The 128,809-nt window shown below is 46.2% G+C and overlaps 2 protein-coding genes and 1 non-coding gene across 5 annotated transcripts; 1 reads left to right on the top strand and 2 right to left on the bottom strand.

Moving 5' to 3' along the window:
- Nucleotides 1-13,813: 13,813 nt before the first annotated feature.
- On the top strand, nucleotides 13,814-74,652 carry Slc2a3 (solute carrier family 2 member 3). Of its 3 annotated transcripts, none has more exons than XM_013110514.3 (11): nucleotides 13,814-13,945; nucleotides 15,806-15,883; nucleotides 64,596-64,688; nucleotides 65,025-65,185; nucleotides 67,504-67,744; nucleotides 68,045-68,207; nucleotides 68,466-68,653; nucleotides 69,500-69,604; nucleotides 69,851-69,952; nucleotides 70,885-71,088; nucleotides 72,466-74,652. In XM_013110514.3, exons 2-11 carry the CDS (start codon nucleotides 15,863-15,865, stop codon nucleotides 72,664-72,666), a joined length of 1,479 nt encoding a protein of 492 aa, XP_012965968.1. In that variant the 5' UTR covers nucleotides 13,814-13,945; nucleotides 15,806-15,862; the 3' UTR covers nucleotides 72,667-74,652. The 3 variants fall into 3 exon arrangements, with proteins under 3 accessions (XP_012965968.1, XP_040593895.1, XP_012965970.1); XM_040737961.1 differs by lacking the exon at nucleotides 13,814-13,945 and adding an exon at nucleotides 14,028-14,226; XM_013110516.3 differs by lacking the exons at nucleotides 13,814-13,945; nucleotides 15,806-15,883 and adding an exon at nucleotides 62,026-62,321.
- A 14,471-nt stretch (nucleotides 74,653-89,123) lies between these two features.
- Nanog (Nanog homeobox) lies at nucleotides 89,124-94,758 on the bottom strand. Its single transcript, XM_040737231.1, has 4 exons — nucleotides 94,605-94,758; nucleotides 91,843-92,111; nucleotides 90,149-90,235; nucleotides 89,124-89,552 (listed from the first exon to the last, which is right to left on the bottom strand). The coding sequence occupies exons 1-4, from the start codon at nucleotides 94,756-94,758 to the stop codon at nucleotides 89,124-89,126; spliced, it is 939 nt and encodes a 312-aa protein (XP_040593165.1).
- A 10,295-nt stretch (nucleotides 94,759-105,053) lies between these two features.
- Nucleotides 105,054-115,317, bottom strand: LOC110340139. Its single transcript, XR_005874146.1, has 5 exons — nucleotides 115,196-115,317; nucleotides 113,586-113,719; nucleotides 109,031-109,139; nucleotides 106,895-107,172; nucleotides 105,054-106,141 (listed from the first exon to the last, which is right to left on the bottom strand). It is a non-coding gene; the product is annotated as an uncharacterized LOC110340139 (transcript).
- Between the last annotated feature and the right edge of the window lie 13,492 nt (nucleotides 115,318-128,809).

The raw sequence follows: 128,809 nt of genomic DNA, 5'->3' as shown, positions 1-128,809 counted from the left end.
TGATCTTCCTGTCTCCACCAGCCCAAGTGCTGAGATTACAGGTCTATGGGCAGGTACAGTTGCTCTAGTGGTGGTAGTTTTGTTTTGTTTCAAAATAACTTTTTTTTTAGTTTTGTTTTACATTTTGAATTGTGTATCTCTCTGTGGGGTACAGCCGTTCTTAGAGGGCAAAAGAGGGTGTGGGATCCCCTGGAGCTGGAGCTGTGGTGGCTGTGAGATGTCTGGCTGTAGCTGTGGGTGCTGGGATCCGAACTCGGCTCCTTGGCAAGAGCAGCACTGCGTGTAACAGCTGAGCATCTCCCCAGCCCCTCACACCCAGTTTTATGCAGCACTGGGGTAAACATTTATCAACTGAGCAAAGTGAGAAGCTTTCCATGGCAGATAAGACCGCTGGACATAGTAGCCCATGTCTATAATCCCCAGCACTTCTGAGGCTGAGACAGGAGGATTGTCACAAGTTGGAGGCTAGCCCAAGCTACATGGTGAATTCCAGGCCCAGCCTGGGCTTCAGGGACAGAATGCATCTACAAATCTTTCTGGGTCTGTGTTGGATGGTTTCTTTAATTATTCAACATTTTCTGGTATATCACACTGCAGGGCAGGGGTTACAGGTAGAAGTAATATAAAATGGAAAGGCTAGGGTCTGTAGACATGGTCAGTAGAGCAATAAGGCTCTCACAGAGGGCCAGAGTTGGGTTCCCAGCACCCACCCAGTGCTTACAACTGCCCTTGACTCCTGAGGGCACCTCTGAGAGCACAGGTATTCATGTGCAAGACCCACATACGTGTACAAGTTTCAATAAAAATCCTTTTTTAAAATGCAAAAAAAAAGATTAGGACCTCTTTTCTTAAAAATTTAGAAAAATAAAAAGCTCAAATATTGATCATATATATGTTGGCTGTAGCATTTTTATAGAAGCAAACTAAGTATTCAAAATTAGGCAAATAAAAAAGAACTTATAGTAAATCTACATAACAGAATATTGTTTGGCATTTAAAAGACTAATTTAATTTAATTCTATGTGAGCCCAAATAAATCCTTCCAAAAAATAAAGAGTAACTATATTTGATTCTAGAAATAAGATGATTCAGTTTTTCTATGTCTGTATTTAGATAAGAAAATTACATTCCGGGAGCTGAGAGATGGCTCAACACTTAAGAACATTTCTGTAATACAAAAAAATAAAAGACCCAGAGGCCAATATTGGGGTTTAAGCTTCAAGCTAAAGATCAGAAAAGCAAAGCAAGGGGCCACTACCTTGCTACCTCTAGCTCAGGATGAAAGGGCTGGCCCACAAGCTCTCCTCAGCATGGCTGGGGACTGACTGCCTCGTGCTGACTACTGAAGAACCTACTTCTATCTTTTATACCCCTTTAGTGTCTAAAGGCATGTAATCTGTTACTCTTTTAGACTGATTCATTCCTGCGTAGATCTGGGTGACCTTGAACTCAGAAAGATCCATCTACCTCTTATCCTGAGTCCTAGGATTAAAGGTGTGTTCTACCCCCTCCTAGCTTCTGGCTGCTAGGATTAAAGGTGCATGCCTGGCATCTATGACTGACTTTGCTTTCTGAATCCTCAGGCAAGCTTTAATAAATCATAAATAATATATCACTACACATTTCTGTTACAGAGGACCTGGATTTGCTTCCCAGTACCCACGTGGCAGTCTACAGCACTCTGTAACCCAATTCTGGGAGATCCAACACCTTCTCTCCTCAGGCCCCTACGGGCTCATGGCGCACATACATACACTTAGACACACATGTATAAACATGACTTTTAATAAAATTCCATTACTGTAATAGTTCGTCTAATATGATCAAATAGGTGTGTTTTAAAAATATGTGTCTGGAGAGATGGCTCAGAGCTTAAGAGCACTGGATGCTCTTCCAGAGGTCCCAGGTTCAATTCCCAGCAACCACTATAATGGGATCCAATGCTCTCTTCTGTCATGCAGGCATACATGCAGACAGAGCACTCAAATACATAAAATGCAAAAATAAATCTTGATAAATAAATAAAAATGTGTCTGAACAAAGATGATACCAGTAGACCTGCTAATGAGGAAGGGGCAGAGCTCATGAGGCCTCAGGTATAGAAAAAGAAGTGTCAGCTACAAAGGAATGCTGAGAGCAGAAGTCGTCTTCCTCAAGAAAGAGCACAGTCCCCAAAGCTACAGACAAACCCTGTCTCAAAACACCAAAACAAGAAAGAGCACAGTCCCCAAAGCTACAGACAAACCCTGTCTCAAAACACCAAAACAAGAAAGAGCACAACAATTGGTTATCCAACACCAAATGATCAACCCTGAAAATAAGTACATACGAATAACGTTACGCAGACCGAATATATATGTATATACACAATATATGTAACAACAAAGAAAAAGAGGTCGTAAATTTGAAAGAAATGGGGGAGGAGGATTGCACATGGGAGCCTTAAAAGGCAGTGGGGAAATGATGTAATTATATAATCTTGAAAAAAAGTTTTATGGAGGAGTGCTGAGATAAAGGGGCATGCCTTTAATCTCTGCACATGGGAGGCAGAGACAGAAAGATTTCTGATTTTGAGGCCAGCCTGGTCTACAGAGTGAGTTCCAGGACAGCCAGGGCTACACAGAGAAACGCTATCTCAAAAAAAAAACAAAAAAACAAAAACAAAAAAAAAAAAAACCACAAAACAATATACATAATTCTCAGGCTGGAGAGATGTTTAAGTGAGTATTGCTCTTGTAGAGGACCCAAATCCGGTTCCTAGCACCCAAGTCCAAGCTCTCATAACCATCTGTAACTCTAGCTCCAGGACCAGATATCTGGACACCCTCCTCTGCATGTTGAGGGGGCATACAGTCACATGTGTACCTTGCCTCCATCGTGGGCACACATGCATTAACAAGATTAGAGATAGAGTTAGGGCTGTAGAGGAAGCTCAGCGGTTAAGAGCATTCGCTGCTCTTCCTGGGGATCCCAGTTGGGTTACAGCAACGGCCCTGTAACCCGATTCCAGGGGACCTAACTCTCTCTTTTGGCCTCTGCTGGCTCCTCTATGCATGTAATGCGAATATATACACATACACAATAAATACATACTAATAAAAATAAAATTTTAAGGATTCAGTCTCTCTACTTTTGTGTTTGAAATTTTACATCTTTAAAAACGGAAAAAATGCTAAACGCAAGGTGTTTACTATCACGTTTTGCGTATATACTGTTGCCCAATATCTGCACCTTTCATTACACAACACCTTTTAATAAACCAAATCCAAGAGGCAGCAGGTTTTCATCCATTTTACAGAGGTCTTGAGATATGACCACCGCTCTTAAGCTCCCTTTAGGAACCCTTGGTCAACCACAAGGGGTAAGGCTGCAGCCACTAGACTGTTTCCTTTAGTGACTGTCATCCGGGGCGGAGGGGGAAGGGGAGATAAACCAACATACAAATGATTCATCTGTATGTTCATCAGACAAAATCTGAGCTCCCATTTGCACATCAAAAAGCAAGAAAAGAAAAAACAAAGCACCCTGTCACTTAAAGACTGTAGTCCCTGGAAAAAACGCAAGTGATTAAATGATAACAATTCTCTGCATAGTTTACATCTCCTTGGCATGACTTTTGTCTTTTCCAGTTTATACATTCATTTTTATATCCTGGTTAAGTCCTTAAACTATGTGGAGAAAGAACCGTGGCTGGTAGCCTGGACCTGAGCAAGTGGGTGGAGGGAGGCTGGAGGCCCAGCCACCGGTCTGTTCCACCTTAAGAGGCGCCAGCCTCTCCCCGCCAGCCAGCGCTCGGCTCCGCCCACTCCGGTGTCGGCCCGGCCCGGAACGCGGAGGAGAGGAGGGAGGAGAGCAGCGGCGAATGGAAAGATCCGCGCCCTCGGCTGCGGGCCGCGCGTCCCGGGCTGGGAGCGCAGCGGGATCAGGGATGGGCCCGCCAGCCACTGCAAGGGCGGGCTGGGACGGGGACCGCGGGGCCATCCCGGGTGGGCGCCAGAGAACCGAAGTGGACCCGAGATGGACCCGGAGGCGGGCAGCGCGGACTGAAGAAAGTTGTTAACTTTGCTCGTCCCAGAGGCACCGCGTCAAGGCATTTACAAAAGAGGGGCAAGAGGTCCGGGCCTCGCCTTCGTCCTGATTGGCGAGCTTGAGGATGGGCTGGGCCCCGGGGTGCTCCAGGATTGCTCGTGTGGGTAATCCATCAGAGGATGACGCAGGAGAAGGGCGGCCATTTGGGGAGGAAGTGAAGATTATTTTGGTACCTCCTTCCCCAGCTACTGATTGGTGGAGGTTTGCAGCGATGTAAAAGAGGGCATAAAAATGTCTACGGAAGGTACCGGCCTATTGGCCGGGCTCTCGGGGAGGCGTTGTAGGGTGGACCGTGAAGAGCCAGCCGACTCTGTTTTTGTAGGGAAGGACCAAATGGTTTGACACCCGGAAATGAGTAAGAAGGGAACTCAGGGAAAGCGAGGGAAACCCGCGCACCTACTTTGCCCTCACACAAGGTCATTTCCTGCTTAGGATCGATAGTTTCCTGTTTACTCACTCCGGAGAACGTGTACGCTGGCTTCCGGGAACTTACCGGGTGTCCTGCCGTAGCGACGAGAATGAATGAGATGGAGAAAGGGAAAAGCCTGGGATTTATCTATATGTAGAGAAAGATAACGGAAATAGAGTGGGGCTGGGGGCAAGAAGACCTGAGATGGATCCCCAACAAAACTAGGCGTGGTGGCGCACACCTGTGATCTCAGAGAGATGGAAGTGATCCTCGACTACACAGAGAGTGAGAAGCAAGTCTGGACTAAATCACGCTGAGTGATTGATGGGTGAAAGTGCAAATAACCTAGCGTGGTGACTCATGCTTTTAATCCTGGCGCTTGGGAGACAGGCAGGCGAATCTATGAATTTGAGGCCAGCCTGGTCTACATAGCGAGTTCCAGGACAGCTACAAAGTTAGATGCAAAAAAAAAAAAAAAGAATTACTCTGAAACTTTTCTGCATGGGCAGGGCATTTTACTCTCCTGTGTCCAGGGACAGGCACTGAATACAGTAGATGGTGACCACCTTCTGAAGTGAAAAGACAAAATAATGAAGAAATACTGTTTTTAAAGGGGTCTTGGCCGAGCGATGGTGGTGCACGCCCAGCACTCGGGAGGCAGAGGCAGGCGGATCTCTGTGAGTTCGAGGCCAGCCTGGTCTACAGAGCGAGTTCCAGGACAGCCTCCAAAAAAATACAGAGAAACCCTGTCTCGCAAACCGAAGGGGGGGGGTGTCTTTGCCTGGGGCTGGAGAGATGGTTCAGTGGTTAAGAGCACTGACTGCTCTTTCAGAGGACCTGGGTTCAATTTCCAGCACCCACATGATTGATGGCTCACACCTGTCTCTAATTCCAGTTCCAGGGGACCTGACACCCATGGCAAAGGACCAATGCATATAAAATAAAAATAATAAAAAGGTGTCTTTCTTATCTTGTGTGTGTGTTTGGTTGGTTTTTTATTTGGGGGGACAGGATTTCTCTGTGTAGCAGTCCTCAAATTCAGAGATCCCCCTGCCACTACCTCTGAGTGCTGGGATTAAAGGCATTCACCACCACCGCCCAGCTATTACCTGCCTCTCTTTTTTAGTTCAGCCATAACTTCAGAAGCAGGTCTCCTTCCCAAGCCTTCCTGGGAAGCTGGCAGCCTAGGAAAATGCTCCTGACTTGTTTATTTCATGGAAACAGTATCGTGTAGCCCCCTGGTCTGATCTCACTGTGTAGGGGGGCTGTATAGTCAAGGGTGACCTTCATCCATGTGTCGCCACCTCCAGAGACCTGGGCTTACAGGCCTGTACCACCTACTATGCCTGGTTTATCAAGTGCTGGGGATGAGACTCAAGGTTTCACATGCTAGGCAAGCACATTACTAGTCCAGTCTCTACTGGGGCTGGGTTTTCCTTAATACCCAGAGGCTTTTAAATTCTGAAACAAGATTGCCCCTCAAGCAACTTTACTGAAAAATGGAAGTCACAATATTATGTAAAAGGTGTCCTCTACAGACAGTAAGTGAAAAATAAACACGTTTAACCTACAACCTGAGTGTGGATAAAAGCTGGGAAGAACTGTTTGGGGAAATACCCATGATGTAATATGGAATCATTTGCCTGCCAACACAAGTGTCTACTTTTTTTTTCTGGGTCCACAGTTTTCTCAGAGCTGTAATTCAGGCCTGCTTTAACATTGCCTAAAAACTGCACTGTTCAAAATAGAACTAGGGACACAGCTCCATGATACAGTGCTTGACCAGCCTGGCAAAGGGCCTGGACAGTTCCCAACACCACAAACCAGTAGTAATGAATAAATACCTGCATGTTACAGAATCATGCGTCATCATTCCTCCTACCACAGAACACTACAAGGGCTACTGGCCAAGAGTCTACAACTGATATTTCTCCTTATCCAAAGAGATCCCACATTTGCATGGTTCTTCTAGGATCTTCCAAGTCCCAGTGGTTTCAAGACTACACACTGGGACTGGGAGAAGACAGCTCAGTCAGTAAAGTGCTTGCCTTGAAAGCATAAGGTCATAGGGCTGGAGAGATGGCTCAGAGGTTAAGAGCACTGGCTGCTCTTCCTGAGGTCCTGAGTTCGATTCCCAGCAACCACATGGTGACTCACAACCATCTGTAATGAGGTCTGGTGCCCTCTTCTGACCTGCAGTAATACACTCAGGCAGAACACTGTGTACATAATAAATAAATCTTAAAAAAAAAAAAAGAAGAAGAAAGCATGAGGTCTGAGTTTGATACCCAGAATCCACATTAAAAACCAAGCAAGGGGGCTGGAGAGATGGCTCAGCAGTTAAGAGCACTGACTGCTCTTCCAGAGGACCCAGGTTCAACTCCCAGCACCCATATGAGGGCTCACAACTGTCTGTTTCAAGGGACCCAAACGTTTCCATGGAAAAACAATTTAAAAAACAAAAACAGGTAAGACAGTGAATACTTGCAATCCCAGTGCTGTGAGCAAAGGGAGGGAAATCCCTGCCACTCACTGGCCAGGCAGTCAGTCTAGCTGAATCAGCTTCAGGCCAAGGAGGAGAGGCAGACAGCATTTCTGAGGATGATATCCAGGGTGTGTTCTGGCCTCTGCATGCACACACACACACATGCAAACATGCACCTGTGCACCTATACACAACACAAGTGCACCTGTCAGGGTGCACCGTGTGGCACCGGTAGGTTGAAGAAAGAAAGCGCTCCAAGATGAAATTTTAATGCCTAGGTGGCAGCAGGAAGGTCCGGCTAAACTCCGAACAGCTGTACAAAGGCATATTTATTGAACATTACACAAAATATTTCCTCTTATCAAGTCCCCAATCTAATTTCCATGATTAGAAGGAGAGCATCCCACGCCCTCATGACTCAAGTCCTTTGTTATGTATTGTTTGCAATACACAACCATCTGTAGTGAGATCTGGTGCCCTCTTCTGGCATGCATGGAGACATGCAGGCAGAACACAGTGTATATAATGAATAATATTTAAAAAAGAAAAGCTCGGGCTGGGTGTCTCAGTGGTTAAGAGCACTGTTTGCTCTTTCAGAGGTCCTGAGTTCAATTCCCAGCAACCACATGGTGGCTCACAGCCATCTGTAATGAGAGCTGGTGCCCTCTTCTGGCCTGAAGGTGTACATGCAGGCGGAACACTGTATACATAACAAATAAATCTTAAAAAAAAAAAAAAGAAGAAGAAGAAGAAGAAAGGAAAAGTTCTTAAGAATACGCACTTTGGGTTTGGAGAGCTGGCCCACTGGCTAAACTCTCTGGCTGCTCTTCCAGAGGACCCAGGTTCAATTCCCAGCACCCATATGACAGCTCACAACTGTCTGTAACTCTAGCTGCAGGGGTCTGATGCCAATGCACAGCCCCAGGGTCTTGAGCATGCTAGTCAAGCACTGTACCTCTCAGCACCACCTCTAGCCGTAGAACATAAGATCTTGGCCTAGGGAGATGGCTCAGTAGTTAAGAGCACTGGCTGCTCTTCCAAAAGGTCTGGGTTCAGTTCCCAGACCCACATAGCAGTTTACAACTGTCTGTAACTCCAGTTCCAGAGAATTCCATACTCCCTTCTGGCCTGTGTGGTCACTGCATGCATTTGGTACACAGGCAGACAAAACACCTATACACGTAAAATAAGTTAAATATAAAAACAAGAACATGAGATCTTGACTCAGAACCTTGGACTCTAGGAAAGTCCTTGGCCCCTTGAAGCCTGACTCCCTTTTTTTCTGAAACAATAATCTCCAATTTCTTTTATATTTAGGATTTAAAAAAAAGCAAATGAACTTTTTATTTTTTTGTTTCTTTTGAAACAGGGTTATCCTGTGACTCCCTGGCTGACTTAGAGCTTGCTCTATAGACCAGGCTGACCTCTAACTGATAGAAATCTGCTGCTCTGTACCTCCCAAGTGTACATGAGTATAGGTGCCTGTGGAGGCCAGTAGGACTGAAGCCATCAGAGCCTTCTGGAGCTGGAGTTATGCAAAGGTTTGAGGCACACAATTGGGGTGTTGGGAATCAAATTTGGGTCCTCACAAGAGCAGAACACACTGTTAATCACCGGACCATATCTCTAATTTCCAAAAGAAAATAAACTTTTTTGCTTTTTTCTGAAACAGGGTTTCTCTGTGTAGCCCTGGCTGTCCTGGAACTCGCTCTGTAGACCAGGCTGGCCTTGAACTCACAGAGATCTGCATGCCTCTGCCTCCCAAGTGCTTGGATTAAAGAAGTGTGCCACCACAGCCTGACTGTGTGTGTGGTTTTCAGATAGAGTTTCTCTGTGTAGCCTTGCAAGTGCTGGGGTTACCTAAAAAGGTGAAGTACAAGGAACCAACCGGAAGGAGACCAAGGGAAGGGGGAGGTGGCCGGAGGATAATGAACAGGTGAATGTAAGCAAAGCACAAAGGTATGTATGTTTGAAAATATACTAGGGAAGCCCATAGTTTATGTGCTACTTAAAAATAAACAAACAGCCGGGCGTTAGTGGCCCACGCCTTTAGTCCCAGCACTCGGCAGGCAGAGGCAGGTGGATCTCTGTAAATTCGAGACCAGCCTGGACCACCAAGCGAGTTCCAGGATAGCCTCCAAAGCCACAGAGAAACCCTGTCTCGAAAAAACCAATAAAATAAAATAAAATAAAATAAAATAAAATAAAATAAAATAAAATAAACAAACAATAACAGGGCTCATTATATGAAGGTGTTTGCCACTAAACCTGACAGCCCGAGTTTAATCCCCAGGACCAATGTAATAGGAGAGAAATTGCCACACCAACCCCAGTAGATTCTGTGTGACAAGTTCCACTGACTCCAGAGGGAGGAGGTCTCCTGGAACCCGTTGTGGAACTCTCTAGCCGGAGAAAAATTATTGAACCGTGGCTCTCATGACAATCTGTCTGTTTTAATGTCTTCTATTTCCTTTCTATATTTACGAGATGTTCCTGATAGCCTGGGCCGACATTCTAAGCAAAAAACTTGGATGAGAAGCCATCCTTTGAAATGGGGTCACTGACCATGACCTCTTCTCTGAAAGATTCAATGCTTTGCACTTTACTTCATAATCATTTACATAATTACAGAACAATACTTTGATAGAATATCTTCCCAACAGTATAAACGTGTATAGCTATGCATATGTAGATGAGGTTGGCTCTGACATTGTGGTATAGAAAGTATTGTTTTAGTATAGTTTTAACTTGAATTTTGAGGATTTTTAATAAGATAGAAGTTAGATGTTAAGCCGGGCGTTGGTGGCACACGCCTTTAGTCCCAGCACTCGGCAGGCAGAGGCAGGTGGATCTCTGTAAGTTCGAGACCAGCCTGGACTCCCAATCGAATTCCAGGACAGCCTCCAAAGCCACAGAGAAACCCTGTCTCGAAAAAAACCAAAAAAAAAAAAAAGTTAGATGTTAAATAAGGATTACTCATGGAAATTTATTAGCTTGATCAGGAACTAGGAGTCATAATTAACTACCTTTAAAGACCTTTTAAAACTTGCTCTTGCCGGGCATTGGTGGCGCACGCCTTTAATCCCAGCACTTGGGAGGCAAAGGCAGGTGGATCTCTGTGAGTTCGAGGCCAGCCTGGTCTACAGAATGAGTTCAAGGACATCCTCCAAAACAATACAAAGAAACCCTGTCTCAAAAAAAGCAAAACAAAACAAAGAAAACTTTCTCTTGAAAGTTTGTCATTAACTATGAGTGATTTTCTTGTACTATCTGTTCCCATGTAATTGATCCTTTAACCTCACAAGGAAATGTAATCACTGATTGATTTTGTGCTTTCTTGTGCCAGATGATTATGATAATTATTCTTTTTGATCACTTCACTGGACATATCTTTTAGAATTGTAATACCTGTCTGTCTTGTATGAAAACTCCTGATTGAGAGCAAAATACACTCAGATTCAAACTGCCTCTGTTTCTGTTTGTCACCGCCGAATCTTACCTACCTAGTCTTCGAGAACCTCATCCCAGGGACCCCCATACCCAGCTGGGGTGATCCATGGCAAGAAATGACTCCTGCAAGCCGCCCTTTGACCTCCATATCCATATTATGCTACCTATGTACACACGTGCTCACACACACACATAAATGTAATGAAAAAAGAAAAATTCGGAGAAGCAGGTATAGTGGTGAGCCTTTAAATTCAACACTCCAGAGTCAGAGACAGACGGGTCTGAGTTGGAGGCTAGCCTAGTTTACATAGAGAGTTCCTGGCCATCAATGGCCACATAAAAAGAACCTGTCTTGAGCCGGGCGTTGGTGGCGCACGCCTTTAATCCCAGCACTGGGCAGGCAGAGGCAGGCGCATCTCTGTGAGTTCAAGGCCAGCCTGGTCTACAGAGCGAGTTCCAGGACAGCCTCCAAAACAATACAGAGAAAACCTGTCTCTGAAAAAAAAAAAAAAAAAAAGAACCTGTCTTAAAAATAGAATAATTAGGGGACTGGAGAGAAGATTCCGAGGTTCCCGGACCCCACATGGCAACTGAGAACCAGTTGGGACTCCTAGGCCAGGAGATCTGACGCCCTCTCCTGGCCTCTCTTGGAATCAACCATGTGAGTGGTGCACATACGCACAAGTAAGTAAACGTGCATATAAAAAATAGTGCCAGGTGTTGGTGGTGCATGCTTTTAATCCCAGTACTCCAGAGGCAGAGGCAAGAGGCCAGCCGGTTTACAAGGCAAGTTCCAGGACAGCCAGAGCTACACAGAGAAACCCCATCTAGGAAAAAAAAGTGAGGGGAGCTGGAGAGATGACAGTTAAGAGCACTTCCTGCTCTTGCAGAGGGCCAGAGTGCAGCAACCAGCACCTGTGTGCCGCGTCTGCTCACAGCTGCCTGTGGCTCCAGCTCCATGAGGTTCTGATGACACCTCTGTCCTCTGAAGACACCTACACTCATGTGCACACACCCAGACACACATACATTCTCATGCACGCACGCACACACACCCAGACACACATGCACTCACTCACATGTACACACCCATTCACACACATACTTACATGCACGTACCCACTCAGATACATACTTAAACTCACATGTACACATTCCACTTAGACACACACACCCACATAATCAAAAAAAATTTTAAAGCACAAAATATAAAAACTTAGCTGTTGTAGAACTTTGTTTTAACTAGGCAAAGATGTGTTATATTTGTTTATGCTCCATTTGTTTAATGACATAAGGATATGTGTTTAATTATGTAAAGATGTGATGCATCTGTTTCACCTTGCCTACCCAAGGCACCTAACTGGACTAGTAAAAAGCTGAACAATCAATAACTAGGCAAAGAAAGGATAGACAGGGCTAGCAGACAAAGAGAATAAATAAAAGGAGAAATCTAGGCTCCAGAGAAAGGAAGAATGAGAACAGGAAGAGACAGTGAGGGACACACCTAGCTCATTTTTCACATAAAAGTTCAGTTTTTAAAGAAAACCAAACAGCCAGGCAGTGGTGGCACACGACTTTAACCCCAACACTTGGAAGGCAGAGAGAGGCAGGTGGATCTCAGTGAGTTAGAAGCCAGCCTGGTCTACAAAGCAAGTTCCAGGACATACAGGACTGCTACACGGAGAAAAACCAAACTGTCTCAAAAAACCAAAACCAAAGCAACACAAAACAAAATGTCTTAATTGACATAGAACCGTATGATCAGTCATGGATGGATCTTGAGAAGTCTTTAAAAGGAGTTAGATACGAGGTAATCAAGAAAGCCACCGCTGTATCTTGAAGGTGTGTTTCCTGGTGTTCAGAGTGTCCCTCTATGGCTAATTCTTCCTCTGTGGCCAATCGGCTACACCTGCCACAGCAAATACACGTGCACCAACCTCAAGAGCTCAGCTTCTTCGTTCTACCACTTACACTATAATTCTGAGTCACCCTACATTGTGACCTTTCTTAGAGAACCGTGAGGGAAATACCCCAAAACTTGCCACTCACTTCATAATATCCAGTAAATATTTAATATTCATTACAATGTTTTTTTTTTAATCCATGATGCGTCATGCCACCAGTTCTCCTTAGGGGCAGCCCACCCCAGTCTCTCTTCGGAGGACTTGCTTGCAAGGTGAACTTCTGCTTGAATTGTAGCCAGGGGGTGGTGGCGCACACCTTTGATCTCATCACTCGGGAGGCAGAGGCAGGCGGATCTCTGCAAGTTCAAGGCCTGCCTGATCTACAGAGTGAGTTCCAGGACAGCCTAGGCTGTTACACAGAGAAATCCTGTCTCACAAAATAAATAAATAAATAAATAAATAAATACATAAATACATAAATACATATGTGTGTGTCTCTTGATTGAACTCTTTCTTTCCAAAACACAAGAACCAAGGCAAGTGTGATGTCTCAGTAGGAAAAGGCACCCACTGCCCTGGCTGATGATCTGAGTTCAGAACCCACCTGCTGAGAGGAGAGAACCAATTCCCACAAGTTTTCCTCTGACCTCCACGTGCTTCCCACTCCCCCCCCCAAAAATGCAATGAAAAATTTTAAATAAGAGCCAAAGACCTTGTAACAAACATTCTAACACCTATTTTTTGGCTTGCATAATTTCTGTTGAATATATACACGACAGAATTGCTGGGTGATACAGTGTAGACCTATGTTCTGCTTAGATACTGCCAGTTCTCCAAAGTGGGCTTTTGTTTGTTTGCCATTGATCGGTTTACATACCCATTAACAATGTATGGACTAGATGTGATGGTTCATGTCTATAATTCAGCACTGAGGCAGGAGGAGTACTCCTTCAGGATAGTCTGCTTTGCAGAGTGAGACCCTGTCTGAAAAAGCCAAAACCAGGGCTGGAGAGATGGCTCGGCTGGTAAGAGTGCTTGGTGATCTTCCAGAATTTTATTATTCATTTATTTGTTTGTTCGTCTATTTCTATTTGTTTGTTTGTTTGTTTGTTTATTGAGACAGAGTTTCTCTGTGTAGCCTTGGCTGTCCTGGAACTTGCTCTGTAGACCAGGCTGGCCTTGAATTCAGAGATCAGCCTGCTTCTGCCTACCGCATGACCACCACTGTCCGGCTCAGAGCCCCTGCCCCACGGCTCTGGGTCATCGCAACCCTGTTCTTCCGCCTCCCAAGCCTAGTCGTGTGGTCTGGTGAGTACTTGCCCAACACACCCATGGGGCAGCAGACTTTTGTGACCCCAAAGCACCAAAACCCCACAGTCTTTCAGAGAGGAAGGGGAACACATTGGTTTTGCACCTCTGTGCGCAGTCCCGGGGGCGTGGAGGCGCGAGGGGCACCGCTAGCTCTTAAAGCAGCAATGCCACCACACTCTTAACGGCGGCGCGTCGGATGGCGGGGCCCAGGACGGTTACCCCGTGAAGGCTCGGGGCGCTGGCACGTTCGGGGCGCTCCCGAGGGCCCCAGACTGAGGCCGGTCGGTTGGTGGCCAGGTGAGGAGCAGGGCACGGGGGACCCGCCGCCCCAGAGGGGACCCTTGCCTCCCCGGTAGGTGGAGCGTGAGGGGCAGACGCAGCGAGCCGCGGGCGCCGGGCACGTTTTCTTCCGTCAACGGACCCTTCGGAACGGAAAGCGGGCTGGCGACGGCGCGGGGCTAACGGCTGTGGCGGTGGCGGTGGCGGCGGCGCTGTCACTCCGGCGCGGTGCCCGGGGCAGAGCGGGACCGCGACGCAGGCGGTTGGGCGGAGCTCGGCGCCGGGCTGCTGCGGGGATGGTGGGTGAGAGGCGGGAGGTCGCCGTGGGTGCAGGGTGGAGGCTGCTCTGGGGGTCGCCCCCATCGGTGTTCAATGAACGCCCACGGCATCCCGGGGCCCTCCAACCTAGCACAAGGCCCAACGCCCCACCCTCCTGGACCTCAGCATCCTAGCCCAGCCAGATGGGTAGAGCATAGATCATAGAGGGAAATCTTCGTTTGGATTGAAACTACAGCCTTGGTCATGTCAGGAAAGAGATACACCACCGAGCTACATCCCCAGACTTGTTACTTTTGGGGACAGAGGCTCTATGTGACTTTGAACATCCTTTAGCCCAGGCTGGATTGGGACTTTAGATCCTCCTTCATCAGGCCCCAGGGTACCTAGAATTCATCAGGCCTGTAAATCTTCTCAAGGGAAATGTAATCGGGTGAAGGAATCAGGCCCGGACTTGATGCTAAGCCAAGCGCGGGGTAGAAAGAGTGGTTTGTCTGAGAGGACCTTGTTGAGAGTATCTTCACAGAGAGCCGAGAGCGAGCCTCTCATGAATCCAAGCAGAACTGGACTGCGGAGAGGGAACTGTGCTAGCCATGAAAGACGCCCGCCAGGGTCTGAAAACCGGATTTTTCTTAGCAAACGACAGGTTATTCAGTCATCTAGTGACTTATTCCCTGTTTGAGAAGAGATGAAAAGCCAACTGCCCTGGGCAAAATGGTGTTGGTTTCTCCAAGTTAATCAATTTAACATTTTTTTTCATGCAATACTAGGGATTGAACACACGCTAAGCCAGCATTCCCTTGCTCAGCTCTATACACCCCCACCCCCCACCGCACCCCCCAGCTTTTGAGACAAGATCTCACTACATTGCTCAGGCTGGTCTTGACCACTATGACTGTCTTGACCACTATGACTGTCTTTCCTTATCTTTAAATGCTTATTTTTCACATGGCGGGATCTATTTAGGTGTGTGTGTGTGTGTGTGTGTGTGTGTGTGTGTGTGGTGTGCGTGCATGTCACTTCGTGGATATGTCAGTCAAAGGACAGCTTGTAGGATTTGGTTCCTTCCTTCCACTGTTGGGTTCCAGGGATCAAATTCAGGTTTCAGACTTGGCAGCAAGCACCCTTACCCACTGAACTATCTTGCTGATGATGGCATCTCACTTCTAAGGAAAAGCATATTTATTTGAATTACAAGGGCAGCGTGAGGGTTTGCTTTTTGTTGTTGGGTTTTTTTTCTCTCTCTCTTCCAACACATACATACATGTAGGCAAAACACTCATATACATTTAAAAAAAAGCAAATCTATAAACTTCCTGCTCGTTCTGCAGATGGGGAAATTGAGAGTTGGTGGCAGAGTAATGGCTCAAAATCTAGAGGCTCTTACCATACTCAGCTGTCTGTTTTCTTTCCTCTACCCAGGGCCTCCACAGTTAGGCCTCTCCCACCCCTGGCCATTGAACAAGGATCCCGTTAGAATGTATGGAAATTCATCTCTCACTATCCTAGTGCTCAGTAGTCCAGAAGCTAAGTCACAGGCTGTCCTCTTGGGGACCCCAATTAGACAGAATAAGTAACTAACAAACCAATTATGATTTACAGGAAGCTGTGCCTTGAAGAGGAATTTGAAGAAGGGTCCAGTCTCACTACGATAGAGAGATGGAGACCAATAAACAGAGTGTGAGTAATAGAGATTAATGTCCCGTTGGTATCAAACTGCTGTGCTGCTGTTGGTGATCTCAGTGCTTACCTCTTTCTGATCTTGTCTTTATAATAGTGTAAGGCATTTAAGTGCTGACAGGAACCCGCTACTGCATTAGCCTATAGGAGAGACTATTACTACTAGGGCCTTAGATTTTTTCCCCCCCGGTACATTTTAATGGTCATTCTGAGGAAGGCAGTTGTCTCCGTTAACGTGCTTTCCACATCAAGGCATGGAAATCAGCCAGTGATTTATTTTGTGTCGTTGTTAACATACATTATTTGTGAAAAGAAAAACAGGAATCATTATGATCTCACATGTATATATACTGTTCACTCCCCTTTACCCTTTGCTCCTCTCTCCCTTCAATAGTCTCCCTTTTATTTTCACACTTTTTTTAATGGGATACGTCACAGATTTGTATGCTGTCCTTGCATGAGGGATAATCCCAATCAAATTAGTATATAAACTGCAGAAGTGACCATAGTGCTCCTCTTTTTCTGCCTCCTCTTTATTGAATATTGTAGTCGGATTTGTTAATTGGGAAAGCTTTTTAGGCAGTGGTGGCGCACACCTTTAATCCCAGCACTCGGGAGACAGAAGCAGGCGGATCTCTGTGAGTTCGAGGCCAGGCTGGGCTACAATTTGAGTTCCAGAACAGCTAGGGTTATTACAGAAAGAAACTATGTCTCAAAAAAAAAAAGTGAAAACTTGGCATTAGCTTAGGTGTGTTTTTAACTAGCTCTTATGACTTAGGATAACCCCTATCAATCACATACCATTTCTCTGTGTCCTCCTCTCTCTCTCTCTCTCTCTCTCTCTCTCTCTCTCTCTCTCTCTGTCTCAGTCTCTGTGTGTGTGTGTGTCTCTGTCTGTCTGTCTTCTCTCTCTCTCTCTCTCTCTCTCTCTGTCTGTCTCAGTCTCTGTGTGTGTGTGTCTCTGTCTGTCTGTCTTCTCTCTCTCTCTCTCTCTGTCTCTCTGTTTCTCTGTCTCTCCCTCCCTCCCTCCCCCTGTCTCTGCCTAGATTCTTCCTCCTACTTCTTCTCTCTGCTGGAAAGTCCCTCCTATACCTCCTGCCTAGCTATTGGTCGTTCAGCTTTTTATCAGTCACAGCAATACATGGTCACACAGTGTGCAAATATCCCACAACAGAATATAGTATATGACTTTTCTCAGGAAGATGTGAGCAATGACAGACCAAAGAATTGACTCCACTCAGATCTAGCTTGGTGACCACAGAGTTTATTAATGTCACTTAAGCAGGAATATGGCTAGGGAATGACTTATCCACCCACGGATGACTCAGAGGTAGCAGCTGCTTCATCAAAAGCACACCAGCATGGGTAAGCACTCATTGAAGATGCGTCATTGGAATCCCCTGTACAACTTGCAGGCAGCTCACCCACCCCTGAACCCCCACCGCTGCCAGCAACTGCCTAAGTGACTTCAGGGGCTGTCGTGAACTTCCTTAGCCTCCTATTGGCAAGCTTTCAACAACCCCCCCCGAAAGGAGTGCCTCAAACTGGAAGGCACACACCCAGGTGGATTGATGCTACAACCGGTGTTCCCCCATGAGCAGATAATGCCGCTCACAGGATTTCGGGGGTGAAGACAGTATAAATCTAGTCACAGAGGCTGAGAAGCCAGAGGCTTGAGGAAGAATCAGTGCCCAGAAGTTATGGCACAAACAGAACAACAATTTCCCTGGCAAGAGAAACTAGCTTTGTTCGTGCCAGTGAGGTTCAGAAGAGTTGGCGGGACACGTGGTGATGACTAAGTCTGGGTTCCACGGCAAGCTGGGGGTGTGCCAGAGGGAGGAATGCTTTGGGAACTGGTCAGGCAATGCCACCGACATGAGAGGGTGCTCAGTGGCCATTAGCCTCTTCTACCAGGGCAGGTTGGGGGGCAGTGGCCATTAGCTGTTTCTTCCGGGGCAGGTTGGGGGGCAGTGTCAGGATGTTGACTTTCATTAGGAGATCCCTTTTTAATGTGATTTTTTTCATCACTAACGAGAAGCCAGGCTGCTCTGTCTTCTCCCCGCAGCCCAGATCCCCACCAATCTCTCCTTTCTGCAGGACCTGGCTGTCTCTCCTCACACTGTTTATTGAATAATTAAGCTTATCTATTTAGGACAAGGGGTTACTCTGGTTTTCTATTTAAGAAATTGTAGGCTACCATGGGAATAAAGCAAGTCCAAGGCCGGCTATGCTACCCCGTCTCTATAAGAGAAAGGAACTATGTAAGCCACCCTGTTTCTCTCATTTTGAAGCTCCCTGATTATGCCAAGCACATTCAGGTACCATGCATCACCGGCGTGCTTGCTTGTTTGAGGCAGGATCTCATGTACCTCAGGATGGCCTCAAACTCACTATCCTCCTGCCTTACTCTACAGTGTTGAGATTACTAGTGTGTGCCCCCGTGCCCTCCCTATTCTTGTCTTATTTTAAAAGGAATATATATCTGTTAAACTTACAGTAATATAAAAGTTAAGGGAAACTGTCCTTTGAAATTTTGTGGGAATTAAGGTTAAGTAAAGGTTAAAATGTCTGTTGGTGCTAATACTAGCAATTAAAAACAGTGCTTTTACTATATTTATTTACAACTTATTTGTGGGCAGGGGTGCACAAGTGCCCTGTGAACATATAGAGGTCAGAGGTCATTTTCAGCAGTCGGTTCTCTTTTCCTGTGTGGGTCTCAGGGACTGAATTCAGGTCATCAGGCTTAGTAGCTGGCACTTGTACCAAATGAGCCATCTCACTTGCAATGTTTTACTTTTGAAAGGCTATTTTGACAGAGCCCGATACTAGCTGAAAGTGTGTCCAATATCACACTAGCATCAAGGGCAAAAACTCAGAATTCAAGATGAACCAAGAGTAATGGGTTAAATACATAATGAGGAAAAGAAGCTGTACTCCACCTGATGGATTTTTTTTTTTTTTTTTTTGGTTTTTTGAGACAGGGTTTCTCTGTGGCTTTGGAGGTTGTCCTGGAACTCACTTGGTAGTCCAGGCTGGTCTCGAACTCACAGAGATCCGCCTGCCTCTGCCTCCCGAGTGCTGGGATTAAAGGCGTGCACCACCAACGCCTGGCTCACCTGATGGATTTTTAGTTGAGAAAGAAATATCAATTTAGAAAAGTTAAAAACAAAAATGTTCTAACATCCTTGCTGCTCCACCCTCTATAATTCCTTATTGTAATATGCTGGTGAATATCATGGAAATAAAGTCACTCCAAAACATCATTTCCATAAATGATGGTAGGAATCAGACCCGCTGTTTGTTCCTGTTACATTTTTTATTATATTGTTTTTTTATCTAAGTATGTGGAGGAGCACATGCATGGCATACTAGTGGAGGTCTCCTCAGACCTCCTTGTGGGACTCTTTCCTCTCCTTCCACCCCGAGTCCTTGGGATGGAGCTTGGGTTGTTTCCCTTATTGCTTTATTTTGTTTTGAGATGAGGTCACATGTATCTCAGGCTGGCCGCAAACTCTCTCTAGCTGGGAACAGCTTTGAACTTGTGATCCTTCTGCCTCTACCTCTCTCCAGGTGAGAGCCACCACATCCGTTAAGCGCAGGGTGTGTAGAGTTAGAAGCAGACGATGTATTAGTGAAGGATTTCTATTATTTTGCTTCTATTTTCTCAATGAACTAGTAAGTTGAGAGTCAAAAGGGAAGAAGAGATGTTGGAGATTTAGCAGAGGGAAGAGTGGAGAGCTGGGCCTGCTTGATGCTGATGAATGTGCCCTTGCTTAGCATGGATAAGGTCTTCGTCCAGTCCCCTGGAAAGGAAGGAATTAAAGAATTCTGCAGGGGGCCGGGGGGAAACCGTGTAAGGCTAAGATAATCACAGGCATGGAAAATGCTGGTTTTGAAGGAGCTGTCCTGTTCCGCCCACGACCCTCCGCCCACAGATCTTGTTGCTAGGATGCCAGCCACAGCCTATTTGACAGCAGGCCACTAGGTGGCGGTGTAGATCTCTGCTGCTCCAGTACTGACCGCTTTTATGAGCCAGATTCACTTACGTGAGAGCAGTGCCTTGTGAACTGTTTTTAATTAGACCTAGAAGACAGAGCCCTCGGGAGAAGAGAACCCATTTGAGAATATTTAGGCTACGGTTGAGAGAGGGAAGGAAAGGGAAGGCAGCTGCTGGGGATGGAGAGGTGAGGAGAGAGGTCTTCAGAATTTAGAAAGCCAAGATCTATCAGGCTTCTGACACTTGTGAGTTGAGTTGGGGGTTTAAAGACAAGGGAAAACAGGTGTGAAGGCAGAGGTGGTGGGGCACTGAAAATTAGGGTTAACCCGACAGGCTTCAACACAGATCTGCTCAGAGGCGTGATGGGGAAGGCTCTCAGAGCACAGGAGCTCCCCACCCCCCAGGTGTTGGTGAAGGAACCACCAAGGGAAAACACACTGTAATGGTCCTTCGGGTCGGATGGCTTGCAGATGAGATGATACCCATCAGAACTGAGTCGGCCTGAAGCTGAAGTTACACCACACCTGCTGGATTAGTCACCCTTTTGTCGTGACAAAATATCCGAGAAACACTGCAGCGAGGAAGGGTTTATTCTCCCATGGTCGGTTCCAGGATTGCAGTCCGCGTCACGTGGTCCCATTGTTTTAGGGCCGCGCCGTGATGAGGCACACTGTTAAGCCGGGAGCATGGGATGGAGGAAGGTGCCTCAGGTTCAGGGAATTATGTATTCTTAAAGGAATGCTGCAGCTGGGCCCTGCCTTCCGCTCGACCCTCACCATCCACATCACTTTAAACTATGAACCCATCTGCGGATTAGTCCCACCGAGGAGGTCAGGTCCTCCATGGCTCTTCCCAGAGGCCTATTAGCTCTCAACCAAACCTTTTAACACACAGGCCTTTAGGCCTTTAGGGTTGAGGTCATCCAAACCACAACAGATGCTAAGATAAACTGTTGTATTTCATTAAGGTGCTCAGTGGCTAAAGGGAGGGCCCAGAAGGAGAGCAGGAGACGAGCAGGCCGCAGTACAGGGTGTCGAGCAGACACAGGGCGTCACTGAAGGAAAAAACAGGAACAAGTGATCTTTGGTGAAACCTCTGCTTGCCTTTGTCTTAGTGTTCTAGGACCTCTCACACCTTTTAAAGCTAGCATTTGTCTTCTTTTTATTCATATTATGTGTGTGGGGGTTTTGACCAAATGTACGTTTGTGTACCAAGTGCACGCTTATTGCCCATGAGGCCAGAAGAGGGCGCAGTGCCTCCGTGCAAAGTAGGCAAAGGTGCTTTCCTGGAGAACAGGGTTCTAGGACAACCTCTGTGCAAAGACTCTGCAGAAGACTCCAGTCTCCACTAACTCCCCAGACTAACGTGCCATACATAAAGGCCATTGTAGACTTTTACCTCAGGAGTAGAAATGGCTCATTCCAGTTTACAGAACTACAAACACAAAGTCATTGTTCCTGGGCAAGCCCATGAGCCAAATAGGCTGGCTTCCTGTTCTTTTTCAAATATTACTGTAATAGATGCTTCTGTGCTACCCATCTTACCCTAATTTTCTCAGTCATTTGTCCGTTGGTATTGCACATACGTATGTGTTTGTGTGCGCAGGCCCCAGGGCACATGCGGTGATGAGAGCACAGCATTATGGAGTCTGCTCTCTCTCCTCCTAACTTCTTGTGAGTGCTAGGCATCAAATTCGGGACACCATGTCTCCACAGCAAGTACCTTTACCCGCTGACCCATCTCTCCAGTCCCCAACCACCTAGCTTCTTGAGTCGGAAACAGACAGACATGCCATGAAACATCCAAAGCTTCCTTACCAGGCAGTGCTCCTAAAGCTTCATTTAGCACATCTTAGAGATGCTTGGAAGGCTTATTGGAGGTTTCTCAGCCCTCCCATGACGAGAGTCTGGTTCACCGCATCTGGGGTAAAAGGTGAGAATTTGCTCGTCTCACAGGGTTACTGGAGATGGTGATGTCACACAGTGAGCAGCAGTGAAGAAAAAACAAGAAGAGATGGCAGCAAGCCAGGCACAATCTCAAGAAAACCAGTTTTAAGAAAGAAATGGCTGGGCAGTGGTGGTATATGCCTTTAACTCTGTGCTTAAGAGGACCCAAGTCCAGTTCCCAGCACCCACTTCAGGGTTCTCATAACTGCCTGTGATTCCAGCTCCTATGGATCCAACACCTTCTGTCCTCTGCAGGCACCTGCACGCAGACACACACACACACACACACACACACCATGAATCTTTTAAAAAATAATAATAAAATAATAGGGCCTAGAGAGATGACTCCGTTAGGAGCACTTGTTGCTCCTTCAGGAGACCCAGGTCCCGCTCCCAGCATTCACATGCATCCTTAACTCCAGTTCCAGGGTATCTGACACCCTCTTCTGACTCCCAGGCACCAAGAATACATGTAGTGCACAAACACACACATAGGCAGAACACTCATATGCATAAAAGGAAATAAATCTAAATAGTAATATAAATCTCATGTCTTTAATCCCAGGTAGGCCAACCTAGTCTACAAAGAGAGCTCTGGTACAGCCAGGACAACACAGAGAATCTCTGTCTAAATATGTGGATAATAATAATAAACTTTTTCAAAACAAAACAAAAAATTATTTTTAAAAATTACAGGAACAGCAATATGCCTTGAAGGGTACCAGCGCTTGCTGCCAATTCTGATGGCCTGAGTTTGATCCCTGAGACTCATCTGCTGGAAGGAGAGAACCAATTCCTAAAAGTTGTCTCCTGACCTCAACATGCATACTGTGTCATGTGTACCTCAGATGGGGAATTTCCTGCATCAAGAAATGTGGGACAGAAGTAGTCAGAATTCAGTGGGGCAACTGTGGCCCTTGAACGCCTTTAAACCCCAACATTTGGAAGGCAGAGGCAGGAGTATCTCTGTGAGTTTGAGGCTAGTCTGGTCTACAGATTGAGTTCCAGAACAGCCAGGGCTACACAGAGACCCTGACTCAAAAACCAAGGACAAGAAAAGGCAGCACTCGGGGACTAGAAGTGATGACTGTTTAGCATTAGGGGGTCTACACAGCCTACTGGGCAGCCGCCAGTATATTGTGTGGCTGTTGGGACTGTTTTCCCTGCTCTGTACTGGGAATTAAGCTTTGCTTTGTGCAGACCAGGCACCAAGCCTGTTACCACTGAAGCTTAGGCTAGCTCTGGCTCCCCTTGCCTGTCTTGGTTGTCCTGACTAGCCTTGAACTCATTATGTAGCCTAGGTTAGCCTTCAAGAAGATTCTCTAGCCCCAACCTTCCAAGAGGCGAGGATTGGTTTGGGGGTATGTATCACCACACCCAGCACTGATGTCTTGGTTTAGCTTCCTTTTTTAAATTCCTAGTGTTGCTGATTCAGCCACTGAGGGAGCAAAGGGAACAGTCATCAAGAAAACAAATAAAAACTGAAGTTGACATGAGTATCTGCAAAAGAATGTAGAGATGGGCAGGGAGTCAAAGGGGTTCCCTTCCGAAGAGATGCCATCGTTTTACTAGTCAGATTTACTCCACTGATTTCCAGAGCTGGGTTTGAAGAGAAATGTCTCATGGGGATTCTGCCCATAGGATATGTTATTTCATGACTTCAGACTTCTTTTGTACTTTGTGAGATTCAGAACAATAACAACTTCACACTTTATATTCTGCAGAACACCAGCATACAATACTTAATCCCCCCCCCCGTTAAAGCAATGCCTTCCATATTTTATGGATAAAATCATTAAGAACAGCTTGACCATTGTGTAGTTTGGAGTAGACCATGTGAAGCCAGTTACTGCCATGTACTATAGGGAACTATCGTGCAGCTAAACCACAAAAACGTATTATCTTTGAATATTACTAGCACATTTCCTTTCCTGGTTATGTCTCATCTGGCCCCATTGCTTCCCCCCTCTTCTTGTCTACACCCCCCCCCTGGACCCTCCTTTGAGTACACGGACATTCCAGATCTCTCGTAAGGTGCTATCTACCTGTGGCTCCAACCTGGCTGAGGCAAAGGTCAGCAAGAGTGGAAAAGCGATATGGAACAGTCGAGCAAGCAGATCTGCTGAGATGTTTTCCTCAGGTTTGTTCCTATAGGAGGGCCAGCAGCCCTGGGCCACCGGGTTTCCAGGAGCAGAGGGCAGTTGAGAAGCCTAGCAATGCCTTTACACTTTAAAGGTGCTCTTTAGTTCCACGGTGAATAGGGCAAGGACAGCCTTGTATATAGCAGCTGATGGATAACTGTCTATAATGGGGAAAATGAAATCATGTGATTTTCTCAAGAAGGCTTACTTGAGGGTGGCTCTGTGTACTTGGATTAAAGGCCTGTGCCAGCATGCCTTACTAGTGATCTTTCCAAAATTCAAATCTGGACACACTCTTGCCATGTTAACCTGCTGGCCATCTTAGTGATCAAATGTTCTCCACCATTTGTGATAAATGTCCCCTTCTTATCATTCAACCTCTTATGCTGGATCAGTCCAGCAAGCTCGTGCCCTTGCTGCCCCTGTCACCCAGAAAGCTGTTTCCTGCTACCCACCTGCCTCTGTCAGAGCAACTATTGCTGAGCCTTCAGGGCTTTCGCAACATGCCTACTTGATTTTTGGGGGGGCGGTTCAAGGCAGGGTTTCTCTGTGGCTTTGGAGGCTGTCCTGGAACTAGCTCTTGTAGACCAGGCTGGTCTTGAACTCACAGAGATCACTGCCTCCCGAGTGCTGGGACCAAAGGTGTGTGCCGCCACCACCCAGCTAACATGCCTACTTGAAAAGCTGGTCTGGAAACACCGGACCACTCATGGCCCTCCTCTTGATTGATGGACTGACCATGCCTTTCCTCCCCATCTGCTGTGCTGAACTACGAGCACTCGGTCTTGGTCAGCTCTAGGGGGTACCATTCATGAGCTCCCTTATGTTCATACTCAGGCTGCAGCCCTATTTGGTGTCTTCAAACTAGTTTATACATTGTATGAATCTCCTATGGAAACAGCAAAAACCCAGTGTGCTTGGCTTTGCAATAAAAATACTAGAGAGCTGGCAAGGTGGCTCAGTGGGTAAGGACCCTGGCTCCTGAATAGGACAACCTGAGTTGGGACTCTAGGACCCACCTGGTGGAAGAGAGCCAGCTCCCACAAGCTGTCCTCTGAGCTCTACGCAGAACACATGGCATGTATGCCCCCTCCAATAAGCAGCAAAGAAAGGAAGTGATATAGTTTGTCTTAATCTCCCTCCTTACTGTCTATCTAACCGGGTAACACAGACGACCCCTACATTCTGTTTACTCATGTGACGGGACTGGTTTTCCCAGCTTGAAATATGTTGTTCTCTGGTTCTCTCCTTCCACCACATGGGTTCCAGGGACTGAACTCAGGTTGTCAGGCTTGGTGACAAGCGCCTCCATCTCTCTTTGTCATACAGGGCTAGTCTCAAACTTGTCTTGACTTGATCCTCCTGTGCCACCATAGCTGACTACTGTTTCTGGTTTTGCCTGATGTTTGTCCCTGTCAGGCTCAACTCAAGTCTCAAATGTCCCCCTTTCTCCTCTTTTCAGCTCTCAGGGACTCTGACTGGTCTGTGTGGACCCCCCTTTTCTTCTTTTTCCTTTTCTTTCTTTTTTTGTCTAGCAGCTCTTGTAGGACGAACCATAATCTCTTGGGGGGCACGTGCTGACTCCTTTCTTCCTCTGCTCCCCTCCTATGTTGGGCGGGGCACCCAGAGTTAGAAAGAACACATCGCTTTTGGAACTATGTGGATACAGGTCCATGAGCACATACATGTGCATGTGTATAGAGGTCAGAGGCTGACAAATGTGGCATTTCTCGATTGTTTTTTACTTTCTATATTGAGGCAGGGACTCTGCATCACCATGGAGTATTAATATATTATACTACACATTCCACAATGTCCTTGTTATTTTAAAATATACGGTGGGTAGATTTTCAGCCTTTTGGTTGATATCTTGTAAATGTTCTTTTTTTTTTTTAAGATTTATTTATTTGCCGGGCGTTGGTGGCGCACGCCTTTAATCCCAGCACTCGGGAGGCAGAGGCAGGCGAATCTCTGTGAGTTCGAGACCAGCCTGGACTACCAAGCGAGTTCCAGGACAGCCTCCAAAGCCACAGAGAAACCCTGTCTCGAAAAACCAAAAAAAAAAAAAAAAAAAAAAAAAAAGATTTATTTATTTATCACATATACAGTGTTCTGCCTACATGCCAGAAGAGGGCACCAGATTGAATTGTAGATGGTTGTGAGCCACCATGTGGTTGCTGGGAATTGAACTCAGGACCTCTGGAAGAGCAGTCAAGGTGCTCTAAACCTCTGAGCCATCTCTCCAGCCCCCTTGTAAATGTTCTTATCAGTTTAAGAAAACACACAGTGAAAAAAATATGAGCTGGACATACTTTTAAATCAATATGTAGTTACATCCATTGTTTTAATGGGTCCATAGTGTTCTATACATGGCTGCCCCTCCCAAGAGGCTGCTTTCTATCAGGCACAATACATAGTATTGAAGGAGACAGTAATCACTTTATATCAAATTAACAGAGACCTCCGAACAAATAGTTAGACAGGCCTTTCTCCGAACTGACATTACAGCTGGCGTCTATAAAGAATATGTTAGCCGTGGGAGAGAAGTGGCTTTCTGGACAGAGGAAACATAAATGGGGCCCTAGTGCCCAGAGCTTGATGAGCCGGAAGAATTGAAAACTACCACTGTGTAAGTCCAGGGAAGAAGCCAGAAGGGCAGGGGGAAATATGAACAAGGCTCGTAAACAAACCCCCTTGGCATTTCGGTTGTTTCCAGAGTTCCTCTGTGACCTGATGGTGTGGTAGCCATCTTAGTGCTTTTATCTGTGTGTATTATGGCAACATTTTGTGGTTAAGAAAATGAAAATCTAAATTATTTTTTTGCATGAATATTTGTATGTGTTGTGCATGTATAGGGGTTCACAATGTGGGAGTATATATATGTGCATAGGTACATGTATATGCATGTGTGCCTGTATGTGGGTTCATGTGTGTGTAGGTGTACATGTATGTATACAGGTACATGAGCACATGTATGTGGATGTGTGTGAAGGCCAGAGGTGGACAAAGAGGGTTCATCGATTATTCTTTTGGTTTTGGTTTTGTTTTTTTGTTTTTTGTTTTTTTGTTTTTTTGGATTTTCGAGACAGGGTTTCTCTGTATTGTTTTGGAGGCTGTCCTAGAGTCCTGGAACTCGCTCTGTAGACCAGGCTGGCCTTGAACTCAGAGATCCGTGTGCCTCTGCCTCCTGAGTTCATTGATTATTCTTTACCTTATATATTGAGGCAGCGTCTCTGTCTGAGCCCAGAATGCACTGATTCAGCTAGTCTAGCTAACCAGTGTGCTCTAGGAATCTCCTGTCTGTGCCTCCTTGGTACTAGGATTACACAGGTGGGCGGCACGTGGCAATATGGATATCAAGGACCTGAACTCTGATCCTCACATTTGTGCAATGAACACTATCCACTGAGCTATTTCCCCAGTCTCCTAAATATCCAAATCTCCTGCTCTTCTATGTATATAGAGATATGTATTGTGAATACATATATTATACATATATAACATATGCATGTATGCATGTATAACATTGAATATTTGTCAAATTGGTTACACGCATTTTTTAAATGTATTTTATTTTATGTTCATTGGTGTTTAGTCTGCATGTATGTCTGTGTGAGGGTGTTGAATCCCTGGAAGTGGAGTTACAGACAGTTGTGAGCTGCCATGTGAGTGCTGGGAATCAAACCCAGGTCCTCTGGAAGAGCAACCAGTGCTCTTAACTGCTGAGTCATCTCTCCAGCCCATGGATTTTTTTCTTTGTTTGTTTTTGGTTTTTTGTTTGTTTGTTTGTTTTGTGTTGAGACAGGGTTTCTCTGTCCTGGAGCTTAGCCCCTGGGTTTTGTATATTAAAAAAAATTGATAGTAATGGAAAAATTTAATCATAGTAGAAAGTTTTAATTTGATGTACCTTAAAATTACACAAATTTCAGATTTCACCCTTCAGCAACACATAGAACCTAATGGCTTAGAACAAATTTGTATTTTAGAAGGGAACCTAGAAGTGATAATTATATGGACTAGACTGGCAAAATAAGGAAAGTAAGGTCAGCTGGTCGGTGGTGGCACACGCCTTTAGTCCCAGCACTCATGAGGCACAGGCAGGTGGGTCTCTGTGAGTTCGAGGCCAGCCTGGCTTACAAGAGCTAGTTCCAGGACAGCCTCCAAAGCCCCCAGAGAAACCCTGTCTCGAAAACCAAAAAAAGAAAAAAAAAAGAAAAAGAAAAAGAAAGAAAGGTCTGTAAATTAATCACTGTTAACTGAGGCTGTAGAGATAAAAGACAGATTTTAGGGATTTTTTAAAAAGTACACACACATATACACACAGGGCTAGGAATGTAGCTCAATATAGAACTGTTGCCTAGAACACTCAGAACTGTAGGTTCTATCCCAATAACCCATATGTGCTGTGTCACTAAGAGCAAAGCCTCCCTGCCTATCAAGACAGTCCAATTACAGATCTATGTAATCCTAGCACTCCTAATGGAGAGGCAGGAAGGAGTCTGATATCATTAGTTACATAAAGAATTTTTTTTGGCCAGGCGTTGGTGGCGCACGCCTTTAATCCCAGCACTCGGGAATTTTTTGTTGTTGTTGTTTTTTTCGAGACAGGGTTTCTCTGTGGCTTTGGAGGCTGTCCTGGAACTCGCTAGGTAGACCAGGTTGGCCTCGAACTCACAGAGATCCGCCTGCCTCTGCCTCCGGAGTGCTGGGATTAAAGGCGTGTGCCACCAACGCCCGGCTACATAAAGAATTTGATGTTAGCGTAGGCTACATGTAGCCAGGTAACCAGGGGTATGTAGAGAGACCCTGTCTCAAAAAATCAGCCAACACACACAAGAACTTGAATATCCCAGCCATCAGCTGCCAGAACTCACTGGAGTGGACAATGAACACAAGTTCTGTGCTTCCCATAGGAAGCTCACGGCCACAGAAGCAGCTACTGATGCCCCAGGTGAGCAGTGAAAGGGTCATGTGGTCTGAATCGTTGGAGGGCATGACAAACCGGGTCTTCCCATGAAGCAAGACACCTTGACTCAGAGCGTGCCTGTAGTTGAGTAAGGAGCATTGTTGGTATAGACCAAGGAGAACTGGAGAGAGGGAGTGCAAGTCTGCTCCAAGATATATTGTGGATGCCAATCTGAGTGTTTTCAACTTGGTTATTGTAGAGAAAGGGGGTGTGGGTTGGAGAAGGATATTCCTGGGCTGACAGATGGGGTCTCTGCAGTTGGAGCCTCAAAGAGCTAGCAGAACCCGAGAGCTTTTTAGTCTCTCTAAAGAAAATGATCAGGGCTGGAGAGAAAGCCAGGGCTACACAGAGAAACCTTGTCTCCAAAAAAAAAAAAAAAGAAGAAAGAAAAGAAAAGAAGCAGCAGCCTCAAGGACCAAAGCACCCAAGATTCAGCCTCTCCAGTCACACCAAGTGTTCTGCAACTCAAACACCAGCGTGTTGCTCTGAAGGAAAAAACACAGCAAGAAAAAATGAAGAGGTGGCTGCAGAATGTGCTAACATGTGGGCCAAGAGAACGGAAAGAAGCCAAATAAAAAATGCCAGCAACGGCCTGCTAAAAGCGCTTCTACTTCTGAGGCCAATCAAAAACAAGAGTAGCAAATAAATGGCCAGACCTCGAGAAAATAAAGACCCCTAATGAAACCAAAAGGAATGGAGAGGCTCAGGAAGCTTTTTTGTTTGTTTTGAGACAGGGTTTCTCTGTGGCTTTGGAGGCTGTCCTGGAACTCGCTCTTGTAGAGCAGGCTGGTCTCAAACTCACAGAGATCCACCTGCCTCTGTTCTGGGATTAAAGGTGTGCACCTGCGGTTGATGTCTTTTGCTACCAAAATGCCCTCAGGAAGACTGAAAGATCTGAGTGTGGTGGCACGCACCTTTACTCCCAGCCCTCAGGAGGCAAAAGCAGGTGATCTCTGTCAATTCTAAGCTAGCCTGCTCTACATAGTGTGAGATCCAGGACAGCCAGGAGTACTTAGAGGGACTTAGTCTTGAGGAGAAAAAACAGAAGCAAAAACAAACAAAAAAACCCAAGAGGATTGCAATGGAATGTAGAGGGGAGGTGCTTGCACTGTAGGCAAAAAGCCTGTTCCCTTTGGAAATTATTATTAAAGACCGTAACCACCACCCGGTAGCCTAAGGGGAGAGAAGGATGAGAAGACCAGAAAACCCCGCTCATCCTTTCATTGTGGCTCACAGCTGTGCTCGTGACTGCAGCTAAGATATGCTTGGAATGCTGTAGCGGACTATCTAGAGTCTTGTTATCTATCTCTTCACTAGAAGATAAGAAGAAAATAGAGTTAAGACTTTAGAGTGAGAGGTTTGCTTACAGAGCCCTCCTGAGAAGTTGCTGGCCTGGTTCCATTTGTCAGAAGCCAGGTTTGCCTTGTACCTCTGGGAAAGTCTTCAACATATCAAGCTTGAAGCATAAGAAGCAAGGACCAGCATGCTTCTGGTCCCTTTTGTGCACGCTTATTCCCTCCCAGGTGCGGGGACATCCCCTTTTTCCAGGGAAACCTTCATGCCAGGATGTTATCATAGGAGTACGGTGACCACTGCATTGCAGCTACAGTAAAGATTAGTATCTTATTAATATTATAAGGCATGGGATTTGCATGGAGAAGCCTGATCTGTGCAGACCCCCAGCTGCTCTGAAAGACACTGGTGCAGAATAGGAGAAGAAGAATGGAAAGCCAGAGCGTGGCTCACTCTGAAGGACAGAAACCTTGTGGAAAGTATGAGAAGACTCTACTTTAGGACAGGAGTCCATTAGAATCTACTAGCAGCGGGCTTCACCCCTGAGTCCCTTGGGTGACTGGGCTGTAGCCTAAGCTGTCCTGTGGGGGCTGTGAGGTGGACAGGGAGGAAAGGTACCTCTCTCCAAGGCTACTCTTTTGCACCTTTAGTGACTCGGGACCCTTTCCCAGGTGGCTTCTGAGAAGGAAGGAGAAAGAAGATACAAGTAGGTAGAGCCTGAGAGGAAAGAATAAGGTTGGCTTTGACAGGAAAGATGAGCCAAAACTGAGAAATGTAATGCAGAGATGGGGATCATGGGCAGAATCGTATCCTGAAGCGTACGTGGAACCATAGGCATAGGACAATGTGGGCGGGAATTCCCCAGTGAGAAGACCTGTGGATGAGAGGAATCCCCGTGAAGCAAACCGAGGGGCTGGAGAGATGGCTCAGTGGGAGCCCTGGCTGCTCTCCGGAGGACCTGGGCTCCATTCTCTGCGCTCCTCCACGGCACCTGTAACCCCAGTTCCAGGGAATCCAGTGCCCTCTCCTTGCCTCCTTGGTCCTGGATGCACGTGATGCACAGACAGACAGGTAGAACCCTCACACACAAGAAAAATAAAAAATGCCGGGCGTTGGTGGCGCACGCCTTTAATCCCAGCACTCCGGAGGCAGAGGCAGGCGGATCTCTGTGAGTTCGAGGCCAGCCTGGTCTACAGAGTGAGTTCCAGGACAGCCTCCAAAGCCACAGAGAAACCTTGTCTCGAAAAACCAAAAAAGAAAAAATAACGAAGAGAAGCATGGATCTCATGACGGTCTGTGCTGACCTTGTTTCTTTGTAGGACTTCAGTTGATTTAATCCTGACTCTTTTTCCACATCTCAGATATTTTTCCAGCACTGTAGCTTTTCTCTGCTAGCAATGTGATGATGTAACAGTTTTCTCATTTTATAAAATTGCACAATGTTGAAGAAAGAACTGTAAAAATTAAAACAAGGTCACTTGCTAAAGCGTCGCTAATTAGAGGGGCAGCATTAGATCCACTGGCCAAGGAGACTTCTCCAGGAAGTAGCTTGAGCTCAGACTTAAAAGACCAGAAGGAACAAGACATTTGAACTTCCTTTTACATTTATGTGTGTGTCTATGTATGTGTGCTAAAGTCACCACAAGCCTGGGGATTGAACTCAGGTCACCAGGCTTGCTAGCAAGCACCTTTCTTTACCCGTTGAGCTATCTCACCAGCTCTATTCTTTTTTTGTTTTTCGAGACAGGGTTTCTTTGTAGCTTTGGAGGCTGTTCTGGAACTAGCTCTTGTAGACCAGGTTGGCCTCGAACTCACAGAGATCCGCCTGCCTCTGCCTCCCAAGTGCTGGGATTAAAAGCGTGCTCCACCAACACCCGGCCCCACCAGTCCTATTTTTATAAGGACATCTCCAGGTCATTCAAAAGGCAGAAATTACTTGATAAGGGACAAGAAATGCCCTGTGTGTTTGATATTAAAGAGTCAGGAATGAGTATTCATCAGCCTGGATGTAGAAGCAGGGCCAGATTCTGTCTGAGAGCACCGAGCTATAGAAGAGCAAGAGCGTGGAATCAGCGGGGTTGGTTAAACCTGCTGCATCTGGGCATGCAGCACACGGCTGCAATACCAGCACTGAGGAAACTGAGGCAGAAGGGCTGAGGGAGCTGAAAGTCAGTCAGAGCTACAGAGCAAAATTCTGTTTCAACAAACAAACAAACAAACAAACAAACAAACAAACAGGACTTTGGCATACATGATGGTGCCTGTTTGTAATCCCAAAACTCAGGAGGCAGAGGCAAGAGGACCAAGGAAAGCTCACTGCCAGCCAAGACTACATAGCAAGATTTGAAAAACAAAAAAGGACCCAGCACTCGGGAGGCAGAGGAGGTGGGTCTCTGAGTACAAGGCTGGCCTGATCTCCAGAGTGAGTTCCAGGACTAGGTAGCATAGGTATAAGGACCTGGATTTACAGCTTTTGGTGTTTGTTTGTTTGTTTGTTGTTTTTGGTTTGGTTTGGTTTTTTTGAGACAGGGTTTCTCTGTGTAGCTGCCCTACCTGTTCTGGAACTCACTTTCTAGACCAGGCTGGCCTCGAACTCATGGAAATCCACTCCAGAGTGCTGGGATGAAATTCGTCCACCACCCCAACTGGGTCTTACTTCTTAGAGAATACTTAGACTGCATTTTATTTCGTTTCCTTTTAGCATGCCTGTATAGATGTGTGTGGGTACATGTGATCCAGGATAGACATGTGGAGGTCAGGGCACTGCTTGGAAGAACAGGTTCTCTCCTATCCTGTCAGCCTGGCAGTGGGTGCCTTCACCTGCCGGACCATTGCACTGACTCATAGTTTTTCTCCCCAATTGATTGGCACATGGATGTGACCTCAGCATTTTGGAGGTAGAGACAGAAAGATCAGGAGTTGGAGTCATCCTCCACTTACATAGGGAACCCAGGCTAAGAAAAATGTCTCAAAAAGAAACAAAAAAACAGAAAGAGGCAGGTTGCAGCTGCCTGCCTGTCGGGCCTTCCACACAGAATTGCATTAGAGATTTTCCTCAGGAGCCCGTAAGAGATCAAGATGCAGTCAAACCACGCCAAACCAGTGCTGGCTTTTCTCCCTGGGCATCTGGCAGTTCCTCAAGACAGTTTTGTTGCCGACACTACACCGAAGAGAGTGTTAATATATAATGGACTGAGGGGGCCCAGGGGTGTAGCCGAATGGTTGACCACTTGCCTAGCACACCTGCGTTCAATACACAGTACAATGAAAACAGAAGAATTCTAGTATAAGTGGAGGCCATATTCAAAAGATTAGACGTGACAGGCATCCAGTCCCAAGCATCAACAGTGTGTCATATGCAACACTGGAGGACAGTGTCCTGCAATCTGTCATGCTTTAAGCTTAACAAATAATTCTGCTTACTACTAATAAATAATTCTGCTTACTACTAATAAATAATTCTACTTCCTGCTAATAAGAATTCTACTTCCTGCTAATCACGCCTCTTCCCTTTTGTCGTATCCAACCATCTGTTTGTAGATCACAGTGGGAAATGGTGAGGCGTTACTTTTTCCACTTAAAGTTTGCATTTGCAAAGTTGCACATAGTAACACAGCATTAGGTAAGCTGGGTCAAGAGCATCTCAGGTTCCATGTCAGCCTGGGAGAGGTGAGACTCTGTCTCAACAAAATGCTCTTTCTCATCTTCTTGTCATCTCCCTGACTTTAGAATATTAACAGTGCACTGTCATTAGGTCATTATCTTCACACAGCAGCATTTAGGCAAACTAAACCATCACTTATCTATCTCATTGCCCTTCCTGGCCTTAACTGCTTTCCCCTTTCTTTCCAGTGGAAAGGTCATTTTTCTTAAGAAGGTAAATAGTGCTACTTTTGTCTCTCTTAATATTAGGTAAACACAATCTAAGCCGGGAGCTCTGTCATTATCTCTGAGGAGCCCTGGTAAGGCAAGGCGTGTGACTGTTTTAGAATACAGCCCTATCGCCAGTGTTGACCAGTTAGTCATTGGGGAGACAGGTGGGACAGAAGTCACCATCTGCTCCTGCTGGCACAGAGGTAGAGCTTGAGAGAGCCAGAGGAATGCTGCTCCTGCACGCGCCCGTGCACACGTCCTCCTCCATGGTGGGAATGTGTCAGTCTTTTCCTGGGGCTGTTGTGTTTCTTTGTATTGTCTGCAGATGTCAGGATCAAAGAGTCACCCAGAGACAAGAAAATAGCTGTGGTCTCAGGGTACCTGGAACAGCCAGGTTTCGCTGGAGATTAAAGGGTGAAGGGGAGATGAAAAATTCTTTACAGTGTTACTCAGAAAACTAGGTAGGTCTTTTCAGATGTTTTCAATTTTCCAAATTCCAGCTATGTTCCTACCCAAAATCTAATGGAGGGAAATGTCTCTCCCCAGTATCTTTAGCCTCACAGTCAGTCTTTCACTCTCCAAATATTTATTGAGTACGCCTATAAGTACTGGAGATATACAGGAACCAGAGAAAGCTTACAGCAATTTGGAAATTCCAAGTATGTGTTTGAAAGAATAAGTGAATACCTAATTAGTAGTTGAAATGTACAATTTTGTTGTTTTATTTTTCAAGATGGGGCTTCTTTGTGTAGCCCTGGCTGTCCTGGGACTCACTCTGTAAACCAGGCTGGCCTCCAACTCACAGAGATCCACCTGCTTCTGCCTCCCGAGTGCTGGGATTAAAGGTGTGGGCCACAACTTCGGCCTTGAAGTGTACACTACAAGCCCTGCTTCCCAGGACGCAGTTTACATGCATAGATTACTAGTTGTATAGACAGTGCCTTTGCAAGACCTTCAGATTGCAGAGAATGGTTGGAGCCCTTTTCCTTCCTCTGTAAGCTCACTCACTCTGTAGAGACAAGTTTTCCATTTGTTTTTGTCTTTTTTTTTTTCAGCACAGCCTGCAGCATAGCAAGTCAGCATCAATACCACAGTGATATGTCTGGTTTGCTGACTCTCAATTTTTTTTTCTCTAAAAGAAGACATAAGAGACACTTGTTTGAAGCAGATAAGCTGGTTTCTATTTAGAGAATCTTCTTAGAGAAATAATGTACTGAAAATGAAGTGACGAGTTGGGGTTCAGAGTTGGGGACAATGGAAGGCAAACTTAGAAAAAGTGTGGGGTGTGGGGTGTGAAGCACAAGTCCCTGGGTTCCATCCCAGCACGCACACACACGCACACGCGCGCACACACACACGCACAGAAAGAGAATGTCCTGGCCTGGCCTGGAAAATACACTGTAGACCAGGCTGTCCTCCAATTCAAGGAGATCCTCCTGCATCTAACTTCTGAGTACTGGGATTAAAGGTGTGTAACCAGCAGAACATTTTAATTGAGCAAGGCAGACCAGATGAAGTGACACATTTGGCATCATGAGTAAGAATGTGTGTGGTTGCTGTGAAGAGGAGAAATTCAGTAAAATTGTGCTTCGTGCTTGAGAATGTAGAATTGGAATAAGCAATGCTTCCGGGTAGAGATGGGGGACAGGGGTGGCTCCCGGAAACAGAGCCATGGGAGAGTCTGTGACAGCTGTCAGGACGTAGAACCTGGGCAAAAGGGGTAGGGGACTCATGAAAGGGAACTGTGACGGTTCTGAGATTCGGACATTGAAGAGAAGTGCTTGCCCAGCATGCATGAAGCCAGGGTTTGCCCCCAAGACAGCCAAAAAGAGAAGAAAAGTCAAATGGTGTCAGTCCTGTCACACCTTATCCACCACTCAGGAGACAGAGGCAGGCAAATATCTGTAAATTAAAGGCCAGCCTGGTCTATATAGGGAGTTCCAGGCCAGCCAGGGCTACATAGTGATGCCCTGTCTCAAATACAACAGAAGACACAAGGGTGTGCCTGAGGGAAGTATTCTCGGCCTTTTTGTTGTTGTGGGGAGGTGTCTTTCTTTGTGTGTGTCAAAAGGCCAGAGGCTAGAAAAGGAAGTGGGAGCAGATACAGAAGTGAAGACAGGTCTCTAACCGCCCACTGAACTTTCCTTGGAAATAGGCTGAGCTCAGGCGAGAGATGAGGACACAGACACTCCCTAGGAACTGACTCTGTTCTGACCCGGCAACTATTTCCAGCTGCTTTCTGCAGAATCCAGTAGAGACCAGCTCATCACTCTGTCCTTACTGTGGGCAGTGTCTCTACCCAGTTGTGTAAGTCTGCTGTACATGTTATCACTTCCAGGAGCTCTCCCCTGTCTTCCCTCCCAGTCATGTCCCAGCCATTTCTGCACTTTCTCATTTGACTTCGGTTACAGCTTTTCTCCATCAGCTGGTTTACCATGACAACGCTATCCCCATGGCAACGCCTGTCCTGGGAAATAAGGGAAAGGAAAGGAGACTAAAATCCATGGGCAAAGAGAAGCTAGGTTGGCACTGGAAGGTGACCACTTGGATTGAGTTCTGGAATATAGTTAAAACTGAGTCTGTTGATGAGAGCAAAGTTACACAGAACCCAGGGGAACACAATTCAGACCTGCTCAAAAAACTCATTCAGCAAATCTCTTCTTTCTTTCTTTCTTTCTTTCTTTCTTTCTTTCTTTCTTTCTTTCTTTCCTTCTCTCTCTCTTTCTTTCTCGGTTTTTAGTTCTTCGTCTGTCTAAATTTTGTCTTAGCATTTATTTATTATTGTTATCGTGTGTGTAAGCATGTGTGTATTCGTGTGGAGATCTGAGAGTCAGTTCTCCCTTTCAACCATGTGTGCTCTGGGGATAGACCTGGTATCATCCGGATCGGGAGGAAGCACATTTACCCGGTATACTTAAAATAAGTGATTGCCTCAAGATTTATAAGGGTTTCTTTTTGATATGTTTTCCCTCTAATAGTTTTAGACACCATGAATTCTTTAAATTAATTAATTACTTATTTGGTTTTTTTAAGACAGGGTTTCCCTACAAAGCCCTGGCTGTCCTGGAACTCTATAGACCAGGCTAGCCTTGAACTCCCAGAGATCCATCTGGCTTAACCTCCAGAGTGCTGGAATTAAAGGCGTGAGCCACCACCACTGTTAGGTTTAGGCACCATAGTGTAAGCAGTACGTAAAGCATATTTGAAATTATGTTAGGAAGGGGAAAAAATAGAAATTGGATTTGACCACAAACACAAGAGAAAAAGAAGCAAAAGCATGCCTACCAACCAGAATAAATAAAAATCAGAATAAATCAATCCAGAAAGAGATTTTTAATAAGTAGAAAATGTTTTGTTTTTTTCAAACCATGAGTAAGATTTAATGTAGGAGGAACACTGGCAGAGATCACAGTCATTCTGCCTAGAAATCTTTTCTATTTGGTTGGTTTGGTTTTTTTCGAGGCAGGGTTTCTCTGTGTAGCCCTTGCTGTCCTAGAACTCTCTCTGTAAACCAGGCTAGCCTTGAACTCAGATCTACCTGCCTCTGCTGGGCATGCTGGCAACCATGCCCAGAGATCTTAAAGTCACATGAGGACTGCACTTCTGTAAGTGAAAATGACTAAGTCATTGTCCTCAGACTTGACCTCCTGTTTCCAACAGCTTCCACCCCAACCTGGTAAGCCTGTCTGCTACAAGTCACTGAATTCCACTTCATTTCTTTAAGTCTGGAGACCATGAAGCTTGAATTTACATTTCTAACAGACTCTCAGAGAGGTTGGTCCCTGGTGAGCCATCTGAATGAACAATAGGCTAGATGATGATGGATCTGTAGAGTTGAGTGCTCTTGTTATATGCAGGACATAAATATGTGGGTGATGCAATTTCTTGACTTTAAATATTGTTTCCTTTGGGAATGAAATAGTAGGAATGAGTCCAATCAGCTAGGTTTTCATTTGTTTTGTTTCTGAAACATGCAATGCTTTTCCACACCCAACTTTGTTTTGGGTTTTTATATGCAAGCCTTGTACCCCTTTGGCCACTGTCCCTGTGTAGAGTGATCAACTGTCTAGTTTTGCCCAGTGCCTTTCAGTATTAAAACAGCACAGTCCCACCAGGTGGTGGTGGTGCACGCCTTTAGTCCTAGCACTCAGGAGGCAGAGGCAGGCGGATCTCTGTGAGTTTGAGATCAGCCTGATCTACAAGAGCTAGTTCCAGGACAGCCTCCAATGCCATAGAGAAACCCTGTCTCAAACCCCCACCCCCAATAAAATAAAATAGCACAGTCCCAGGCAAAGCAAATTGACACAAGTCCAGTGAGACAGAATAGAACATGCATTTGAAAGAAGCAGGATATGGGTCTAGTCTGAATTCATAATTTATTAATGTTGTGACTTTCAAATGGGCACTTAAAATCCTCTTTGTTTCTACACCTGTAAGAAGGCAGAAAAATGGCACCTACAGCCAGTGTTCAAAGACTAATCTGAATCATGTACACAGCTCAGCTCCTTGCTGGGCGGTGGTGGCCCGCACCTTTAGTCCCAGTATTCAGGAGACAGAGGTAGGTGGATCTCGTGAGTTTGAGGCCAGCCTGGTCTACAAAGCGAGTTCCAAAACAGCTGGAGCTGTTACCCAAAGAAACCCTGTGTAGAAAAACCAATACAAAGAAACAACACAGTCAGTGGAGGAAATGACTGCAGAGATGGCCCAGTGGAGAAGGGCACTGACTGCTCTTGCCGAGGATCTGGGCTCAGTTCTCTGTACTTGCTGGTACCTTCTTCTGGACTCCTCAAGCAGCTACGTGCACATGGCACACATAACTCATACAGGCACAGACATATAATTTTTTGAAGATTTATTTATTTATTTATTGTGTGTACAGTGTTCTGCTTGCTGTTGTCCTTGCAGGCCAGAAGATGGGACCAGATTTCATCACAGGTGTTTGTGAGACACCATGTAGTTGCCGGGAATTGAACTCAGGACCTCTGGAAGAGCAGTCAGTGCTCTTAACTGCTGAGCCATCTCTCCAGCCCAACATATAAATTAAGAAACAACATAACCTGAGTGTGTGGTATACACCTGGTGCATGTCTTTAATCTAGCATTCAGGAGGCAGAGGCAGACAGATTGCTGTGAGTTAGAGGCCAGTCTGGACTATATAGTAAGACTCTGCTTCAAAAAAAAAAGAAATAAAACAAAACACAGCACATATATCATCTGTAGTTTGTTTATTTTTGTTTAGAATTTATTATTTGAGCTGGGAATGTAGCTCAGTAAAGAACTGCTTGCCTAATATGTAGAATGCTTGGGCTTAATACCTAGCACTGCAAAAAAGAGAAAAGAGGGGGAAAAGAGAGAGATCATTTATTAACAAAAAATAGCAACTTAGCCATCCCACTCCTAGGAGAAAAAAATCAGTCGTTTGGCAGGTTACAAAAAATATATGTTTTTCAGAAGTAGAACCAACAGTGGGTAACCAAAGGCTGGGAGCATTGCTCCATAGTAGTGTTGTCCAGCATACACGTCTCTGCATTCAATTGCCAGTTCTGCAGAAATAAATAATAATGATAGCAATGTGCATAGCAGTGAAAGAATGGATCAACTTATGTATATCCATGAGTGGCACTTAACAGTGTGCATGCATGAACACACAGTAAACCTGGGCCCCTTAGAGCATGCCTGTTGTCAGCACTCTGAAGCATGCTAGCACTTGGGATGCCGAGGCAGGAGGATTCTGAGTTTGGAAGCACAGGAAGTTACAGATTATACGGGCTACAAAACAAGACCCTATCTAAAAAAACAAACAAAAACAGGAAGGGAGGGAGAGAGGGAGGGAGGGAGGGCTCTTTCTCCTGAGCACTACAGGCTGGAAGTGGCACAGGGGTCTGAGGTGTAGAATGTGGTAGAATCCAGATCTCGATTTTAGCAGTGGTTATAGAGGTGAAGACTAGAGAAGAGATCATCCATCCATCCTGCTGTATATTTAAAATGAGTGTATTTTTTTTACCAGCATTGTTGCATGTATATTTCAGTAAAAATGGAAGCTCTCACCCTCAAAATGTAGCATCACTAGCAAAGTATTGGTCCAGAAAGTTGCCATCCCAGCACCCCCAGCACTACTTCTGTGACTGGCCATCTGAGCAGTGCTTCTGGAAGTGGAGTCTAGATGCCCACGGGATCACATAGCAGATAATCCTGCCTGTCAGATATAAGTTATGATTCATAACTAGCAAAACTACAGTTGTGAAGTAGCAGCAAAATGATTTTGTGGTTGGGGTTCCCCACAGCACAAAGAACTATAGTAAGGGATAACAGGCTGAGAACCCCGAAAAAGTGGCTCTAGATGTCCCCATCCTGTGGCTGATGAGCAATGGACAGGAAGAGGAAGCAGAAGCCCGTGGTCACAGGTTCAGGAAGAGGCCAGGTTTGCATCCGAATTGCAGCAAGTCTAGCTGGTTGTTTTTCTTCTCTCTGTCTTACTGGATAACTATGGCTGCGCTTATACTCTTATGCAGACCAAGCTGGCCTTGAACCTGCAGCAATGTGGCCACCACTGCTTCCCAGGTGCCGGGAGGCATGCACCACCATGTGTCATTGTGGTGTCCTCGTCTTAGACTGGTTTTTCCTATACACACCCCCAGCACACAGCACGCACACCCTTTGGGAGAGGAGGCATCTGCTCTTCTCAGTATATACTTTCCCATCTTTCATTAAGCTCAATGGCCCGAGATGACATTTTCTTTTGAGTCTTGCAGGAATTCACATCCTGTCCATTCTGCCCAAAGGGAGCCTTCCAGTAGTTTTTACAGCCGGCCATATACTTGTAGTTCCTAGTTTTTGAAACCCAGCCTGTAGCGTTGATTTCCACCCTCATCTGTCTCCTCGCAGGCCTTCGGGAAATTCTTCTTTCCCACCTGGCTTTCTCCTCATCAGCAATTGAGTTTTAAGTGTTTCTTTTCCCTGCAGCTTTCCTCAGGAAGAAAGAAAAAAAAATAAAAAAAGGAAAACAATTACCTCTCAGGAAGGATTAGTCAGTCAGTGAACCAACTAAGGGTCTGAATAAGGTGTGGGGGAGGGGAGCATCCAAATACTGTGTACAGATGGAAAACAAGCTTATAGCCCTAGTCTTTTTAAAAATGGTTTGTACTCGTTTCCTATTTTTGTATTAACCGTGTAAGGGTCATAAGAAATAATAAGTATTTTGCCAGTATATGAAAAAAGCGACAGCGGAAAAAGTGTCACAGGAGGTCACTTAGGTTCTTAAACCTGTTACTTTTTTGTTCTAATTTAAAAATTAGGATCTCAATTTGTAGCTCTGGCTGTCCTGTAATTCACTAGATAGACCAGTATGGCCTCAAACACACCGAGATCCTCTTGCTTCTGTCTTCGGGGTACCGGGATTAAATGCTGGCTTCACCACGCCCAGCTACTTTATACATACATTTTAAAAGAAATTAGGAAGCACGTTTTTAAAGGAAAATGGATTTATGTAGGGTCTTCCAAAACAGGGACATTTCTGTGACGTTGTGTAAGTTTTATAGAAATGGTGAAATAAAAGCCAGGAAATACGGGTGTGATAAATTTGTCAAAGCCCTGTGAAACCTTTCCCGAAAGGCAAGTCCTCCGCCCCCCCCCCCCCGTCCCTTCCCCTCCGTACCAGAGCATCAGCACCCCACCTCTACCCTCAGCGGCTTGGGAACCCTGAGGAAATTTAATTCTTTGGTCCATTGTTTCATTAGGGTGATAGCCGAGGGGGGAGGGGTGAGCGTTCCTCCCGGATTATCTTCTCCTGCTGGGGCTGCTACAAAAACCTAAAGTCGCTCTGATGCCCCTGAACAATGACCCGGGTAACTGCAGCGAGCACCAGGCTGCAGAGGAACCTTCTGAGAAGCAAATTCTAAGCGCTGATGGCGGGCAGTGGGGCGGGGACAGGAACGGGGGACTACAGACATCAAAAATAAGCTATCTACCTGAACACCATAATGGGTGAATGCTATTGCACACACTGTATCTGTAAAGCTGACTACCATAAAAAGAATCAGGTCCTGTGGAAACGTGATGGTCGTCACATACACAGCGCAGGAGGGCCTGAGGCTGCTGAGCAGTGCAGCAGCGGTAGATGGGGCAGGTGGAGCTGATAACTAGCAGGTGTGGGGACTGGCCGCCACCCTCGAGGCAGTAACCTTTTTAGACTCCCCAGAGATGCCACGGATTCCTGACAACAGCACTTTCTCAGCCCCATCCGGTGGGCGCTGGCCGGCCCCGCCCCGCGGAGGGGACGTGCATGTTGGCACGGCGTCCTGCAGCCTCGCGGTCCTTGAGTCGCCTGGTCCTGCCTCCCCGGCTCACTGACTCACGCTTTATTTTGCTTCTGCCCTTGGTCTTCACCTTGAGACATTTTGGGCTGAACTGGCCAAGAGAGGGGGAAAAAATGACAAAAGGACCCGGAAAGGCGAAGGGAGAGTATAGAAGTAAAAGATCGGGTGATCTGCCCACCACCAGGAAGAGCGGGAAGAGGTGGGCCTGGGAAGGGGCAGAGGTGTGTGAGCATGCGCAGAGCATCCCCCTTCCCCCGCACCGCCCGATGTGAAGAGGGTTTCGGTGGGCACACCTGCCAGGAAATGCAAACACAGTTCCAGGCAAATCGAGGTTGGCGTTTCGTGCTGCTAGTGATACAGGCGTACCTCGAGGTCGAAAAAAATCATAAGTAAAAGCTAGAGCTCCCCAGTGCTTGCCTCGCTGTCTGCAATACCTTTGTTCTCTTACTGGACCCTAAACCAAGGAAGCACACGAGCAATGTCTGCATGCATTTAGCTCTTCATGCCATTTTAGGACTTTGGACAGACATGTTTAGCATAACACCAGTCGCTGGACATAATCTGACATGTTGTAGATCGGCATTAGAAAATCCGAGTGTAGCTGGGCGGTGGCGGCGCATGCCTTTAATCCCAGCAGTTGGGAGGCAGAGGCAGGCGGATCTCTGAGTTCGAGGTCAGCCTGGTCTACAAAAGCTAGTTCCAGGACAGCCTCCAAAGCCACAGAGAAACCCTGTCTCAAAAAACCAAAAAAAAAAAAAAAAAAAAAAAAAAAAGAAAGAAAGAAAGAAAGAAAGAAAGAAAATCCGAGGGGCTGGGATGCAGTTTAGCTGGTAGAAGACAGAAGGCTCTGGACTTAATCCCCAGAGCCACATAAAACCCCAGAGTGATGGAGTGTTGGCACCCAGCTGTGATCCCAGAGTTTGGGAATTGAAGGCAGGAGAATCAGAAATTCGTAGTCAAATTTGGTTACCGAGGGAGGTTAAAGCCATCGTGTGCTACACGAGACACTATCAACAAAAACAACCAAAAACGACCAAAACCCCGGTCTAGTAATGTAATGTAATGTAATGAATTGGTCTTTACTGCTTTACTAATCTAGTAATGTAATGTAATGTAATGTAATGTAATGAATTGGTCTTTACTGCTTTACTAAAGGCCCACATCCGGTTTGCATCTCTAAGCTTCATGAAGGATGGTGGTGATAACCTTCAGGCTTCACTTTCTGCCCCTAACTTTTGAAATGTCCACTTGTCCAGCCTGAAAAGGAAATACTTTACCCACTAGAAAATGAGAAACACCCCACTGAGTCTGTGCCATCCTGTACACTTTGGCCTTGGGCCATCTTCAACAGCTCTCTGACCTACATTGGTTTTTTTGGTGATTATATGCAGACTTCCTGCTACCTTGGGGTGGGAGGTCATAGAAAATAAACATGGGGTGAAGGTAGGTGGAGAACCCAAACATGAGCCATCAAGCAGTCTTTCTTCAGTCACCCCTCTAATCCAGCCCCACCCCCAGGTTTTCCTCTCCCAAATAACATGGATGACAGCAGTATGTTCTCAGTGACTACCTGGATTTTGGAGATGAAGTTCCTAAGGGAGTTCCCCGGGCCTGGCAGAACCTGGATAGCCAGCTTATAGACCTAGTGTTCTTAAGTAGAAACATTCTCCTATTAGTGAGTCTTCTCCCAGGCTCTGTTACATGGAGTGAGAGAGAGAGGGGGGGAGAGATGCTTTCCTGATCAATCTTTTCGGTTGTCAGTCTTGGTAGGGCCACCTTTTGCATTTCTTAACAGGAAGTTCTCAAACTGACTATTCAGGATGTGTTTCCCATCGAGAGGCATCATTCCTTGTCCCAAGCCTCTGTCACCATAGACAGTGCCTCCTTCCTTCCTTCCTTTGACCCTGGGGTATGGCCCTGTGACCTCACAGCTCTAAGATGCCATTTCATTTGAACATCTTCTGTGAGACTTGGGAGCTGGCAACTTTTACTGTAAAGGGTCAGATTATGTAAGTATCTTAGGTTCGTGGACCACAAAGTGTCCTAAGAGCCTTGTTGCCTCACTTTCTGCCATCTCCATTCCCCTCTGCTGGGAGGCTCTCAACGGCCTGGGCATAGGACCCTCTCCGGCCACCTCGGAGGATGGCTCCTTTCCCAGAGCTCTGTGCCAGCTGCTTATCTCCAGCCCGTGGTTCCCTGCACCCACCACGCTTCCTGTGGGGACGGGAGGGGGACAAGAGAGGATAATGGTGAGTGAATGTGGTCAAACTACATTTTATACATAGATGAAATGTCATGGTGAGCCCTGTAGAACTGATAACTGCTGATAATAATAATCTAGACTTAAACGATTGCTACATTTATTCATTTGAGGGCGTGCATTGAAAGTGAGCCATTTCACCAACCCAACATCATGATTATTTATATATTCATTGCATGTGTTCATGAACACTAGAGTGCCATGCTAAAGGCGATTCCTGCCAAGTGGGCTGACCTTAGTTAGATCCCAGGACTCATTATACTGTATAGGTGAAATGTGAAGTCACTCCTGAAAGTTGTCCTCTGCCCTCTACATGCAGACTGTGACAAATTTACACACACACACAGACTCCCTCATGTTCTCTCTCTTAAAAAAGTTGGGCATGAGCTGGGCGTTGGTGGCACACGCCTTTAATCCCAGCACTCGGGAGGCAGAGGCAGGCGGATCTCTGTGAGTTCGAGGCCAGCCTGGTCTACAGAGTGAGTTCCAGGACAGCCTCCAAAGCCACAGAGAAACCCTGTCTGGGGGGGGGGGAAGTTGGGCATGGTGGCACACACCTTTAATTCCAGCACTCAGGAGGCAGAGGCAGGTAGATTTCTAAGTTCAAAGCTAGCCAAGACTATATATACATCGAGTTCCAGGCTAGCCAGGAATATAGATAGAGACCCTGCCTAACACAAGACAAAAAAGAAGGCAGATAGAGATGAAAGAAGTTAGCATGTGCTGAGAGTGGTGGGAACCCCGGCAACCCCAGTACTTGGGGAGTACAGGGCAGAAGATTGCTGTAGAGTCGAGGCCAATGTGAGCCACATGGCAAGTTCCAGACTACTCTGGGAGAACCTGTCTCAAAAACCAAACAGGTGCTGAGGTTCAGGTCCCAGTGTGTTGTGGGGGAGGGGCAGCAAATAATAACAACCACCACAACAATAATAATAAAGCAAGGGGTAAAACAAAACAAAAAGTTCAAATGTGACCACAACCCAACCCTGTGATATGATGTATAAGTTCCAAGTAGGGAGAGATTAGAGGTCCCTGACAGCTCTACCCACACGTGTCTAATCTAAACCAGGCCTGGCAGTGTGCTCTTGTGCTTTGTCCTGGCTAGTTCTATGTCAACAATCATCAGAGAGAAGGGAGCCCCAAATACTAAAATGTCTTCTTAGGGGCTGGAGAGATGGCTCAGACGTTAACTAACTGCTCTTCCAGGGACCTTGAGTTCAGTTCCCAGCAATCACATGGTGGCTCACAACCATCTACAATTCAATCTGGTGCCCTCTTCTGGCATGTAGTCAGAACACTGTATATGTGATAAATAAATAAATATTAAATAAAATAAAAGATTAGGCTGTAGGCATTCTCTTAATTAGTGATTGATGGGGAAGGGCCCAGCTCATTTTTGGGTTGGGCCATCCCTGGGCTTGAGGTCCTGAATGCTATAAGAAAGTAGGTTGAGCAAGCCATGGGGAAAAAGCCAGTAAGCAGCAACCTTCTATGGTGTCAGCATCAACTCCTGCCTCCAGGTTCCTACTGTATTGGAGTTCTTGTCCTGACTCCCTTCAGTGAAGAGCAGTGATGTGACATATGAACTAGATAAACCCTGTCCTCCTGAGTTGCTTTTGGTTGTGGTGTTATCACAGCAATAGCAACCCTAGCTAAGACCCTTCAGGCCATCTGTCTGTCCTCACTCTTGTTGTTCCTGATGTTGGTGTCTATTAATAAATAGTATTGAGAGCTGGGGCGGTGATGGAGCACACCTTTAGTCCCAGCCCTCTGGAGACAGAAGCAGTGGATCTCTCTGAGTTCGAGGCCAGCCTGGGCTACATAGTGAGACCCTGTCTCAAACATACACGCAAATATAAAATCAAGATCTTAGGAGATATAGAGCAGTGAGAGAAGGCCTCCCAGATTTGTGCAAGACCCTGGATTCAAGCACCTTACTCGGGAGGAAAAATGAGCCTGAAAGCTGTAGGTAAAGTAATTTGTCTGCATTTGAACATTTAGAGGGTTGTAGGAACAGGGTAACAAAGGCAGAGATTATTCCTTCCACACATTTCTTTTTTATACATAATTTTTATTTATTTCTATTTTATGTGTATTGTTGTTTTTGCCTGTGTGAGGGTGTCATCTTGGAGTTAGACAGTTGTGAGGCTGCCATGTGGGTGCTGGGAATAGAACCCAGGTCCTCTGAAAGAGCGGTCAATGTTCTTAACCACTGAGCCATCTCTCCAGCCCCCCACCCCCATTTCTTTTTCACACACACTCCCAAAATCATTCCACAGTCCTAATTTTGTATATAACCCATTCAATACTCAGGATCTTTTTACACCCAGGAGATTTTGCAGATTTTCATCAAAAAGGGACAGAGAAGCAGGATGAAGAAAACCAGGAGTACAGGGAGATGCTGGCTGAATCCCTGGGCATCAGAAGAAGAAATAAAATTCCACAGGAGGGGAGAGGAGAATAAAGGAGAGACAGGATTGAGTGATGGAGCTAGGTACTTCAGAGAGTCAGCTGACTAGCTGAACCATGCTCATTGCAAGTCTGCATCGTGCATCCCACCTCAAAAAAAAAAAAAAAGTGAGATGTAAGCAGGCAGGTGGGGCTTAACCTACTGGGAAGACAAGGATAGAAGAGATACTTTGGTTTCTGAGCCCGCCTCATCCAAATATTCCTGTGACTTGCTAGTTCCCCACAACTGAAGGCAGCAGCTTGCCAAAGATGTGTCCATTAAACATGCTGATGTTCTGCAACATAGATTTCATGTTGTAAATAGAATACATTCAGTAGGAATGGCATTGAATCATATAGTCATTCCTAGCATAGTGGCTGCTGTACTACATGCCACATAATCTGTACAAAGATGTGTGTCGGGTTTTGTTTTTTTAAAACAGGTCTAATTATGTGCCTCTGACTGTCCTGGAGCTTGATCTGCAGATCAGGGTGGCCTCAAACTCACAAAGATCCACCTGCCTCAGCCTCCTGAGTGCTGGGATTAAAGATGTGTGCCACCACTGACTGGCCTCTATGGCTAACAAGTGGCTAGCTCCACACTCTGATCTTCAGGCAAGCTCTATTTGTTAAAGCACAAACAAAATAATTACCACATGCTGGGGTTAAGAGTGTGTCACTATGCCTATTTAAAGAATTATTTTTATGTGTGTACAGACGGGGGAGTTGTTCAAGGAGAGGGGGGCTTTGGATCCCTGAAGCTGGAGTTAACAGATGTTTGTGAGCCACCTAAAGTAGGTGCTTGGAATCAAACTCACATTCTTTGGCAGACTGGTATTCACTCTTAACAGCCAAGGTCTCTCTAGCCCTGTGTGTATCAGAGAAGACGCTTCCTTCCAGTACTTTAGATCAGCCAAGGCCTCCAACATGTTAGGCAAGTGCTCTGATGTTTGTGAACCCTATGGACTCTGTCTGGACTACACATGTCAAATGTGGCCATACATAAGTGAATGTCAATATATAAATGAATGGCAATTCATAAATGAATGGAATCTGGTGTGATGACCAGCACCTTTAGCCCCAGCCCTCAAGAAGCAGAAACAGGTGGATCTCTATGAGTTCAAGGCCAGCCTGTTCTACATAGTGAGTTCCAGGACAACCAAGGACTACATAGAGAGACCCTGTCTCAAAAAAGTGTGACTGGCCTCAGAGTGTCATCATGTCCAGAGTGGTGCGAACAGACGTGCACCACCATCCTGAGAGAAGGGGTGGTTTCTCTGAGTGTCCGCATGCTAGAAAGGGATTGGATGGAGCCTCTGGTTTGCTCAGTGCTTGTTCCTTGAGATTCCAGCAGAGCCAGACAATGCCTTTAGTATCTACAGTGTGGTCCCTGTGGACCCAGAAAATAGCTTTCCCTCAATTCCTACAACTCCAGCAGCCCCTGTGACAGTGCTGAGTTTTTGAGACCATGACCCTCTCTCCTCTGAGAATATTCCCAAGTACAGCCTTTTGTTTACCTACTGGCAGTTTGTGTAGTAGCCTAACCCATCATATAACACCAAATCAATAGACAATATATTGGAGCATCGAGTGGGTTTTTCCCCCCTATTTGAGAGGTTAGGCTCTTCCAGGTTCAAGAGCCACCAAAATTAGGGGAGAGACCCGCACAAATAACACAGCCCTTGAATTATGACATATCTCATTGAAAAGTGACCACAGACTGGCATGTGGTTATGGTTTTTGAAAGGGGGGATATGAGTCAGCGTGAGTTGTCATGTTGCCGCTTTCCTGTAACAAAGGCAGGCGGGGCTGCCCTGTGATAATGCCACCCAACGGCTCTATAGCAAGCAAAGACATTTATACCTGAAACAGTAGTTCAGGGGTGCACTTCTAGAACTCATAGGCTCATGTCTACCTCATGCAAGTAGTAGTCTGTGGGCTTTATTGGCCTTTGTAGAGCAATTTGCATAGAAAACCCAGCTGAGAGGCTAGGCCTGGTGGTACCCACCTTTAATCCCAGGGCTGCCAAGACTGGGACAGGCAAATCTCTATGAGATCTAGGCCACCCTGCTCTTCACAGAGCTCCAAACCAGCCGGAGCTTGAAGGTGATGAAGAGCTGGCTTGATCTTGCAGAGGACTGGGTCTGACGCCCAGCTCCCAGGTGGCAGCTCACAGCCATCTGTGACCCCAGTTCCTTCTCCTGACCTCCCGGGAACAGGCATGCACGTAGTACAGGCAAACACTCGTGTGCAATAAATAAAATACATGACTGAGGATATAGCCCAGTTAGTGGAATGCATTAGTGAGCCCCAAGTTTGATGCCTAATACAAACCCAACCTGTTCTTGAGAATTGGAAATGGAGGATGAGCTGGTGAAGCTCATCCTTGTCTGCACAGGGAGCTGGGGCTCAAACCCAGGGCCTTGTGAATAGTCCCAGCTGAGTCACACTCCTGGCCTCATCAATGTTAAATTTTTTTTTTTTTTTGAGACAGGGTTTCTCTGTATTGTTTTGGAGGCTGTCCTGGAACTCACTGGGTAGACCAGGCTGGCCTCGAACTCACAGAGATCCGCCTGCCTCTGCCTCCCGAATGCTGGGATTAAAGGCATGTGCCACCAACACCCAGCTTAATGTTAGAATTTTTATTTTTTGTTTTTGTTTTGGTTTTTCGAGACAGTGTTTCTCTGTGGCTTTGGAGGCTGTCCTGGAACTAGCTCTTGTAGACCAGGCTGGTCTCGAATTTACAGAGATCTGCCTGCCTCTGCCTCCCAAAGGCTGGAACTAAATAAAGATGTGCACCACCAATGCCCGGCGAGTCAATGTTAGGTTTTAAAATCAGATATTCTATCTAGATCCAGTTTGACTTGATAAGTGTTAAGGAATGAAGGCAGGAAAACATTAAAAGTCACTGTTTTCTGTAATTGAACCATTATAAGACCAGAAAAGTTCGTATGTACAGCAAAGACACTGCTTTGGGTAACAACAGTCTGAGAGCTGAGAAGTTTCAGGGGGCATCCGCTGACCTGCACGCTGTTGTGAATGGCATGTGCGGGCAAAGTGCTCATGTTGTGAAAAACACTGGGCTACGTAAGATCCCATCTTGGGAAAAAGAAAAAGTCCCAGTGAAACCTTGATGCGGTGGCCAGAGCACTCAGGGTACCTTAGATTCATTATGCCATAAGTTAGATTTTGAATTAACTTTGATCATTCAGAAACCTTTTATGATTGCCAAAATTTTCACCCTACACTCATTTATGCAACACCATGTTGGACTGTGACTCACGGTTTATGAAACTGGGCTCACACTAGGCATAGTGGTCTATACCTGTAATCCCAGCATTGGGAGGTCTAGGAAGGGGCATCTCAGTGATATTGGAGGCAGTGTGGGTTACAGAGTAAGATTCTGCTTAGTGTAGACATATACATCATGTATATACATGGTGACTACCACACGCTGCTAGCCACAACATACTACTGTGCCTCAAATCCAAAGACACCAGGGCCAAGCTACTGTGGCTAAAAGCTCTGAAAGCTTGAGTCAAAATGAAATTTTCTCCCTTACAGCTGATTGTTTTAGACTACTTCGTCAGTGGTGCAAAGCTGACTAATGAAACAATTGAAGACTTTAAGTTTACCATGTTAAGCTTATTTATATTGTAGGAAGCAGATCTCCAAAAATCTTATACATCGGAAGCTCTGTACCCAACAAACCACTTCCTCCCAGAGCCTTTAAAGAAGTGTCTGTATTGTTCCTGCGAATTTGACCTCCTTAGAGACCGTACCTGGGTGGAATCACAGAAGATCTGGGTTTCCATGAGGGTGTTGTTTCACTTATAGAAGTCCTCAAGTCTTCAGCCATGTTATGGAGATTTCCTCCTTCTAAAAATCCCATTTGTTAGTGCATGTCCCAGTGTCAATGCGTGGAACTTGTTCTGCAGACCAGGCTGACCTCTAGTTCACAGAGCCTGCCTCTGCCTCCCGAGTGCTGGGATTAAGGCGTGCGCCTCCATGCCCAACAGTTATGAGTATTTGGTCGGCATGTATGTATGTGCATTGTGTGACTGCGTGGTACCCGTGGAAGCCAAAGGAGTCTGTCAGGTCTTCTGGGACTGAGCTACAGACAACTGTGAGCAACCATGGAAACAGAACCTGGGTCCTCTGAAAGAGCTTAACTACTGAGGTGTCACTCTCAACACCACCAACTTGCTTTTTTCTTTTCTTTTTTTTTTTTTGAGACAGTTTTTTTTTATACCCCAAACTGGCCTTGAACTTGGCATGAGGCTCTGGCTGTCTTCAAAATCCCTGCATCCATCTCACAAGTGCTAGAATAATAGGTGCCGGCTAGCATGGCTGACTTGAGCTCACTTTTATTACTTTTTTGTGAGTATGTTAACAGAAAGCAGTTAATAGAAAGCATTTAAAACTGCCAGACTTTCTTTTTCTTTTCTTTTCATTTCTTTTTTTTGGGGGGAGGGACACTACTCACTTTGTTTTTGTTTTGTTTTTTTTGAGACAGGGTTTCTCTGTATTGTTTTAGAGGCTGTCTTGGAACTCACTCGGTAGATCAGGCTGGCCTGGAACTCACAGAGATCCACCTGCCTCTGCCTCCCGATTACTGGGATTAAAGGCGTACACTACCACCAACGCCCAGCCATTGGGTTTTTTTTTTTTCTGTTTTTGGTTGTTTGTTTGTTTTTGGTTATTGACTTGCAATTCTGGAATTTTAACCATTGATTAGATCTATGACTTACAAATATGTCCTTCCATTTTATAAACTCTAATTTACTTCACTGATTGTGTCTGTTGGTGCACCAGTGTCTTTGAGTTTGATGTAGGCCTGTTCTATTTATTTTTTACTTAGTTTCCCATGCTTTTGATTTTAGAGGCAAGAAATTAATGTTCTGTTGTGTTTAAGGGTCAAGGCTAGGGTATAGCTCAATGGAAGGTGATTTGATCTATGTGTAAGGCCCTTGGTTTGATCCCAGGCACCCTCAAAGAAAGAAACAACAAGCCAAAAAAAAAAAAAACCCCAACAACAACAGGGCTGGAGAGATGGCTCAGAGGTTAAGAGCACTGACTGCTCTTCCAAAGGTCCTGAGTTCAATTCCCAGCAACCACATGGTGGCTCACGACCATCTATAATGAGATATTGTGTCTTCTTCTGGCCTGCAGACATACATGCAGGCAGAATACTGTACGCATAATAAATAAATAAATCTTTAAAAAAAACAACAACAACAGAAAACCTAAGACAGCTGGGCATTGGTGGTGCACGCCTTTAATCCCAGCACTCGGGAGGCAGAGGCAGGCAGATCTCTGTGAGTTCCAGGCCAGCCTGATCTACCGAGTGAGTTCCAGGACAGCCTCCAAAACAATACAGAGAAACCCTGTCTTGAAAAACCAAAAAACAAAAACAAAAATCAAACAAACAAACAAACAAAAAACCTAAGCTAGATGCTTTGCCTTCCAGGCCTACTAGACAGTGTAGCATTGTCCTGGTGCTCTCTGTAGTGGCCCCTGTAGTGGCTACTGTACAGGGTAGCAGCTGGCCTACCACATCTGAGGAGACAACATTGCCCCATGGGCCTGTGTGCCTGGGCCTGAAGTGGGAATGATGAGGCTGATCATGTATCACTTTGGGTTCAGTATTCTCTTTCACTGAAGCCTACTTCTTGTTCTTGGATGCTATTGTCCAATTCTGTAGAATTCCAGGCATTTGATAGTTCTCATCTTGTCTCATCTCCAACCCTCCCAGCACAAGGTGGCCCATCTTTAGTCCTGGATTCTGTTAAAGTAATGACTTGTCAGATCATGAATGCACCTGTAACCTTTTTTTTGTTGATGTTGTTGAATTTGTCGGGACAGTTTCTTACTATATAGTCCAAGCTGGCCTTGAACTAGAAATTCTCCTGCCCCTGCCTCCCAAATACTGAGACTACAAGCCTTTGCTAACACATCCTGGTAGTTGTTTTAAGAAAATGGCAGACGTTGGAGAAACTACCAGGTTCAAGAAGAGTTACAGGGCCGGGCGTTGGTGGCGCATGCCTTTAATCCCAGCACTCTGGAGGCAGAGACAGGCGGATCTTTGTGAGTTTGAGACCAGCCTGGTCTACAGAGTGAGTTCCAGGACAGCCTCCAAAGCCACAGAGAAACCCTGTCTCGGGAAAAAAAAAAAAAAAAAAGAAGAGTTACAGGAGAACCTGATGGTCAAAGAAGTCATCAAACAAAAGAAGAGTGAAACTCCCCAAGCACTGAGATGATCCCCATCCCCAAGACCTGGCATGATGTACAGGGCCAGCCACTGGCAAGATAGACACAGCCCCAAGTTCACTGAACCCAGACACTCTGCTGCTCCTATGGGCCTGTGGGTCTCTGAGGGACCAAGTGATCTGCCAAATTCTCCAGTTTGCCCTGGAATATTATAATGCCTTGTTCATGTGATGAATGAAGAGAAAAGATTTATGGGGGAAAAAAAAGGAAAAGAAAAAGGAGACAATTCTTCAGCCAAATAGCCATTTCATTACAAATGGGGAAAACAATAGTGAGACAGGTTTTTGTCTTGTTTTTAGCCTTTTTAAAGGATTTAAATTTTTTTATTTTTATGTACATTGGTGTTTTTGCCTGTATATATCTCTTTATGAGGGTGCTGGGTTTCCTGAAACTAGAGTTACAGACAGTTGTGAGCCTTCACATGCTGGGAATTGAACCTGGGTCCTCTGGAAGAGCAATCAGTGCTCTTGAACACTGATCCATTTCTCCAGCCCCTTAACCTTTTTAAAAACAAAGATCTGTCCATTTGTAGTAAAATATTTCTACCTGGGAATTTGGCAGAATCACCTTTTTTATAGACATGATGATGATGATATATCTCATCATCAATTTTATGTGTGTGTTTGTATGTATGGGGGCTTGAACCCAGGCTGTGGGAGTCCATTGTCTTCCACCAAGTATGTCCCATGAATGAAACTGAGGTCCTCAGGATCAACCACAAGGGCCTTACTTGCTGAGCCATCTCGCTAGTCCAAGAATCACCATAAACTTCCATATTTCTCCTAACAGTCTCTTCAAGGAGACCTAGACTTTTCCTGTACTACCACAAATTTTCTAGCCTCTCCCATTGCCTGTTTTCAGGATTTTTTGTTGTTTTGTTTTTGAAATAGGCTCTCAACTGTGTAGACCTTGCTGTCCTTGAACTCACAGATTCATACAGGCCTTTATTACACCAGAATCCTCCTTCTTGGAACTAGTCTATCATTCTCCAGACAGACCAATAAATTCTGCAATTTGATCAAGGAATCAACTCGACACCATTCTAGGGGCTAACAAGTCTGCTGTGTAAACAGCTGGTGGACATGCTGGAGACCAGTAGAAGACCATGTTGAGGTTGGCTACCTGTAGGTGCAATTCTTCTTGCTCAACAAAGGCCAGTCTCTTGTGCTCGTCAAGCATGGTTGAGTTTTACAATATGGAGAACAATCTGTTGTATTCATAGTCCACCAATTGAAATCAAATCTCATTCAAAACCCTCTCACAAAAACAGCCAGAGTAATGGTTGACCAAACACCTGTTTGGTTCTTCTTTTTTTCTCTCTCCTCTATCACTTGTATTACCTTTCTTTTCCTGTAATTCTTTGAGATGGACATTACCACCTTGAATATAAATACTGCATCTAGGGCCTGTGGGATGGCTCAGTGATTGAAAGTGCTGCCATAAAAAAAAAAAAAAAAAAAAGAAAGTGCTGCCATGCCAAAGGACCTGAGTTCAATGCTCAGGACCCACATGGTAGAAAGAGAGAACTGATGCCTACAAGTTGTCCTCTGACCTCCACATACTTGGTATGATAAGTGTACGCCCACACACCTGTGCATGCACACAAAGTATCAAATAAGATTTAAAGATTTAAAAAACCCACTAAATCAGCCGGGCGTTGGTGGCGCATGCCTTTAATCCCAGCACTCGGGATGCAGAGGCAGGCGGATCTCTGTGAGTTCGAGGCCAGCCTGGTCTACAGAGTGAGTTCCAGGACAGCCTCCAAAGCCACAGAGAAACCCTGTCTTGAAAAACCAAAAAAAAAAAAAAAAAAAAAAAAAAAAAAACCCACTAAATCTAGGAGAAGCCATATTGGTAGCAACTATAATCCCAGCACTGCAGAGACAGAGGCAAGAGGATGACTGCAAGGCTAAGCCCTGACTGATCTCACAGTAAATTCCAGGTACCCAGGTCTACATAGCAAGACCTCTGACTCAAAAAATAGAAACACTTGGTCTCCACAGTAAAGATTATATACTTCTCTTACTTACAGAGGACCCAAGGCCAGTTCCCAGCCTGTCAGACGTATCACCCCCACCTGTAACTCAAGCCCCAGGAGGTTCAGTGTCTTCCTGTGGAACCCAGGGCATCTGCAATCATATCCATATACAAACACTCACAAACACATTGGAGTGAGGCTTTAGACTGTAGCCTGTAGGTTTCCCTGTGCTGCTAACCTTCCTGGAGCAGTTGGGCACACTGGGAAGAGATGACAGGAGTGTTAAACTGCTAATGAGCCTCCTACAAGGTAATGGGTTTGTACATTTGTGTGATGACATGCGTGCCCAGATCCGCCCGAGGGCCCCATCCTTTGTTTTCTTCCAGACCTTCCTTTGTCTACGTCATCTTCTCTTTCTTTCTAGAGATGTTTAGACCACAACACACTTTGGCATGTTACACGGATGCAATAGTGTGGTAGGATCAGTTTAATTTCTGCCAAGTATTACCATTGGCCAGTCCAGAGGACAGATAGATGGTCCAGTGGGCAGGGGCATTTGTTACTGAGACTGAAGACCTGATCTTGCATGGTGAAGGGAAAGAATGGACTCCTGTAGGTTGTCCCCTGACCTTCCACATATTCTATAGCACACACACAGACACAGATCCAACCCCCGTAACAAATATTAACAAATTTAAACTAGTCAAAGGCTAAGTACCATGCTACCTCGACTGGTAGGAAGCATGACTGCCTAGTCTCATGGGGTCCTGAGTTTGATCTCCAATGTCGCATCAGCTGAGTGCAGTGAGATGTACCTGAAATCCCAGTACACAAGATATAGAGACAGGACGATTAAAAGAAGTTCAAGGTCCCTAGGCTACATGACAAGGGGTACATCAGACACTGTCTCAAAAAAAAATTAAAAATTGCCCGGTGGTGGTGGTGCATGCCTTTAATCCCAGCACTTGGAGGCAGAGGCAGGTGGATCTCTGTGACTTCGAGACCAGCCTGGTCTACAAGAGCTAGTTTATATTTATATATATCAGATATGGTGATGCATGCCTTTAATTCCAGCACTTGGAAGGCAGAGGTAGGTGCATCTCTCTGAGTTTGAGGTCAGTCTGGTCTACATAGAGGGTTCCAGGACAGCTAGGGCTATTATGCAGAGAAACCCTGTCTGGAAAACCCCACAATTTATGTGGGGGGTGTTTCAAGTGGAAGTCAGTTGTCTCCTTATAGCATTGTCTTAGTTAGGGTTTCTATTGCTGTGAAGACACCATGACCACAGCAACTCTTATAAGGAAAACATTTCATTGGGGTGGCTCACTTACAGTTTCAGAGGTTTAGTCTGTTATCATCATGGCAGGGAGCATGGCAGCTTGCAGGCAGACATGGAGCTGGCTATATCTTGATCAGAAGACATCAGGAAGTGGTCTCAGACACTGGTCAGTATCTTGATCATAGGAAACCTCAAAGCCTGCCCCCAAAGTGACACACTTCCTCCAACAAGGCCACACCTACTCCAACAAAGCCATACCTCCTTATGGTGCCACTTCCTGTGATCTTATGGGGGCCAATGACAATCAAACCACCCTGGGAATGGGACTCAGGCCATCAGGCTTGGTGGCAAGCACCTTGACCATCTTACCAGTACTTAGCTTTCTCACTATTACTATTTAAAAAACAAAAGAGAGCAAAAACCTAAGGCAGCCGGACCCGGACATGGTGGCACACACCTTTAATGCCAGCACTCTGGAGGTAGAAAGAGGAGGATCTCTGTGAGTGAGTCCCAGGACAGCCAGGCCTACACAAATAAACCCTGTCTCAAAAAACCAAAACACCCCAACAACCTAAGGCAAAATAACTTTATAAAGAATTGAGTCTTAGCTGGGCGTTGGTGGTGCACGCCTTTAATCCCAGCACTCGGGAGGCAGAGGCAGGCGGATCTCTGTGAGTTTGAGACCAGCCTGGACTACCAAGCGAGTTCCAGGACAGCCTCCAAAGCCACAGAGAAACCATGTCTTGAAAACCAAAAAAAAAAAAAAAAAAAAAGAATTGAGTCTTGCCTAGAATCCCAGCACTCTGGAAATCACAGCTTAGAAGCAGAACCCTTTCCAGCATAGGCCAGACCATAGGTTTAATCTCCAGTACAGAGATACCATCTCGAAAATAAACAAACAAAAGACCACTTCATCTTGACAGCTGAAAATTGAGTGCTCCAACTGAGGTGCGCTGTAAGTGTAAAATACACACTGGGTTCCGCAATGCCTGACACAAAATAGAAAAATAAATGACTAGTTTTTACATTGGTTACTTGTTACTATGAGAATTTTGAGGGTTGACTGGCATTAGCTATGCCTAGGAAACAGGAGGCCCCCGTTGACTCCCCAGCACTGCGAACAGGAGGAGGGAGGGGAGTGAAACAGAGAGAGAATTTGGGACAAATCAGATGGGATAAATATTGTACAGTAAAATTAACTTTTGTGTTTTATTTTGCATGTAAGGCTTCTGGGGTGTTTCACACCGTGGCCCACGTATCTCTCTAGTCAGGCTCTTTGAACCTAGGCCTTCCTGAGTAATGGCTGAAGATGTTTGAGTAGATGGGTGTGATCTGAATTTTAACTTAGGGTTAGCACTACACTGGAATTCGTTCCTGAAGACTTTGGGACAGGCAAGATTGGCAGCAATGATGGGAACCTTTGAGCTGGAATTTGGTCCTCAGGACCAGTGGCAGTAATGAATGGTTTAAAGACAGTGTAAACAAGGGAAACAGCATTTCTCACATTTTTCCTTTCTTCACCCCAGGGCGGCTTCTTCTTCTTCTTCTTCTTTTTTTTTAAACAGTGTTTTCAGAGTCTTAAGTGAATTATGGAGACACCTCACCTGGCAGAGAAAGATTAAAATCAGACAAATAAAGCTATGCACGTTGCTGTTTGTGAGGAATGGTACAAATGCCAACTGGAGTCTGGGCAGTCTTTAAAAACAACCCTGGCTTGTGTTTCCCTAGGCGCGCACCGAGCAGTGCTTAAAGCCAAAGTGCTCTTTTGTAGGATCCTTTGTCTTTCTGCTTGGTTTTCCCATTAGCAAACCTCAACACAAACTAGCAGGAGGCCAGATTGAGGTCTCCATTCTGCAGGTGTCGGCATTTGGAACTGATAACCCAGGCTATTGTTCCCATTGTCCTCTTTCTGCTAAGCACACCTACTCTGCTCTTAGCTCCCAACTGGGTACACTTTTAAAAAGTCGCCTTCCTCCTTCCTCCTTTTTGATATCCAGCAAAGACAGAGGCGCTCGCAGAGATCTCACAAACCACTTAAGGGTAGGAAGGTGTTATTTGTGCATCTCAGCCAGAAAGCCCACTGTTTGTGCATTCTGTCCCTCGGGGTCGGTCATGCTTACTGTGTGTGCCTTGGCATCTACTCTCACAGTGCACCAAGGAACCCCAGGCAGCGGGCAGCGTCCATTCCCCGGTCAGCAGGTTGCAGTTAATGCTCTTATCTGCTGCACGAGGTGCGGGTTATCTGACCTGGACTCTGGTCAGACCATGGTAGCACAAGGCTTGAGACTTGAGCCTCTTTGCAGCTGCTGGTTCCAACAGCATCTCTCCAGTTTGTTCAGCACATTTTAGATTCTTGGGTTTCAGCTGAATTTCAGCTGCAATCTTTAAAATACATATATTGCTGCAAGCAGAACCTTCTCTGTCTCTACCCAGCAGTTTGCCTTTTCAGAGCTAATCTTCAGTTTTGGAAGATTATCTTCAGTCTCTCCCAAACCCCTAGCCCACTTCCACCCTCTGCAATGTCTTTAGGAAAAAAAAATATTTTATCATATTTTTTAATGCATGTGTGTGTGTTGTCTACACACATGTCTGTGTACCACTTGTGTGAAGCTTCTGGAAGGCCAGAAGGCATCATGATCCCTTGGAACTACAATTAATAGATGGTTGTGAGCCAGTACCAGACCAATAAAAAATAAAATAAAATGAAAAGTAGTCTTGTACTGAATTTTGCCAAAAAACAAAAACAAAAAAAAAACCAGGTCTCAGGTCTGTCCATTTCACATTCTTTCTTTTTTTGTTTGTTTTTATTTGTTTCAAGACAGTGCTTCTTTGTATAGCCTTGACTGTCCTGGGGAAGGGCCAGGTTTACTTTCAGTATAACTCATCAGTTTGGATTCTCAGCCACAAACTAAAGCTTTTTTTTTTTTTTTTTTTTTTTTTTGAGACAGGGTCTCTTTACATAGCCTGAAACTCTCTACGTAGACCAGGCTAGCCACAAACTCAGAGTTCCTCCTACTACCTCTGCCTCCCAAATGTTGGAACTAAAGGCATGCCCCCTCCCACGCCCAGCAATATTGCTTATTTCTTAACCAAGAAAATAATATTTTTACCGGCTTGAGACATCTAAGAATGAGCCCTCAGGAGACTCTTTCTCTACGTAAAGCTGCACCAACTGAGAACTGGCATAACCTGGGCTTTCACTATTCATTCACTTATTCCTCCAGTCAATGCAGGCCCAGAAGGACCAGACCCTGGCAGACTGTGCAGCGAGCAGCCTGGCTGCTTTCCACCCTTGTGGCAGCATCCCTGTGCTTCCAGAAGAGAGAACAAGAAAAAGAAATGCAAACTCCTGAACAATGTGGAGGGCTGGAGTCTGGCTCCACAGGAGAGCCCAGCTGTGGGAGGCCCAGAGTGTTGTGCCCCTGGCAAGAGTGGAAAGGACATGTTTTGATAAATAATAAATAGAAATGAGAGGGTGAAAGAGAGACAGACATGGTCTTACTACAAGCTGCAAGGCTGGCCATGAACCTTATGTGTTCTTTAGCTACTGGCCTTGAGGAACTAACTGCACTGTTGCAGTTTGTTCACTTCTGAGAGACGGGCAAGAAGTCCAGGGTTCAGCTCTTCTGAGGGGTAAGACAGCAGGTCTTTAATGAAATCAAAACTCAAATAACAAGCCTGGGGGGCATCTTTAACTCCAGCACTCTCCTCAGGAGGCAGAGGCAGGTAGATCTCTGTGAGTTCGAGGCCAGCCTGGTCTACCTACATTGAGTTCCAGGACAACCAGGGCTACACAGAGAAACCCCGTCTCAAAAACACACAAAAGACGTATAAAATAAGAGGACAACTTTGTGGAGTTGGCACTATGTGGTCCTGGGGACAGAACTAAGGTCGGTAGGCTTGGTGGCAGTGCCTTCACTGGCCCCATTATTCCTGATGTGACTACAAGACAACACAGTGTTGCACCAGTGGCGTGGGTTCTATTTCTACTGACTGGCACTGGCCTTTGGGCATTGTTTTTCCTTTGGTTGCTGTGGTAATTAATGGGGCTTCCGACTCAGTGCTTCTTGGAAAGGAAAATGAAGGGAGGAGGGGATGCAAGCTCAGGGAAGGCTTTGCTTGGCTGCCACGTTCCACTCAGGCTCAGTTAGAATTCTCAGGTGCGGCTCGGGTTTGGAAGGGACCCTCGTTTGAGGGAGAAAAGGACCGGGTTTGCTTGAGGTCAGCCATTGAGTCTGGATTTTGGGTCACAAACCAAAGCCAGTGAGAGAAGATGCTTTCTCCCCCAACTCGAGTTCATCAAGCCACCCTCCCCCACCACCTCCTTCCTGCAGGGAAGTCAGAGCTCAGAGCCTCAGCCACACAGGTGTCCATCACAAGATGGGCTGCTTCACCTGCTTAACTCACCCGAAATCCTCCTGCTGGCCGGCATTGTCCTCCCTGAGCTCTCTCTCATTTCTCTTATCCGATTTTTAAGTTTTCTCGTACAGGGTGGCAATCACATACTTTTTCACACATGTTTGTCTTTCAAAAATGCACACTCTCCAGCAAATAGGATTTTTTTTTTTTTTTTTTTTTGGTTTTTCGAGACAGGGTTTCTCTGTGGCTTTGGATGCTGTCCTGGAACTCACTTTGTAGACCAGGCTGGCCTCGAACTCACAGAGATCAGCAAATAGGATTTTAGCAAGCATTTCTTACGTGAGAATCAGTTGTTCTTATCTGTTGACTGCTTGATTGTTGGAGGTGGGGGAGGGGCAGAGAAACTAGGGCCTAGGCAAGCCCTCTACCACTGAGCTCCACCACCCTCTTCAGTAAAGACCCAGAATGCATATCTGTGAAACTGAATGTATATTTGCTGTGTTTCTCCCTGCTGTCAACCTCAGACAGGTGAGGGTGGCAGTCCTCACAAAGGGTGGGATAGTGTAAGGAACTGGGACTGATTACCTCTGGGGATCTCGGTCCCGCAACCTGGGAGCTTTGGTCAGGCTCTAAGACATCTAGGCTGCCTTCACAACAGGACAAATTCTTACCAGCTTTGTCGGGGAGGCTCTCCTTTCCCTTCCTGTCTATAATGAAAACGCGGCTGAGAGCCGCAGAGGGCTATGGGTTCCCTGTTTCCCACTGCTTGGATGACTTGCGGCTGAGAGCAGCACCAACTCGGCTCTCCCTCAGACAGATTCGCTTTCCTCTCTCCAGACTGATTCCATCGCCAGCGCCTTTAAATTTGCCCGCCTTCCAAACTTTTTAGTATTTTTTTTTTCTGTGAAACGAAAAGGTTGTCGGCTCTTAAAAAGGAGAAGGAATTTGGATGGGCTTAAAAAAAAAAAAAAGAAAACCCACAGGGAGGATGTGGTTTAAAAAAAAAAAAAAAAACAGAGGAGGTCCGGGCGATTGATTGCTTGCCTAGGCGAGGGGGCTGAGGGAGGATCAGATAACAGAGGTCATCGAATTCCAGAGGTCATAGTTTAAAGGCTGGAAGGGGTAGAAGGGGCGAGCATGCAGACTCCACCCATTGCAGAGATTATAAATAGGTAGGCTGGGCTTCTGGCTGTGAACATCGCTGTGATACTGGTCCTCAAGCTCTCCGAGCGCCGCGGAGGACACTGGCTGGGAAGGGTGTCGAGATCGTCCTTAAGGCTTGAGGAGTAGATTAGGACCGTGGGGACCATGAAGGTAAGAACTGGTTATTTTTGTTTGTTTGCTTGGGGTCCCCACAAAGGCAGGTCTTGGTGCCGTTTGCCATGCTCCATTTCTTCTAAGTCACCGACCGAGCGAGCGAGCCAGCCATCCGGAGGGAGGCCTTTTCATATCAGCCTCAGCATTCGCTGCTGGTGTTCCCGTTATTAGAGTTCCGTGCATCTCATAACTGATGAGGAATCTCCCGGGCACCTTCCTATCGCGTGAAAGTCACCTAAGAAGCTGTTTGCTCCCCGGGTGTGTTAGATGTAGCTGTGATGAGTCCGCTGAGAGCGAAGAGGGTAGGGGCTTGGCTGTGGCATGATGAGTGGGTCTCGGAGCCAGCAGGAAGGCTTGGGCAAGCCTCAGACCTTGGGAGGACATGGGACCGGGTTAGGCTTGCTCAGCATCCAGTCATCCCCGAGTACTGTGGAGAGAGGAGTCCAGCTGTCCTTCCTGTGGTTGGAATGCGGTGGGATGTATCTGTTACCGTGGATGAAGGAAGCAGTAAGGGAAAGGTCATTCTCACGAAGATAACTTGTTTGGAAATAAAATAAATTAGGAGGCAGTGAGAAAAGGCGGGGTAGAAGAGGAGATGGGAAAAAAGACTTATTGCAAGGAAAGGACTGGGAAAGCCTGGAAGCGACAGCACTTACTAACTTAACCACTGAGGCTGGGCAGCTGCCGGAAGGTCAACTCGCTGGTATAAGCTCCCTAGTAGCCGCGGTGTGACTTTAAAGGAAAGGAACTTAACGCCAGTTGAAGAGGTTGTGGTGGGCAGAGATGGGCCCCAGATTCCAGTGTTGAGCTGCTGCTACCCACTTGAGTGATCCCCAGCAAGGTGAAATATCTGTCTGATTCTCCGCTGCTAAAAATGGCTCCTAATGTTGTGTTCAAAAGGAGCAGAAGCTCCGCTCTGCCCGACTGGGTGGAGAATAGTACCATATTTAGCGAACAGGAAGACTCGCAAGAGGGCCCCAGGATGTTGCTGGTAGGTTTACGCAGATAAGAGCAGCCCGGCCCTAGGTGCCCACCAACGGGTGAATGAATTAAAAATAATAGTGGTGACACACTGTGGAGTATCAGTCAGGTGTTAAGAGAAATGAAGTCAGCCGGATGGTGGTGATGCGCTCAGGAGACAGAGGCCAGTGGATCTCTGAGGTCTGGTCCAGCCTGGCCTGCAGAGTGAGTTCCTGGACAGCCAGGGCTACACAGAGGAAACCTGCCACAAAAAGGAAAAGAAAAATGAAGTCATGTCACTTATAGAAAGATGGATGGATGGATGGATGGATGGATGGATGGATGGATGGATGGATGGACGGACGTGAAATAGGCCAGGTACAGGAGGAAAAGCATGTTTTTCAGATATGTAGAACTTAAAATCTCAACTATAGTCCCACACTTGAGATTGAAACAGGAAGATTGAGGAGTTAAATTTGAGATTAGCTTGGAATGCAGAGGGTAGAACCTTGTCTCATATCATAAGGTGAGGGAAGATTTGCTGAAGTTATTGGGGGTGGAGAGAGGAGAGAACTCGATAATTTGTACAAGGAGCTTGTTCCGGAGTTTGTTGATTTCGGTATCCCTGTGGCCAGGCTGCTGCTACCTGCTGCTCTGGCCTCTGCAGTTTGGCGGGTGACCTGGGGAGGTGACACTGAATCCAGCTCTACAGAATGGTCAATTCTTAGGGACCTTAAAGCTGCCTTTTGCTCTGCCTTCTATGCTGTGGGAAGTTTGGGTGTTAAGTCATGGTCTCCCTGTAGCCCAGGCTGGCCGTGAACTCATGACTGTCCCCCTTCCTCAGAGGCTTCCCTAGCTGCTGAGGTTTTGGGTTTGAGCCCTTTCATGCCTCCTCCTCATGGTTCCTGAGTGAAGTCCCATGCCTGCCTCTTATCTGGTGCGGTTTTACTTCTTTACTTGTTGTCTTTTCTTTTTGAGACAACCAGTGTTTCACCACGTATGTAGCCCAGGCTGGCTTTGAACTCATGATCCTATGGCCTTGGATGTGCACTACTGTTTCCTCTCTCCCCTCTTTGAGACAGGATCTCACTGTGTAGCCCTGGCTGGCCTGAGGCTGGCTATGAAGACCAACCCGAAAGAACTGACTCAAATTCCCCCAAAGATGTTTCTCCCCAAATGTACCTGAAATCCTAGCATTCTGGAGGCAGAGGCAGGAGCATTGCCTCAAGGACAGCAACCAGACATCCTGGGGAAGGGGAAAATTCAGACTGGTTACTGTTTGTAAGCCTCCCCCCCTTGTCTCCTCTCCAGGTGACCCCATCTCTGGTGTTCGCCATTACTGTGGCCACAATCGGTTCTTTCCAGTTTGGCTACAACACTGGAGTCATCAATGCCCCTGAGACGGTGAGTGTGGATTTAAGATGCCTGGATAAAGTGGGGGAGGGCAAATACTGTTGAAGCCTAAGCTGGGCTACTTGCTCCTCAAGCTCTGGCCTCCTGCCCTCTAACCTAGTCTTGATCTTTCCTTTTCTATTCCTTGGGGATTGCTAGGAAGTTATGACTGGGTGGGGTACACGGGTGTACCTTGGTGCTGCCACCTACTGGATGTTTAAGTGAATTGTCTTTTTCAAGGCATGTGACTCTGCTCCCATCCTCTGAGGGAGGAAGTCACCCTGGCATTTGTCTGCTATTCTCCTCCAGATATAATGGTCTGTCCCCACTGTGCATTTTATCTTCTAGCTCATAAAAGACTTTCTCAACTACACTTTGGAAGAGAAGTCAGAAGACCCGCCAAGTAAGGAGCTGCTGACCACACTCTGGTCCTTGTGTGTGGCCATCTTCTCCGTTGGTGGCATGATTGGCTCTTTTTCTGTTGGACTCTTTGTCAACCGCTTTGGCAGGTACTGATCAGACACGGGGCAAGGAATAGGCCTGTACCTTTTATGCTGATGACAAGCAAAGGGCATTGTTCAGGTTGGTGATGAGCCTTACATGAGAGTATGTTGATTTATACTCAGGGAGAGCTAGTCCACCTGGCCTGGAATGTGGCTGCCCTTGGGGGCCGCTGCCCCTGAAGCTCCGCAGGCCTTTCTAGAGATCTGCTAAGTGAGCGCTTGGCCTCAGAAGTCCCTCAGGCTTAATTTTCTCTAGTGGAGTCAGCTATGGTGTTTTCTTGAACTCCTTTAAGGCCAGAGAATCAGGCTGGCCTCAAAGTCAAGGTCCATCTACCTACCTACCTCTGCTTTCTGGGGGGCCACAAAGTTATTGTCATTACTGAATATTTTGGAGGTTTCTTGGAGGTCCTTTGTTATTTTATAAAATGAATACTTTTTGTAATCCCTGACTTGTGGAAAACGTGGACAGTAAGTAATTTTTCCCCCCAAAAGAGAAAATTGGGTAAAATAATACCTTGGTTATGCTTTCAGGAGTTGACTGAAAAAGAACCATTAATACTTTATGCCTACTTTAGGCATTCTAACAACTGGGCTTGGTGGCACAAGCCCTCAGGCCCAGGGTTCAGGAGGATCGGGTTGAGGCTACCCCAGGATCTACATGGTGGAAGCAGAGACCCACCTCCATGAGTTGACCTCTGACCTCCACAAACACTATGGCTCATGCTCCCTGTCTTGCTGCACATGCACAAATATTGTCTTTAGATTTAAAAATTGGCTGTTCTAGATATACAGTTGGATTTGAGATAACTAACAAAGCTAGCCTATAGTTGGATAATGATAATGTTTAGTTGTTAATTTGATTGTTTCTTTTTTTTTTTTTTTTTTGGATACAGGGCTTCTCTGTAGGCTGACCTCGAGCTCAGATCTACTGCCTCATCAGTGCTGGCATTAATGGTGTGCACCACTGATGCCCAGTGTTATTTTGGTTTTTTAATGGGGTCTCTTGACTAATAACCACCATGTTTTTTTTTTTCCATTAGCCAAAGTACCCCATCAAGGAAGAAAATAGAAAGGGAGGAGAGTAACTTTTTTTAAAACTCAAAACTTCTTAAGTGTTTGACCTTTTTCCTCTTAATGATATTTGTGCACCTTGGCTACACATTTAGGATCCCCTAAGGTGGCTTTTAGGAGTCCCAGTGCTGTATCACACTATATAGCCAATTAAGTGGGCCTCTGGAGACAGGAACCATGTATCAACATTTTCCCAGCTCCCTTTGTAATTTGATGGTCTCAAGTGAAGAATCCCAGGTTGGGTGGGCTTGGTGGTGTTCAGGAGGCCAAAGCAGGTGGATCGGATCAGAGTTCCAGGCTAACCAAGTCTGCATAGCGAGACCCTGTTTCCAAAAGCCAGAGTCCTGTGCCTCCTCTCGGCTCTTGAGGGTTTTCAGGGTTAATTAGTCTAGTCGTTAACTACTTGACACAGGGAGCTGAGACTAGCTTCCTTCTGACAATATTTTTTTCAGTGAAATAAAAAAAACAAATGGTCCTGCATGTCCTGCCATCACTGCAATATAATTCTATGAAGAGTGGAATAACAAGGAGTCAGCATGGTGGCTCAGCCTTTGTTAAGAAGACCCTTGACCTGAGTTCAGTTCTTGGAGTCCACAAAGGTGGAAGGAGAGAGCCAATTCCATCCAGGGTGTCGTCTGAGCGGCACCTGTGCGCTGTGGCATACCAGCACCTGGACACACGTGCACACAAACACAGCAATACACTTGTTATTCTTTTCTTGTTTTTGTTTTTTTTTTTTTAGACAAGGTTTCTCTGTGACTTTGGAGGCTGTCCTGGAACTCACTCTGTACCAGGCTGGCCTTGAACTCACAGAGAATCCGCCTGCCTCTGCCTCCCCAGTGCTGGGATTAAAAGTTTTTATTCTTAAAAAAAAAAAAAACCAGGGCCGGGCGTTGGGTGGCGCACGCCTTTAATCCCAGCACTCGGGAGGCAGAGGCAGGCGGATCTCTGTGAGTTCGAGGCCAGCCTGGTCTACAGAGTGAGTTCCAGGACAGCCTCCAAAGCCACAGAGAAACCCTGTCTCGAAAAACCAAAAAAAAAAAAAGTTTTTATTCTTAAGAAGGAAGGAAGGAGGTTGTGGGGCTATATAGCTCAGTGATGATATGGTTTCCTCAAATGCACAAGCCTACAGCCACAAAGGGAAAAAGATTTGTGCCTACAGAGCTACAGAAGAGTAAAGTCATGAGGGAGGGAGAGACCATTGCCTCTTCCGTGGCAAACTAACTATACCTTGTCTTCCATTAACCTTGCAGGCGCAACTCGATGCTTCTGGTCAACCTATTGGCCATCTGTGGTGGCTGTCTTATGGGCTTCGCCAAAATAGGCGAATCTGTTGAAATGCTGATCCTGGGTCGCTTAATTATCGGCATCTTCTGTGGACTGTGCACAGGGTTTGTGCCCATGTACATTGGAGAGGTGTCTCCCACTGCCCTGCGGGGTGCCTTTGGCACACTAAACCAGCTGGGCATTGTCATCGGGATCCTGGTGGCTCAGGTACCTTGCAGTTTTGCTTGTTTAATGCATGCCAGCTGAATGTTCTGTGAATGGTGTAGGTGAAGCACTCAGGATCTGGCCTGTGTTCAACTATGTGTTTATACGTACATGTTTCAGATACTATTGCTATAGTTCATATAATATAGGCAGGGCCCAAAAAGGACAAGAAACAATTTGTTTTCTCTTTTCTATGTGTGGTAAAGGGATGAGTGATCTTGTTTTTCTTTCTTTTTTTTTTTATGGTGAATCTGTGGCCTGGTAGGTAGGGTTTGGGTTCAGCGTTCTTTGTCTGGCTTCTAGGTCTTTGGTTTGGACTTCATCCTGGGCTCTGAAGAGCTGTGGCCTGGGCTGTTGGGCTTGACAATCATTCCGGCTATCCTACAAAGCGCAGCCCTTCTGTTTTGCCCCGAAAGCCCGAGATTCTTGCTCATTAACCGAAAGGAGGAAGACCGTGCAAAGGAGAGTGAGTACTCTTCATGCATCACCCGGGAATTTGGTTTCGTGAGTGGGTCAGGGTGAGGACGCTGGGTGGTTTGTTAGGCTCTCCCTTGTGCTTCCTGATGACGCTCAGCCCAAGGGTGAAGTGGTGACAAGACAGGCGAAGGTGGAGGCTGTGGGTGTGTCGTCTTAGTGTTTCCTTGTCTGCTGACCCACAGGAGACAACGGGGTGGTGGGGTGGCGGGGACGCGGTGTGTTCACTGTCTTTGTCCTCTTACCTCAGTCCTCCAGCGGTTGTGGGGCACCCAGGATGTGGCCCAGGAGATCCAGGAGATGAAAGACGAGAGTGCCAGGATGGCCCAGGAGAAGCAGGTCACCGTGCTGGAGCTCTTTAGGTCGTCCAACTACCACCAGCCCCTCCTCATCTCCGTCATCCTCCAGCTGTCTCAGCAGCTCTCTGGGATCAATGCCGTGAGTGTCTGCCCTGGCGCCAAAGGGACCCAGCGATAGTTTCCTGAAGTCACCTGATCTTGTTGGCAGGTTGACATGTGTCTGTAGAATGTAGTTACTCCAAAAGCTGGAACAGGATGGTCGTTAATACCCACAAATGATCGAGGGTGCACAGTACAAGATGCATTTGTCCCACCTGAGGAAATTCGTTATGGTACTAGGATGGCTTCCAGTTCACTGAGTGAGCAAGTTTTGACTGTGTCTACTCTAACCCAAACCGCAGGGTGGGGCTTTCCTAAGTCTTCTCTACCAAGAGTGTTCTGGAAGTGGCCTGGACTTAACCTTTTTTAAAAAGGAAAGTCAGCTGGGAGTGAGTGGTGGCACACACCTTTAGTGCCAGCACTCAGGAGGCAGAGGCAGTCAAATGATCTCCTAGTTCAAGGCCAGCCTGGTCTACAGAGTGAGTTCCAGGACAGCCAGGGGTACATAGAGAGGCCTTGAAAGAAGGAACAAAAGTGGCGTGAAGCAGAGGAGAATGTGGAGACATGCACAGAGAGGCTGAGGCAGAAGGATCAGGGACTGAGACAAAAGAGAAACTAGGACTTAAATCTCTAAAATTTTGCAAAGTGGACATAGGCAAATGAGCTGGGTGGGCATGGCAATTGTTCCTGTGACCCCAGCACTGGAGAAGGCAGAGGCAGAGGCTGCAGGGTAAGATGTAAGAAGTAACTAGGCAGTGGGGATAAGCATTAGAAGGAAACAGCAGCTGGCCTGGATAACTGGCATGTGGGATGTACACAGATGGAGCATTGGCCAAGGACCCAGTGTCCCTGGGATACAGTTGGTGATGCGGTTTTTGTCTCCTAGGTGTTCTATTACTCAACGGGAATCTTCAAGGATGCAGGTGTCCAGGAGCCAATCTATGCTACGATTGGAGCGGGTGTGGTTAATACCATCTTCACTGTAGTTTCTGTAAGTTGGGTAGTTGGGTGAATGATGGAAATGGGTGAAACAATCCTCCTCCAAGTGCTCAAACATTGGCATGGACTGCCTTTCCACAGCCTACATTTAGTTAAACCATTTTTTAATTCCCTTGAGAAAGAGAATCCCAGTAAATGTGGAATGGATGGGAAAGGAAAGGTGTGGAAATGGCCATGGGATCAGGCAGTAGAATCCTTTACACGGCATTCATGAAATCGGAAATGCCTTACCTTCTAGCTGTTCCTGGTGGAGAAGGCCGGGAGGCGAACCCTGCACATGATAGGCCTGGGAGGCATGGCTGTTTGTTCCATCTTCATGACGATCTCTTTGGTACTGAAGGTGAGTGCTCTTTGGTGGAAGAGATGAGGTTACATGGGCTATAGTTGACCCTCAGTGGCAGGGGCTGAGGTGTTGGCCTTCCGGGGCATCAATGAAGTTAAATTTGAGCTGCCCAGAAGTTTTATCAAAGGTGTACCTTCAAGAGATCAGTAACCGGGTATCCTTGTGTGCATGTAAGACGGCTTGTAAGATGCATTGTTTTAGGAAAGGTCTTTTGTAGCCAAGGATGGCCCTGAATCCTAATCCTCCAATTACCTTTCTATCATGTGGGTCTGGGGCACCGGAGTCAGGTCCTCAGGTTTGATGGCAAGCACCGTTTTACCCACTGAGCCATCTTGCAGGCCCTGTCTGGTTTAATTCCTAACAGACACCTTGAAGGCCAGATGTTGGTAGTTCACACCACACCTGTAATCCCACAATCTTTTTTTTTTTTTTTGAAACAGGGTTTCTCTGTATTGTTTTGGAGGCTGTCCTGGAACTTGCTCTGAAGACCAGGCTGGCTTTGAACTCACAGAGATCCTCATGCCTCTGCCTGCCGAGTGCTGGGATTAAAGGTGTGTGCCACCAATGCCCAGGTTTGTAATTCCAATCTTAACAAAGGCAGGAGGTTCTCCACAAGGTGTGGTGGCACATGCCATTAATCCCAGCGCTCTGGAGGGTAGAGGTAGGTGAATCTGTAAATTCGAGGTTAGTGTGGTCTGCAGATCAAGTTCCAGAACAGCCAGGAATACACAGAGGAAAAGAGTGTCTTGAAAAGAAAAGGTCTTGTAGTTACATTTCCAGGTGTTGAACTGGTCTTGGTACGAAACGAGATGGTGAGGAGAGGGAGTGGTCTGGATTCGGCAGCACTCGGGCTTCTGGCTCCCAAGAGAAGTGACTGCTTTATACGCCATGCTGCCTTTTTAACTGGGCTTTGTTTCCTTCTCTTACAGGATAAGTATGAAGCCATGAGCTTTGTCTGTATTGTGGCTATCTTGGTCTATGTGGCCTTCTTTGAGATTGGACCGGGCCCCATTCCCTGGTTTATTGTGGCTGAGCTCTTTAGCCAGGGCCCGCGCCCAGCTGCCATGGCAGTGGCTGGCTGTTCTAACTGGACCTCCAACTTCTTGGTTGGGATGCTCTTCCCGTCGGCTGCAGTAAGTAAATTTAAAACCAAACATGGTCTATCACAAACCAACCTACTTTAAGCTGACACTTAAGATGCACCTTAGTAGTAGATACTCCAGGGCAGATTGTGTGTCAAGAACTTTAACCCAGGGGCTGGAGAGATGGCTCAGTGTTTAAGAGCACTGACTGCTCTTCCAGAGGACTTGGGTTCAATTCCCAGTGCTCACATGGCAGTTAGCAACTGTCTACAACTCCAAGATCTAACACCCTCACATAGGTACACATATAGGCAAAACAACAAAGCACATAAAATAAAAATAAATTATAATTAAAAAAGAAAAACTTTAACCCAGATTTCCCACAAGGAAACGAGAAGTGAAGGACGGAGCCAGGCAATGTGGTTTGTGCCTACAATCCCAGCGCTTGTGAGGTTGCGGCAGGGAGGCTTGGTATGAAGTTGAGGCAGCCTAGGCTACAGTGAGGGCAAAACTGGAAGCCTTAAGGACCTGAGATGGTTGGTGGATAGTTCTGCTTAGGAACAGAAGGACAGCACCAAGTTCCTAAGACTTCCTAGCCCCCATATTAAAATCATCATATCAGTCGGTATTGATAACTGGATACTCCTAAATAAAGGCTCCATAGTCTGAAGGATGACCTAGATCCAATTGGCTGTATAAATATTTCCTATTCTCACAGCTCTTTCTAGAAGCCTGAATTTTTAAACCTCGTGATGAAATGTTTTGTTTTGGTTTTTGGTTTTTTGAGACAGGGTTTGTCCGTATTGTTTTAGAGGCTGTCCTGGAACTCACTCTGTAGACCAGGCTGGCCTTGAACTCACAGAGATCCACCTGCCTCTGCCTCCCAAGTGCTGGGATTAAAGTCTTTTTTTTTTTTTCTTTTGAGACAAGGTTTCTCTGTAGCTTTGGAGCCTGTCCTGGCACTTGCTCTGTAGACCAAGCTGGCTTTGAACTCACAGAGATCTGTTTGCCTCTGCCTCTTGAGTGCTGGGATTAAGGGTGTGTGCCACTACCACCTGGCTGATGTCTTAAGAGCAAACCCTCAGAATGGCCAGACCTGGTGGCACACTCTTATTTCTAATGATTATTATTTTACCGGGGAGGCAGAAACAAGCAGATCTTTTTCAAGGCCAGCCTAGTCTGCAGAGTTAAGCCTGTTTCAAAAATCAGAAAATCCTCAGGTGTTTAGAAAATAAAATCCTCAGGTGTTTAGAAGTAGCTAGTTTGAGTGACTAAAAAAGAATGATACCGAGAATTGCAGAGAAACATGGTGTCTTCTTAAGTGAAGCGGCCTAGCCGTTCATTCAGTATGGAAGAGTTGTAGCTTAAGGCCAGGCAGAAATGAGACAGTCAAGTGCCAATGACCAACCTTCTTCTCCCATTTCCTAGAACTACTTGGGATCCTATGTTTTTATCATCTTTGCTGCTTTCCTCGTTATCTTCTTAATCTTCACCTTCTTCAAAGTCCCTGAGACCAAAGGCAGGACTTTCGAAGACATTGCCCGGGCCTTCGAGGGGCAGGCTGGGAAAACCTCTGGTGTGGAGATGAATAGCATGCAGCCTGTCAAGGAGACCCCTGGCAATGCCTGAGGTGGACCTCCTTCACCTCCCTCCAACGTGGACAGCAACCTCCCCAAAGCGGGGAGACCTCATCAGGATGAACCAGGACCGCTTGTGGACGCTGCTATTGATCCTCTGTCACCCCACACACTCCATGAACACTCCTGCTGCACCCAACGCTGGGGCTGGCTGGGTCACCAATGGCTTGTTAACTGTTTCATTTCTTGGATATTTCTCTAGTGAACCTACCTTCATGTCAGGAGGGAGTGGCTGCAGTTCCTCTTAGTTCTAGGATCTCCTTTGCCTAGGGAGTAGGAGTGGGGTGCAGCCCCCATTCCCCAACCTCAGCTTGCCAGGAAACAAACAGACCTTCACACCCAGTGTTGGGGGGCACTGGGGATTAAATGGGAGCCCTCAATTTGATACAACTCTGCACAGCTAAAGTAACTCGAGTTTTATTTATTTTATCTTCAGGTTTTAGTGCATAAATATTTATTTTTTTAAGTGTAACTTTACCAAATAATGAAAGAGTAAGGAAATTAGGTCGGAGGGAGGTGTTTAAAGAGAGGTTTTGAGGAAAGAAGGGTTGGTGCTGGAGGGTGATGGTGCAACATGAATGGAGAGTAGACATTGTGGTGGACATGTGAGCTGCCTCTGTTCTACACAAAGACTCTTCTGGCTTCTTTCTCAGAAGAGCGAGTGCCTGTAGGGAAAGGCTCACAGCTTTCTGTGGGCCTTTTAAGATTATAGTTTATGTAGTGTTACTTGAAATCTATGCTTGTTACAAAGATGGGCTTTGTAGTTAGTGGTGTTGGTGGCCTTTTATTTTACATGGAGTCCAGAGAAGGGAGAAGGGCTTGTACAACACCTCCCCTTCCCCCTGCCTGTCCCGATGAACTCTGTTTTCTTTTCCTTCAGTCAGCCCCACTACCTAACTGGTGAGCGAGCCATACAAACGAGAAACTTCAATGCAGTAGCTCTCGATAAGCATTTCTTATTTCAATTTTGTTTCTTAGGAGATTTTATGTGTTCATTTAGTTTTATTTTGATTTAAAGGGATTCATAGCTAACTTGGACTTTGTTACCTCAGCTCTGGGAGAGGGTTTTTTTCCTAAATGATTCTTAATTACCTTGTTTGGGTACCTTGTTGCTCTGCGGTCATGGCATGCTCGTCTATGTCTGTGACACTCTCAGGCTACCGTGTTACCATGTTCCTGTGATAGTGTGCTAAGTGCCCGAGGGGCCTTGACTCTGGAGACACCTTAGGGACAGTGTGGCCCACGCCTGGGGCTGTGAATGTATGTGCACTGGCACTTTGCTCTGGCTGTTAAGAGCTTGTTTCCTCTGTTTCTATGGAAACTCATCCCTGTGTACATGAGCAGCAGTGCCTCTACTGGGTGGGGTTTGCACTGGGGTTAGATCCCACTCATCTGGCTCCCCATCCTTGAGGTTGGGGATGGAAGGCTCCGCCTCACTCCAGTTTGAGGGATGCTGGGAATAGGAAAGAGCCCTGTGAGGTCAGGGCTCCTGATCCAGCTGTGGGAGAGGGAGGATTTCTTTGAAGGGACTAGTATGTTGGGAGGAATGCCAGGATTCCCAGCAGTCATAGGTCACGGATCCCTCCACAACCCATCCCCTCATTCTCCACTGGTTCATAAACGGAGATGGCCCTTCCTCCTTTCCCATCACTGGATCCCTCGGTCCCTCTTGGTGCTTACACATTCCAGGCCCTTTAGGCAAAGCCTTGCATATGTAACAGTATTTCAATACCCAGTTCAGTAGCCCTGTTCGTTACTCCCTGTGGTCATTGAGACACGGGATAAAAAACTCACAAAGCTATGAAGAGGGCCTTTGCTGGAAAGGTGTCTCTAACTTACCTCTTCTGCTCCTCAGTGAGTTGGCAGTAATGCTGAGTGGAATCTTCCCATTGTCAATGGCCAGGTTGTGAATATTTCCATATATACTTTCTATTAATGTTACTGTAGTTTCTGTTTTGAAATAAAGATTCTGAATGTATGTCACGTCAAGCTTATTTTTTCCCCTTTTGTTCATTTTCATTGGGCTTTTAGCAATCTTTTTAAATTCTATCTGTGAGGCTAGGAATATAGGGAAGAGTGTTGTCCAATGTGCATAACATCCTAGATTCATCTACCATTGCGCATACCAGGTGTGTCAGTGTATACTTATAATGCCTGCGCTCTGGAGGCAGAGCCAGGGTGAGCATAGGTAAATGTGACGTTCCAGCAGACAGCCAGTATGAGGCCAAACACAAACCACCCGGTTAGGGATACCAACACTGCCAAGCCAGGCAGTGGTGGTGTGTGACTTTGGTCCCAGCTGAGGCTGGTGGATCAGGATCAGCCTGGACTACAGAGTGAGTTCCAGGACAGCCAAAGCTGTAACACAGAAAGCTTTCTGTGAGAAACAGCAGTTCTCCTACAGGGGTTAATTGAAAAATCCTTTCCATGGTGGTGTTGGCTCTTCCCCCACTTTGCTCAGGGTTCTCTTTCCGGTCTTTATGAAGTTAATGCCATGCATTTACGGAGGTCAGTATGACCATCACTCCTGAGGATGACAGGCAGAGTGTCCCCGTCGGCCCCCGGGGCAGAGTGACTGCCTTTTGCTTTGGTTTGCCGTTTGTTTCCAGCCCCTGTCCATATAAAACACCTAATGTACCTGTTCCTGCTCCGCACCTTCATCCGTTAGTGTTGATTGGGTTCCTGGCCTGGAACCCTCCCGGCACAGGGATTAAAGGGGTGCACCATGCCACAGTGGCTTTCCCTTTGTTTGTTTGGGGGCACACTGGTCTGGGATTCACTATGTAGACTTTGTTTGGGGACACACTAGTCCGGGATTCACTATGTAGACCAAGCTGATCTCCAACCTGGCACTCTGTCTGGCCTCTGTCTTCTAAGTGCTGGAATTAACAGGAGTGTGCAGCCACACTTGCCTTCCAGAATATTCCTTACATCGTGGCTCTCTGGATGGGAGGATGGTGCACCCCTCCCTGCCTATCAGGAAACTAGTTGCTGTCAAGCTAGCAAAGGGTTTTCATCTTTGCTTCCTTGCAAGTCTTGAGCATGAATAGAGCCCTCCTGAAGTTACTCTACTGCTTTCCCCTTCCAGTTACTCACCACTCCACTACCAAGGCCAGTGAGTCATTATCCTATAGTTTCGGTTACGTTGCTTTTATTCATTCTCAAAACACGTTTAAGACAGGGTCTTCTGTAGTCCATGCTGGCCTGGAATATGATAAGTAGCTAAAATGACCTTGAATTCCTTAGCTTCCTTCTCCTGCCTCCCATGAGTAGGGAACACAGCCATGCACCACCAAGCCTAGTTCCTGTCAGATTTTTTTTTTTAAAGATTTGCTTATTATGTATACAGGCCAGAAGAGGGCACTAGATCTCATTACAGATGGTTGTGAACCACCATGTGGTTGCTGGGAATTGAACTCAGGACTTCTGCAAGAGCAGCCAATGCTTTTAACCTCTGAGCCATCTCTGCAGCCCCCAGACTCAATTCTTAAAAGTTAGGCTCTGAACTTCAGAAAGACATTGATAGTATATACACCCATGCTTCCTCAAAACCTCTCCAAATAAAGTAGGGGACCCGGAGAGATGATTCAGCAGTTAAGAGCATTGGCTGCTCTTCCAGAGGGCCCAGGTTCAATTCCCAGCAACCAGATAAAGGTTCAAACCTGTCTGGAATTCCAATCCTAGGGAGCCTTCCAATCTGACACTCTCTTATGGCCTCCTCAGACACAAGCCATACAAGTGATAGACATATACATACACATAGAATAATATACAATAAAATAACAATTAAAAAGCCAGACTTAGTGGATGAGTTCTTGTAATCCTAGTTCCAAAGGTCTCTGAAGCTTTCTGGCCAGACAGCCTAGACTAGTTTGTGAGCCACAAAAAGTGAGAGACCCTGTCTGAAAAAGGACAAAGAGGAAGAAAAAAAAAAATTAAATAAAAACTTGAGTTTGGAGCCAGGTGGTGGCGGTGGCAGCGGCTCACCACACCTTTAATCCCAGCACTCAGGAGGCAGAGGCAGACTGATCTTTGTGAGTTCGAGACCATCGTGGTCTACAAGAGCTAGTTCCAGGACAGCCTCCAAAGCCACAGAGAAACCTTGCCTCAGGCAAAAAAAAATCTTAAATTTGATTTTGGTTTTTGTTTGTTTTGGTTTTTCAAAACAGGGTTTATTGGCGTATCCCTGACTGTGCTAGAACTCACTCTGTAGAGCGGGCTGGCCTCACAGAAGTCCACCTGCCTCTGCCTCCTGAGTGCTGAACTTAAAGGCACGAGCCCCACCCCCCCACCCCTTCACCCCCAGTTGATTTTGTTTTTAGTGAGACATGTCATGCCTTAAACTTCCAGCAATCATCCGGGTTTTGCCTCCCAAGTGCCAGGACTACGGGCATGTGCCACCAGGATTCAGCCTCCTTACCTGGAAATGACAATGCCTTTCCCAACACAGCTCAAGCCTGGCGCTTTCTTAGCATCTGTGTTAGAGGCAAACAGCATAGAAGCATGAGGATCCATCCATTTTGGCAGCTAGCCCAGTACCCAGGGTCTGAGTTGTTGGGAGGGAATGGCAGACTCAAACAAAGGGAAGGTGGGGGAGGGCACAAGATAGAACCTTCTAGGACATCCCTCGTGTCTTACTTTGTATTTTCTAAGGTTTATTTAGGACTTGGGAGTGTCTTGGCTATTCAAAGCACCTGTCACTCTTCCATAGGGCCCAAGTCTGGTTCCCAGCACCCACATGGTGGTTTGGAGCCACCTCTAAATCAGTTCATGGATCCAATACCTCTTCTGACCTCTGCGCATTGGCTGTTCTTCCAGAGGACATGAGTTCAATTCCCAGCAATCACATGGTGGCTCACAACCATCTGTGATGAGATCTGGCACCCTCTTCTGGGTTGTGAGCATGCAGACAGACGCTGTATACTAAATAAACAAATCTTTTTTTTTTTTAAAGATTTATTTATTTATTACGAACACAACACCCTGCCCCCATGTATGTCTACACATCAGAAGAGGGCACCAGATCTCATTACAGATGGTTGTGAGCCACCATGTGGTTGCTGGGAATTGAACTCATGACCTCTGGAAGAGCAGTCAGTGCTCTTAACCTCTGAGCCATCTCTCCAACCCCTAAATAAACAAATCTTTTAAAAAAATGCCATTAAAAAAAAAAAAGGAATCCATGCCTGTTCTCCTCTTTGCACTTTGGAGGTGGAAGCACGAGGAGCTGAAATCAAGGTCACGGGGAGTGGGGGAGGGGCATGTTCTGGGTACTTCAGAGTTTCTCAAAACTAAGAAAGAGAGGGAGGAAGGGATGCAAGATGAACTCAAGGGCCAGGCAGTGGTGGCTCACACCTCTAATCCCAGCACTTAGGAGGCAGAGGCAGGTGAATCTCTGAGTTCGAGGCCGGGCTGGTCTACAAGAGCTAGTTCCAGGACAGCCTCCAAATCCACAACTCGAAAAAACAAACAAACAAAAACAGAATTTATTCTCCAGCCACACTGAGTACAGGATGAACTCAATAAATTAATATGATTAAGTCATAGCCCTATGATCCAGTCAAATTCTGAACCAGTTTCAAATCTGTGTTCCAGATTTTTCTAAGAATTTGTTGTTTTTCTGAGGAAAACAACCATAAGAATAAATGATAACAAACCACTGTATCCTACCATCCAATTTTGAACCCAGAACATATACGAGTTCTGCAATATAGACAGTAAGTAAAATGATTGACAGGGTCTTGGGTAGTGCCACATGCACAGGGGACCCACTCTAACTTGGGTGATCATTCAGAGCAAGAAGGCTTCAGGACACTCAGCTGGCTGTGTAGACGTCTGTCGCTCAGCAGAAAGGTGGGCCTTCTCATGAACCAGGAGCCCTGGAATGGCTACTGGGAAGGTATGCTGACAGTGTACATGCAGCAGAAGAGACCAAACATCCTCCTAAATCCAGAAATCTCAGAACAAAAGAACAAAGAGTCACACTAGCATCTGCTTTTCTGTTTTTGTTTTTGCTTTTGTTTTTTTTTGTTTGTTTGTTTTTTTGTTTTTGTTTTTCCCCAGGACAGAGTTTTTCTGTATTGCTTTGGAGCCTGTCATGGAACTAGCTCTGTACACCAGGCTGGCTTTGAACTCCCAGAGATCCACCTGCCTCTGCCTCCCGAGTGCTGGGATTAGAGGCTTGCGCCACCAATGCCCAGCCACACTAACATCTGTTAAGACATGATATTTAGCCAAGGGAGTTAAACATTAAGCATTGCTTCTACTAATTGAGTTTATACATATTGGTTTTTTGTTTGTTTTTTGGTTTTTCAAGACAGGGTTTCTCTGTAGCTTTGGAGGCTGTCCTGGAACTCGCTACATATTGGTTTTTCAAGGCAGTATTTCTCTGTGTAACAGCCCTGGCTGTCCTGGAACACACGAAGCCCCACCTGCCTTTTCCTCCTGAGTGCTAGGATTCTTTTCTTTATGGACTGGTTGATTTCCTCACAATGAAAAGTCAAGATTTGTCTTTGGACTCAGCAATCAGGAGACAATATGAGATTTTACTTAGAGGTAGAGACAAGAAGACAAGGTGAAAAGTGTCTTTGAGGTTATCCTAGGCTGTATGAGACTCTCTCAAAAAAAAAAAAAAAAAAAAAAAAAAAAAGGGAAGGGGGCTGGGGAGGTGGCTCAGTAAGAGCATTGACAGCTCTCCCAGAGATCCTGAGTTCAATTCCCAGAGACTACATGGTGGCTCCCAGCCTTCTATAGGGGGATCTGATGCCCTCTTCAGGCAGGAAGCTGTACATACAGATAGAGCACCATATACATAAACTAAATCTTTAAAAAACAAAAACTTCCCAGGTGTTGAAATGGTTCAGTGGGTTAAGGTGCTTGTCACAGAGGCTGATGACCTAAATTCTGCCCTTGGGATGCCCATAGTGGAAGGACAGAACCAACTCCTGCTCTGAGTTCTCCTCTGTCCTCCACAGGCATTGCCACTGTGACATACATGTCCATCTCCCAGCAAAAAAAATAAATAGGAAAAAAAAAAAAAGGTTTTGGAGACATGTAGCCCTGGTCACGTAGATCTTCCAGCCTCTGTCTCCTAAGTGCTGGAATTAAGCACTGTGACCCATGTTATTAAATTAAAAAAAAATCAGTCAAGACATAAGTGTGGCAGGGGCAAGAAAAGAAAAAAAAAAATGGATGGGATGGTAGCTGACACCTGTAGTACCCAGAAGACAGGAAGCTGAGTTCAAGGCAAGCCTGGGGATATATAGTGAATTTTCAGACTAGCCAGTGTCACAAATTGAAACATACACTCTACAGACATCACACCAACACACACACACTCTACAGACATCACACCAACACACACACACTCTACAGACATCACACCAACACACACACACACCCTACAGACATCACACCAACACACACACCCTACAGACATCACACCAACACACACACACCCTACAGACATCACACCAACACACACACACTCTACAGACATCACACCAACACACACACCCTACAGACATCACACCAACACACACTCTACAGACATCACACCAACACACCAACACTCTACGGACATCATACCAACACCCTATAGACATCACACCAACACACACACACCCTAAGACATCACACCGACACACACACACACATTTCTTTTTTAATTTTTTTTATTTATGTATTGTGTATACAGTCTTCTACCTGCAGGCCAGCAGAGGGCACCAGAACTCATTCAAGGTCGTTATGAGCCACCGTTTGGTTGCTGGGAATTGAACTCAGGACCTCTGGAAGAACAGTCAGTGCTCTTAACCGCTGAGCCATCTCTCCAGCCCCACATTTCATTTTTAATATTTTCAGACACATTCTCATGTAGGTCTTGCTGGTCTCTGTTGGGAGATATTCAATTATACTGTGAACCCTGGGTTTGCATTTGTGTTAATTAAATAAAATTAACATCGAGTCAGGAGGCAGCCTTAGCTGTCCCAGAATTTAACCGTGTAGACCAGACTGGCCTTGAACTCACAGAGATCTGCCTCCTTCTGCATCTGGAGTGGTGCTTCCAAAGTGTAGGGATTAAAGGCATGAGCCACCACTCCTGGTTAAAATAATTATGTTTTTTTCTTTTTTCGGTTCATGTTTTATTCTTTTCTCCTCTTGTTTTTTTTTTAAAGATTTATTTATTGGCCGGGCGTTGGTGGCGCACGCCTTTAATCCCAGCACTCGGGAGGCAGAGGCAGGCGGATCTCTGTGAGTTCGAGGCCAGCCTGGTCTACAAGAGCTAGTTCCAGGACAGCCTCCAAAGCCACAGAGAAACCCTGTCTCGAAAAACCAGAAAAAAAAAAAAAAGAATAAAAGTAATGCCAGCCTGGTCTACAGAGCGGGTTCCAGGACAGGCTCCAAAACAATACAGAGAAACCCTGTCTCGAAAAACCAGAAAAAAAAAAAAAAAGAATAAAAGTAATGCCGTAATGCCAGCCTGGTCTACAGAGCGGGTTCCAGGACAGGCTCCAAAACAATACAGAGAAACCCTGTCTCGGAAAAAATAAAAATAAAAGTAAACAGTCAGGCAGTGGTGGCGCATACCTTTAGTCCCAGCACTCGGGAAGCAGAGGCAGGTGGATCTCTGTGAGTTCCAGACCAGCCTGGTCTACAAGAGCTAGTTCCAGGACAGCCTCCAAAGCCAAAGAGAAACCCTGTCTCGAAAAACCAAAAAAAAAAATTTATTTATTATGTACACAGTGTTCTGCATACACATATGTCAGCTCGCCAGAAGAGGCCACCATAGATAGTTGTGAGCCACCATGTGGTTGCTGGGAATTGAACTCAGGACCTCTGGAAGAGCAAGCAGTGCTCTTAACCTCTGAGCCATCTCTCCAGCCCCTTTTTTCCTCGTTTTTAATTTTTTTTTTGTTTTTTGTTTTTTGTTTTTTATCAAGACAGGGTTTCTCTGTATTGTTTTGGAGCCTGCCCTGGAACTCACTCAGTAGACCAGGCTGGTCTCCAACTCACATTGATCCACTTGCCTCTGCCTCTCGAGTGCTAGGATAAAAGGCCTGGGCCACCAAAGCCCGACCATCCTCTTTCCTCTTTTGGGGCCTCTATTTGACTCTTTTTTTTGTTTTGTTTTGTTTTTCGAGACAGGGTTTCTCTGTATTGTTTTGGAGCCTGTCCTGGAACTCAATCGGTAGACCAGGCTTGGTCTCAAACTCACAGAGATCCGCCTGCCTCTGCCTCCTGAGTGCTGGGATTAAAGGCGTGCGCCACCACCTCCCGGCTCTATTTGACTCTTGCAAAGGCCTCTTACTTCATTAAGTATATATATCTACATACATCTAACCCACCTTTGCCATAGATTCCCACTTGGAACCACATGTGATTGAGGACTATGGTGGTGTCCATCCTACTGTTATTAGCTATGAAGTTATAGCTGGGAAACAGTTGGGAGATTGGTGAGCCCAATGCAACAGGGAACAGGTAGGGGGAGCTGTGACCCTCCAATAAATTTAATGTGACTTCAGTAGCTCTGCTCAAAGTAAGTCACTCAGTCTACTCTGTGGTTCAGAATCCAGGTTTCAGGGTTGAAGGCATAGTTTAGGAGGGGAAGGAGCATGTGTGAGGCCCTGGGTACCAGACCCAATGCTACACTAGCTTAAAGCTGTTTTCACATTTGAAATGTTCACGGAAGGCAAGGACAGCAGTTGACACCTATAGTCTTGGCTACTTTGAGGGCTGAGTCAGAAGGCTCCTCTGAGCTCAGAAATAAAGGACCAGTCAAGGTAATATAATGAACCCTATCATTTTTTGAAGTACATTAGCATTTAGTGATGATATTTTATTGTTATTTGAGACAAGGCCTTACTATGGAGCCCAAGCTAGCCTGAAGCTCATATTCTCCTGCCTCTGCCTCCCAAGTGCTAGGATTAAAGGCATCACCTGGAAACATCATGATATTTTTTCTTCTTTCTTTTATTATTTATTTTTAAATTTAAATTAGAAACAAGGTTGCTTCACAAGTCAGTTCCAGGTCCCTCTCCGTTTCCCTCCCCTCCTCCCGTGCCCTCCCCCCAACACCCCCCCCAACATCATGATATTTTAATAGAAGCATATACATTTGGGTTAAGTGCGCCACTACTGCCTGGCAACATCAAGATTTTTTTTTTAAGGATTTAAAAATGTATTATGTATACAGTTTTCTGCATGTTTGTATGCCTGCAGGCCAGAAGAGGGCACCAGATCTCATTACAGATGGTTGTGAGCCACCATGTAGTTGCTGGGAATTGAACTCAAGACCTCTGGAAGATAAGCCAATGCTCTTAACCACTGAGCCATCTCCCCAGCCCCAACAGCAAGATATTTTAACATAAGTGTGGTATGTGGATTAAGAGAAAGAGATTCACTGAGAGCTTGAGTGTGGGCTTACAGAGAGTCTGGGTTAGCCAGGTGTAAATGCACACACAGTTAATCTCAGCACTTGGGAGGCAGAGGCAGGAGGATCTCTGTGAGGTCAAGGCCTGCCCAGTCTACATAGTGAGTTCCAGGAAAACAAAGGCTATGTCGAGAGACCTTGTCTCAAAACAAAACAAAAGCACACACAGAGACTCTCTGAGATAAACCCACACCCCCTTAAAAGTGAAACAGCTAGAATATTGTTATACATACAGCAACGTTCCAGCAAAGCAAATGTTGTGTTAGGAATGGTCAGGTGCTGACTGAAGAAAACAGTTAAAAGTGCTTGTTGCTTTTGTACTCCCTGTAACATCCCTGGCTATCCTGGAACTCACTGTATAGACCAGGCTGGCCTTGAGATCACAGAGATCTGCCTGGCTCTGCCTCCCGAGTGCTGGAATCAGAAGCGTGTGCAGAGGGAAGCAGAAGAAGGCAGAACTCTGTGAGTTCGAGGCCAACTTAATCTACACAGTGAGTTCCAGGACAGCCAAAGTCTATGAAAGTAATTAGGAGAAAAGCAGAAATTCAGCAGCTGAGCGGAGCAGAAAAAAAGGGGGATTGCTATGGTTGCAGGGTTTTTATGATGACACTTATCTGTTTGGGGGAGTAGGGGAGGGGTGCATGCCACTGCCTGTCTGGAGATCCGAGGGCAACTGCGTGGAGCTTTTTTCTCTTTCCACCGTGTAAATCTGAGAGACTGAATCAGACTTGGGTTTAGCAAGCTCCTCTGCCCACTGAGACAGCCTGCAGGCCTTCTCTTGTTCCTTCTGGGGCAGGGTCTCAGTGCGCAGCCCTGGCTAGTCTGAAACTCAGTGTAAAGGTCAAGTGTGCCTTGAACTCACTGACAACCCTCCCATGAGCTTCTGGCTCCCTAGGCCACCACACCTGCCCAGGACTCAGGTTTGTTGTTGTTCTTAGTTTAAAGCAACAGAAAAGGCCATAAACTATCACAGGAAACTAAAAGACAACCGCTTGTTGACTCTGGTGTTACCCACCACCATTGCCCACTCCTTTAGTGACAGACAGAGACAGTTTACTAGGAGAACGGGAGCAGCTAGTGAGCTGCAAAGACAGACGCTGAACGCCCTGATCTAGCTTTACTAACTTTCTTCTTCTTTTTGTGGGCAGTTTTCTTAGATTCATTTTACTTAGCAATCAAGGGTGTGTGTGTGTGTGTGTGTGTGTGTGTGTGTGTGCGCGCGCGCGCGCGTGCACGAGCACTCTGGAGTGCTTGTACATGCCTGCAGGCGTCTAAGCAAGTGAGAGGTAGGGCATCCCCTGGAGCTGGAGTTACTAGCAGTTGAGAAGCCACCTGCCCTGGTGCTGGGAACCGAACTCGGTCATCTGGAAGAGCAGCCCCTAAACAGTCTAATTTTAGTTTTAATTCACTGTGTATAATAAGCCTCCTTAAAAGCTTGAAAAGGTCGCCCCAAAATTAGGAAGCTGTGAATTTAAGTTAAGGATTCCCCCCCCCCCCACACACACACACTTCTTTTTGGCCTTAGGCTCACGGAGAGTACAAGTTAACATGCTATGAGAGTGAAAACTAGTTCACGGTCCAGCCTGTCTTCCGCCACCCTTCTCTCCTTAGAAACTCCTGCAGTGGTCCACGCCTTCAGCCCCAGCACTTGGGAGCCTGGTCTACAGAGTTTCAGGACACCCTCCAGAGCTCCAGGGAAACCCTGTCTGGGGGAGGGAAGAGGAAAGAAAGAAGGAAGGAGGGAAGGAAAAGAAAGGAAAAGGAAGAAAAAAACCAAAAGCTTGCTTTCTCCATCTCTCCCCCAAGTGAAGGGGGTGTGACCTCCAGTGTATGTAAAACTTCAATGCTCTTCGATTTTCCAGCTTTGTCGTCTCCTTTTGAACCTGTGGGAGCAAGCATGCTGGACTGAATTCGCCTGAGTCTTCAGAACCAGACAGTAGACTCCAAGCTCAGAAGCACAGGCCTTGCTTGGTCAGTGACTCCCAAGAGCTGACTTCTTAGGGTAAAGGAAAAAGAAGATTAATTCTGCTGTGAATAAACCCCGAGTCTTCAGAAAACCCAGGGATACAGGGGAGAAAACAGGTCCTGGTGTCGAACTACAAAGAGAAGGCAGACAGCTGCCAGACAGAGGAGGGAGAGGGGCCCAAGCAGGAGAAAACGAGAATTTGTTAAATAAAGAAGTCAGCTGGGGGTCCCATGACAGCTTGGGACTCAGGAATCAGTTGACTAAGGCATTTGAATAGGTCCCTTGGTGAGAAGCTGAAGCAAAAAGGGAAGCAAGGAAAGCTGCAGCTGGGGAGGCCTCTAAAACATTCCCCCTCCTGGTGGTAGGTGTAATCTCCTCACCCTGAAAAAGGGAGAACCTAAGGTAATTAAGATTTTAGCATCAAGGCCTGAGAGTGTAGATCAATGGTAGAACCTTGGACTTGATCCCCACAAACACACACACACACACACACACACACACACACACACACACACACACACACACACACGCTAGAATCCCATTAAGTCAACTAACTGGAAAGACTGGAAGCCTGCATGAGGGTGGTTAGGGTTTGTGGAGATGGCAATGGCCCATCTCTCTGAGACACCAGCCATCTCCACTGATGGTCACAAGAACTAAATACAAGGACAGAGAATGAAGGGTGAGAATCTTAGCTGTAATTAGTCTGGGCTTTGTAGGGTATGCCCTAGCCTTTATGAACTGTGGCACAATGAGGGACAATATCTCTTCTTTTTTACATTTAGTTATTTATGTGTATGAGTGCTCTATTTACTATGTGACAGAACAGAGCATCAGACAACATGGGTGCTGGAATTGAACTCAGGACCTCTGGGAAGACCACCAGGTGCTCTTAACCGCTGAGCCATCATCTCTCCAGCCCCAGTGTTTCTGATTGCCCAGACAGGCCTCTCCTTAGCTGAGTAACAGCTATGGAACCTACTTGCAGTGCTCTGGGGTGTCCTGGGCACCCTGGTGAGTGGTCATGACTGACAGGCAAGGCTATTTACTTCTGGTGTCTCTTGCTTCTTCTATATTTTTCTGTGCCATGTTTTAGCTAAATCTGTTAAGACTGACCAATGACTAGGCCATCTATAACTAAATTCCTTCTTAGCTCACAGCAAAACTGAATGTTTACACACAACTACACCAGCTGAACTTATCTTCTGTCTTTTCAGTATCTTTTTTTGGTTATTCTCCTCCCGCAAGCTCGCCCTTACACCCCAAACTCACTTCTGAAACCACACATTCCCTCAGTCTCTTTACCTGTAATAACACTTGACATCCCACAAGCAGGTAGGGGGTAAAGCTCAGGGAAGAGCCTTGGCCTAGAGTCAGGAAGCCCAGGTTTAATCCCCAGTTTACACAAAACAAGCAATGTGGAGACTCTGTGGTTCCTGTGACTCTCACTGAAGTGTTGGGTGTGTGGCCAGGGGTTCCCTCAACAATTCCTAGTTGATAGGAATGAAAGACTATCATTCCTGACTCAGAGGACTGGAGCGTGTCAGTTGCCTCACAACCTCCTGTAACTTCATCTCCAGGGGATCTACCTAATTCCTCTGGCCTCCTCGGAGCACATAACTACACACATACCTGTGATTAAGAAAAGAAAACATCTTTTTGAAACATTCATTTCTTTTTTTGTGTCGTTTTTTAAGACAGGGTTTCTCTGTGTAGCCTTGACTATCACGAACTCACTTTGTAGACCAGGCTGGCCTCGAACTCACAGAGATCCACCTGCCTCCACCTCCCAAGTGCTGGAATTAAATAAAGGTGTGCGCCACCACCTCCTGGCTCATTTCTTATTCTTTGCGCCCCAATTCCTGACTATGGATGCAACATGACCACTGGCCTCCTGCTCCAAAGTCCATGCCATTCCAACCACTGTGGTACAATCACTCAAACTGTACCCCTCCCCCAATTCCTGGGGCTGGAGAGATTTTTCGGTGGTCAGGAATATATTGTAGAGGATCCAGCTTCTGTTCCCAGTGTCTACAACCATTCCCAACTCTAGATCCATCTCACAGACACCAGGCATGTGGGGATGTACATACAAACTACATACAGGCAAAACTTTCCTTTCCCTTTTTTTTGTTTTTTCAAGACAGGGTTTCTCTATATTAAAACTTTCATACACGTAAAAATATTCATTTCACTTGATACCTTTTAGGAAAGGGAAAGACTTGTCTGTATTTAACTGTCTTCATAAGAATAAAAGTAATGGCCGGGCGTTGGTGGCGCACGCCTTTAAAATCCCAGCACTCGGGAGGCAGAGGCAGGCGGATCTCTGTGAGTTCCAGACCAGCCTGGTCTACAAGAGCTAGTTCCAGGACAGCCTCCAAAGCCAAAGAGAAACCCTGTCTTGAAAAAACAAAAACAAAAAAGCTATTTCAGCGTGGCACTTCCTGCCAGGGTAGAATTTCAAAGAGTAATCAGCCACAGGTTTGATAATAACTTCTGGGCAAAATTCCACTGGCTAACCTTGTGTCTTCCCTAGCAGTTGGTTTGGCTGGTCTACATCTATTTGGTGTTTGTGCATGTGTGGTGTGCACACACTTCAGTATCCATAGGTGAGAGCAGAGGACAGTCCACAAGAATCGACTCTCCTTACAGCGCATGGGTTCCAGGGGTGGAATGAGGACCGTCAGACTTGGCGACAAGGGTTCCATTTCGGGTCATCTCACCAGTGCTGCGGCCTTTTGTGACAGGATGTAGCCTTGGTCGGCCTCACTTAATCCACTCATGGGCACCATGTCACATGCTAGGTTTCTTGCTTCTTTTAAACAAAACCCCATGCGGTTCTGGTTGGCCTTGAACTTTTGGTTCTCCCATTTAGCCTCAAGTTTTGGCAACGCAGTAGATTTCAGGCCAGCCTAGGTTATGACACCCTGCCTCATACCAACAAAAGTATATTGACCCCATTAGGTGAAAACAACACAGACGAGACCACTAAAGGTAAAGTTGGTGTTTTATTTTACTTAAACTAGTCAAATAGGTATTGGCTTATCATGGTACAAATATAAAATCTTTCCATAGATATTAACCTAGCAGTAATCATGGTGTTAACAGGTAAAGTCTCCTAATTGCCAAAATGGAAGTCCTCCTTCAATCAAAGCTTTAGTTTTATTTTGTTGAGTCATCAACTTACGATTTACCTAGTCTAGGCTAGTCTTGACTTACAGTGTTCTGGACTAGCCTCAAACTCGTGAGCCTTTTCCCTCGTCCTCTAGAATGAACATATGAACCAATCTTTATCCTTTTTCACACTTGAGATTATGATCCTAAAGATACCCAAACATACAGGATCCATAGCTGTTGCCACCATATTTGTATAACAGAGTATTCAAACCTCCTTCATTAGACTCCAGTTGAAGCCCATACTTCAAATTGACACACCATGTATACCAAGATCCAAGCTCCTAGCCGGGCATTGGTGGCGCACACCTTTAATCCCAGCACTTGGGAGGCAGAGGCAGGCGGATCTCTGTGAGTTCGAGACCAGCCTGGACTACCAAGTGAGTTCCAGGACACCCTCCAAAGGCACAGAGAAACCCTGTCTCGAAAAACCAAAAAAAAAAAAAAAAAAAAAAAAAAAAAATCCAAGCTCCTAAGGAAAAGGCAAGCCAGGATTGTTGTCCGTAAATGTGTGTGAGTATATGGAGGAGGGGAGGGTATAGTTCAGTGTCTTCAAAGCCCTTAGATTAATCTCCAGCACAAATCCCAACACTCAGGAGGCAGAGGCAGGCAGATCTGTGAGTTCCAGGCCAGCCTGGACTACAAAGCTACACAGAGAAACCCTGTCTTGAAAAGGTCCTAGATTTGCTCTCTGGCACCAAAAGAATAAAAATATAAAACTCTTTGAAAGAAGTATGGTGTGGTGGCAGAGAGCTCTTCAGAGTAAGTTCCAGGATAGCCAAGGACGCACAGAGAAATCCTGTCTTGGAAAACCAAAAATCTTTGAAAGATGGAAGAAATCCAGCCACTGCCCTGACTTTAAACTGGGGTTGTCTACTCCTCACATCTCCCCTGGCAAATTCGCAGAGTAGTTCAGGAGTAATTCCAAGCCTTGTGGGGTGCTAAAACATGCATGGCCTTCCCCAGCAGCTTCCAAACTCGCCTCCACATCACTGGCAAGGAGGTTCTGGGGGCACTGCATGTAAGGCTGCAGAGAATCCTCCGCAAAGGGAGTGTTCCAAGCCTGACTATTGTAGGCTTGAGGACACCAGGGCTGGTTGCTCCAAGTTGGATTGGTCCATGCCTGGTTGCTCCAAGTTGGGTTAGTCCAGGTCTCGTTGCTCCAAGCCTGCTTGCTCCACGTTGGGTGGGTCCAAGTCTGGTTGCTCCAAGTCTGGCTACCCCACATTGGAAGGCTTTCAGATGTGTTCAGAAAGCCCTGTGGATAGCCGGAATGGAGGCTGGAATACTCCACAAATGCAGAGCCCTTCTGAAAGAGGTGGTTAACTCAATGAGTAAAAAAGGAAGTCCAAAGCTGAAGAAATAGGGAAAAGATCACCATGGAGGCACATGCCTCCCTATTCCCAGCACTCCGGGCACAGGCAGGAGGATCCTGAGTACAGGAGATACTATCTCAAAAATTAGAAAAGATCACAAGAGGGTCTGGAGAGATGGCTCAGGGGTTAAGAGCACTGCCTGCTCTTCCAGAGGACCTGAGTTCAATTCCCAGCAACCACATGGTGGCTCATGACCATCTGTAATGAGATCTGGTGCCCCCTTCTGGCCTGTAGGGACACACGCAGGCAGAACACTGTATTCATACTAAATAAATAAATAAATCTTTAAAAAAAAATCACAAGAAAAGAGTACTTGAGGGGGGGGGAGAGTAAGGAGGGGGGAGAGAGGGAGGTAGCGGAACTGATGGAACCCAGACGGACGCAGCGGCTCAGAACCCCTGACTACTCATCCGGGGAACTCGGGCTCCATTTCCAGCTCCCGAAACCCAGGGTTGGCCACAAAGAGATGGTGCAGACATGTGAAGTAAGATGGCGGAAAAAAGGGAAAGTCTGTAAAGTGTCCCTTTACCTGAGTCACACCGGTGTTTGTCTTAGGCCATTGGCTTTTCTGCCATCGCTTACATTTCATTCTTTGGTTCTGAAACCAGGTCTTAACCTGCAGAGAGTGACAGGACTTTTTAAACATTAAGACATGTAGACAAGCCGGGCGTTGGTGGTGCACGCCTTTAATCCCAGCACTCGGGAGGCAGAGGCAGGCGGATCTCTGTGAGTTCGAGGCCAGCCTGGTCTACAGAGTGAGTTCCAGGACAGCCTCCAAAGCCACAGAGAAACCCTGTCTCGAAAAACCAAAAAAAAAAAAAAAAAAAAAAAAAAAAAAAAGACATGTAGACAAAGCAGGGCGGTGGTGGCACATGCCTTTAGTCCCAGTACTCGGAGGCTGAGGCAGGCGGATCTCTGAGTTCGAGACAAGCCTGGTCTACAAGAGCAAGTTCCAGGACAGCCACAGAGAAACCCCGTATTGAAAAACAAACAAACAAAAAAAGACATGTAGCCAGAGGATGCACGTTCAATTCCCAGCACCCACATGGTGACTCACAACTGCCTGTAACTCCAGGCCCAAGGGACCTGATGCCCTCTTCTGGCTTCCTAAGAGCACTGCATACACTCAATACTCAGACATACAGAGGCTGGAGTTGGTGGTGCAAGCCTTTAATCCCAGCAATCGGCAAATAGAGGCAGGCGGATCTCTGTGAGTTCTAAGCCAGCCTGGTTTACAAAGGGAGTTCCAGGACAGCCTCCAAAAGCAATACAGAAAAACCCTGTCTCGAAAAACAAACAAACATTTTTTTTTCCTTTTTTGAGGGGGACGGAGGAGGGAATAGTACTAGATACTACATGGTATCTACATGAACCCTATTTTTCTGTGTTAGAGCCACCTGTGTCTGCCTCCCTGAGTGCTGGGTTTAAAGGCGTGCACCACCACCTCGTGGCTTTTTTATTATGTGCGCCTCTACAGGCAGGGTTTCTCTATGAAATAGTCCTGGCCGTCCTGGACTTCACTCTGTAGACCAGGCTGGCCTCAAACTCAGAGATCCGCCTGCCTCTGCTTCCCAAGTGCTGGGATCGAAGGTGTGTGCCACCACCACCCAGAAACCTCGTCTCTCTCAAATATGCATCTCTCCAGATTGTGTCACCCTTACTCAGAATCTAGCGTGATCTTCTCTATATTGTCCCAATTTTAGTACATGTGATGCTGAAGAGAGCACTTTGTTTTTGTAAATCAACATTTCATGTAGCCCCAGGTGGTCCTGAACTCTGTATAGACAGATTGAACTCCTTATTCTCCCACAAATGCTGAGATTTGCCATCATGCCTGGTTCCAAATAAAATAAAATGCTGGGTGTGGTGAGAACAGCTTTAATCTGAGTACCAGACAGTCTAAGGCAAAGGCAGGCAGAAAAGTGAGTATACAGCCCGTTTGATCTACATATTAAGTTCTAGACCAGTCAGGGCTACATAGTGAGACCTTGACTTGAGAGTCAGTTGGGGAGGGGGTTGTATGGATAAGTAGAAGATAAAGTGAAAAAAAAAAGATAAAGTTACAGGACTAATGTGGACAACATATGAATCACATGGGCTACACATAGTTGTGTGATGTTTAGCATGAGAAAGGATAGACCCCCAGAGGTGTCCAGATGTTAACTCTATTCATTGGCAAACTACCTCATTTTGTTATGTATTACAGCAGCAAGAGAACCCTACCTGCTTATAGCTGAGGTTCAGACCCGCAGAGAGCTCTTGCATCTGCTGGAGGCTGAGGTACTTTTGCCTCTGAAATCTGTTTCTCAGTGCACACAGCTGTGTGTCAGAGAACACAGTTCGCATTTTCTGCTTCTTCCCATGGACCTTGTCCTCTCTCTTCTTCTCAGTGCCCTCTGCAGACTCAGGACCGGGAAGCTTTAGCTTGGGACTAGTAGAAGAATCAGGGCTGTCCTGAAGAGGCAGGTCCACAGGGGAAGGACAAGGAGAGGCTGTTAGGAATAAGCAGATAATCTGTTAATAAAACATTGTCACCGAGCTGTGGAGCACACCTTTAAACCCAGCACTTGAGATGCTGAGACAGGGGGATCTGAGTTCTAGGCCAATCCAGTCTATAGAACAAGTACCAGGACAGAGAGAGCTACACAGAGAAACCCTGTTTCAAAAAAAATAAAAATGAATAAATAAACAATCCCAGATGCCTAAATATTAGGTTTAATATAATTATTTTATTATAATACTTTGTTGTAATATTGTGTCGCCCCTGAATAACAGTGTGCTACCATTTCACATAGGTGTTTTAAGTTACGTTGTTTATTATGCAATTAGACCCTGGAAACCCAAGATCAAAACAACAACAAAAACCTAAGAAATGTTCGGCTCAAAAGCAGGATGTCGAGGAAGTATAGAGAGGAAGATTGAACCTGCATTCTCTTTCCCTTCAATTCCCGCTCCCTCTTGATTAGGACCCTGACCTCATGTACAGGGTCAACGGCCGGCAGTGAGTCAGGAGGTGGCAGCTGCTTCAGAAGCTGGGAAGGAGAGAGTTTGAGAGAAGCCCTATTTCAAAAAAAATAAATATGTGGGCTGAAAGAGATGGCTCGGCGGTTAAGAGCACTGACTGCTCTTCCAGGGGACGAGGGTTCAATTCCCAGCACCTACACAGCAGCTCACAACTGTCTGTTAACTCCAGATACAGAGGAGCCAACAGCCTCACGCAGACACACAGCCAGGCAAAACACCAATGCATATAAAATAACCTTTTAAATACTAGATAGCAAAAGCGCTTAGCGCAGAGAGCCTTGCACGCATCATCGTGTCTGGTTTTTCTTTTCTTCCCTGCACTCTGAGTGCAGGCTTTATAACCCCAGGCATCGGGTTTTGGGGACTTTTAATTCCCCTAGTTTCTTGCATGGTACCGGGAGTCAAACCCTGTTGGAACCTTTCAGGCTCTACCACTGAGTCAGTCCTAGCCCAGTCATGCAACAGCAAACATATATGAACTAACAAGTATGAATAAACTAACATGTATGGATGAAAATGTCATAAAGAAGGCCATTGTAAACAGTAACCTTCCAGGGTTAAACGAGTCACCTGCCATTAGCAATAAGTAGCTTCCAACATAAAAAAAAAGAAGCAAGGCAGAGGCAGGAGGATCTCTGTGAGTTTGAGACCAGAGCTAGTTCCAAGACAGGTTCTAAAGCCACAGAGAAACCCTGTCTCGAACCCCCCCCAAAACCCAACAAAACAAAAACAAAAAAGACATTTAAACTATCACTGCTAGGGCAAAATTCCAACTAACCGAGTGTTTCTCTCATCCTTGATCCTCTAGCTCTTCGCTTGGGTTTCATTTTTGTTTTATTGAGACAAAGTCCCCAATTCCCCTGCCTCAGTGCTTGGTTTTTAGCTGTATGCCACAATGCCAGGCATTTTGTTGTTCTTCTGAGATTCAAAGGGTTGAGCCCAGATCCTCAGGCAGGAGAGAAGAGAGCCCCACCACCCAGCTTTGTCCCAGCATTCCCAGGATGGTTTGCCCTGGCATTCCCATCTACGGTACACTGGAAGACATGATTCTCAACACCTCAACACCAACTCCGCAGTCTCCAAGTGGACCAGCCTTAAAGCAGCTTCTAAATGGAAAGCTGTGTCCTCGGACATGCACAGAACACACACACCTGCACTTTGCTTGCAAAGGGACATCCCCAAGTCAGCACTCTGCCACATCAAAATCACAAAATCGAAAACCAAAGCTCGGAAAAGAGGCTGGGAGTGCTGCTGTGGCAGAGCCTGCTTCACACACACACACACACACACACACACACACACACACACACACACACACACACTTTAGCACCACTGGGCTGAGTCGGTGCAAACAAATGAATCTCAGGCATGGGCACCTGCAGCTAGTCTGCCTATCCGGAACCATCTTATGTAAGCTAAGAGAACACTGGATTGGGGTTTAGGAGGCATGTTCACCAGTTGAAGCCTGCTAAGTGACAACCACATTCCTAAAGGTTGAGAGAAAAGTCAATCACTTCTTCGGGAGAAAGAAGCCATTTGAACAAAACTGCAAACTAACTGTATAACCTCACCGAAAATCCGGGACTCGTCACCCCGAATTGGGGAGTTAGGTCTCCCAGCTGATAAGAACACCACCCACGACACCTGGATGCCCAGCATTGTTTTAAGATGAATGTCACCTCGATTACTGTAACAAATGTGTTTCCAAAAAGCCTGAAACATTATGTTCTCAAATTCACACCAGCCTCTAATTGCCTGATTCTATATCCCTGAAATCTACGACAGCTGGAGACTGGACGGTGACACAGGCGCCACCAGTAAAACCTCAGAAGAGGGGTGTCTGGAAGGTTGGTAATGACACCTGCTTACCGACTGTAATCCACAGAGGCGATAACCCCTCACCCCGTTTCGTCCTTCTCTTCCCCTAATTAATTAGGTTCTTTTGGGATTGAATTTCTTACCAGTTTCTTTTCGGAGCAGCTCAGCGGCAGACACTTGTAAGCAAGAATAATTTTCCTCAGGACCATGAACTTCAGGCACTGGAGACGAGTCCCCAAAATCTGGTGCTTCTGTTTCATCATAACAAGGAAGACTGTAGGGTCCAGGGGGATCCATACTCTTTTCGTCAGTCATTAGTCAGTCTGGGCAAAACAAAAAAGAATCAGGGACTTTTTTTTAAAAAAAGATTTTTTTAACAAGAACAAAAGAGCTAAAACTCAATCACAAACTCAGTGTCTGGGGGAAAGAGCTTAGAGAAAAACGAGTATGTCCAGACGTAAATTATCAAGAGGACAGAATGAAGGGAGCCTCAGTCTGGCCAGTAACAGAGACCAGCTCAGCCTTGAGGCCTTGCTCGAGGCGCTAGATCTGGTGTCCTGGCTCGCTCCTCCCCCTCCACTCCCCTACCCCCACCCCCCCCATTCTCCTGCCCACCACCCCAGCACCCACGCCCCGCCATCCTTGTGAATTCACTGTTAATCCCACCTGCCAGGCCCACCAAGGCCATTGTAATGCAAAAGAAGCTGCAGAGTGACCCAGACTGAGGCGGGAAGGGAAGGATGGGGCGCCTAACCTGGAAAGACACAAAAAATTGGGCTTCTTACTTGTGGCTTTACCATGTTTCACGTTAAACCATGGCTGCACAAAACCCTGGATGTCTCCAATGGGGTCGTGTCCCCTTCCATTCCCCCAACGGACACAATAAAACACTCAGAGCTGGTTGTGGAAATCTCTGTTTAAGCAGAGAACTCTTTCAGTTCCCATCTTGGTTCTTCCCTGGTTTTCATTTTAGGAAAGACAGGCAAGTCTTTCCACCCCCAAAACGCCTTGTTTTAGCAAAAATATGAAGAAAAGACCTGTGGCCTGCTCAGATACTTGGGCCCTTTAGTAAGCAGATCTGTATCTTTAACATGTCAAAGTTGGTTTTGTTTTTGAGACAAGGTCTTACCAGCCTTGGGTAACCTGAACTCAATATTTAGACCAGGCTGGCCTCAAACTCACAGAGATATGTTTGCCTCTGCCTCCCAACTGCTGGGGTTGGAAGTATGTCTGTCACAGTGCCTAACTTGAGGAGTTTTGGATTGTCTGTTTTTTGAGACAGGGTTTCTCTGTGGCTTTGGAGGCTGTCCTGGAACTAGCTCTTGTAGACCAAGCTGGTCTTGAACTCACAGGGATCCACCTGCCTCTGCCTCCTGAGTGCTGGGATAAAAGGTGAGCACCACCAACACCGGGCCTGCTTAAGGAATTTTTAAATTAATTTGGGTGGTTTTGTTTTGAGGCAAATTCTCACTGAAACCGAGGCTGGCCTGAGACTTATTGCAATCCTCCTGCCTCAGCCTCCTAAGCAACAGAAATAAGGAATTTATTTTATTTTGAATTTGGTTTTTGCTTGTTTCTTTGAGATAGAGTTTCATGAAGCCCAGACTGGCCGCACACTCACTATATTGCTCTTGCTGGTCTTGAACTCCTGATCTCCCTTATTCCACCTCAAGCTTGAGGTTTTGCGTAGCGCCGCCATGGTCACCGATACAAGTGAGGGAGTGGAGTTCTAGCCTAGCTTGTTGTCTGTTCTGTGTGTGTAAATAGAGAGGAACTGACCTGCCATGTGTTTTAGGAGCTATACATGAGAATATGCTATATTTTCATCGCATCCATTATGTTAAGACCATCTACCACAGTGGGTATTAGCTGAGAGATTCTATCTGAATTTTGTGCTACAAAACACTAAGTTTGAATGACTTTGTTCAGAGCTTTTTTAAACCTTAATCTGGTGAGCAACATGATAAAATTCAAAGTAGCCATCTATTTGGACACCACTAGACAAAAACCAATGTGGCTGGTTGCCCTCTGTCTACACCCAACTGGAGGAAGATGGGGATGACATTGGTTGTAATTGCACCTGCTTCCCTCCTGTGTGTGTGTGTGTGAGAGAGAGAGACAGAGAGAGAGAGAGAGAGAGAGAGACAGAGACAGAGACAGAGACAGAGACAGAGACAGAGACAGAGACAGAGAGAGAAAAAGAGACTGCAGATGTGAAGAGCCATAGCATGCCTGAGGAAGTCAGAGGACAGAGTTTGTGAATTGATTCTCTTCTTCAACTGTGGGTTCAAGCATTCAGCCCTAGGGCTTACACAGGCAGGGGGTCCCTGTATAAGTTCAAAGCCCCGGTGGTCTTCATGGTGAGGTGCTGTCTAAAAAACCGAAACCAAACAAGAACAAAACAAACAAGCCTGCCGGGCGTTGGTGGCGCACACCTTTAATCCCAGCACTCGGGAGGCAGAGGCAGGTGGATCTCTGAGTTCGAGACCAAGCCTGGTCTACTGATCGAGTTCCAGGACAGGCTCCAAAACAATACAGAGAAACCCTGTCTCGAAAAACCAAAAAACCAACCAAACAAACAAACAAACAAGCCTAAGACACTGGGTTCTGTCACTAACATATGTAAGGACAAGACAGTCTGTGGTAACTCTTCTTTCACTCATTTCTAAACCCAAAATTCAAGGGATCTAAGGTTACATCTTCTTTCCCAATTTCACCATGTAATACAAACTCTCAGTAAATCCCAGTCACATAATTTTTTAAATAACCACTTACTCTTTGGGGGGTTGGGAGCTAGCTGTGTAGCCCAGCATCCTCTCAACACTGGGCTCTGGGACCCCATGCCACCCACAGCTGCTCACTCTACCCCTAAAAACTGACTTCTGTTTATAATGCAAACAAAGACATCACTAGGTAAGAGTAGGTGTGTCCCGAGGTAAACAGTCTTTGTCTTCTCCAACCTTCCTCCCTGAGGGGAGCTGTTGAGTGACTGGGAGGAGTCCAGAGAACTGGATAGTTCATGTTCAAAGCAGGTTCTTACTTACAGTTAAAAACAAATTGTTGCCGGGCATTGGTGGTGCACGCCTTTAATCCCAGCACTTGGGAAGCAGAGGCAGGCGGATCTCTGTGAGTTGGAGACCAGCCTGCTCTACAAGAGCTAGTTCCAGAACAGCCTCCAAAGCCACAGAGAAACCCTGTCTCGAAAAAACCAAAAAAAAAAAAAAAAAAAAAAAGAAACAGAATGTTAGTCCTCTAAAGCAGAAACACTGGAACCCTGCCTCTGGATCCATGGGGCCAAGGCCACCAAGTCCTTGCATTTACCCCAAGCTCACAGCAAAGGTTTTGTGCAGGAAGCATCCGGGTCCTGCCCCTTTGTGTCCTAAGTGGAAGGGAGGGAGGGGAGGCTGGCATCAGAAGGCAGGCAGGCTACATTCCCTACCCAGGAATGCAATTTGAATAAGGTGGAGACGTTCTAGAAGGCTTGACTTGGTTAGGGCGGGTGGTGTGGGTGGAGGAGGGGTGTGGTAGGTGAGTGACAATGGATGCAGAAGAAAATTGTGTGGTTAAGTACCGAATGTTGTATGATGAGCAGGACGTGCAGAGTCTGGGTCCAAGCAAGTGGGGCAGAGGAGAGAGACCCAAAGCCTTGAGAAGAGAAACACCGGGAAACCTCTTGGGAAGGGAATTCCAGCAAGTCAACCATTTGAGAGAAAATTACAGATCCCAACACTTGGTTTTTAAAACCTCAGAAAAGCCCATCGGGGAACCTGGGGGGTGTAGGTCAGTTGCTAGAGTACGTATTTGCCTTGCATGTATAAGGGCCAGGGTTCCATCCCCAGCATTGCTTAACAACACACACAGTACAGGGTTTCTCTGTGTAGCTTTGGAGCCTGTCCTGGAATTCACTCTGTAGACAGGCTGGCCTTGAACTCACGGAGGTCCGCCTGCCTCTGCTGGGATTAAAGGCAGGCGCCACCTCCTCCTGGCCAGAAGAGGCTCTGTTACACCAGCAGCAGCAGCAGCAGCAGCTTCTGTGTTACAGAGAGAGGTTCACTGCTGTTCACCTGACTATTAAGACTAACTGATGCTAGGGGCCTGGAATCTGTGTTTCAGAACTTTTTTCTTTCTTCCTGCTTTTCTTTTTCTTTTTCTTCAAGACAGGATTTCACTGTGTAACTGTCCTGGAACTCACTCTTTGACCAGGCTGCCTCGGAACTCACAGAGATCTGCCTGCCTCTGCCTCCTGAGTGCTGCTGGCTACCACCGCTTGGCTGGAACTTTTCTTGAAGCAGGATGTGGTGGCTCAGATCTGTAACCTCAACCCTTGAGAATTGTAGCCAGGGTTGGTACTGAGAGATTTTTGTCTCAACAAATCAACTTTCCCTTTGTAGACTCTCAGCCAGCTAGCCAGCTAGCACGAGGCGGCCCTGGGTTCAATCTTCATGCTGAATGAACACACACACACACACACACACACACACACACACACACACACACACACACACACACACCAACCATAGGCTATACAAGCTGTCTTCACATTTTTACTTGCTGTTGTTTGAGAACTGTTACTCTAGAACAAAAAACAAGGCCTAAAAGTTGGTACTTAGCGTGTTGCTAGCAGAGGGAGCACCAAGACTTTGCGTGCAAATGAAGGTGGGAGCCAGGCTCTCCCACTCCAGAGACTTGCGTTTTAACCCTGGAGGGCCTTTTCCTTAGGTTTGAAAGAAAAAACTACAGAGCTGGCTAGCAAGCTGTGAATCATGGGAGCTGCTGGGAGGAGAGAGATAAGGGGGAGATGGCAAAGTCAGGGGTGTCTGCAGAAGTACTTTTTTTTTTTTTTTAGATAAAAAGCAGAAGGAAAACAGGCTTCTAGAATTGGAACTTAGAAAACTGGTCTGGGTTAGCAGGAAAGACCTGCAATGGAAGCTACTGTGTAGACCAAGGGAACCTCGAACTGTGTCTGCTTCTGCCTCCTGAGTGCTGGGATTAAAGGCGTGCACCACCACTCGGCATTGCTGTTATTAATGTATATGTTTTTGTCTGCATGTGTGACTGTGGACCAAAGTGGGAAATGTCCACATAGCCAGAAGAAGGCATCCAGTCTCCTGAGACTGGAGTTACAGTTGTGAGCTGACAAGTGGGTGCTGGGAAGTGAACCCGGGTCGGAAAAGAGCAGTCAGCTCTCTTGACTGCTTGGCCATCTTTCCAGCTTCTCCATCTAGTTTTTATGTGGGTCCTGGGGATTTGAACTCAAGCCTCACTGATTGCACAGCAAGTGTATTACCCACTTAGCCATCTCCCCAGGCACTAACTTTGTTTAAAAATAAACAAAAACAGTAATCTTTGAACACCTTATGTTTTTAAATTTGGGTCTTGAATATCTTACCCTCCTGTCTCTATCTCCTAAATGTTGGAATGACAGGCAGAGACATGTGACATTACACTGGGCTTTCAAATCCCAGCTCAGATGTTTTCATTCTCTTGGCTTTCTGAAGTGGACCCCTAAGTGTCTTGCCTTCCTGAACCAGTGGTCAGACGTTGTTACTGATTTCTGTTTATTTTTGGCTTTGAAACAAAACCAGTATGCAGCCTTGACTGTGTAGATTAGGTTAGTCTACGTTCTGCCAGGCAGTGGTGGCAAACACCTTTAATTCCAGCACTCAGGAGGCAGAGGTGGAGTTCGAGGCCAGCCTGGTCTACAGAACTAGTTCCATGACAGCCAGGGCTACACAGAGAAACCCTGTCTAAAAGACCAAACCAAAATAGAGATCCACTTGCCTCTGCCTCATGAGCAATGAATTTAAAAGTAGGCCCAACCATGCCCAACCATCTTGTGTCAAGCCCTCAGAAGTCCTGTAGATTAAATGGCTTTGCACCGGCGTGAGCTACTGTGGTGATATATTGCATGTACAAATAAAGCCTGTCTGGAGCCGGGAGGTGATGGCACACACCTTTAGCCCCAGCATTCAGGAGGCAGAGGCAAGCGGATCTCCATGAGTTCGAGACCAGCCTGCTCTACAAGAGCTAGTTCTAGGACAGCCTCCAGAGCCACAGAGAAACCCTGTCTTGGAAAACAACAATAAAAGGCTGTCTGGAGATCAGAGAACGGATCTTGCCATTAGCTAACAATAGAAGTTTGGAGGTCTGGCCGGGCGTTGGTGGCGCACGCCTTTAATCCCAGCACTCGGGAGGCAGAGGCAGGCGGATCTCTGTGAGTTCGAGACCAGCCTGGACTACCAAGCGAGTTCCGGGACAGCCTCCAAAGCCACAGAGAAACCCTGTCTGGAAAAACCAAAAAAAAAAAAAAAAGTTTGGAGGTCTGTACAGACAGCAATTGAGGTAGCTGAGACAAGCTTTCTCTGTATAGCCCTGGCTGTCCCAGACTTCTAGAACTTACTCTGTAGACCAGGCTGTCCTTGAATCACAGAGATCTGCTGGCCTCTGCTTCCCAAGTGCTGAGACTAGGGATTAAAGGTGTGTGCCAGTACCTAGGCCCCCCCCCCTTAATTGAAATGCAATCTCAAGTATCTCAGCCTGGCCTTGAATTCACTACATAGGAAAGGATGACCTTGACCCTTTGATCCTTGGGTCTCCTGAGTGCTGGAATTACAGGTGTCTATCCCTATGTCCTGCTGTGTTGCTGGGGACTGAACAGTGTACTTTCAGGCTTACTTAGGGCATACTAGATAAGGAGACTACCAGATAAACTACATTCCCAGCCCACTACCTTTTTAAAAATTGTTTTATATGTATGGATGGTTTGCTTGCACATATGTCTGTACATCACTTGTGTGCCTGGTGCCTTCAGAGGTCAGAGAGGCTATCGGGTCCCTGGGACTGCAGTGACCCTATGAGCCACAATCCTGGGAATCATACCAGGTCCTCTGCAAGAGCAGCCAGGGCTTTTGTTTGTTTGTTTGGTTGGTTGGTTGGTTTTTCGAAACAGGCTTTCTCTGTGGCTTTGGAGGCTGTCCTGGAACTCGCTTGGTAGTCTAGGCTGGTCTCGAACTCACAGAGATCCGCCTGCCTCTGCCTCCCGAGTGCTGGGATTAAAGGCGTGCGCCACCAACGCCCGGCTGCAGCCAGTACTCTTAACCACTGAGCCATCTCTCCAGCTCCAAGCCCATTTTCTTCTTCCTTCTTTTTTCACCTACTTATCTCTGGCTGGGCTGGAATTTGTGGGGCAGCCTATCTGGGTTTGCATGTGTAGGCTGTAGCAGACAGGAGCCTTTTTTCTTTGAGGTACAGCAAGTCCTCTTAAGTGTTTAGCCCTGAATGCTTTTCTCTTGAACATTTTCTTGGCTCATTTTCAAGACACAGTCTGGGCTCGATTTGCTTCCCAACTTCCAAGTTTGTAATGCAGGGTCTCCTATAGTCCAGGTTTGTCTTCAACTCATGATCCTCCTGCCTCCACTTACTAAATACTGGGATTATAGGTACTCAGCACCACATCCACCCCAGATTTCTAGAATCACCTCTCCAAGTGATGGGGTGCCCTTCTAACCCCCTAAGTTCCTTAGTGCTGGCCATTTCACATTTACTTTTAGGTTTCTGTGTGCTTGCACTGGTAGCTAAAATAATGACCCTTTGATGGTCGGTGCAGCTTCATGAAATGCAGCTTGGAGTGGAGTGTGAAATCACTGGCATTGGTGGCACCTGAAAATTCCTCAGGAACGTAGACTTTAAGGTGAGTTCTGACCTCAGACCGACCTACTAAATCAGAATCTCTGGGAGTAGAGCCAAGGAATTTGTCTTCAGAGAATTTCTAGCTGTTATGCGTAGTGACCTAAATTTGTAATTTGAGCATTTTGGTAGTAAAGACGAAAGCATTAGGAGTTCAAAGTTAACCTCTGCAGTACATGCAGCTTGAGGCCAGCCTGGGCTATATGTGAGATCAGGTCTCAAAACAAAACAAACAAACAAAAATTGGGCTACTGAGATGGCTCAGTGGTTAAGAGCACTGACTGCTCTTCCAGAGGACCTGGGTTCAATTCCCAGCACCCACATGGCAGCTCACAACTGTCTATAACTTCAAGATCAGACATTCTCACATGGACATATATGCAGGCAAAATACTAGTGCACATAAAATAAAAAAATAGGTAAGTTGGGGCTGGAGAGATGGCTCAGAGGTTTAAGAACATTGACTACTCTTCCAGAGATCCTGAGTTCAATTCCCATCAACCATATGATGGCTCACAACCATCTATAGAGATCTGATATACTCTTTTTTTTTCTGATATACTCTTCTGATGTGCAGGCATGCATGCAGACAGAGCACTGTGTACACGATAAATAAAATCAATCTTTAATAAAAGTTATATTTTTAAAAATTGAACAAACAACAACCCCCACCCCCAAATGAGGGGTTGAGTGTTGGAGAAGAAAGCAAGAGGGAAAGAAAGGAGGAAAGGGAATAAAAAGATGAACAGGAAGTGAGATGGTGTAAGGTACCAGTTAAGGGCGTGAAGCGCCTGAGGAGGAGAGCAGTGTCGCTGAGATTGGGTTGGGCTCAGCTCTGGAGAGGATGCATGAGGAGGAAGGGAGGGACATGAGGACACCCATGGAGGATGGTGGGCGTGTCCAGGCAAGAAACCTATAGTGATGGGCATCCATGTAGGCCCATGAAGGCATTTGATTCTGGATGAGATGCAGAGAGCTAGAAAATGGAGGAATTTTGTGTGCCTTATTCAGAAGTGCCAATTATTCCTGTCCCTGATCCAGATGACTGGGGACAGCAGGACAAGGGTGCTACAGTGGGCAGAATAGTAATCTGACTACAGGTATGCTTAGGCCCACGGAAAATGGTGTTCAAGCCATTTAATCCCGGCACTGGGGAGGCAGAGGCAGGCGGATCTCTGTGAGTTCGAGGCCAGCCTGGTCTACAGAGCAAGTTTCAGGACAGTCTCCAAAATAATACAGAGAAACCCTATCTAAAAAAAAAAACCAAAAAGACAAACAAACAAAAACAAAAAAAAACAAAAAAAAAACAAAAAAAGAGGAGCCTTTCTTTCAGGAGTTACCGGCTCCTTCCCACCCTACCTTTAGGGCATCTTTTACCTATGTAAAAATGGATGTTTTACTCAGCGGGTGTAGCCTCCAGGCCTGGGAGGAATACCTAGAGGGGCATCCCAAACTTGGGAGCTTCAGGCTGTTCCTGTTCCAAAGCAGTCTGGAGAAGAGGACAGCTCTTTACTCACGCTGTAGGTGATAAAGGAAGAAGTTCTTAGGAGCTGAGTGACGGTGATGCGGTGACACTGGGGGGGGGTTGGGGTCATGGGAAAAAAGCTGGCACCAGCCTCGTTTGTTCTTTTATTGGACCCTAGCTGTGGGTCTACTTAGGTGGGATAGAAGGAAATAAAAGACGCTCACAGCCGGGCGTTGGTGGCGCACGCCTTTAGTCCCAGCACTCGGGAGGCAGAGGCAGGAGGATCTCTGTGAGTTCGAGACCAGCCTGGTCTACAAGAGCTAGTTCCAGGACAGCCTCCAAAGCCTCAGAGAAACCCTATCTCGAAAAAACAAAAACAAAAACAAAAAAAGACGCTCACTCTAGTGTCGCTCTATCCAAATACACACCTGGGCTGGGTGGCGGTCAAGTTGGGGGAATCTCACAGAGCTTGGGTGAGACCCCAGGGTGTAACCATCAGCGACACCGAAATAAACTCTATATTTTGGGTATTTCAGGGCCCCGCAGCGTTCTAGCTACCACACAGGGGCTGCATAGGGAAACCCTGTCTTGAAAAATAATTTTGTAAAAGAACTTCTATTGAAGAACAAAAGAATCACCCTAAAATAAATTTCTCTTGAGATATCTCCATAGGATAGCTTTTTTTTTTATAAGAAGGATTTTATTTATTATGTATACAGTGCTCTGCCTGCATGTATGCCTGCAGGCCAGAAGAGGGCACCAGATCTCATTACAGATAGTCGTGAGACACCATGTGGTTGCTGGGAATTGAACTCAGGACCTCTGGAAGAGCAGCCAGTGCTCTGAAGCACTGAGCCATTTCTCCAGCACCCACAGGATAGCTTTGAATTTGGGCAATCCTCCTGCCTCTACCTCTTGAGTACAAAAATTACAATATACCACATCTGATGGCTAAAATGCTGTTGGGAAACAGCAAAGATGTGGGGTGAAGGGGTGGAAAGTTTATGAAGTCCTGGGGTCTAATCCCTAGATTTCTCCCCACATCTGAAAAGTTAAAAAAAAAATAGGGGTGTTATTTGCAGAGAAAAGGTACAAGAATAAGGACATTACCTGTGTTATCACACTGGAATACTCCCCCTCCCCATTTTTTGAGACAGGGTTTCACTGTGTAGACTTGCATGGCCTGGAACTACTTTTGTAGATCAGGCTGACTCTGAACTCACAGAGTCACTTAAGTATACAGTGTTTTGCATTTCATTACAGATGGTTGTGAGCCACCATGTAGTTGCTGGGAATTGAACTCAGGACCTCTGGAAGAGCAGTCAGTGCTCTTAACCACTGAGCCATCTCTCCAGCCCCAGAGATACTCTTATCTATGCCTCCACTGGGATTTTAATAGAGAACATGAAACATACAAGCACTCTGCACAAAATACAAATTAATAGAGTATCATTATTCATGTTATAATTGAAAGCAAAAAGCTTTTGTAGTTGAGACAGAACAGTACAAAGTCAGACTCAGTCATTTGGGATTTGTCCCTTGTTGAATAAATCACATTATTTCCCAGCAGTTCAGCTTCCTTATTTAGAGCAACGAGTGCTGGGAAAGGCAGTCCCATGTGCCCTTAGGAATAGTCCCTGGGCTTGCAGCTTCCTACTGAAGGATAAAGTGTGGACAGGGTAGGCACTCAGCTTAAAGTCTTGGCTTGGAAGGTCTTTCCTTGTGGCAACCCCAGTGTGAGCTCCTTTTGCTCTCCTAGGTGAGTCACTTGGCACCTAGTATCCAACGTTCCCTGGTGGCTCCAGGGAGGAGTTCACAGCTGGTTGCCCTGGGCTGGCTACTGCAGGGCAAGCCTAGATAACTCCATTTTGGGGGCTTGGTTGTGTTTCGGTTTTTGACTCCAGTCTAGGGCACAAGGGTTGAAGTGTCTGGCTCCCATCCCTGGTGGCAGGCATGGTTATGGTACAGCACGAAGAGGACCTTGCTGGATTCCATGGCAGGCGAGGGTGACCGTGGCGGAGGGACAAACATGTCAGGCAGACAGAGCTTAGTGGGAAGTTTTATTAGAAAGAAAAGGGGCAGGAAAAGTCCCCAGGGGGAGGCGGGATTTGGGGGGGTCTGTCTTTTCACCTGGTACTATGCAACCAGGTGACGGGGTGGGCCAGCGTAATGCTTGAACCCTTATGATAGTGGAGATCTGCGTTGTCCTCTAGGTGGCGAGGAGCCTCCCTCGGGTTGGGAAGTAGTTCTCAGTATCTGCTTCCCTGGATTGGTGCCTGGAGCATCGGGATGGCTTCATCTTCAAGCGAGGCCGGTGTTCCTTCAGCCAAATTTTACTTCCGTGTAATTTAATGTCTTCCAAGTAGGTTTGCTGGTCTTTGTAACATCAAAAATGAGTTCATTACATCCATTTCCTCTTTCCTCTGGTATTATTAGCTCACTAGCGCCTGCCTCAGTCCTGTTTCTTCTCCTTCTGTTTCGACATTTCTTCCTTGTATTTCTTCCTCTTTTCATGAAACCATTGTTGGACCTGAGAAAAAGGAGATTAACAGAGGACTAAGGATATTGGTCTATTTTTTTGTTTTTCCAAGACAGGATTGTGTAGCTCTGGCTGTCTTGGAACTCCCCTTGTAGACCAGGCTGGCCTTGAACTCACTGAGATCCACCTGTCTCTGCCTCGGGAGTGCTGGGATTAAAGGCGTGCGCCATCACTACCGGGCAAGGAAAGAGGTTTCTATGAGCTACTTCGTGTTACTAGAACCAAACAAAGCATGCTAGAGAAAGAAAAGATCTGTTGGCCCCGGGTTTCAGTGTTCCACCCGTCGTCACTCTTCCCGGTAACTGGGGCCTAAGAGGAGGTTCACCATCATGGAGTGGGAACACGGGGACCACAAGGCTTGTCACCTTGGAGGACAGTAGGCAGAGAAAGCAAATGAAAAGACACCAGCCATACCGTCTTCATGAAGAGTCCCAAGGCCTTAACCAATGGATTATGTTAGAGCCCCCAGGATCCAACTGAACCTTACAATACTTGAATCAGGGTGTGGGATGGACATATTTTACATTCTTAAACCCATGGGGGCTGAAGAGATGGATGGCTCAGCAGTGAAGAGCATTAGCTGCTCTTCCTGAGTTCAATTCCCAGCACCCAGCTCACAGTCATCTGCAACGGGTTCTGATGCAGACAGAGCACTCATACTAAAATACATTAATAAAACAAAACACCTAACAGTTAAGGAACAGCAACATGGGTGACATGATCGGGAAAGGGAGAGCTATGTACCTGTTTGTCTGTCATGCTAAATTGAAATGACAGTGAATAACAGTCTTGCACGGTGGGGCTTCTTCTTAACTTAAATTTTGCCCACAGAGCGTCCATGAGGGGTTTGCTAACTTGTTTCTTGGGACACAGCTCCTCATTTTTCTGCTTTGCTTGCTTCTTTTTCTTCTCTTTCTTCGAGGTTCTCATCCTCTGCTGTCCTTTCTCGGCTCTGCTGCTGCTGAGTTGTTCTGGGAGTTGTCTCTGGTACCATGTACCAAGTTGTTTTTTTTTAAGGAAATCTGTAGGATACAAGCAAGCTGTGAGTACAGTTTCAGATCATGCTTAGTATTCTTCCATGTTAGAATATTTGATTTTCAGCTGGGCAGTGGTGGCACATGCCTTAAATCCCAGCACTCGGGAGTCAGAGAGAGGCAGGTGGATCTCAGTGAGTTCGAGGCCAGCCTGGTCTTTAAAGAGATTTCTAGGATAGCCTCCAAAGCTACAGAGAAACCCTGACTCGAAAAACAAAACAAAGCTATAACCTATAACCGGGCGTTAGTGGCACACTCCTTTAGTCCCAGCACTTGGGAGGCAGAGGCAGGCAGATCTCTGTGAGTTGGAGGCCAGCCTGGTGGGGTGGTGGTGGTGGTGGCACACACCCTTTTAATCCCAGTACTTGGGATGCAAGAGGCATCTCAAGTGAGTTCAAGGCCAGCCTGGTCTACAGTGCAAGTTCCAGGACAGCCAAAGCTGTTACACAGAAAACCTGTCTTGGGGGGCAAACTTTATTATTAGAATAACATTGGGGGTGACCTTGAATTTTCTACCTTCTTGCCTCCACCTCTGAGTGCTGGGACCACAGGGTAACAGCAGCTTGGTGTCCCCAGTGTTGGAGGTTGAACCCAGGGGCTTGAACCTGTTAGAGAAGTACTCTGCCGGAAGAGCTATACCCCAACCCTAAAAGAAACAAAAGAAGTAAATTTAAAATTATTCATCTTGATTTTCTTCTCTCTCTCCCTCTCTCTTTCCCTCTAGGTTTTTCGAGACAGGGTTTTTCTGTAGCTTTAGAGCCTGTCCTAGAACTCACTCTGTAGACCAGGCTGGCCTTGAACTCAGAAATCCCCTGCCTGTCTCCCAAGTGCTGGGATTAAAGGTGTGTGCCACCAATGTCCGGTTCTTTTCTCTTTTTAAAGTTATATTTATTCTTATTTTATGTTGTGAACCCCATTAGTCAAGAATAAGAGTACTACCACAGTTTTAAAGCCAAATTTGAAGCAAGCTTTGATTAAATACTGGCTAGGTCCATATCCAGATTCCCAAGAAATGACCCCAGATACATTTTTCAGGGGTTTACAAAGGTAAAACCCACAATCCAAGGCTTTTCCCATCAGGTCCAATCTGGGGGCAATCATACACCTGACACTGTGTACCCCCCCTACATTCAGTCAATGGCAAGGGTACACAAATCCTGACATTATTCTCCCATAAACAATACTCCTGGGCATTTCACAAACCGTCTGTCCCTGGCCAAGAGGCTTGCAGATCAGAGGTGTTTGTTTCATGGATCTCTTAGGCATAGTAATTTAAAACTTACAATGTAACTATGATTCTCATGGTATGTTATCTTTCTTTGTGAGTTTAATTATGCCCCATGTTAATGCAGGTGCCATGGAATCCTGAATGGGGTATGGTTCTTTGGTGAGCTCAAACTGGAGTAACAAAAGCCTGAGCCACCATGTGGGCTCTGGGAATCAAAACTGGGTTCTCCACAATAGCATCAAGCGCTCTTAATTGTTGAGTCACTTCTTCAGCCCACTTTCACAGTTAGATGCTTTTATTTACGTGTGAATTGGAGAAGTGGAGACCGAGGACAATCTGGCCACATTGTGGGAAACCTAAGTAAACAGAAGATGCAGCCAGGTGTGGTAGAGCATGCTTCTGATACTGGTTCCCCAGAGGTTTGATGCAGCTGGAGGCACCACAAGACCTGACTTCAAATGAGTCTACATAGTGAGACCCTTCTACAGAAAAAGGAAGAGGAGGAGGAAACTATTAGTTTACTGTTTGCCTGGTGGTAGAAACCGGGTTTAGTCCTGGTACCGCCCAAACGATTTTTCATTTTGCTTAGTGTTTACATTCTATTCAATTTTCACTTACTCTGTAGTTTCAAGTTTGTGACTTTCTTTTGGTCCATGTTGTGAGCAGCTTTCATATCAGACTCTCTCTTTAAATCCTCAGCAGCACCAGGTTTCAACAGAGAAAAGTCCTGAAAGAGAAAAAAAAGTGCATTGTTACTGATGAAACATATTTAAAGCTCTTAGGAGAAATGAGTTTCCTGTTTCCTGGAATATCTCTCAGGAGCTGGAGAGATGGTTCAGAGGTTAAGAGCACTCTTACAGAGGACCTGGGTTCAGTTCCCCATATCCACATGGCAGCTCACAACTGTCTGAAACTCCAGTCCTGGGGATATGACTCACTCCTTTGTGGTACACAAACATACAAACAAACAAACAAACAAACAAACAAAAAAGATAAAACAAAAACAGGCCAGGCAGTGGTGGTGCACGCCTTTAGTCCCAGTATTCAGGAGGCAGAGGTAGGCAGATCTTTGTGAATTCAAGGCCAGCCTGGTCTACAAGAGTGAGTTCCAGGACAGACTTCCAAAGCTACAGAGATACCCTGTCTCAAGGAAACACACACACACACACACAATAAATCCATTGAAAAATCATTAAATTTGCTGGATTCCATAAAAACACTGTGGCAATGCACCATTCTCCATCATGTACATGCACAACAATAATACTTTTTTAAATTCTTTTATTTTTCAAGACAGGTTTCCTTTGTGTAACCTGTCCTGTACTCAGTCTCTAGACCAGGCTGATTTGCCTGCTTTAGCCCCCTGGAATTCTGGGAATTAAAAGCATGTACCGCCACACCCATCAAATTTTTGAAATTCTTACAGGAATACAAAAGACCACAAAAGCAAAATGAATACAGTTGGGGGTATCACAACAAGGGACTTCAAATACATCACAGAGCCACAGTGACATAGAGTGCACTGTACTACATAGCCACCATCATCTAACTTTTGACAAAGGCATCAAAAACATACAATGGAGCCGGGCGTTGGTGGTGCACGCCTTTAATCCCAGCACTCTGGAGGCAGAGGCAGGCGGATCTCTGTGAGTTCGAGACCAGCCTGGACTACCAAGTGAGTTCCAGGACAGCCTCCAAAGCCACAGAGAAACCCTGTCTCGAAAAACCAAAAAAAAAAAAAAAAAAAAAAAAAAAAATGGATCCCAGACCCTGATAGACAGAGGCAGACAGATCTGTGAGTTTGAAACAGCCTGTCTGAATAATGTATTTTCTATATATCCAGGCATACGTACCTAGACACTGTCTCAAAACCAAAAAGCATACAATGTGGGTAGAGAGGCTATTCAACCAACGGTACTGACAACTAGGAATTTACCTGCAGAACAATGAAATATTTTGTACTATACAAAAACCAATTCAAAATGCATCCATCACTGACACCACTAGAGAAAATTCTGAGGAATATGCTTCAAGTGAAAGGCAGAGAGAACACAGGAAAGTCTCCAGAATCAACAAATGAGATTGTCTGAATACAGTAAAGAAAGTTATCAGAAAAGTCTGCCAGCCTAGGCATGGAGTTGAGGTCTAAAATAGAGCCAGGCAGTGGTGACATGCGCTTTTAATCCCAGCACTTGGGAGGCATAGGCAGGCCTGGTTTATATATATGTAGTGAGTTCCAGGATAGCCAGGGTTACACAGTAAGGACCTGTCTCGAAAACAACCATAAACAATAAAAAAACAAACAGAGCCAGCAAGGTGACTCAGTGTATAAACGTGATTGTCTCACAAGACTAGTGACCTGAATTGAGTCCCCAAGGCCAAGGTGGGTGAAGAGAACTTCTCAAAGCTGTCCCCTGACCTCCACAGATATGCTGTCTCACGTGGACACACAAATAGGAAGACATTTCTTTTAATTATAAAAAGCAAAAATAAAAGATACCTCGCTGGCCGAGTGTGATAGTCCACACTTTAATCCCAGTACCCCAGAGGCAGAGGGCCTCGGTGAGTTTTAGGTCAGTTTAATATAAAGTTTAAAACCATCCAGAGTTTACATAGGGAGATGCTGTCAAATAAATCAATAAAATTGTGTCAGCTCACAGTTCCGATGTCAAAGGTCAGAAGGCCCTCAAAGGATGAGGGTCTTGTTCCTGGAGAGCCCTGAATAAGACTGTCACAAAGCTCTCTACTCTTGTTCCTGGAGAGTCCTGAGTAAGACTGTCACAATACTCTCTGCTATCTAAGCTCTTATGGGCCGGGCGTTGGTGGCGCACGCCTTTAATCCCAGCACTCGGGAGGCAGAGGCAGGTGGATCTTTGTGAGTTCGAGACCAGCCTGGTCTACAGAGCGAGTTCCAGGACAGCCTCCAAAGCCACAGAGAAACCCTGTCTGGAAAAACCAAAAAAAAAAAAAAAAAGCTCTTATGGAAGCCACCAGGATTCAGTTACAGAGGCCACACCCTAATGTCTATGTATCTAATCCTATTGGCCTCATCCGCAGAACACCTTGCAGTGGTATTAAATGTTATTTGATTTGTCTGTTGCTTGAGACCCACCCTACAATGTTACCCAAACTGGTTTTAAACTCGTCTCAAGTGATCCTCTCTAGCTTCAACCTCTTGGGGGTGGGACAACATGGTGTGTGTCACAAATCCCAGACCCCTTCACAGGAATTGCATATCAGATAGCCTATACACCAGAAATTTACATTACAATGTTCTAGTTTTTTTGAGACAGGATTTCTCTGTGTAACAGCCCTAGCTGTCCTGGAACTAGTTCTGTAGACCAGGCTGGCCTACATTACAATTTATAACCATAGCAAAATTATGGTTATGAAGTAGCAACTAAATAATTTAGGGTGAGTTTGAGGCCAGCCTGGTCTACAGAGTGAGTTCCAGGACAGCCTCCAAAACAATACAGAGAAACCCTGTCTCGAAAAAACCAAAAAAAAAAAATAATAATAATAATAATAATTTAGGGTGTGTGTGTGGGTCACCACAATATGAGGAATTGTATCAAAGAGTCAAAACATTAGGAAGGTTGGGAACCACTGCCCTAAATAGATATTATGGCTAAGCACGGGAAGGCTTTGAGAGCATTCAAACCTTAGGAAAGAGTAGCAACCATGTGGACAGTGAAAAAAAAGTCTTCTTCAACGGCAGTGAGTGATGACACCTGGGAAAAATAGAGAACTATCCGGAAGACAAAATCAGCGAAGCCTGCTGAGGGCATGGGAAAAGGCCGAGGGATGAATGAGGCGTGGTTGTGTTAGAGGAAGCTGCGTGGAAGGCCCCGCCCACCTCAGGGTCACAGCGCTTGCCTAGCGGCGTCGTTAAACCTGGACTGTTGCAGGGTCTTTTTCTAGTCATGTACCAAGAAAGCCTGTCTGGCACCCTAGTAAAATGCCGTAGCGATGAAAGAAGGCCTTGTTGGTATTTCACGGATGAAGTCTGCTGCTTGGGCATCGCTAGTTAACATCTGGGCACCAACGAAAAGGCCGTGCGCCCCTGAAATCGTACAAGTGCGATTCTCCCCACACTTGTGTCTGTGAAGATGCTGTACTCGAAGGGACCGGGAGAGCCGCTGGGTGACAGCCTGGGTAACGCTGCCCTTGGTGTTCGCCTGAGCCAGTCCGAGATGAACTTTTCCAAGCCTGTCCGGGTGTGGCTACTTTGGAGTAACGATTCAGGCATCAAGCTGGCCTGTTCCTGTCACCTGGCAGAATGCACTCAGGCAGTTCCCTGGTCAGCCCGGTTCCATGACTACAGTATGCACGCAGGTGCCAAGAACCCCTGTCCACTTATGCTGTCTTTCCCCGCGGTTCCCCGGGGGCAGACAGGACTTTTCCTGTTTTCCTCTTCTCTTCTGTCCTCTCCCTGTCTCTGTGTCTCTTTACCTCTTTTCTTTCCTGCCTCCTCTTTCCCTTTCTAATAAAACTTCTCACTAAGCAGACTGCCTGGCATGTTTGTCCCTCCGCCTCTGTCACCCTCGCCTGCCGTGGAATCCACCAAAGTCCGGCACAGGCATTATCATAACATTAGGAGTAAATGTTGGAATGCCAGGCACACTAGACTTTGTTTTTTCCCCAATGTTGAGTTTTGAATGGGGCATGGTGAGATGAAAAAAACCCTAATAGTTGAGGGTAATTCTGAGGATTTACTGAGAGGAGGAAATAGAAAATGCTGCTAAGAGCCCCCCCGTGGCAAACGCCTTTAATCCTAGCACTTGGGAGGCAGAGGCAGGAGGATCTCTGTGAGTTCGAGACCAGCCTGGTCTACAAGAGCTAGTTCCAGGACAGGCTCCAAAGCCACAGAGAAACCCTGGCCCCAAAAACCGAAAACCAAACCAATTAAACCAAATATAGTTCCTCATGTTGTGGTGACCACCCCCACTGACAAAACATTTTCACTGCTACTTATAACTGTAATTTCGCTACTGTTATGAATTATAATGTAAGTTTCTGATACACATTTCTGAACCACTTCTCTAAAGTAACAGAACTTACAGCTTACACACACACATATATAAAACCTATATTATGTATACATTTATATATACACACATATATAAATCTCATATATATTCTAATAAATCTCGTATATATTGGAATGACTTACAGGAGGCTGGCTATGGCTGGATAGTCCGAGAATCCAGAAGTTTCTCAGTCTATGAGGCTGGATGTCTCAGCTGGTCTTCAATTTATGCTGGAATCCCAAAGTTGGCTCTAATGCCAGCCAGTGAAGGGATGGACCTGCGGGCAAGGCAAAGACCAGTGGTCAGACAGGAAAAGCTTCCCTCTTTCCTGTCCTTATATAGGCTTTCAGCAGAAGGCGTGGCCCAATTAAAGGCGTGTCTTCTCACCTCAAAATCCAGGGCTCTGTGGAGGTCTGAAGGAAAATGCCCCCAATAGGCCCATGGAGAATGGCACTCATAGGCCTTATTGGAGTAGGTGTGGCTTGTTGGGGGAAGTGTGTCACTGTGGGCAGACTTTGAGGTCTCAGAAGCTCAAGCCAGGCCTAGTGTGATTGAATATCTTCCTTGTTGCTGCCGGCAGATCCTAATGTAGAACTCTCAGCTACTTCTCCAGCACCCTGTCTGCCTGCATTCCTACAGGCTTCCCATAATAATGATAATGATCTATACCTCTGAACTGTTATCCAGCCCCAATAGAATAATTTCCTTTATAAGAGTTGCTGTGGGAGCTGGAGAGATGGCTCAGAGGTTAGGAGCACTGACTGCTCTTCCAAAGGTCCTGAGTTCAATTCCCAGCAACCACATGGTGGCTCACAACCATCTATAATGAGATCTGGTGTCCTCTTCTGATATGCAGGCAGAACACTGTATACATAATAAATAAATAAATCTTCAAAAAAAAGAGTTTCAAAAAAAAAAGAGTTGCTATCTTAAAAAAAAAAGAGTTGCTGTCTTAAAAAAAAAAGAGTTGCTATCTTAGCTGGGCGTTGGTGGCACACACCTTTAATCCCAGCACTCGGGAGGCAGAGGCAGGAGGATCTCTGTGAGTTTGAGACCAGCCTGGTCTACAAGAGCTAGTTCTAGGACAGCCTCCAAAGCCACAGAGAAACCCTGTCTCAAGAAAAAACCAGAAAAAAAAAAAAAGTTGCTGTCTTGGGACTGGTTGGTGGCGGCACCAAGGAAGCCATTGGACCCTGGAGGCTCTGACTTCATTGATGTGCTGATCTGTTGAAGTACTCATAGTCTGATGGCATTATTGGGGAACGGTAGAAGCCAGGGGTCTAGGTGTAGGGTGTTCAGCCTGCCCTAGAATGTTCCCTTTGGCCTGGTTCCTTTCTCATTCATTATCTTTGCTTGTTGGATTCCCACCCCCAAAATGAAAATGATCACCTTTCCCCTGTTATGGTCTTCTAAAGTGACATTTCTACCTGTCACAGGACTACTAAGCAATGATAACAGTGACCATAGACCACAGAACCTCTGAAGCCATGACACAAAGTACATTTTTTTTTTCAGTTAAGACATGGCCTCACTGTATAGTCCTGGTTGTCCTGGAATGTACTAGGTAGATCGGGCTGTCCTGCAACTCAGAGATCCAGCTGCCTCTGCCTCCTGAATGCTCCTTTTTCTCCCCTCTCTCTATTCCCTTCCTTTTCTGTAACACAAATAAATAAATGACCCAAAGACTGATATTGGGGCTCAAGCTTCAAGCTGAATATCAGAAAAGCAAAGCAACTGGCCACTAGCTTCTTACCTCTAGTTCAGACTGAAGGGGCTGGTCCACACACGAACTCTTCACCAAGTCTCAGACTGCTGCCTCTCCTCAGGCTCGCCGGAGAACGAATGCCTCTCTGAGACCTTGCTTCTGTCTTATATACTTCCCTAATGTTGGGATTAAAGGTGTGTGCTATAATTCCCTTTTAGACTGATCCACTCTTGTGTAGATCTGGGTGGCTTCAGACTCACAGAGATCCGGCTATCTCTTAATCCTGAGTCCTAGGATTAAAGGTGTGTGCCACCACTTTCTAGCCTAGCTGCTGGGATTAAATGTGTGGCTGACTTTGTTTTCTGAATCCTGAGGCAAGCTTTAATATCTCACCACACTTTACTCCATTCCCTTTCTTGATAAAACTTCCCAAGTGACCTCGGTCTGCCTGGCGTTTCATCCCGCCCTGGGACTTTTCCAAGGTCCCCCTGAGGCCACATATAACACGCAGTCCTGGCCCTGAAAAGTTTGGCTGCTGGAAAAGTCCTGTGAACCCTGCTGTCTAAGTCCTACTGAAGTCCTTTCCACCCACAAAGGCCTGGCCCAGGCCTTCTGCAGGCTGCCAAGCCTTAGACAAGTGGGTGTTTCATTCTCAGTCCTGTGGGCTGTGAGAGCCAGGACGAGCTGCAGCCTGGGGACAAAGTCGTGACGTTTGTGGTGTTTAAAAGTGCTGGATGGCACACCAAGTGTGAGGACTCAGGCCTACAATCACAGCACTCTGGGAGGTGGGAGCAGGAACCAATGAAGACAGCCCTTAAAAACTATCACAGAGAAGCCAGACCATGGCGGCCATAGCTTTTAATGCCAGCACTGGGGAGATACAGTTCAAGGCCATCCTGGTCTGCAGAGTGAGTTCCAGGACAGCAGGGGTTACACAGAGAAACCCTGTCTCAGAAACAAAACAAAACAAAACAAACCACACACCAAAAACTATGGTAGGGATGCAGAAGTGTAGCTCTTCACAGTTGATGCCTCCTGGAGGGCCGGGTGGTGAGCTTCTCAGTTATTTGTAAGGGGTTGGCTACTGGGAGTTTGGCCACGCTCGGATGAATACACAGGCAACACAAATTGGACTTTGTATTTTTTCTTCTTCTTTTTTTGGGGAAGGGGGGGAGGGTGGGAGGGTGGATCGGGCAGGAAAGGGAAGCATGTGTGAACAAGGTGCATTGTGTGAAATTCCCAAATAATCAATGAAAGTATGATGCTGAGGGGCAGGGGAGGAGGAAGTTTAAGAGAGCCTCAGATGTATGGCGAGTTCAAACAACAGCCAAATCCTTATAAACCTACCAACAAGAAAACCAAAATATTGCTGGGCATTGGTGGCACACGCCTTTAATCCCAGCACTCGGGAGGCAGAGGCAGGCAGATCTCTGTGAGTTCCAGGCCAGCCTGCTCCACAGAGCAAGTTCCAGGACAGGCTCTAAAACAATACAGAGAAACCCTGCTCGAAAAACCAAAAAAAAAAAAAAAAAGAAAAGAAAAGAAAAGAAAACCAAAATATCCCACCCCAACTCTCCACCAACCTCAAACCAAACCCTTTTAAGTGGTATTCATGTAACGAGAAGCTTAAGGAGAAACATGTCCCTAAAAAATGTGGAACCAGACACCTTGGGGATACTGCACAGCGGGCTGGCAGCACTAAGATCTGAACTTCCAGGCCAGTCTTTGACCTCCCATGGGAAACAGTTACAACGCCTGCAGGGCAGAAATACAGGTGTCCTATGAACTTAGTGTGGATGGCATCGGCATGTTGATCTCTGTAGGGTGGCAGACTCCTCAGCACAATGAGGCCTATCTTCTGGAGTGAAGTCTCTTTTCGAGACAGGGTTTCTCTGTAGCTTTGGAGGCTGTCCTGGAACTCGCTCGGTAGTCCAGGCTGGTCTCGAACTCACAGAGATCCGCCTGCCTCTGCCTCCCGAGTGCTGGGATTAAAGGCGTGCGCCACCAATGCCCGGCTTCTGGAGTGAAGTCTCTTACTGGAGCAGTGCGAACTAAAATGCACACACAAGGGTTTCTACAGGTGACCCAGTAAGGAATACAATGGAGAACCTGTCTCAAAAACCAAAAAAATAAAAATAAAAAGAACACAATGGAGCAAAAGTTCACTAGTATTTCATTTACAAATATGGCTCCAGTAGATGATGGATTTACCTGCAGACCACATCCCTGGGGCTCAGAAGAAACTGTCCTTGCTCTGCAGGCCATTGTCACTGTGAAGTTGGTCAGCCTCAGCAGTTCCCTTGGAGGGCTCAAGGCCAGCACTGTTTCTGCAAATGCTAACCAAGGCAGAGAAGCAATGGAGTGCATGATGCATACTCTGACTGTGGAGACTGAGGAATCAGCAGAGTCAGCAAGAGGAAGTGTAAGGCCGTCTATGTCAACGGTGGACGGTGATGGTGGAGAAACGGCAGTTTAAATTAGTGTGAAACTGTGGGTCCCCCAGGGCTCTCCAAGATGGCAGTGTATTTGTTATTTACATGATACAAGTGGGCCTGTGGTGGCGGTGCCCTTTTAATCCCAGCACCTTGGAGACAGAGGCAGATGGATCTCTGTGAGTTCAAGGCCACCCTGGGCCACACCAGAGTCAATCAGTCTAAAAGAGAAATAGAGCTCACACCTTTAATCCCAGCTCTAGAAAGGTATATAAAATAGGAGTAGGGTATCAGTACTGGGCAATTAGTCTCCAGTCATGCTGAAGTTAAAAAACAGTCTGTCCCTAGTCACACTGAGGATTCATGGAGTCAGGATCACCTTTTCTTTTCTTTTCTTTTCTTTTCTTTTTTTTTTTGTTTTTTTTGAGACAGGGTTTCTCTGTGGCTTTGGAGGCTGTCCTGGAACTCACTTTGTAGACCAGGCTGGCCTCAAACTCAGGATCACCCTTTTAATAGAGGTAACAGCTAGTAGTCAGATGCTTTGCTTTTCAGCTTTAACCCCAATATCTTTCTCTGGGTTTTTATTATTCATACTACACTCTGTCTGGATGAACTTTCTGTTTGACGAAAACAAAAGACCTATGGCATCAAAAATCACAGAATACTCTGAGGTTAGATTGGGAAGGCCTTGTGTTCATGTGAGTGATGGACCATCTGATAGCATTTTAAGATTAAAAGCCACCTATTTCAAGGTCAAAATAAATTCATTCCTGCTTTCTGTAAAACTTGGTTTGGCCAGGCCTTGACCCATCTCTGGAATTTGACAGTTTCCATATCCTATACCCTGACCTCCACCCTGATAAGGTAAGGTGCTCTGCCAAGTTCCTACATAAGCAAAAATATACCCCAAGCTAGTCTTGCAGTTTTTTAAGCATTATAAACCCACTGTCTCCTGTGTTCCATGCTATTTTCTCAAGCCCACCTTAGGGAGATAGCCTGATGGTCTGACAGAAAATAAAGTATACTTAACTCAATCAAAAACAGTTCAGGCTGGGCGGTCTTGGCACATGCCTTTAATCCCAGCACTTGTGAGGCAGAGGCAGGTGGATCTCTGTGAATTTGAGGACAGAGGCCAGCCTGGTCTTCAGAGTGAGTTCCAGGAAAGTCTCCAAACCTACAGAGAAACCCTGTCTCGAAAAACAAACAAACCAACAAAAAGTTTGGAAGCCAGGCCAGGTGGCGCACACCTTTAATCCCAGCACTCAGGAGGCAGGGGCAGGTAGATCTCTGTGAGTTCAAGGCCAGCCTGGTCTACAAAGTAAGTTCCAGGATAGCCAGAGCTAAACTGTGAAATCCTGTCTCGAAAAACAAAAACAAACAGTTTGGGTAATCGTCTTTACTCTTGGTTTGTTGGGATTAACAATGAGCAATTAACAGGGTTTTTTTTTTTTTTTTTTTTGAGACAGGGTCTCTCTACACAGCCCTAGGTGTCCTGGAGTTCACAGAGATCCACCTGCTTCTGCCTCCAGAGTGCTGGCATTAAAGTCACCTGCCACCACACTGACTCCTTAAAATACATTCCTAAAGCTGTGAGACACTGAACACCCTTGGCTGTGATCAACCTCTGAGAAGCAGAGCCTCCATCATATCCATGCAGTTCCCGGGGGCCATGAACTGTAATCCTTTCTTTTGGGGGATGGGCAGAATTTATGTTTATTTCAGTCTGGTAAATTAAAGTTCAAAGCAAATTCAATTCTTTGGAATTGCTAGAAAACACTGGCATGGGAGATAGAAGACTGTGTTGGTCATGTGGAAAACTGCCTAGCCTGGAAAGTTTACATGAGACTTTTAAATTGGTGGGAAACATCCTCTGAAGCATTTACCACAAAAAGTCAGAGATGTGTGTTTGACAGTGAGAATTTTTTTTTCTTTTTTGGATTTTTTTGAGACACGTTTTCTCTATATTGTTTTGGAGGCTGTCCTGGAACTCACTCTGTAGACCAGGTTGGCCTCAAACTCACAGAGTTCCCCCTGACTCTGCCTCTGTCTCGAAAAACAAAACAAAAGGTAAAAAAGGAGGAGGAGAGAAAACACAGGAAGATGGAGTTTGGAGGGGAAGTGTGTGATCCCCTCGGAGGCCTTTGAGATGCCGTAGGAGTGCTGTGCCCAAATCACTGAGTATTTATTGCCCGTTATTACTCAGCAGCAGCTACTTCTGGGGATACAAGCACTCTTAGGTGAGACCTTTGCCCCAGCAATTTTTCAAGATTGTTCAAAACCTTTTACAGATACGTTGATGTAACTTCCGGTGAGTTTTGGGAATTTCCCAGAAACAGTAAGGAGAAATAGTGCAGATGGTTAAGCAATTAAGAATGCTTTTCTTGCCAAGCAGTGGCACTCAGGAGGCAGAGGCAGGGGCATCTCTGAGTTTAGGCCAGCCTGGCCTATAAAGTAAGTTCTAGGACAGCCAGAGTTACACAGAGAAACAGTGTCTCGAAAAGCCAAACAAACAAAAAGAGTGCTTTTCTTTTTTCTTCTCTTTCTCTTTTCTCTCTCTCTCTTTTTTTTTTTTTTTTTTTTTTTGGCTTTTCAAGACAGGGTTTCTCTGTATTGTTTTGGAGGCTTTCCTGGAACTAGCTCTGTAGATCAGGCTGGCCTCCAACTCACAGAGATCCACCTGCCTCTGCCTCCCAAGTGCTGAGAGTTCGAGACCAGCCTGTTCCATAAGAACTACTTCCAGGACAGCGAGAAACCCTGTCTTGAAAATGCCCCCCTCAATATGCATATAAAGAAGAGCTTAATTAATTGTGTGTGTGTGTGTGTGTGTGTGTGTGTGTGTGTGTGTTTTGCATGGGGAACACACCTAACAGAAGACAACTTAGGGAGTCCCTTGCACCATGCAGGTTGTCTAGACTGAACTCTGGTTGCCAGGCTTGGTGGCAAAGTCTCTTTACTCACTGAACTATCTATCTCGTTGTTTCACATAAAATGAGTTTTTTATTTGTTTTTCAGTACTAGCATTGTGTTATAGTTCTTAGTTCTGTTGATATTTTGTTTTTGTTGCTATTGACAACAACTTTAAGTTTCGTGTGACCCCAGAACATAGGGCTGGCCCATCACTGAGGAAGTCACTGAACCCTTATAAGGTGACAGACAAGTCCAGGCATCCTGAGACCCTGTCCACTCTCCCTTCCTTGGGCCCGTACCCCTAAAGCAGCACGTGAAGCCCCCTGACCATTGTTGCCTTTGCTCTGATAAGACTAGAGGGCTAGGGCAGGCAGCCTCCTGACCCCAAACTTCACAGCTTTGAGAGGCTTCCAGAACTGCCCCGGAAAAGCCTTCTTGGGGCCAGGTTTGGTCCTGAGAGGGAGCCTTGGACTGTGTCATTTTGTCTGCTGCACGGTGGCTGCACCTGAGTCTGCCACCGCCTCTGCTGCTGCCTCAGCCACTTCCATGTTATTGTGACTAAGTATTTATCTTTTTATTTTACCAATAAAGACTCGGGAGCCGCCGGGCGTTGGTGGCCCACGCCTTTAATCCCAGCACTCGGGAGGCAGAGGCAGGCGGATCTCTGTGAGTTCGAGGCCAGCCTGGTCTACAGAGCAAGTGCCAGGACAGCCTCCAAAACTACACAGAGAAACCCTGTCTCGAAAAAAACCAAAAAAAAAAAAAAAAAAAAAAAAAGACTCGGGAGCCTGATGTTCCTTCTCTGCTGTTGTCCCAGAAAGAGCTCTTTCCTATGTTGTCAGAAATAAAACTCCTCCAATTGAATGTCTCTTCCTTCTCCTCCCTCCCTCCCTCCCTCCCTCTCTCTCTCTCCCTCCCTCCCTCTCTCTCATCTTTGAGAAGGAGTCTTATTGTGCTGACCAGAATGGACTGAAGTTATCCTTCTGTCTCAGGCTCCCAAATGAATGCCTGCCTCCAGTTTGGCTGGTCCCCTGGGGTTTATAGTCACATCACTTTCAGTTATCCCAAGAAAAGCTAGCATTTCAGGCAGATACTTGCAAGGGACTTAAGACCCTTAGTAAGCCCCAAGGGCACTTAGCTCATAGCCTGGGAAAGTGCAGGTGATTCATCTCAAAAGACAAGTCAGTACGGAGTCTATGTCCTCTGCACAAAAACTTCCTCCTTGTGGTTATAACCTGGGACATTTTAGTCATTTATCGGTAGTTAAGTCTGAGCCTAGATGGATTAATTGATTAATTAATATGGGCTCTCAAAAATCCGGGGCTGGCACTGGGTCCCCCTCTCCTCGTGTGGCTCAGGGTCATGTCCACTCTGGACTCTCCCAGATGTCCCTGTCTCTGGCCATGCTGTCCCTCTTGCATAGAATAAACTTTCTCCTCCACCATACCTAGGAGCAGTCATATCCTTCCTTTTTATTCCTTTTTTCATTCAGAGGTTTTTTTTATTGTTGTTAGACAGATTTCCTCTGCGTGTCCCTGGCTGTCCTGGAAATCCTTCTGTAGACCAGGCTGGCCTGCACCACCACTGCCTAGTGAAAAAGTATTTTAAAAAATTCTTGCCCACCAGTGGTGGTTCATGCCTTTAATTCCAGTACTCTGGAGGCAGAGGAAGGTGGATTTCTATTAGCTCAAGGCCAGTGTGGTCTACAGAGCGAGTTCCAGGACATGCTAGAGAAAAATCCTGTCTTGAAAAACAATAACAACAACAACAAACAAAAAATCTTTTTGCAGAGTTCTCTGAGAGCAGTAGATCAGGAAAATTCTAAAAATATATTTCTTCTTTCGTTTGCCATGGAATGGGTCTTGCCGTAGCTGGGTGGTGCACACCTTTAATCCCAGCACTCGGAGGCAGAGGCAGGGGATCTCTGTGAGTTCGAGGCCTGGACATTTGCTTTCATCTTTTTTTGGTTGTCATTAAATCAGACTGCAGCCCTTTCCCCAGTCAACGCTGACCACGGCACATACAGTACAGACTGAAGAGCATATGTAGTGTAGCTGGTCGTGGTGGTGCAAGCTTCTAAACACAACACAGGGAGATGGAGGGAGGGGGTTACAAGCCAGCCTGGGCTACAGGAGGCTGTGTCAGATGAAATAAAACATGCAGAGTCTAGTATACCTCCATCTCAAGACATGCCTGTGTCTCCTGGAGAAGGAGTCTGTAGTCCTGGGCATTAACCAGGGCCTGGAGGGTGCTAGGCAAGTTCTCTGTCACTGAGCCACGTACCCAGTCCCAAGGACTAGTACTTAAGAAGGCTAGAACAGGGTGGAGTAGTGGTGGTGCACGCCTTTAATTCCAGCACTGGCAGAGGCAGGTGGATCTCTGTGAGTTCAAGACCTGCCTGGTCTACAGAGCTAGTTCCAGGACAGGCTCCAAAGCTACAGAGAAACTCTGTCTTGAAAAACTGAGGAGGAGGAGGAGGAGGAGGAGGAGGAGGAGGAGGAGGAGGAGGAGGAGGAGGAGGAGGAGGAGGAGGAGGAGAAAATGAAGAAGAAAGAAAAATTTAAAAAAAAGTTGAGACAAAAGAAGCTGATTTTTGCTTTCCTTTTCATGATTTCAATTATCTTCCCAGAAAACCTCCTCCCCAATACACTTCCCATCAGAACCATTAAGACATTATTAATGACCCTCACTAGGCCTGAAGTGACAAGCATTGCTTTTATACCCCTAAGTGGAAGCAGATGAGACTAATGTCGCCTTACAATTAAATTTCACTTTGTCTGCAGACATATTTTTGGGGGCTGCATAGATTGTATGCCCTTGGTTCCTTTTTAAGATAAAATTTATTTATTTTTACTTAAATTGGTGTTTTGCCTGCACGTATGCCTGTGTGAAGGTGTCAGATCTTGGAGTTACAGACAGCTGCCATGTAGGTACTGGGAATTGAACCCAGGTCCTCTAAAAGAGCAATCAGTGCTCTTAACTGCTGATTTTCTTTCCGAGACAGGGTTTCTCTGTATTGCTTTGGAGCCTGTCCTGGGACTCGCTCTCTAGATCAGGCTGGCCTCGAACTCACAGAGATCTGCCTGCCTCTGCCTCCTGAGTGCTGGGATTAAAGGTGTGAGCCACCAATGCCTGGCTGCTCTTGGTTTTTTATAACACACAAAATATTAATTTAGTTACTATAACCACATAAATGAAAGTTTATCACTGAAAAATATGGCTATATTTTAATATGGCCACCTTATAAGTTATAAGCATATCTTCTTTTTTTCCTTTTTTTTTTGATACAGAGTCTTACTATGTAGCCCTGGCTGTCCTAGAATTCTCTATGTAGACCAAGCTGGCCTTGAACTTACAGAGATCCATTCACTATGTCCACAAATGCTGAGATTAAAGTGCCATACCTCACCTCTTTGTCCCTCCTTACTTCCTTCATCCCTCTCTCCCTCCTACCTTCCCTCCTTTCCTTTCCTTTCCTTTTTTTCCCCCTCCAGGAGCTTACTAAGTTGTCCAGGCTAGACTTGAACTTGTGATTGTCCTTCTTCAACCTCCTAAATACTGAGATTTCAGGTTTTCCTTTGGTTTCCATAACACTTGTTATGGTTGGAAAGTTTGGCTGCTCTGAAAATTCATCTGATAAAACCTTCACCCTCAAGGTGTTGGCATGGTAGAAGGGGGTGACTTTAGGAAGTGTTTAAGTCATGAGGGCTCTACTCTGGAAACATAGATTAACTCCCTAATTAGAAAATTCTGGTCCTGTATAGTGATGTACTCCTGTCACCTCAGACTCCAGAGGCAAAGGCAGAGGACCAAAGCAAGTTTGGGGCCATCCTGATAGACTAAGAGTTCCAAGTGTCCACACAGGGGAGTACATGGGATGTAAGTTTCTGTACAGCAAAGAGAACAATCAACAGAGTTAACAGGCACCCTGCAGTAGGAAATTTACCAGCAGTACCTCAAACAGGGGGCTGATAACCGGAATTCGGAAAGAATTGCAGAAATTGCTGGGCAGTGGTGGCGCATGCCTTTAATCCTAGCACTCAGGAGGCAGAGACAGGTGGATTTCTGTGAGTTCAAGGCCAGCCTGGTCTACAGAGTGAGTTCCAGGACAGCCTCCAAAGCTACAAAGAAACCCTGTCTCAGAAAAAAAAGAAAGAAAGACAGAAAGGGAGACAAACAAAAAAGAATTGCAGAAATTAAATGCCAAGGGAATGAAGCTACCAATCAACCAATGGGCAAATGCACTGAATAGATAATTTAAAAAACAAAAACAAACCAGACATTGGTAGCTCACACCTTTAATCCCAGCACTCGGGAGGGAGAGACAGGTGGATATCTGTATTCGAGGCCAGCCTGGTCTACAGAGCAAGTTCCAGGACAGCCTCCAAAACAATACAGATAAACCCTGTCTCGAAAAACCAAAAAAGAAAAGAAAGAAACATGAATGGCCAATAACTACTTTTAATTCTTCAATATCACTAGTCATCAGAGAAATGCAAATTAAAAGTATTTTGAGATACTGCCTCACCCCAGTCAGAATGGCTGTTGTAAACAAATGGGAAGAAAAAGGAGCCCTAACCCGTGCGTGCGTGCGTGCGTGTGTGCGTGCGTGCGTGCGTGCGTGCGTGTGTGTGTGTGTGTGTGTGTGTGTGTGTGTGTGTACTGGGTTCTAGGGTGGAATGCCACTTCCCCAGCTCATATCATCTTGTCTGTCACTCTGACTTCCTGATTGACCACGGTAGTTTCTCTGTTTGGTCCCAGGGTTAGAAAAGACAAATGGATGTTGCACCTGGCAAAAGGTAGCAGCTGAAAATGGATAGCAGTTTGTTGTCGCTGTAACTGCGTCTTGGTAGATAATTCTTTTGATTCTTTGGTGGCAGGGTTTCACGTTAGCTCACTTGGCCTCGAATTTGCAGAGATTCTCCTTCTTCTGCTTCCTCAGTAATCGGATTATGAGCATGAGCCACCAAGCCTGGCTCTTTTTCATTTCTGACAGGGAAGATTCTAATGCAGTCTGCGGATTGCAGCAGCAGGTGACTCGTCATGTTTCCGGTGGAACCTCCACTCTTTCCTCTCCTTTTCTCTCTTCTGCCAAAATAGGGTCTCGCTGTGTAACACTGGCTGTCTTGGAACTCGCTGTGTAGATCAGGCTGCTTCAAGCTCACAGTCCTCTATAATCATTTTTCCCATCAATCAGAAAGATTTGACTGACCTAGATGCACTTCGGCTCCTCCCCATGCCCTTCGCCTAAGAACTTATTCACGTCCCCATGGCGCCATCTGCTGCTGAGACAAGGAACAGCGCCTCCCCTTCTCACCACGACAGCGCAAAGCTTCGCGAGCACCGGGAAACAGCGCCTCCTGTTGGGTAGCTGTCTTACAAGAATTCTCCAGAGTTGAGGTGGTATTTGCTACTCTCTGATTTATATTTTAGGCTACTATATTAATGACACTCCCGGATTTCCTTCCCTTTACGATAGTTTTTAATTATAGGATGAATTAACCACGCACACACGGCCTTACAGACACCTTCTTCAATGGCATTGAAGCGTGATTTCCTGGGAAGATTTTTATGTTGGTAAAATTTTAAGCCAGGGGCTGGAGAGATGACAACATCTGTTGCCAAATCCGGCTCCTTGAATTCCATCCCTACAACACCGTGAAGGAGAGAACGGACTCCACGCAAGTTGTTCTGACCTCCACCTGCGCACCAAGGTACACATGCCCTCTCTCCCTGTGCACAATTTAAGACGGTGTGCAAAAGTCTGAGTCTGTGTGCTAGGTTGTTGCACCTGTGACAAAACGTGCAAGAAAAATAATTGGAAAGAAGGAAAGAGTTACACTGACTCATGCTTTTAGACTGTAGGACTGGCTGAGTGGAGACAGAACACCATGGCAACGGGTGTGTGTGGTTGGCACACCACTCCTTCGGCTGAGATCCAATTCATCCGAAGCCTTGGGCCAAAGGAAATCTTATTCCCTCAGCTCTCACACGTCCACCCTGAGCCGTTTCTACCTGGGAGGCAGACCTAGTCAGCTCTCACCTGGTGTCTTAAACCTACTCTGAGAGCTGCTTCCTGCTGTCATGGTAAACAGGAACCAGATGCATAGAGTCAGTCATGGCAGGGAGGCAGGCCTAGGGGCCTGGGCAGGAAGCTGAGAGCTCACATCTTCAATGCAAGAGCCCCGCAGAGTGAACTGGAAATGGAGTGAGGTCACGTGTCAGAGGCCCCAGACCTTACCACAGCTGACTCCATGAATGAAGTCCTATTCAGACCATAAAACTCACTATAGATAGTGTCTCCTGCCAAAACAAAAACAAAGACATAATGCATCAAAGTCCATACTTGTGGGGAAGTCTCTAATGTACTGACTAACCTTGCTTTTTGGTTTCTGGAGTTCTGCTTCTGGCTAACTGCTCTTGTTAACTGGAGCATGTCAACCCGTAAAGTGGGTTTTGTGTTTTAAAGCTCACCCTGGGGAAGGCTTGGGGATACAGAGGGGTCCTGGCCACCCACTGCAGTCACCCGCAGGCTAATACAGGTTTTCCTATTGGCTTAACCCTGTGTCTGGGGTGACATCTATGCACTCCCAGAGTCCCCTCCAGTGATGTCCTTCCTCCAGCAAGCTTGTACGATCTCAGCAAACAGCGCCCACACCTGGAGACCAGGTGCCCAGATATCTGGACAAATGGGGGACATTTCTCATTCAAACACCAGCGTGCCCACCTTCAGTTTCAGGCCATGTCCCCAGGTGGACAGGAACTCCATGCTGGGGTATCAAGCTCCTTCCCTCCTGCTAGCTCAGGAGCAGTTTGGATGAGTGCAAGAGTTCTGGGTGTGTCTTCTCGCGGCCTAAGGCACTGAAGACACAGTGACTAATCTTTGGATGGAGAAAAGGCTCAACGCCTTTTCAAAAGAGAGAAAAAAAAAAGGGCTGTGTTAGGGCACAGTTTTTCAGATGAGGTTTTTTTTTTTCACCAAACAGGAGCTCATTTCCTGTCCCCTATAGGCTGGCAGCCAGAGAGCCCAGAGATACTCCTGGCTCTGCCCCTCCAGCGCTGTGATTGTAGGAGTGTGCAGGGCCACACATGCCTTCCAATGCGGATGCTGGGATCTGAATTTTATTCCATCCTTCCTTGTGTTGAGTACGTTTTAAAGATAAAAAGCTGCATTTATTTATGTGTGTGTGTAGTGTGTATAGGTGTGTGTAGGTATGTGTATGTGTGCGCGTGCGTGCGTGCGTGCGTGTGCCACTGCGTGGAGGTCAGTCCTCTGGAGACTGGATGGGCCAGACTTGGTGGCAAGCCTCTTTACTCACAGAGCCATCTTGCTGGCCCTGAAGATAGATATTGGGGGAGGGAGGATTTTTAAAATTATTTTTAATTCTTTGGATTTAAAAAAGTAGTCTAGAAATTATGTGTGTATGTATGTCTGTGCCCGTGTGGATGCAGGTGCCCATGGAATCCAGAAGAGGGTACTGGGTTCCCTGGAGCTGGAGTTACAGGCAGTTATGAGCCCCCCTCTCTACTGAGTCATCTCTCTAACTCCCTCCCTCAATTTTTTTCTTTCTTTTCTATTTTTGAGACACGGTTTCTCTGTGTAACAGCTTTGGCTGTCCTGGAACTCCCTTTGTAGAGCAGGCTGGTCTTGAACTCAGAGATCTGCCTGTCTCTGCCTCCCAAGTGCTGTGATTAAAGGTGACTGCTCGACTTCAGATTTTTTTTTTCACTTTCACTTTATTTCACGTGCATGAGTGTTTAGCCTGTGTGTATGTCTGTCACTGTATTCCTGCCTAGTCCCAGGGAGGCCAGAAGTCCCTCTTCTGACTCTTTAAAGCACAATGCACACTCCTCTCCCTGGACCTGGAGCTGCGTGGGTGGATGTTTAAGGTGAACCCGGCTCTTCCCAAAGACCAGTCAGGGGATCCTCTGCTGTCAGCAGTTTACTGTTGTGGTAGAACCAGCTGGACGGCAGGTCTGAGCTGCTGTCCTTGGGATCGTGTTTAGAGCCCAGCAGATGGACAGCCAGCAAGAGTACCAGGGTGATGTCTCCAGGGTAGACTTAGACTCCCCAGCAGCGGGGAGTCAGTACAGACTGGCCCAATGGTGTCTTCAGATATATCTGCCTTCTTCTTCTTCTTCTTCTTCTTCTTCTTCTTCTTCTTCTTCTTCTTCTTCTTCTTCTTCTTCTTCTTCTTCTTCTTCTTTATTTTATTTTTTTATTTTTTGGTTTCTCGAGACAGGGTTTCTCTGTATTGTTTTGGAGGCTGTCCTGGAACTTGCTCTGTAGACCAGGCTGGCCTCGAACTCACAGAGATCCCCC

Source organism: Mesocricetus auratus, unplaced genomic scaffold, assembly GCF_017639785.1.
Source record: "Mesocricetus auratus isolate SY011 unplaced genomic scaffold, BCM_Maur_2.0 Super-Scaffold_100676, whole genome shotgun sequence".
NCBI lineage: Eukaryota > Metazoa > Chordata > Mammalia > Rodentia > Cricetidae > Mesocricetus > Mesocricetus auratus.
This window is presented reverse-complemented; position numbering and strand designations above follow the sequence as displayed.

What these genes read in the sequence shown, in the direction of transcription:
- Slc2a3 (XM_013110514.3), top strand. Translation starts at nt 15,863, where the DNA reads ATGGAGACCAATAAACAGAGT. An exon ending in TCATCAATGCCCCTGAGACG is followed by an intron (nt 64,689 to 65,024) that starts GTGAGTGTGGAT and finishes TTTATCTTCTAG; the next exon opens with CTCATAAAAGACTTTCTCAA. An exon ending in TCGGGATCCTGGTGGCTCAG is followed by an intron (nt 67,745 to 68,044) that starts GTACCTTGCAGT and finishes TCTGGCTTCTAG; the next exon opens with GTCTTTGGTTTGGACTTCAT.
- Nanog (XM_040737231.1), bottom strand. Translation starts at nt 94,758, where the DNA reads ATGGATCCCCCTGGACCCTACAGTCTTCCTTGTTATGATGAAACAGAA. An exon ending in TGAACCTCAGCTATAAGCAG is followed by an intron (nt 90,236 to 91,842) that starts GTAGGGTTCTCT and finishes CACTCTCTGCAG; the next exon opens with GTTAAGACCTGGTTTCAGAA. An exon ending in CAAACACCGGTGTGACTCAG is followed by an intron (nt 89,553 to 90,148) that starts GTAAAGGGACAC and finishes CACCTCTTTCAG; the next exon opens with AAGGGCTCTGCATTTGTGGA.